Raw genomic sequence first — 143,632 nt, 5'->3', positions numbered from 1 at the left:
GTGTCTAAGGTCATATTTGAACTCAGGTCCTCCTGACTTCAGGGCTGGTGCTTTATCTTTGTCAAAAACAGATTGGGAGAATTCCGATTTGGATAGCTTTTGTTTAATCACTTATCTGCACATTTCCAAATTAATTCAACGGGAACATGATTCCTGCCCAACAAATCAACATGACAATATGTGCATTGGAAGTTGTCCAATGCACATCCAATTGCATCAATTAGGAAGAGACAAAAGAACAAGAAAAAGTGAAGAAAGGCTGAAGGGTTTAGATTATTTTGCAATTGCTTTGAACCCTTATGAAAAGCATTCTGTAACAAGAACTCTATTGTTGATTTTAAGGAAAAGAAGATATTCCATCACAAAATTTGTGTTGAAAGGAGCACAATAAATCATTCCCCACTGAAGAATACATATTCTTATCACTCCTTAAGATATACTTTTCAAAATCTGGAAAGACTGGCCTTCTCTATTGGAAAGAAGAAAAAGCAATATCTACTTAGGTATCTCTTTTTTTCTAGAAATTAAGCTACAAAATCAACACTTCACTTTCCATGTCAAAGTTATGTTTTGAAGGCAAAAGCTATTTATAGGACTTTCCAAAAAAAAGTATGGAAGCTTCACCTTCATTTGTGTAAATAAGAGTAACAAATTCTGGTATGCAAGTCAATAGGAAGCAGAATGATATCCAGGGAATTTTCAAACTTGATAATCTTTAGTTAATTTGATTAGAAAAAGGAAATAGGAAAATCAAATTGTTAGTTTCAAAAATGAAAAGAGAGAACCATCCATCAATGAAGAGGAAACTAGAGCAATTATCAGGAGTTACTTTATGTAACTTTATGCCAATAAATTTGACAACTTAAGGAAAATGGAAGAATATCTATAAAAATATAGATGGCCCACATTAACAGAAGAGGAAATAAATTGTTGAAGAGGGCCACGTCCATCAGAATTGATCATCATATAGTATTGTTGTTGAAGTATATAATGATCTCCTGGTCCTGATCATTTCACTCAACATCAGTTCATGTAAGTCTCTCTAGGTCTTTCTGAAATCATCCTGCTGGTCATTTCTTACAGAACAATAATATTCCATAATATTCATATCCCACAATTTATTCAGCCATTCTCCAATTGAGGGGCATCCATTCAGTTTCCAGTTTCTGGCCACTACGAAAAGAGCTGCCACAAACATTCTTGCACATACAGGTCCCTTTCCCTTCTTTAAGATCTCTTTTGGATATAAGCCCAGTAGTAATACTGCTGGATCAAAGGGTATGCACAGTTTGATAACTTTTTGAGCATAGTTCTAAATCGCTCTCCAGAATGGCTGGATGTATCAGTGTCCTAGTTTTCCCACATCCCCTCCAACATTCCGCATTATCTTTCCCTGTCATTCTAGCCAATCTGACAGGTGTGACATACAGCAATAGTGAAACAGTTTTAACATATCCCAGTTTTAACAAATCTTAAACACAGTAATACAGTTAAAATTTTAACAATAATTCAACCACTTTCCCACTTCCCCTGCTTCCTGCTGGGGAGATGCTCTTCCAGGGAGGGGATGGGTGTGGCCGTGTTACCTGCTACCAAAGCTTCAAATGGGCTGATCTATGTCTCACAAGCAAGTCAATACCTATAATTTTGACCAAAATCTAGAATAACAACAACAATAACAACAACAACAAAACAAACAAACAAACAAAAAAACAGTTAGGCTTTTGTCCTCTCATCAATTCAGAAATTCTTAAAAACCTGAATATCCACAGACACAAATATTCAGTAACAGATAGATGACCAGGGTAAATACTCATTTGCTAAGTATTCAGGATGTAATGATTACATGTAACCAGGTTGGAAACAGCAAAGTATAACATATAACTTGATTAGAAATAGCAAGGTATGACATAATTGAATTGCATTAACAGTTTCTTATTGACCGTTGCTCTGATTATAGAAATTAGTTACAGGAGGAAAAAATGCAGGGACACAGCCATAACATAAGCAGTTAAAACTTAACTTTCAGCAAAATAGGATAAAATAGTTTTAATTCATTTTTACTCCAGTTAATTTTGCCACTAATTGTGGAGTTTTAAAACTCCCAAATATCATTAATTATAAGCCCAAAGAATTTTACTTCTAACAACAAATTCCATTAACTGAAGTTTTAGATAAATCCTAGACAGATATTTACCATAACCTTATATTTATAACAGTAAGAATTTGTCTCAGTAAGTTCACTTCTAAGTAGATGTTCCCATAAGTGAACATTATACATACAAATCAGTTTGCTTTTTAAAATACCCAATACATAGACAAATATTCCAAACTACATTTTATCCATAACAGAAATATTTTCAAAAGGAAAAAAAATATTTTCAGAGGCTCTTTAAATGACCTCAGGATGACCCAATCAATCAATTAAAACTTAGAATATCCTAAAAGAATCCAAGAAGTTCTTAAAACTGTTAAACTTTTAGAAATGCCATAACCTCATATTTATAACAGTAATAAATTGGTGTCAGTAAGTTCACAAGTTATCTTTCCTATTTAACAGAAACATTTTCAAAAGGACAAGGAAAAACTATTACTTTCAGAAGCCCTTTAAATGATGGGCTTCAGAATACAATCAATTAAACTTATACAGAATACCTAATTCTATAGAAAAAATCTGAAAGATTCTTAAAAATATCAATGAAACAGTAGAAGCAATTAATATTTGAACCAGCAAGGAGCTGCAGTTCGTTAAAAATAAACTACCATCTTAATTCGGGGAGGGGGATTGTCCCTTTTCCACGTAGTCACCATTCCCCCATTCCACCATTTCTGGCCCCAATTTCTCACAGCTAACCTTTTAGGGTGTCATTTTCCCCAGGATCTGATCTGCCAGCTAAAGACAGGTCCCAACGGGGTATCTCCTTTTCCATGGCAAATGGCAAATTCACTAGGGATTTGTGCCTTTTTGTTCCCCATTTTGATGAGGGTGTGGTCTGGGGCAGAGATGGGTCTGTGGTCCTCACCTCCAAGGCTTTTGGGCAGGTTTCTAGGGAATGAAATTCGTTTACTCAAGGTTGTGATAAAAAAGGCTTTTATTGGTTAGAAAGACAACAAGATGGTGCTCTTGGGGGACAATATCACCCTCAAGAGAGAAGTGATTTTGCAAATAGACATTTTTCTAAAGGCCTACTTTATACAGAAACAGAACAATAGAACAGAATAGACAAGACCACTTAAGTTTGTATCTGAAAAGGTACATTCTTTAGATAGTCTTCTTCCTACTTCCAGAGCGTGTGGGACCATTTAGGTTTGTATATGAAAAGAGTCATTCTCTGGAATTTCTTCTAGAGAATGTAAGTCCATTTAAGTTTGTATAACATTTTGTTGGTGATTTTACATAACTTTACAGGGCTATCTGGTTTCACTCTCATTAATTTCTGGAAAGCCATTTTCCTCTCCTTCCTTCTCTCACACCATCTTTTCCTGTACCATCTCTATCTCTCTCCTCCCTATGCCTACTTGCTTAAACCTTCTCTGACATGCTTTAAACACTCCCAAACCAATACTAGATGCTCTATTTAAACTATTAATTGCTTTTGCAAATTAATCTTTCTTGTCCCTTGTCTTTAAATCAATTAAAAAAAAAAACTTTTAAAACCAAATTTCATAAAATTTAATACATATTAAAACAAAGCATTGTTTACAAATCACCCAATACTTCTAGAAAGCAACGTATCATCTATGTAGGAAGATACAAACACAATCTCCCAAGGTAAGCTACTGGCATTTTGTTTTAATAACATATTTTAACTTAAGACCCAATCATATACAGCTTTAAATTCCCAGTAATATAAAACTGCTTTTCTTGTCATATTTCAAATAATTAATTTCTCTCTGGCCCCACATGGCCATTATTCCTAATGGAATTTGCCCCAACTTTGACCAGAGTTGAAGTCTTTAGAAAAGTCAGACCTTTTTTTTAATCTAATTAGAGGCACATGATCCCTTTCAGGTAAGTTAACAGTACTTCACTCCAACAAGTTCTTAAGATCTTATATTCAAAGATAACTAAATCTAGCCTGCATAAGCAACAGTAGAATTATTTCTCACAAAAAGAATACTCAGAACAAATCTGGCATGCAAATAAAGTAAAATTATTTCCTACAATTTTAAAACCATCCTAAAATTCCGAATCAGATATTTCTCCAGGCAAAGTTCAAAGCTGTTAGGTTCTTACTAAGTGCTAAGTCTGTACTTAACAATTCTCTATTCCAGCCTTTACTGGGAGTTTTACTTGTGAACTCCTGGGGGTGGAGCTTGCATGCTTAGGAGGAGCAAGTTCATTGCTTGAAGTAATTTTCCCCAGAAGCCCTTGCCTTATCCCACGCCCATTCTCTGGGAAGATAAAAGAGAGCGGCACTAGAGAGATAGGGGGTCTCTGCTCTAGATCAGAGTTGAGGCGGCTCTCTGATGGAAGAAGTCTCTCCTCTAGACCAGAGAGCAATCGGCAGTTTCTGGAGACAACAGCACATTACATATTGGCGTCCACAACGTGGGGCAAGGACTTTTGCTTATCCTGACAAGGACTTATTCTGAGCCCTTTAGAGGAGCTAGTCCAGACCTTCACATTTAAGGACTTATTCTGAGCCCTTCAGAGGAGCTAGAGCAGACCATCAAACAAAGCAATTAGCATATACTCCTTTTGTTCTCCAGAGGCCTCATCTACCATAGCTCAATCCAAGCCATGCTTGAATTTAAACTACCTGAGTGCCAGTTTTTAAAAGTTTAAGATCACAAGCAAATTTCATACTAAGTACAATTGCAACATTGAAACAGCCAATTCCCAAATTTATTAGTTTAGCAGAGCTATAAACCAACAGGACAGACAAATAAGCCACACACAGACATTGACTGAGCAGTTACAACATAAAACAAAACATTTGACACAGACCAGGGGCTATCTGGAAAGGATAGCCCTAAGGGAAGTTGTCAGCTCGAGAGTTTTCCCTCCAAGTTTGGTGCATTTCCCTGCTTTCACAGAGAATGCCCAGATTAAAATCAGGTAGTACCAAAAGGTACTCAGGTACTCAAAAGGTACTTCAGATAATACCACATAACGTCCTACTGGCATTTCCCAGAGTTATATGACTAATCAGCCCAACTTTTTCTGGAGACTAGATTTGCTAGCAATCAGACCAGACAGAAAACTTACCCTGCAGGGGTTTCAGACCAGATTCTCCCATGGCCAAATGGAGGTGTCCACCACAGTTGTGGCTGGAAACTGCTCTGGAGGCTCTGGAAAAAAATTCAGAGGGCCAACCTCTCCAAGCAGAGTACACAGATCCCCAGCTGCTCTGAGATCCAAGGTAAAGACCGGAAGGTCCTCTAATCTCTAATCCTGCTCATTTTCTAACATTTCGGTGAGAAGCCTACAAAATGTAATATCAGAGAAATTGAGGCAAGATAGAGATTAAAGAGTATTTAATAATTTATTAAATGGGAGAGATTAACTGGGACCAAATGGATCTATGGTTTGGTCCCAGGGTTGAATGAAATTATCGTCTCCAAGAATCCAGCAAACAAAGTGAGTTCTCAATGACCATGTGTATGTACACATGGCTCAGACTCAAGGGGTATACTGAGGCAGGGGCAGAGTCAGGGTACTGAGAGGGACTCTAACAGAGTGGGGTGAGCCTCTGGAGAGAGATGACATAATAGGGGGAGGCACTGCGGACATGGGGAGAGGCATTCTGATATTCTAAAACATAAGATCTTTTATCCTTACCAAATATTCTGATAAAAAGGGATGGGAGGTTTTGTAGGATTGAACTTTGAGCTGATAATTATAAACTGAAGCAGAGACTGGGTCAGGATAATTAGGGAAATTGAGTCAGGACAGTAAAAGAGAACTGTGGCATAACAATACATTCAAAATGGCCATAGCCTTTTGAATGGTTTTTAACAAACAACCTTGGCTGGCAAAACAAAATATTTAAATGAACTAGCTCTAATTCAAATGGAAATGTTTAAGCATTTGAGATTCAAAAATGTTATTGCATTGATGGTGAATTGTGGTGAAGCTCAGAAAGTGGAATTCAAAAAAAAAATGAGATAGGAAAATCATTTCTGGCATAAACTATGCACGTTCCTTCTTTGATCCTAAAATGCTTGCTTTCAAAGACAAATCTCTTTATTTCATGAAAAAAAAAAGTTTCACATCCAAGTCATAGGAGAGTAAATGGCATTGCCTTGCTGTATAGAACAAATATAGATGTAAGACAATAAGCAATTGTGCCTCATTCTCTGTGAACTCGAGCAGATAAGTTTACTGCTTTTTTGTTATCAAATGAAATGAATCCATTATTTGCAATATTTCAGTGTAAATAAAACTAATTGATAATGTCAAACATCCACGCAATGTTTCCCAATGCACTTCCTTTAAATTCAATACTGAGAAGAAAAGATCTCACATACCAATGTTCTGCAAGACACCACGTGTAAGATTTCATTACTAATGCATTGACACTTTGGGAAACCTTTTTTGTTTTAAAAACGTTGTATTATCATTTTAGTAAAGGAAGATAAGGAAATGTATGACATTGATATTCACTAAAGAAGGGCATTCCTCTTTAAGAAAAATGCATTTGGAGCAAATGTCAAAAAATTCTTTTGAAAGTGAGTTCCACACATGTAAAATGTATGGGATTGCCTGTCATCGGGGGGAGGGAATGGAGGGAAGGGGGATAATTTGGAAAAATGAATACAAGGGATAATATTATAAAAAAAAATTACTCGTGCATATATACTGTGAAAAAAAAATTCCAAAAAACAAAACAAACAAACAAAAAAAAACCAAAAAGTGAGTTCCAAGGGATATATTGTTTCATGATACATTCAAATTGGCTATAACCTCTTGAATGGTATTTACCAAACAAACTCTGGTGGCAAAAGAAAATCTTTAGATTAAATGAAGTTGTTCTATTTTGAATGCAATGAATGAATCATTTGAGATTCAAAAATTTTAATGCATTGAAGGTGCAGTTTAGATGAAGTTTAGAAAGTCGAATTCTAGAATGGAAAATGAGAGCAGGAAAACCACTTCAAGCATAAACTATGCACTTTCCTACTTTGATCCTAAAATGTTTGCTTTGAAAGACAAATCTCTATTTCATAAAAAAAAAAATTCATATACAAGTCATAGTAGAGTAAATGGCATTGTCTTGCTGCATAATACAAATCACAAATGTAGTATTAAAAAGCTGAGTGATTGTACCTCATTCTCCATGGACTATAGCATTTAATTCTATTGCTTTTTCAATATCAAGTAAAAGGAATATATTTGTTGCAGTATTTTGGGATAAATAAAAGTAACTGATAAAGTCAATCGACCGCACAATGATGCCCAATGCACTTCCTTTAAACACAAAACTGATAAGAAGATCTCACATACAAATGTTCTGCGAGGCACCACATGTTAGATTTCATTACTACTGCACTGACTCTTTGGGAAACTTTTTTTGTTTTAAGAAATGTGTTCTATCTATCATTGAAATAAAGGGAGACAGAGAAATGTATGACTTACTGAAAATCTTTACAGAAGAATTACAGAATTTACAGAAAGAATTCCTTTCTAAGAAAAAGATCTTTTGTTCAAGTGTCAAGAAATTTTTTTGAACGTATGTTCCCCAGGATATATTGTTTCATAATACATTTGAAATGGCCAAAGTTTTTTCAACGGTATTTACCAAACAACCTTTGCTGGCAAAGCAAAAATTTTAGATTAAATGAAGTAGCTTTATTTCAATTGCAAATGTTTAATCATTTCAGATTCAAAAATGTTATTGCACTGATGGTGCATTGTGGTGAAGCTTAGAAAGTTGAATTCTGGAATGGAAAATGAGAGCAGGAAAATCATTTCTGGCATAAACTATGCACTTTCCTACTTTTATCCTAAAATGCTTGTTTTCAAATTCAAATCTCTATTTCATGAAACGAAAACCTTACATATCCACCTCTTAAAACAGTAAATAGCATTGTCTGCCTGCATATCACAAATCAAGTTTTAAGACAATGCATGATTGTGCCTCATTTTCCATGAACTTGAGCATTTTTATCTTCTGCTTTTTCATTATCAAATGAAAGGAATTCATTACTTGCAATATTTCAAAGCAAATAAAACTAGTAGATAATGTCAAACATCCATGCACTATTGCCCAATGCACTTCATTTAAACTCAATGTTGCCAAGATAAGGATCACACATACCAATGTTCTGCAAGGCACAAAGATGTTATGGGCCAGAACTCTGAACTTGAAACAAAGATTCTTGCAAGGTGATAGGTTAGTGGAATTGATTAAAAACAATGGCTATCTAGTTTAGCATGGTGCTTAATAGTTCTCTATTTCGGTACATGTACTTAGTACTTAATATAGTTCCACAAGTTTTACACCTACAATAATGGAGTATATAACAGCCAGCAAGGACTGGATGAGATTCATTCCATCTTCTGTCAGGCTCCTGGGAGACGGAGAGAGTCAGAGACAGATTCATTCATCCCATCTCACACCCTGTGGTGGCAGGGCTGTCCCACTGCATTTTCTCCACTGAAATCAAGTCTCCTCTGAAGGCCATTGTAATGGCGGAGAAACTGAGCAAGATAGAGATTAGAGAGTATTCAATACACAACTTATTAAATGGAGAGATTTACTGGGACTAAATGGATCCATGGTTGGTCCCAGAGCTGAAGGAAACTATCCTCTCAAAGAATCCAGCACGAATATCAGATACACAAGATTCTTTTATAGGATAATAAGAACAATGACCTAATGGTGGAGATACCTGGATGGGGATGACCTAATGGGGGGAGGCACATCATGACATAATGGGAGGTATTGGAGAGGCTCCTGATATTCTAATGATGCCAAAAATGGATAAAGACCTTTATTCCATCAAACATTAAGAGGGAATAAGTATAGACTAAGATCTAAGATATAAGACCTTTATCCTAACATTAAGAGGGAATGGTTATAACCTGAGACAGAGTAACTGAATAGGACAATTAGGGAAACTGTGTCAGGACATTAAAAGAGAACTGTGGCACAACACCATGAGAAAGCTAGCTGAGCTAGGACTTTCCAAGAAAAGTGTGGAAGCTTCAGCTGCATTTATGTAAAAAAGAATAATGAATTCTGGATTGCAACTGAATAGGAAGCAAAATGATATCTTGAGAATTCAGCGGTCATTTAAAACTTGATAAATAGTAAATTCTCTTTGAAGAAGAATGTCATCACCTAATGAAAGAATATGTTTTCTCACATAAAAACAAGGAGTTTAAAAAGGGGTAGGATTTTTGTAAAACTTTGATCGAGTTTTTGTATAGAAATCTTTTCCAAAAAATAGATTGGGAGTATTTCGATTTGGATAGCTATTGCTTAGCCAACTGCTTATCTGCACATTTCCAGAATTAATTCATTTCAAAATATAATTCCTGCTCAATAAATCAAGATGACAATAATGTTCTTTGTAAATTGTCCAATGCATTCAATTGAATCAATCAAGAAGAGAGTGAAGACTAAGAAGTCAAAAAAGGCAAAAGGGTTTAGATTGTTTTGTATTGCTTTGAACCCTTATGAAACATTCTACAATAAGTCTATTGTAGATTGTGGGGGAAAAAAGGCATTCCATCACAAAATTTGTGTTGAAAAGAGTGCAATATGTCATTCTCCATCAAACAACACTCATCAACCTCATCACACTTTAAGAAATACTTTTGAAAATGTGACAATTCCCGAGTGTAGAAAGGGGCCGGATTTTTGCAAAACTTTGATCCAAAAAACCTTTGCCAAAAAACAAATTGGGCGAATTCTGATTTGGATAGCTATTGTTGAACCAACTGCTTATCTGCTCATTTCCAGAATTAATTCATTTGGGAACATGATTCCTGCTCATTAAATCAAAATGACAATAATGTTTATTGGAAGTTGTCCAATGCACATCCAATGAGAGAGAGAGAACAAGAAGTCAAAAAAGGCACAAAGGTTTAGATTACTTTGCAGTTGCTTTTATCTTTTATGAAACACATTCTGCAATAAGAACTACTGTAGACTGCAAAAAAAAGAAGACATTCCATCACAAAATTTGTGTTGAAAAGAGCACAATATGCCATTCTCCATTGAAGAACACATTTCCTCATCAAACCGTAAGACATACTTTTGAAATGTGACAATTCCCGAGTGTAAATTTTCGAGGGACTGAATTTTTGCAAAACTTTGATCCAGTTATTCTACAGGATCCTTTGCCAAAAACAGATTGGGAGACTTCCAATTGGGACAGCTATTGTTTAGACAACTGCTTGTCTGTACATTTGGGAACCTGATTCCTGTGCAATAAATCAAGATAACAATAAAGTCCATTGGAAGTTGTCCAATACACATTTAATTGAATCAATTGAGAAGAGAGAGAACAAAAAGTCAAAAAAGGCAGAAGAAATACATCTCCTCATCATGCCTTAAGAAATACTTTTGAAAAGTGACAATTTCTGAGTGTAAAAAGGGGCCAGATTTTTGCAAAACTTTGATCAAGTTATTCTACAGGAATCTTTGCCAAAAACAAATTGAGAGAATTATGATTTGGATAGGTCTTGTTTAGCCAACTGCTTTTCTGCACATTTACAAAATTAGTTTATTTGGGAACACGATTTCTGCCTAAAAAGTCAAGATGACAATAATAACAATTGGAAGTTGTCCCATGCATATCCAATTGAATTAACCAGAAAGAGAAAGAAGAACAAAAAGTCAAGAAAGGCAGAGGGATTTGGATTACTTTGGAATTGCTTTGAACCCTTATGAAACATATTCTGCAAAAAGAATGCAATAAGAATCTCTATTGTAGATTGTAAAGAAAAGAAGGTATTCCATCAAAAATTTTGTGGTGAAAAGGGTGCAATGTCATTCTCCATTGAGGAATACCTTAAGAGTTACTTTTGAAAATTTGGAAATACCAGTCTTATTTTATCTATTAGAATGAGGAGAGCAATATCCACTTAGATATCTCCTTTTGCCATGAATTTGGGATGCAAAAATCCATGATTCCCTTGCCATGGCGAAGATATGCTTTGAAGTTAAAAGCATATCTATAGGAACTTCTAAGAAAAGAATGGAAGCTTCAGCAGTTTTGGTGTAAATAAGAGTAACAAATTCTGGATTACAAGTCAAAAGGAAGAATAAAGATATCTAGTGAATTCAGTGGTCCTTTCAATCTTGATGCCTAGTAAATTCCCAGTGTAGAAGAATGTCATCACGTAGTGAAAGAAAGTGTTTTCTCATATTAAAATAAGTATTATAATAAGGGGTCAGACTTTTTTATTATTTTTATTATATATATTTTTATAATATTATCCCTTGTATTCATTTTTCCAGATTATCCCCCCCTCCCTCTACTCCCCCCCCATGACAGGCAATCCCATACATTTTACATGTGTTACAATATAACCTAGATACAATACATGTGTGTAAATACCATTTTCTTGTTGCACAATAAGCATTAGATTCCGAAGGTACATGTAATCTGGGCAGACAGACATTAGTGCTAACAATTTACATTCACTTCCCAGTGTTCCTTCTCTGGGTGTAGCTACCTCTGTCCATCATTGATCAACTGGAAGTGAGTTGGATCTACTTTATGTTGAAGATTTCCACTTCCATCAGAATATATCCTCATACAGTATTGTTGTTGAAGTGTATAGTGATCTTCTGGTTCTGCTCATTTCACTCAGCATCAGTTGATGTAAGTCTCTCCAAGCCTCTCTGTATTCCTCCTGCTGGTCATTTCTTACAGAGCAATAATTTTCCATAACCTTCATATACCATAATTTACCCAACCATTCTTCAATTGATGGACATCCATTCATCTTCCAGTTTCTAGCTACAACAAAAAGAGCTGCCACAAACATTTTGGCACATACAGGTCTCTTTCCACTCTTTAGTATTTCTTTGGGATATAAGCCCAGTAGTAGCACTGCTGGATCAAAGGGTATGCACAGTTTGATAACTTTTTGGGCATAGTTCCAAATTGCTCTCCAGAATGGCTGGATTCTTTCACAACTCCACCAGCAATGTATTAGTGTCCCAGTTTTCCCACATCAAGGGGTCAAACTTTTGCAAAACTTTGATCTAATTATTCTACAGGAACTATTGCCAAGAAGACAGATTTGTAGAATTTCTATTTCAAAAGCTATGCTTTAGCCCATTGCTTATTTACAGATTAGCAGAATTGGTGCACTTAGGAAAGTGATTTCTGCCAATAAATCAAGATGAAAATAATGTCCATTTAAAGTGTTCCAATGAACATCCAATTGAATCAATCTGGAATAGAGAGAACAAGATGAAGTCAAGAAAGGTGGGAGGGCAATTTTTGTAATTGCTTTGTAATTACAAATCTTTGTAATTGCTTTGAAACCTTATGAAAAGCACTCTTCATTAAGACCTTTTTTGTAGATTATAAGGAAAAGATATTTTGCAAATTTTTTTGTTGAAAAGAGTGCAATGTGTAATTCTCCATCAAAAAATATATCTCTTCATCATGCTTTAAGAAATACTTTTGAAAATGTGACAATTACAGCCTTTTTTTTTTCTCTATTGGTATGAAGGAAAGGCAATATCCACTTAGATGTTGCTTTTTGGCTAGAACTTGAGCTGAAAAATTAACACTTCACTTTTCATGGTGAAGTTACACTTTGAAGGCAAAAGCTTATGTATTCAGATCACAGTCAAAGAAAAGTATTAAAGCTTAAGCTGCATTGGGATAAGAGTAACAAATTCTAGCATAATGATATCTAGTGAATTCAGTGGTCTTTTCAACTGTGATAACACTTAATTCTTAGTGAAGAGGAATATCATCAGCCTATTTAGTGATTTCTCATGGAAACAAAGTGAATGTAAAAAAGGGTGTCATTTTTGCAAAGCTTTGATTCTCCAGGAATCAATGCAGAAGAGACTTTGGGAGGATTCCAATTTGGACAGCTATTATTTTGCCCACTGACTATCTTCACATTAGCAGAATTCATTCAATTAGAAATGTGATTCCTGCCCAATAAAGCAAGATGAAATTAATGTCCAATAAAAGTGTTCCAATGCACATCCAATTGAATTAGTCGAGAAGAGAGAGAAGAGCAAGAAGAAATTTAAAAAGGCAAAGGTTCGGATTTCTTTGCATTTGCTTTAAACCCTTATGAAATGCGTTCTTCATTAAGACCTCTATTGTAGATTGTAAGGGAAAAAAGATATTCCATCACAAAATTTGTGTTGAAAAGAGTGCAATATGTCATTCCCCATCGAAGAATACATCTCCTCATCACTCTTGAATGGTTACTTTTGAAAATTTGGAAAGACTGGCCTTATTTTCTCTATTAGAATAAAAGGCAATATCCACTTAGATATTTCTTTTTGCCAAAACTTGGGCAACAAAATCAACACTTCATTTTCCATGGCAAAGTTATGTTTTGAAGACAAAAGCATATTTACAAGACTTTCCAAGAAAAGTATGGAAGCTTCTGCTGCATTTGTGTAAATAAGAATAATGAATTCTGGAATGCAAGTCAGTAGGAAACAGAATGATAGGTAGGGAATTGAGTGGTCTTTTCAAACTTGATAAGTTATAAATTCTCTCCTAAGAAGGTCATTACCCAATGAAAGACTGTGTAAAATTACACATAATTTCTCACATAAAAATAAGGAGTTTAAAAAGGGGTCAGATTTTTGCAAAACTTTGAGTTATTGTGCAGGAACCTTTGCTAAAAAAACAGATTGGGAGAATTCAGATTTCAATAGCTATTGTTTAGCTCACTGACTATTTGCACATTTCCATAATTAATTAATTTGGGAACGTGATTCCTGCCCAATAAATCAAGATGACTATAATGTACATTGGAAGTTTTCCAATGCACATCCAATTGAATCAGTCATGAAGAGAGCAAAGAACAAGAAGACAAGAAAGGCAGAAGGGTTTAGATTACTTTGCAATTGCTTTGAACCCTTATTGCATTCTGCAATAAAAACTCTATTGATGATTTTAAGGAAAAGAAGATATTTCATCACAAAATTTGTGTTGAAAGGATAGAGAATATGTCATTCTCCATCTAAAAATACATCTCATCACACCTGAAGAAATATTTTTGAAAATGTGACAATTTTTGAATGTAAATAGAGGCCGGATTTTTGCAAATCTTTGATCGAGTTATTGTACAAGAATCTTTGCCAAAAACAGATTGGGAAAATTCTGATTTTGATAGCTATTGTTAAGTCAACTGCTTATCTGTGCATTTCCAGAATTAGTTCATTTGGAAACATGATTCCTGCTCAATAAATCAAGATGAAAATAATGTCTATTGGAAGTTGTGTAACGCACATCCAATTGAATCAACCAGTTAGAGAACAAGAAGTCAAGAAAGACAGAAGATTAATTTGCAATTGCGTTAAACCTTTATGAAAGGCATACTGTTAAGAACCGTATTGTAGATTGTAAAGAAAAAAAAAGATATTCCTTCACAAAATGTGTTATTGAAAAAAGTGCAGTATGTCATTCCCCATTGAAGAGTATATCTCTTCATCACTCCTTTGGAGATACTTTTAATATTTGGAAAGACTGGTTTTATTGTCTCTATTGTAATGAAAGGAAGACAATATCCACTTAGATATCTTTTTTGGCCAAAAACTTGAGCTATAAAATCAACACTTCACTTTTCATGGCAAAGTTATGCTTTGAAGTCAAAAGCATATTTATAAGACTGTATATATAGGACTTTCCAGTGAAAGTCTGGAAGGTTCAGCTGCATTTGTGTAAATAAGAGCAATGAATTCTGGAATGCAAGTCAATTGGAAGCAGAATGTTATCTGTTTTGAGTGGTCATTTCAAACATGATGACTAGTAAATTCTCTTGGAAGAAGAATGCCATCATCCAATGAAAGAATGTGTTTTCTCACGTAAAAACAAGTTTAAAAAGGGGTTGTTTTTTTGCAGAACTTGGAGTTATTGTACAGGAATCTCTGCCAAAAACAGATTGGGAGAATTCTGATTGAGATAGCTTTTGTTTATCTTCAGACTTATCTGCTTATCTTCAGACAACTTCTTGGACAACTAGTTGGGCAAACTTTGATCGAGTTTGGCATGACCTATGCTAGATGAAGTCATGCTGGCTCTTAGAAGTCACTGCTTTCATTTCTAGATGTTCACCATCTAAGAGAATTCTCCTCAATACCCCTAAGTCCTTCTATAAATTCTTGATTTCATTAAAATTAAATGTAATCAAAGAGGGTCAGGCACCTCAGGGCTGAATTTCTAGTGCTATTATTCATTAGCCCTTAGTTATATCCTTCCCATTAACTATTTTCCAAACTTAGGGTTATGCCCCCCTAAAATAGCATATAGTAAGAAGAGTCACTGGATTTTATTGAATGGAAGGCAGAGGTTGATGTGGGCAGACCTAAACTTTAGGAAGATCAGTTTGATGACTAAGCAGTTTTTTGCCTTTGCATTAAATATACATTTCTATTTTGCATCTCAAGATCTTTCCAACCTGGGCCCTTCTTATCATCCCATCTTCTTATATATTATTCCCCTTTGCTGGGCTGGAAAAAGTGCTGTGCACTCTTCTTTTCTTTTTTTTTTTTTTAATTTTTATTTATTTATTTATTTTTAATTTTTATAATTATAACATTTTCTTTGACAGTACATATGCATAGGTAATTTTTTTTTTTTACAACATTATCCCGTGTACTCCCTTCTGTTCTGAATTTTTCCTCTCCTTCCCTCCACCCCCTCTCCTAGATGACAGGCATTCCCATACATATTAAATATCTTATAGTATATCCTAGGTACAATATATATGTGCAGAACCAAATTTTGTTGTTGTTGTTGTTGTTGCAAAGGAAGGATTGTATTCAGCAGGTAAAAATAATCTGGGAAGAAAAACAAAACAAAACAAAACAAAACAAAAACAATGCTCACAGTTGTGCACTCTTCTTTTCTCTGTACCCCACCCTAGAGAAGGCTAAAATTGAAAAAAAAATACACACACATACATATATGTAAAATTATAATATGCATATTTCTGTTCATCATTTTCTTCATTGGAGGTAAATATCTTCCTTCACAGGTCCCAATTTTTCCATGTTTTTCCAAATCATTCAGCTAATTATTTCTTATATCACAATCATAGACCACAATTTAGTTTGGCAATTCCCTAATAGAAGAGCATCTATCCTTTTAATCAATTTTAACATGTGTAAGATAGTATTTCAAAGTTGTTTTATTTGCATTTCTCTATTCAATAATGATTTAGAGCATTTTTCATGTTTATGGTTTTTAGTTTCATCAAAAACTGCCTGTTTAGATTCTTTGTCCATTTATCAAGTGGGTATGAATCATTCTTTTAAATTTAATAAGGTTCTTTATATATTTGAGATATAAGACCGACCTTTATCTGAGAAATTGTCTATTTAAAAAAAAAAGGAAAGAATTCTGGGAAGATGGAGGAATAGGTCAGAAAATTCTAAATTCTTCAGATTTCTTCCATTAAACAAGCCAAAATAGTGCCTCAAGGTCCACATGGAGCAGCAAAAACTAACAAGATTTGGTACAGAACAGTGGTCTAGCTGGGAATAACTGGGTAGAAGAAAAATACCAGGACTGGCTTGACCTGTGTAAAGTGTAAACATCTCTGGCTTAGCTCCTTGGAAACAGCAAGTGGCAAGCTCTGATGTCTAGGTTGGGAGTCGTTTTGGCCTCATCCATAGAATTCTTCACCCCACCCAGAAATTGTGAGGAGCTGCTTGTCTCAGTAAGGGACCTCTAATAATAATAAAGGATGTCAGGCCCAGTTGTACTGCTGAGACAAGGCTGAGGCTGTGGGTAGCAAGGAACCAGCCAGCACATACCCAGTAAGTGTGGAAGCAGGAGGCCAGGGACCCTGTTGGCTGTGGTTATTTACAGAAAGGCAGAGTTCTTGGTTTTAGGTTCCAGGTCAGAGGGGAAAAGGAGGACCTGATGTCAGAGGCACTATCCTGGACTCCCTAGAACTAGATATTAGACCAACAACTATTAAAAAAAAAAAAAAAAAAAAGTTAACAGGAAAAGAAGAGCCCAACCATAGAAAGTTGCTCTGGGAATAGGGAAGACTGGGCTCAACTTCAGAGAAGGATTCCGAAGTAAAAAATGAGTATAGAGAAGATAGTGAAGTCCAAAAAGCCACTCCTACTTCAAAGGAAAATGTCAAAGCCCAAAATGTCAAGCCCAAAAAAGAGTTCTTGGAAGAACTTAAAAAGGATTTGACAAATCAAGTAAGAGGCTGAAGAAAAATTAGGAAAAAAATTAGAGCAATCCAAGAAAATCAAAATAAAAAAGTCAGCCAATTAGAAAAAAGAAATCTAAAAATTTAAGGAAGAAAATAACTCTTTAAAAATTAGAAGTAGGGGGGCGGAGCCAAGATGGCAAAGAAGATACACAAGAATTGCTAAGCTCCCTCTCACCCTCAATACCAACTCAGCCTCAAAAATAATACTGGACTGGTAAAAAATCACAAAGATTAGAAGCACAACTTACCAGCTGAAGAGAATCTAGAATTTTGTCAGAAAAGGTTAGTCCAGAGGGGTGGAGAAAAAGACCAGCAGCAGACAGTGATAGACTAAAGGCTAACATATTGTGCCAAACGGGCTGGGGAGGCCTCTGGGGTTAAAAAAGCTACTGAGACAGAGGAATCTGTCATAGGCTGATAGCTCTACTCTGGTTGTAAAACCACAGATTAGCAGAGAAATCAAAGCCACTTTAAAAACAAAACAAAACAAACAAAACAAAACAAAAAAAAACACCAGAGGGTATAACTACCCAAAACTGGAAATGACCTAATATCTATTGAGGCACAGTTGTGCAACCACCTTCTGCAGTCTGGGGCTTTTCCTTGGGGCAGTTAAGAACCTGCTCAGTGGGGGACACAGCCCGAGGCAGCCTCTATTCCACACAGTGGAGGGCTTGGCCTGAGGCAGTGGAACTTCCATAGCAGCGAAACTACTGCAGCAGTGTCTGTGCTTCCCAGCAGACACTCTTCCGTTTTGAGAGCAGGGGCTTTTTGATGGTCAGCTGCTAATAACCACAGCCCCATGGGGGACTTTGGCGCGGGTTGTAATGCTTTCACTGTTCAGCCTCTAACCTCAGGGCAGTCGCTAGGCCACACATCAGGGGTTCTTCACTGGGCATTCACCTCCCTCCCCCCTTCCTGCCCCACAGCAGCCGTGATAACCACCCTCTGTCATTTCCGGTGGGGAGGAGGGGGGAACACTTTCCCAGAGCTCCCTCTTAGTCGTTCACAAGATTGCTGCAATCCATCCTATCCCTGTTCTGCAAGGAAGCTGGTAAATTTCCTACCCTAAGCGCAGACCCCATAGGTTTTTAAAAATGAGCAAAAAATTGAAGAGAACAATTGACACCTTCTATACAGAGAAAGAGAGGGTATCCAACCTTGAGGAGGCTAACAGCACACAGTCTCCAGATAATACCCTAAAGGGGAATGATACCTGCCCCCCATCACATAACTCTCTCCTAGAAGAGACTATTCAAAAGTTAAGAGTTAGAAGAAAAATGGGGAAAGGAAAGAGAAGCTATGCTAGAGAGTAACAACATCCTGAAATTTGAATTGGAAAAGATAAAGAATTCACAGGAAATGAAGGGAAACAAAATTTGTGAATTGGCAAAGGTTAAAAAACCACAGGAAACTAGGATTTCTGTATTGGAAAAGAAAAAGAATTCCCAAGAAAGTAGGATTTGTGAATTGGAAAAAAGAAAATAACTCACTAAAAAAAAAAAAATAATAAAAAAAAATTAATGAAATGGAAAAAAATTCCACAGAGCAAAATAATTCATTTAAAAATTCAATTGGACATATACAAAAAGAACTAAAAAATGTGAATAAAGAAAATAACTCATTAAAAATCAGGACTGAACAAATAGAAATGAATAGAAATTCATTGAGACACCAAAAATCAGTCAAACATTCAAAAAAATGAAAAGCTGGAGAATAACGTCAAATATTTACTGGGAAAAACTATAGACCTGGAAAATAGATCTAGGAGAGATAATCTGAGGATCATTGGACTTCCCAAAAATTATGATGAAAAAAAGAGCCTAGATTCTATTTTATAGGAAATCATCAAAGAGAACTATCCAGAGATAATAGAAACAAAAGAGAAAATAGGCTTTGAAAAAATTCATAGAACATCTTCTTAAAAAGACCCTAAAAAAAAAAAAAATCCATGGAATATTGTGACTAAGCTGCAGAACTATCAGACTAAGGAAAAAATATTGCAAGCAGCCAGGAAAAAACAATTCAAATATCGAGGTGCCACAATAAGGGTCACTCAAGACCTGGCTGCATCTACATTAAAAGATCTAAGGGCCTGTAATCTGATATTCTGAATATTCTGAAAGGCAAAAGAACTTGGAATGCAGCCAAGAATAAACTACCCAGCTAAGTTTAGCATTTTCTTCCATGGAAAAAGATGGACATTTAATGAAACAGAGGAATTCCAGTTGTTTCTAAGAAAAAAACCAGATCTAAACAAAAAATTTGATCTCCAACCACAAGACTCAAGAGGAGGAGAAAAAGGTAAAAGGAACTCTTGAGAACTGTATTTCTGTAGTGGACATACAGAAAGTCCACACATATAATTTGATTTTACTGATATAACATAAAAAAGGGGGGGGAAGTAGAAAGGGAAAGGGGATAGTATCAAAAAACGGGAAAAGGGGAGATAAAAAGAGGGAAACTACATTCCAGGAAGAGGCAAAGAAAATTTACCACATCTGAGGGAATTTAGAGAGGGGGAGAAACATTGTGTGAATCTTACTCTCATCAGAGTAGGCTCAAAGAATAAATAATTGACATATTTGTTTTTCAGAGAATTGTCTCTCACCTCATTATAAGGGGGGAGAGGAACAGGGAAAAGAAAAGAGGAATAAGGGAAGGGTACAAGAAAGGAGAAGGGACTTAAAAGGAGGGGAGAGGGATACTAATAAGGGAGGGCTGCATCACACAAGTAAGGCCCATAAGTTTAAAACTGGGGAAGGGCTTCAGGGGGGACTAGGGAAAAAAAGCATAATCTGGGGATAATATGATGGCAGGAAATACAAAATTAGTCATTTTAACTGTAAATGTGAATGGGATGAACTCTCCCATTAAGCGGAGGCGGATAGCAGACTGGATCAAAAGTCAGAACCCTACAATATGTTGCTTACAGGAAACACATTTAAAGGAGATACTTACAGAGTAAAGGTAAAAGGTTGGAGCAGAATCTATTATGCTTCAAGTAAAGTCAAAAAAGCAGGGGTGCCCATCCTTATCTCAGATCAAGCAAAAGCAGAAACATCTAATTAAAAGAGATAAGGAAGGAAACTATATTCTGCTAAAGGGTAGCATAGACAATGAAGCCATATCAATACTAAACATACATGCACCAAGTGGTATAGCATCTAACTTCCTAAAGAAGTTACTTTCTTCTCAGCAGTTCATGGAACCTATACAAAAATTGACCATATATTAGAACATAAAGATCTCAAAATTAAATGCAGGAAGGCAGAAATAGTAAATGCTTTCTTCTCAGATCACAATGCAATAAAAACTACATTCAACAAGAAGATAGGGGTAAATAGACAAAAAGTAATTGGAAACTAAATAATCTCATGTTAAAGAATGATTGGTGAAACAGCAAATTATAGAAACAATTAATAATTTCATCCAAAATAATGACAACGATGAGACATCATACCAAAATTTGTGAGATGCAGCTAAAGTGGTAATAAGGGGAAATTTTATATCTTTAGAGGCTTACTTGAATAAAATAGAGAAAGAGAAGATAAATGAATTGGGTCTGCAACTTAAAAAGCTAGAAAAAGACCAAATTAAAACCCCTCAACCAAATATTAAACTTGAAATTCTAAAATTAAAAGGAGAAATCAATAATATTGAAAGTAAAAAAAAACCAAACTATTGAATTAATAAATAAAACTAAGAGTTGGTTTTATGAAAAAGCCAATAAAATAAATAAACCTTTGGTAAATTTGATCAGAAAAAGGAAAGAGGAAAATCAAATTGTTAGTCTTAAAAATGAAAAGGGGGATCTTTCCACCAAATGAAGAGGAAATTAGAGCAATAATAAGGAGTTACTTTGCCCAACTTTATGCCAATAAATTTGATAACTTAAGTGAAATGGATGACTACCTCCAAAAATATAGGCTTCCTAGATTAACAGAGGAAGAAATAAATTGCTTAAATAGTCCCATTTCAGAAAAAGAAATAGAACAATCTATTAATTAACTCCCCAAGAAAAAATCCCCAGGACCAGATGGATTTACACGCGAATTCTACCAAACATTTAAAGAACAATTAGCCCCAATGTTATATAAACTATTTGAAAAAATAGGGGATGAAGGAATCTTAGCAAATTTCTGTTATGACACAGACATAGCACTGATACCTAAACCAGGTAGGTTGAAATCTGAGAAAGAAAATTATAAACCAATCTCCTTAATGAATATTGATGCTAAAATCTTAAATAAGATATTAGCAAAAAGAGTTCAGAAAATCATCCCCAGAATAATACACTATGATCAAGTAGGATTTATACCAGAAAGGCAGGGCTGGTTTAATATTAGGAAAACTATTAATATAATTGACCATATTAATAATCAAATTAATAAGAACCATATGATCATCTCAATAGATGCAGAAAAAGCATTTGATAAAATCCAACATTCATTCCTACTAAAAACGCTTGAGAGTATAGGAATAAATGGACTATTCCTTAAAATAGTGAGGAGCATATATTTAAGACCATCAGTAAACATCATATGTAATGGAGATAAACTGGAACCTTTCCCAGTAAGATCAGGAGAGAAACAAGGTTGCCCATTATCACCATTACTATTCAATATTGTATTAGTAATGCTAGCCTCGGCAATAAGAGTCTAGAAAGAGATTAAAGGAATAAGAGTAGGTAATGAGGAAATCAAACTGTCACTCTTTGCAGATGATGGTATACTTAGAGAACCCCAGAGATTCTAATAAAAAGTTATTAGAAATAATTCACAACTTCAGCAAAGTTGCTGGATACAAAATAAATCCACATAAATCCTCAGCATTTTTATACATCACCAACAGCACGAGATACAAAGAGAAATCCCATTCAAAACAACTGTCTAGAGTATAAAATATTTGGGAATCCATCTACCAAAGAAAAGTCAGGAATTATGTGAGCAAAATTACAAAACACTTGTCACAAAAATAAAGTCAGATTTAAATAATTGGAAAGACATTAAGTGCTCTTGGATAGGCCGAGTGAATATATTCAAGATGACAATACTCCCTAAATTAATCTATTTATTTAGTGCTATACCAAGCAGACTCCCAAGAAACTATTCTAATGACCTAGAAAAAATAACAAAATTCATATGGAAGAACAAAAGGTCGAGAATTTCAAGGGAATTAATGAAAAAAAAAAATCAGATGAAGGTGGCCTAGCTATACCTGATCTAAAGCTATATTTAAAGGATCAGTCATCAAAACCATTTGGTATTGGCTAAGAAATAGACTAGTTGATCAGTGGAACAGGTTAGGTTCACAGGACAAAATAGTGTACTATAGCAATCTAGTGTTTGACAAACCCAAAGATACCAACTTTTGGGATAAGAATTCATTATTTGAAAAAAACTGTTGGGAAAACTGGAAATTAGTATGCAGAAATTAGATATGGACCCACATTTAAAACCATATACCAAGATAAGATCAAGATGGGTCCATGATTTAGGCATAAAGAATGAGATCATAAATAGATTAGAAGAACATAGGATAGTTTACCTCTCAGACTTGTGGAGGAAGAAGGAATTTATGACCAAAGGTGAACTAGAGATCATTATTGATCACAAAATAGAAGATTAAAAAGTTTTTGTACAAATAAAACTAATGCAAATAAGATTAGAAGGGAAGTAACAAATTGGGAAAATATTTTTACAGCTAAAGGCTCTGATAAAGGCCTCATTTCAAAATATATAGAGAACTGACTAATTTATAAGAAATCAAACAATTCTCCAATTGATAAATGGTCAAAGGATATGAACAATTTTCAGATGATGAAATTGAAACTATTTCCACTCATATGAAAGTGTTCCAAATCACTACTGATCAGAGAGATGCAAATTAAGACAACTCTGAGATACCACTACACACCTGTCAGATTGGCTAAGATGACAGGAAAAAATAATGAATGTTGGAGGGGATGTGGTAAAACTGGGACACTGATGCATTGTTGGTGGAGTTGTGAAAGAATCCGACCATTCTGGAGAGCAATTTGGAACTATGCCCAAAAAGTTATCAAACTCTGCATACCCTTTGATCCAGCAGTGCTACTATTGGACTTATATCCCAAAGAAATACTAAAGAAGGGAAAGGGACCTGTATGTGCCAAAATGTTTGTGGCAGCTCTTTTTGTAGTGGCTAGAAACTGGAAAATGAATGGATGTCCATCAATTGGAGAATGGTTAGGGTAAATATGGTATATGAATGTTATGGGATATTATTCCTCTAAGAAATGACCAGCAGGATGAATACAGAGAGGTTTGGAGAGACTTACATGAACTGATGCTGAGTAAAATGAGCAGAACCAGGAGATCACTATATACTTCAACGACGATACTGTATGAAGATATATTCTGATTGAAGTGGATATCTTCAACATAAAAGATCTAATTTAGTTCCAGTTGATTAATGATGGACAGAAACAGCTATACCCAAAGAAGAAACACTGGGAATTGAGTGTAAAATATTTGCACTATTGTCTTCCTACCCAGGTTACTTATACCTTGGAATCCAATTCTTACTGTGTAACAAGAAATTTGGTTTTACAAACATACATTGTATCTAGGATATACTGTAACATATGTAACATTGCCTGTCATCTAGGGGAGGGAGTAGAGGGAAGGAGGGGAATACAAGGGATAATGTAAAAAAAAAAAAAAAAAAAAAAAAATTACCCATGCATATATATGTATAATTATAAAATTAATAAAAAAAAAACTACTTTCCCAAACCACTGTCAACTATTGTCAATAATTGTTGTTTTGTTATTGTTTTATTTTGCTTTTTTTTGTTTTTTTTAATAGTATTTTATTTTCCCAAATACATGCAAAGATAGTTTCCAAAAAAAAAAAAAAAAAAGAAAAAAATTAGAAGCAGGCAAAAGGAAGATAATGACATAAGAGCAACTAATAATGAAACGAAATAAAGAAACGAGAATGTGAAACATCTCATTAGAAAAGCAAGTGATATAGAAAACAGATCATGGAGAGACAGTATAAGAATTGTTGGACTACCTAAAAGTTATTTTATTTATGTATATAGTCAAGCTATTCAGAGATACTTGTTTTCTAGAGCTAAAAAAACCACTTGGAATGACTAATTCATTTTGAATATCATAATACTCAACTAAGTACAAAAAACTTATAAACATGCTTTCCACATCCAGAGAAATTGTTAAATTGTTGTATGGTTTTACATATTTAGTCATATAAATGAAATTTATCTTGTTTTTTCTAATGACAGTCTTCTTTTTTTTAAATTTAATATATATTTTTATATTATCCCTTGTATTCATTTTTCCAGATTATCCCCCCCTCCCTCTACTCCCCCCCCCCATGACAGGCAATCCCATACATTTTACATGTGTTACAATATAACCTAGATACAATACATGTGTGTAAATACCATTTTCTTGTTGCACAATAAGCATTAGATTCCGAAGGTACATGTAATCTGGGCAGACAGACATTAGTGCTAACAATTTACATTCACTTCCCAGTGTTCCTTCTCTGGGTGTAGCTACCTCTGTCCATCATTGATCAACTGGAAGTGAGTTGGATCTACTTTATGTTGAAGATTTCCACTTCCATCAGAATATATCCTCATACAGTATTGTTGTTGAAGTGTATAGTGATCTTCTGGTTCTGCTCATTTCACTCAGCATCAGTTGATGTAAGTCTCTCCAAGCCTCTCTGTATTCCTCCTGCTGGTCATTTCTTACAGAGCAATAATATTCCATAACCTTCATATACCATAATTTACCCAACCATTCTCCAACTGATGGACATCCATTCATCTTACAGTTTCTAGCTACAACAAATAGAGCTGCCACAAACATTTTGGCACATACAGGAATGACAGTCTTCTTTAGGGTGGCATGGGAAGGGAAGGAGGAAAAAAGCAAACAACAAAGAAAATTGGGAAAGAAAATGGGAAGCACAGAAATACAGGGCAGCTTTGAAAATGATTTATAATATTTATATGTTTTGAAAAAAGTAAGTTATGTGAAATGGAAATTCATCATTATGTATACATATATACACATATAATTTTAATATTTTTATTTTCCCCAGTTACATGCAAAATAATTTTTTACATTTGTTTTTAAAAATTTTTGAGTTCCAAATTCTTTCCCTTACTCCTCTCTCCATCCCCCTGCAATTAGAATTCATATGTGAAATTATGCAAAACATTTCATGGTTTTATATTGAATCCTTTTCTTATATTTTGTATAAATGGAATTGTTTTTTTTATCTTTCTGTATTTAAGTTGAAAATGAATAAAGAAAAAAAATAAATCTTGCATGACACATACTTGAAACAGTCCTTTTAAAATGTTCAGCTTTGGTAATGTTTCATATTCTCAATCTCTCCTCCTCTTACAAAAATCAAGCAATTAAACAAAATTGCTATGGATAATATTTTATTTTCAGAAAGGTTGTCTGAGACCCCAGGATGTGATTATTTAAGACATGTTGAAGGGACAATGACTCTGCTCCTTTGAATCCATTTTTAGAAATGGATTTTTGTGAATGCAATACAATGAAGCAGGATCAGCACTTTATTTATTACTTTTATTTACTGTTGATTAGTATTTATTGAATAGATGCTAAAGTCATATGAGGGATACAAAGAAGACACGATTACTGCCATCATGGAGCTTATACTCTAGAAGGGAATGCAATACGAATATAGACTTTATAATGCAGGCATAATATGAAAGGAAAAAAATTATAATACAATTTTACATGTGTACATTTTAAGAAAGAGGAAGATAAAATGATGATCGTATGGTTTAAGTCATCTTTCTTCATCTTCAATTGCTCAGCATGAAGAATTCCTTCCATAATTTTGTATTCCACAGAAGCTCCTTTTAAATAACATCTATTTCAACATTTACAAATGAAATAAACATCTTGGTACCATTCTAATCAATTCTTTACTGATCTAATACCTTATTTCCTATTCACTTATCTAGTAACATTAATGACATGCTGAAAGAAAACAACAATAAAGTTTAACTAAACTATGATTGCAATGGTTGAGAAAAATGCTAAACTACATCTAAGTGTTGTGAAGAATCTGGAATGTTCACGATCCATAAAAATGAAATTATTGGGTTTTACATTCAGGTGTGTCTTTTCCTGAAAAGGTCTGCCATTGATCCATTAGAGATTCTGTATTTTCTTCTCCTGGAGTTTGAGCCACTGTGAAAGAAAAAATCCCAAACACCTAATTTTAGTTTATTTTCAAAGTTTAGTTTATATTCAAAACATTGTTATATACATACCTACAATCAAATTACAATTGTAATAGAGTTGGATAAAGGGCATTTATAAAATTCAGATATTAGTTCACAGAAAGTTTCTAGTGTAGCTGGGATATGAGACACTTACAATGAAAGTTCTAATTCATAATTGTATACGGTCAATTCTTTAGAATAAATTGTGGGCAAAGGCTGTTACTAATCAAAGGAAGTTTCTAAAAGTTGATATTGAGGATGAGATTTAAAGGACATGAGAATAGGGTATGTGTTAAAGTTGACAGGATACGTCCAGGGAGGAAGTAATATAATATATGCTAGTCTAAAATGATGTCAGTTGGTGGAGTTTTGAGTTTCACTTGGATAATAAATTTAAAGATTTCAGTACAGGAGTGACAGGAATACATTTCCAGGTAAGCAACTATTTTAAATACAGTATTAAACAGAGTATAAGGGGAGATAGTAAAGATGGGAAGAACTGTACATGGGTACTATAATAATCCAATCAGGTCATCATGAGAGTTGAAATTAGGATGGTAGCAATGCTCATAAAACAAAGAGAAAGGATGGGAAAAGTTTTGTGCTCCATCTTTATGTAACTCTGGACAAACTTCAATCTCTGTGAGCCTCTATTTTCTCATTTGTAAAATGATATGTGGGGAATCTGTGATCTCTGCCAAATTATCACCTGACATGATTATCTTGTGATCTAGGCTCTTAATAGATTAGGTTAAAGTGATATGTAAGGGAGAAAGAAAGTATCAAATATAACCTCAAGATCATGAAAATGGGAAATGAGGCAAATAAATAATGGTGTTGCAGCTAGTGTTAGAAAAGGTGAAAGAAAAGCCAGTTTAGGGATTCAGTTTCAGATACATTAAGTTTCAAAATATTCATGGAAATGTCTTAGAAGCAGCAGAGATGTCTGTTTGGTGCTCCAAAGGTCAGGCTAGAGGTATTGCCTTGAGTGTCATATATTGAGAAGGGATGGTAATAACAATAATTGTCAACTAGATGCTTTATACTTTACAAAGTACTTTATATACATATTATCCTGTTTAAACCCCACAACCTTATGAAGGAGCAATACAGTTATCGTTATACTACAAATGAAGAAACTGAGGTTCAGAAAGATGACCTGCTTGTATCTGTTTGGGATCTAAATCCAGGTATTCCTGATTCCAAATCCAGTGTGTTCTATTGCTTTGAAGCCATTGAAATAAATGAAATTGCCAAAGGAAAAGAGAAATGGCCTAGGGACACTTCATTGAGAAATACCTACATTAAGGGTAAGGGAAGCTACTGAGGTCAAGAAAACGCTCAGGAAAAAAAAAAGACGACTGTATTTGACAATTAGGTGCTTACTGGTGATACCAGAGATAGCAGAAACTGTAAGGGTTTGAGAAGAATGAAATTGCCATGAGAAGAAAGAAAAGGAACAGATGACTATCCAATTGAAATCTTAAGAGATTCATGAACTTTTGTTTCCCCATTTATCTGTATCATGATAAATTGAAATTCACCTTTTATAGGATCACTTGTAGAACTGAAAGCTACTTCTATAAGAAAAAAAAACACAAGTTAATAGTAGTCAGAAGACCCCACTGAAATAAACACCCCTCTTGGTCTAAAATCCATCAATTTGTTTTATAGTCATTCAAAGTTATTACCTTTATATTATCTTTGCCCAAAAAAGCTTGCTAAATAAATTATTTAATATAATTAATCAACTGAGCATTACAGAGGATGTTGAATTTGTCATAACACTTCTTTCTCAAGCCTAAAAAACCCTATGATGCTTTAACAGTTTATTTGTATATTTAAAAAGTTCTAATTACCAAGGCTTCTTACCTATCTATGAAAACTGGTCCAACAGAATTTTTACTTAGTATTATAATTAAGTCAATTAACTATATATTCTTGAAAGCAATAAAATCACATCTAAATAATTTTATTAATTTATATTCTCATTAGTTTTTATGTATCTTACTATTATTGCTTAATCACAGAGTTAAAAAATCCCCAAAGTGTGGCTGTTTTAGATGGTCTATTTTTAATTTTAAAACTATTTTGTCATCCATTCATAGAGATGATTCAAAATTATTCTTTTTAGTTATTTTACGTAAATTAGTGTAATTACTAGAAGGCATATTTAAAGGAAAAAATAGTATTTATAGCTTCCATTTGATTATGCTACTCTTTTATACAATGAAAAGTTAGTGCTCTGCAAACTTTAAAGCATTTAATCAATTTGCATTTGTTGATTGTCACTAATAATAATCTTCAAAGAATATTCAAGATCTCATAATCTTAAAAATTGCTTTTCTATACATCAGGACGATGAAAGGGTATTGAGAAGATAAATAACATAACTGGAATCCCCACTGAGTTGATCATCTTTTGCTGTGTCTATTCTTATAGGGTCAAAAACATGAGATTTCTTGCATGGTATTATGAACTTGCATGCTCAAAATTCTTCTCTAAATTTGCTATTTGAGTCCAAATAGTTTTTTTTTTTTTTAATTACCATATCTTAACCATTGTTTCCCCTTCTCCCGCTATTGTATTACATACCTGGGAGTAGGCCTAGGCCAGAGTTATCAAAATAGTTATTAAGACAAGTGACTGGTAGAGACTTGGACCGTCCATCATATGCCCAAGATTTTGGTGAATCATTTGGCAAAGTTTCCCGTGAAATCTGCTGTTTATACAGAGGTGATGTGTATTGTCTCTTTAGGGATGTCATTTCTGCCAGTTTAGGAGATTTTGGAGAATGGACACAAGTAAGTTCTTGTGCTTCCTTTTTAAGGGCTCTCTCTTTCCATTTTTTGACTTCTCTGACAAGATGAAAATTGTGGCTTAGAAAGAGAACAAAATGGGTAAGTACATAGAAATGACACTGAACTGAAATGCATCTATATTTATATACTAACCTCTTAATTGCATTAATGCTTTATAGTCCAGAAAATGAAAGTAATCTTCTGCTGACTAAATAACAGCTTTCACTCCTATCCCTTTGTAGACTTCTGAAGTGATAAACTAGTCATAGTTAGTTTGCTGTGATCAGCTCTTTTAAGTTATACATCTGTAGGCCACTGAATACACAAAAGTTATACTCTCTTTAATATATTTTCTTATTTTCTTTCTTAGGAGGTGTGAACCAAAAGGTAGTAATCCTAGAAGAATGTTACATCATTGTGTTCTCTTTATAGGGCAAATTAAGGAATAGTCAGAAATTGTAGATAAAGTGAGTCAGAAGCTAGATATTTTTTAGTTTTTCTGGAGTAGAATCTTAATTTTATCCTAAATGTTATGTGGTGAATTCCCAGTAGTATTTTAAAGTTATGGAGTGCTAAAAGATAAAAGTTCACTATATAAATCAAATTGTACAAACATTTGTATAGTTCAGGGACAGGCTTATAATAGGGTCTGCCAATGAGCTCCATATACAATAATGACAAAGAAAGAGATTTGATGCCTATTTTTAACAATTTAATTATTCTTTTTACACATCTAATTAAAACAGTAAAAAAACCTATAACTAATCATGATCTTTTATTTCAAAAAGAAATAAAATAAATTAAAATTTAAATCATAATTTCCTCAGATTCAGTATATTGCAATTGAATCCTTTAAACCATTTAATTTCTAAACTAGAAAGTATCTTTGAATCTTAAAAAAAAAAAAAAAAAAAATCAGTGCTGACATTGATACAGACACAAATACGCCCCCCCCCCTCCATTTTAAAAAATTGAACCTTTGTTTAATCAAATATTTCATGTTCTAATCATTCAGGACTGATTAAAAGGACATATAGGGTGATGTTTAAAAAAAATTATTCAGCCTAAGTTTCCAGTCTATTGCTGTGTATTATTCTTACTAAAGTGCAGGTTCTATTAGCCATCCTCTCTTCCCCAGGTAATTCAATTTTATGTTACATAAATTTCAAGAAGATTAAAATATACTTTGTAAAAGAACTATGTAGAAAAGGTGATTACTTTAAAATAAAGGCAATTATAAAAAGAGTAGAAGATAGATATGGTTTTAATACAGTCACCCAGATAACCAAGGAAATAGAAGAATGTGAGTTAATAGGAAAGAGTTAATGGAATATTGCACTTGGGAGTCTGGGGAAACCTGGAGTGGATCTATAAATATATGTGACCATACATACTACAATTCCTAACCTCTCTAAGCCTCAGTTTCCTCAATTAATGGCATCTACTTCACAGTTATTGTGAAGATATTAACTCAGATATCTTATATACCGAGTGCTATTTAATTTATATTAAATTTATATACTTTAGTATATTTAATATAATTTATATTAAATTATTACATTGGTATTTATATTTATTATATAGTCAGTTACTATAAAATATTTCTGGTTGCAATGTCATTTATGACTAGTTAGTTATTGGAGGTCAAAGAAAATCTAGCTTGTCTTAATCCAAATGACAGTATCCTGAAATCAGTGCTCTGAGCAGCTAGATTGTCCTCCTTCAACATATTCCTTCTTCCTCTTCCCAGAAGGTTTGCCTATACTTCCCTTTACTTTGTTTATAAATAAGTAGCTTAATACCAAATTACACTTTAAGAACTGCCAGACCGGATGGTGTCTCGATTTAACATTGAAGGGCTCTCTTACAAATAAAGAGTCTAAACTCTGGGGTACTAAGATTGTCTGTGAAATGGTTGACTTCATAATAGGTGTTTCTACCCTTACCCCCCTTAAACAATAGAATTTAAAATAGAATTCTAGATATGCCCAACATTTGCAACAAAACCAACTGAACTGGACCCGGACATGATAAATATAATGAAGTAAATATATTTTACGTGCTCTTACCTTGATAGCTGACTCTGATGATTTGTCAGATATTCATTCTGTTTCTTTAACTTGCTAATCTCTCTCTCAAGCCTCACACGGTCTGCTTTTAAGATCAGTGCTTTTGTGCTCTGTATGATACCACTACCACCTCCACAAGTCAGTGGGGTGTGTGAAGCCTGAGCATGATCAGATGGCTCTAACACTAGTGAGGGAAACAAACACATTTGAGCCAGAAATCAGAGATGCTTTGTGTTCTGCAAATGTATGATTAAAGGAAATCACCGGTGGAGTTGGATTCCACTGAGGAAGCATAAGAGGCTTTTTATATATATAATACACCACATCGTCTAGTAAAAATACATACAAGTACATACAAGGTCTTTCCAAGATTCACTGGGGCTAATCTCAGGAGGAAAGCACTACTATTAAAAAAGGATTGGGTAAAGGGTTTTTTTGTTTTGTTTTTCAGGTGAGAATTTTGCATGGATCTGAAGAAAGTCAAGAGGTAAAGATAAGGGGGAGAGGGGAAAGAGCTCCAGGTAATGTGAGACAGAAAAGTAAAATGCCCTGAGCTGGGGAATGAAGGGTGAGGGCAGTGTCAATGTGTTATAGAATACATAAGGAATAAGAAGACTGGAAGGGAAGGAAAGGGTTAAGGTATGAAGAACTTTCAAAGCCAAAAAGAGGAATTGATATTTGATCTTGGAAGTGACAAGACAACTTGGAGAAAGCCACTGGAGGTGACATAGTCAGATCTACATTTAGGAAGAATAAATTTTTAGCTGAGTGGAAGACAGATTGGCGTGGAGACACTCGTGCCAGGGAAATGAACCAGCAAGTTACTGCTATAGATTAGAGAGGAGGTGACAAAAGAGGTTCCTAATGTGGAGCAACATGGGGGGGGAGAAGGGGAGAAGGAAGGAGAGTTTGAGATTTCTTAATTGCCAAATCTGAAAGTCTTTTTTTTCAGCTCCAATACTTCACAACTTACCTGCTGAATGTAATACTTTTGAACCATCTCTTCCTCCTGGATTTTTATATTGCTTTTCCCTCATTTGCTTCTACCTGTTTGACTAACTCTTCTCAATCTCTTTTGTTGGTCACCATCCATATTACACCCTTAACTGTGAATATTCTCCAAAGCTCTGTCCTGGGACCTTTTCTTTTCTCTTTCTATATTCTCTCTCATGGTTATCTTGTGAGTTTCTAAGAGTATAATTATCATTTTTATGCAGATGACTTTCAGAACCAGTCCCAGTCTTTCCCCTGACTATAGTCCTGTATCACCATTTATTGGATATTTCAAAGTAATTATTACATAGATCTTAAAATCAACAAGTCTAAAACATAACTATCTTACCTCTGAAGCACTCCTCTCTGTAGAACTTATTTTTGTCAAAGAAGGTGCCACCATTTGCTGGGCATTATGCTGGATAATTCAAGTTTCTAATTAATATCTTTCTAACCTCTTGCATCTGAACCATTTCTCCACATACTTTAGCTCAATTCTCCTTACTTCTGGCCCAGATTATTGTAATAGCTTCACATCTCTCTTGCAGCTGAAATAATTTTTAAGCACAAATCTGATGTAGCCTTTCCTACTCAACCAACTCTAATGGCTTCCTGATTAGTGTCTTTAGGATAAAATGTAGACTTCTCTATTTAAGCTCTATACAATCCTTTCGGCCTTGTTTTACACGACTCCTTCCTTCTTTAATTATGAGATACAAACTAGCTTGGCTTTCTCTATTCCTTTACATAAGGCCTTCATTCCCTCTCTCATGACTTTATACTGGGCATCCTACCAAGCTGGAATGAAAGCCCTCCTCACCTCCACCTAGAGTCCCTGTCTTTGTTGAAGATATAGCTGAGGCTGCATTAAGCTCTTATTGATCTTTCCAACTTGCAAGTGCCCTCTTTCCCAAAGTACCATGGATTTAACTATTCTGAACATGTGCATACTAACTTTATATTTATGCTTTATGTTTTTATATGTACCTGTATCTCCCATGTAGGTATTATTTTCATTCTTTGTACTTCCTAAACCCGCAATGAGAGGTGCTTAATAAATATTTGATTGCTCAAATGTACTTAAATTTCATAAGAATCTTATTAAATAGGGAGTAAAGCTACACTAAACTAAGGAAAACAATACCAGTTCAAAAGTTCAAATAAAGACGACAACAGAATGGTATAGATTATCTTATTGTTGGCCAATTAGAGAAAAAAAATTTAAATTTTAACATTTTCAGTATCATAGCAGCCTCCTGAAGAAGGCATAAAAATCTAATCACATGGAGGATATAAGCACAACAGAGAAGAGATCAAAATATTTCCATTCTGTACTTACTTGAGGTATCATTGCATTGTTGTGCTCTTCTAAGATTTTCCTTCAGTTGACTTATAATTTCTTCCATGTGCTCTATTATAGCAGTTTTAGAAGCAATTCTAATAAAAGATCATAAAAGAAAACAAATAATAAGTAAAAACAGCTGGAGTGACTTTCCTAAAGTATGGGTCTGTTCATGTCACTCTACTATTCAATAAATGCTGGCAGTTTCCTTTCACATCTAAAATCAAAAAGTTCAAAGTTCTTTATATCATGGCTTAGACTGACCTTTCCATTATTATTCCATGTCATTTCCATTCATACTCTACGGTTGAGATATCTTAGCCTTCCGGCTGTTCTTCATACATGGCATTCTATCTATACTCAATGTACTTTTGCAATGACTATCTCTATGATATTTTGACTGAAATATTTTCTCCTCATCCTTGCCTCTTGAGTTCCTAGTATACTACAAGGCTCAATTATAGCATGATATGCTACATGCAACATTTCTTGACCCTCTTAGTTGATGATTCTCTCCTGATATCTTCCATTATCTTTATCTATTTTTTGTATATAGCTGAATAAACACAGATTTTATTATTTTTTTCCCTGATAGCATGTATCACATATAAGCTCTTAAGTGCGGGGATTATTTAACTTTTTTTTTTTTTTTTTTTTTTTATTAGTCAGCTAATATGCCTGGCAATATGCCAAGCAAGTACTTAATAAATGCTTGTTGATTGATATTTTGGAAAATCAACTAGTTCTAACTTGGATGACTGGGCTAAAATACCCTTTGAGAAATAGATTTGATCTCTAAAAATAAAGGAATACACAACAATCAAGAAAAAAAACTTTTGAAAGGGGAGAACTAAAGGCAGCAGCATAAATATCTAGGCTATAACATGACATATTCTAGAAAAAATTTAAAAATACAAGAAGTGATAAGAAGATGAGACTATCTCCAAAAATAAGAAGGCAAACTCTATCTATGACTTGGTCTAAGGTGAATATATATTATAACTAAAACCAGAATTAGTCATTGTCCACAGAACAAAACTAGTAATTCATGAATTGCTAGCTACTATTTAATAACAGAGCAAATAAGTTCACTGTCAGCCTTTATTATGACATATAATTTCAGATGTAAAACTAGCTTCCTTATGCAAGATAAAGCAGGTTATGACCAACATTACTTATATTGGCTTGAAGATTTGTTTAGGATTCATATTTGTCTTTATTAAGGCATAAAGCAGTTTTTTTATAAGCCACATACAACCAATAAAAAGTATTTAATGGTTACTTTTTCTTTTACCAGTTATGACAGGTTAATCCTTGTGTCTAAAAAATGAAAAAGACCATTAAAACAAATGTAAGTCAAGAGAAAAAAAAAACAAAAACATACTCTTTTTCAAGCTTCTTGGACTCATTCAATTTTTCCATGTTCAATTTCACGAGTTGCATCTTGAGATCATCAATTTCTTTGCTAGACACAGCTTTGATATCCTTTTAAGAAATTTAAGATGGAATAGAAATTTAAAAAAAGAATTTAGGAATAGCTAAAACTTCAAACATCACTAAATAATAGATGTCCTGCTACTTCACTGAAATTATTAATTATTTAAATGAATATTTTAGTTAACAGGTATTTTAAAAAAGAAAACACTCCATTAAGATTCACATGGAACAGAATAGTTATTCTTGGAACTAGTAGTAATATCAACGTATAATAGATATAATACTTTTTTTTTTCCCCCCAAGTGAAAATGTAATTGGAGATGGGAAAGGGTGTGGAAGAGAAACACAATGGATTAGTAATGCAAATGGAATGTCCAAGTAGAAATCTATACAGCAAAGAGGCAATAGATGAGGTGGACCAGGTGACACCTGAATCTCTTTTTCAACTGAAGTGGTTGAAGGAATCAAGAAAACACCCCCACTATCTCTCTTCCCTCCCATATACTCATCCATCCCCATATCCACATCTCTACCCCCACCTATACCCTCCCTTACTTTGTCCAACAGAAAATAGGAGGAAAACTACTTAAGGGAAATTTCCAATAGAAAGAAGAGGATTTGGAAGTAAAAATACAGTTGATTTTTAAAAAAAAAACTGTTTCTGGCCTTTCATGGAAAAGGACATTTAAAAAAATAGAGCTACACACTCTCCAAAAAGTTGGCTGTGCATGGAGACAGCTCACCTGACTTTGTGCTATTGGTTGTTGACTTTGAAGTTGTTTGTTACTCTGAACTTTAGACACTTCAAGATTTTTCTGGTTTTCTTTATCTTCATGAAATGCAGTTTCTTGAATTTCCTATTTTAAAGAATTTAAATAGTAAACTTTACCTTATACCTCTAAGAATCATTTTAATGTCAAGTTTACTATTTAAACTTAAAACAAACGGACAATATGTTCTATTTAGTAAGTATTTTTAAATAATTTTTTTAATTTTAAAAAACTTTTTTTGGCATCAGTTGTCAAAGATGTTAAGGCAAGAGACCAAATTTAATCTCTTATCTGGATTCCATTATCCTTTTTCATATAAAGAAGACATTGTAAAAATTAGAAGCAAAAATGCAGGAATATAATTTTCTATTACATGATTTAATAAATGACATAGTATAGTTATACATACCATAGGCACATATTTGTTAATAAGAATATAAATTTCCCCTAAAAAGTGGCTTTCTATATAATAAAATAATGCAGCCAATTCCATTTATTTTACATATTCTGTTAACCAAAAACCAGTATCAGAAGTCCGTAAGACATTGTATTGCAACTACTATAACTTTAGTAAATTGGTAGACTATAGTTGTCATAGTCAAAAATGATATTCATTTTTATATTTATTCTTTCTCCCCCACATAATTACAGTACATTAAAAAAAAAAAAAAAAAAAAAAAGCCTAAATCTCAAACTTGCTTTACATAAATTTCAAGGGCAGTTAAATTAAAGAGTAATTAGATTAAGAAGTATAAATCCAGGAAAAATCAAGTGAATTTATTGTTGGTTGACATCAATTGTGATATATAATACTGGTTCATTAGTATAAGATTTATAATTTTTTTCCCTCAGGGTAATTCTTGCCCATAAGACTATTGTATATAAAGACCAGTTCATTCTATTCAGTAGGCCAAATTTCCTTTATGTTTAAAAAAAACACCAAAACAATTCTCAAGACTCTAATTCAAAATCAATTTAGGTTTTAGTAAAGTTTAAACATAGACCTCTCTGTGCTATTAAGCAGGAAGTACAATGGTACATACATATATGCACATATGCATATACCTACATACATACACACATTTATATTATTAAAAAATATTAAAGAGTCTCCTGAACTTGTCTTTTTGAGTTGCCATATTTTGCAGAAAAACTAGATCCAGAGTTTGTAGTAGGTCCTGAGTGTGTCAAGATTAAAGCTCCCCTGGGCTGACATAATGTGTTGTCTGCATGTTCAACTGGACTCTCTCTCCTTGAGAATGAAGACAGCCAGCCAGTCAGTCTGCACTAGGCTAAGAAACTGCTTGTGCAGCAGGGACCCTTGTAGAAAAGAAGACTGTCCTATCTTCATAGTTTCCAAGGAAAAAGAATGTGACTTTTGCCATTGTCTTGCTCCTCTCTTTTTTGGAAAGGATCCTACCCTTTTCCTACCTTTCCTGCACCTTTCTTCTTCCCATGCCACGTCCCTTTAGGGGGAGTTCTGTTTCCTTTTCTTTCCTTTGTCCTACTATCATAAATATGAAAACTTCTGAATAGATCATGAACTCTTTTGGTTCCACATGCATGTTCATTTCTCTTGTAATAAAGCTAGTTTTCACCTAATTTTTATAAAGTTGTAAGTGCCTGTTGACAATGCATACATATAAATACTATATACACACATACATACATACATACTTGTTTATATATTTTAAAGAAAATTGTGTAGGATTATGACTCTTGGAGTTTGTTTTTTAAAATACCTTTGTGGTTTGTCTTGTGTGATTCAATTTAAGATCATGTCTTATATTTTCTCCTACAGTAAGAGTATCCAGACCATCCAATGTTAGCTGGGTAGTTTGGACCTTCTTTAACATTTCTTCATTCTTGTCCTTCATTTGTCTCAGTTCAAGATCCCATTCTTTACATGCAGCAACACTTCTGTCTTCAAATTCAGATGATTCATTCATAATAGCCTATTCAACCCAATCCAATAAATGTTTATTAAGTGCATTTTGTTAAGTGTATATTATTAATAGTTCAATAACATTGTGTGATGGATCCACTTTGGTACTTTGCTCTTCTCAAAAATACAATTATCTAAGACAATTCCAAAACTGAACATGATAAACGATGTTTCTCCACATGCAGAGAAAAAACTATATAGACTCTTAATGCAGATTAATTAAAACATGCTATTTTTACTTTTTTTTCCTTTCAAATGGTTTTTCCCTCTTGTTCTGGTTCTTCTTTCACAACATGATTAATGTGGAAATATGTTTAATATGATTGTGCCCATACAACCTATATCAGATGGCTTGCCATCTTGGGGAGGTATGAAAACAATTGGAAATCAAAATCTTACATAAGTAAATAGATAGGGTAGATAGTGGGGTCCACTTGGGGGGGGGGAGATAAAGAACAATATATACACAAAGGAACAAAGAAAGAAATTAGGGAATAGTAAAGGTCTTGAAAATGAGGCTAATGAATTTGCATTTTATTTCAAGAATAATTAGGGAGGTTGAACAATTTTCCTAAGTTAACAGCAGAGCCAAAATCTGAAGCCATGCTCTTTGCCCAGAACTTTCCACATTGGTTTGTCTTTAAAGCCACATTGAAGATCATATTTCAAAAGCAAGGAACTGAAATATGAATGGATGATGATTCTTTCTAAGACTTTCAACAGTGAAGGAGGCAAAAGAAAGGTTTCCACAAAGTATGTGGAACTGCAACCATGATCTTTCTTTAAGGGACACATGAGCAGAGAAAACATCTACACTGCATGTATAAGGATGTGACTAAGTGTTTCAAGCGGCCAAATCCACATACGGGTCACTTCAACTGCTGCTATGGGGATCATAACGCCAACATGACCATATCTACTAGTAGGATTCAAGAGGGCTAGAGAGGACTAATTACTGTGTACATGATTAATAACAAGCTAAGTTATAAGCACAGTATTATGTTATAGCCAGTGCCAGAGTATGGATAAGAAGCACTAATAAAACTAAATTTCTAATCCTGTAAAGAACCAAACTCATGGATGGTGGTGATTCTGTCAAGACAGACCAATTCAGTAATCTGGGCCTTCCTCTTAGTTTCCTGTACACCTTAGTTTATAATATGAGGGCTATATGCTCTTGTTGCCCCCATTGTACCATCAAGTTTTGTGGGGAGTGGAAGAGGTATGGTATAAAAAGAAAAAATCTGGATTTGGAATCAGAAACTTGGGTTTGATTCCTGGTTTGTCACCTTTGCAACTTTCGGTAGTTAACCTCTCACTTTTCTTGTCTTGTGAAATGAAGGGGTGGTACAAGGTAACCATTAATGTTCTATAAGTCAATGCTCCAACAAGCTTCAGGCACCAAAACAAGCAGGGAAGGGGAGAAACATTAAGAGAAAATGAAATTTGTACATGTGGAATTTGTTCCCTATTTTTAAAGACCATTAACTGCATTTAATTGTTATACAAAAAGTGATCATCTTCACGGTATTACACAGAAGCATTTGTTGAACATAAGGCAAATTTTTCATTAGGTATAAAGAAAAATGGGGGAAAAATCATACTTACCTTTATTTTACTATGATAAAAGTTATTCATATGAACAATCCTATCACTGTCCTCTTGTATTATTTTTTTAAGATTTTCTACATCAAGATGTGTGCTTAAGCACATTTCCAGGAACAAAATAATGTCTTTTTTTGCATTTAATAGTTGTTGGAATTCAACTACCATGCTGTGGATATCATTTTGAGTCTCTGAAACATCCTTGAGAATTTGCTGTGTGGAGAAGAATATTAATTTCTTGAGTTTTGAGAAGTCTTTGTAAACATGCCATCAAATTTCATCACTGTTCTAAATGATAAAAATGTAGGCAAATATCAAATGCTAATCTCTGAGGCATTTTAATATTTTAAGATAAATTAAAAATATAATTCAATTTGGGAAAACTTAATCTAGTAATTTATAGTACATATTTTTGGCAGGGAATGTGGGTTTTATTAAAGCTGCCTTCCCCCCAAAGTCTAGTTGTCCAATTTTAAATCTGCCAGAAATGAGCTATTATAATGAACCAGTGAAATGATAAGGCAGATTGGAGAGTGAGCAATGAAAGCTTCTATTTTTCATAAATACACAAAGCATTAAAAAATCCTTTTTAACAATTCATACCTCAATATGTAGATCCATCTTTTGGCTCAATTTTTTGTAGTCACTTAATTCCTGGGATCCTCTCTCAGAATGTAGTTGTAGATGCTGTATTTTAATAAACAAATCATTCTGCCTTTCTGCCTCCTCAATTAAGTCCTTTTCAAATTTGTTGATGGTGTTATGATGTTCTTTTCTTATGTCTATAACACGCTTTAACACACCCTAGCAGAAAGAAAAGGAAACAAATTAAGAAATGTGCTTCAGATAAGATGTAAAAAAAGCTTGTGACCATTGGGGAGTGGAAATGCTAGTCATAGTTCTGGAGCAGAAAAGAGTGCTTGTGGTCACTCAGACCAGAGCACAAGCCAGGAGAGTAGTAAACACCCCTCCTTGGGAGAATTGAAAACTTACATGTCCCTAGAAATATCTTTGAAAACAGCTTGCACCCTTGAAGCTTGGGACACTGTACCCTTTATCCTGGAAGCAGAACACTTTGCCAAAGAGTTAAAAAAAAACTTCTGACCACAGAAAGTTAACAAGGAATTTAGAAGAATGTTTTGATAAAAGTCAAAACACCAACATCCAAAGACTGAAAAAAAATTATGAACTGATCTCAGGCTCAAAAAAGATTTTGAAAATCAAGAAAGTGAGGTTCAGGAAAATAGGTAAGACAAATGAATGTAATACAAGAAAATCATGGGACAAAAAAGTTAATATCTTGGTAAAGGAGGCACAAAAAATACTGAAGAAAATAACATCTCAAAAACCGATTAGGCCAAATAATTAAAAGGGTACAAAAATCCAGTGAGGAGAAGATTGCCTAGAAAAGCAGACTTGATAAATGGAAAAAGATATATGAAATTCATTGAATTAAATAACTCCTTTAAAAAGTAGAATTGGCCAAAAAGAAAAAAGGGGTACAAAAGTTCACTGAAAAAAATTCCTTAAAATTTAGAGTTGAGCAAATGGAAGCTAATGACTTTATGAGAAATGAAAAACAGTAAAACAAAACCAAAAGAATGAAAAAAAAAAAAATAGAAGAAAATGTGAACTATCTCATTGGAAAATAGATGAGAAAACTGACTTGGAAAATAGATCTAGGAGAAATAATTTAAGAATTATTGGAGGATTTGAAATCCATGATCCAAAATATAGTCTAGAAATTATCTTTCAAGAAATTATTAAAGAACCTGCCCTGACAATCTAGAACCAGAAGATAAAATAGAAACTGAAATGAATATACTTATCACCTCCTGAAAGATATCCCAAAATGAAAACTTACAGCCAAATTCCAGAGCTCTCAGGCCAAGGAGAAAAGATTGTAAAAAGCTATAAAGAATCAATTCAGCTATGGTGGAGTCATAGGATAATACAAGATCAAGCAGCTTTTACTTTAAAGGATCAGAGGGCTTGGAATGATATTCTGGAGGGCAAAGGAGCCAGGATTATAACTAAGATTAAATTATCTAACAAAACTGAGTATAATCCTTCAGGGGAAAATAATGGATATTTAAAGAAATAGAATACCTCTTTGAAGTATTCATGATGAAAAGACCAAAGCTGAATAGAAAATTAGACTTTCAAATACAAGATTCAAGAGAAGCATAAAAAGGTAAACAGGAAAGGAAAATCATAAGGGACTTAATATGGTTAAAATGTTTACATTCCTACACGGAAAGATGACACTTGTAACTCATAGCAATTTTATCATTAGGGAAGTTAGCTGTATTTATAAACAGAGGGTGAAGATATGAATTGAATATGAAGATCATTTCTTTAAAAAAATGTAATAAGATATGACAGAGGCATACACTTGGAGAAAAAAAAAGGGAGAGGTAGAATGAGGTAAATTATCACAAACAAAAGAAAGAAGAAAAAACTTTTACAATATAGCAAAAGGGGGGAAGATAAGGATGAATCTCAATCTCATCAGAACTGGTTCAAAAACCAGTATGGTTATACATACTCAACTGAATATAGAAATCTATCTACCCTACAGCAAAGCATGAGAGGAAAGAGATAAGAGAAGGGGGTGTTTGTATGTGTGATAGTAGGGAATGCAGATTGGTGGAAGAAGTCAGAAGCAAAGTACTTTTGAGGAGGGACACACTAAAAGGGGAGAGAGAATAAATGGTATGGAGAAATAGGATGGAGGAAATACATTTAGCAATCATAGTTGTGAAAAAAAGCATGTTTCACTGATAAATATTTCACTTGTGTTTCAAAAGAGAATTGAGTCAAATTTATAAACAACGAATTATTCCCCAATTGATAAAGGATCAAAATATATGAAGTTTTCAGATGAATTAATCAAAGCTATCTATAGCCGTAAGAAAAAATGTCCTAAATCACCATTGATTGGAGAAATGCAAATCAAAACGATTCTGAAGTACTACCTCATATCTATTAGATTGGCTAATAGAACAGAAAAGGAAAATGACCTATAGCCGTAAGAAAAAATGTCCTAAATCACTTTTCTAGTGGCAAAGAATTGAAAATTGAGGGCATGCCCATCAATGGGGGAATGAATGAACAAATTTGGTGTGTGATTATGACGGGGTACTATTGTGCTATAAGAAATGATAAGCAGGATTCTCTCAGAAAAATCTGGAAAGACTTACATGGGATGATGCAAAGTGAAATGTATTGTGTAAAAAATAACAGCATTTATGTAAGATAATTGATAAGCTGTGAATGACAGTTATTTCCTACAATATAATGATTCAAGATAACCATGAGGAAAATTGCTAACCATTCCCAGAGAAAAAGATGGTGTCTAAAATACAGATTGAACCATACTTTTTAAATTTTCTCTTTCTTTCTGAGGGGTCCTATGTTTTTACACAACATCATTAATATGGAAATATGTTTTGCATAACTATACATGTATAATCTATATCAAATTGCTTGCCTTCTCAATGAGAGGTATAGGGAGGGAAGGAAAGAATCTGGAATTTAGAGTTTTAAAAATGAATGTTAAAAAATTGTTTTTAAATGTAATTAGGAAAAAATAAAATGTTTTAAAAAGAATTGTGTGATAAGGAGAACTCCTTCCCCCCCACCTTCTGGCCTGAAAAGCTTTAATGTGAAGAGAAAAGAAAACAGAAGGGAGAGAGGGAAATCCTGATTGTTGTACGAATAGGGAAGAAGGAAAGAAGGAATACGATCTACAGGAGTATACAAAAGGAAAGGAAGTTGGGTCCTCTAAAAGGAAGCAATTACTTTTTCCTCCAAGGAAAAACTTAATCCAAATCATCATTTGGATCTACAAACACTACCAGGTCAGAGGCCACTGAGGAAGTGTCAGAGGAAGAAGAGATCACTAACAGTTGCTGGTGATTCCTTTTTGAAGAGAAGTCTTTCAAGAACACCTGACAATCTAGACGACAATCATCTATTTCTCCTGATTCCCTTGGTCACAATTGGCATTGCCAAAGGAATATAGAAAGCACTGCTAAAGATCATAAAGCATTTGAGTAGGGAACTGAAGAGTATCATTCCCTAACAGTCAACAAACTAAAGACCTTGGTGACACAAACTGTATTTTCATTACTGCTAGAAATTGAAAGCAAAAACTTTAGAAGAGAAGGGCAACTTTAGCAGGTTAACAGTTAATAACACATAAGAATAAGATTTAATCTCTTGTAACATAGCTTGAAATATATGAATGACTGGCTTCTAGCCAGTGACTGAATGTGCCTAATAAAGGCTTGAAAGAATGTATTGGTCTAGAAAAGCGTTTTTCATCAAATGACTAAACTGAAAAGGAAAGAGGAAAGAGAAAACCATTTGTCTTAACAGAACCATGTACAATACCATAAAATACAAGTAGCATAGGAAGAACAGTTGTAGGGTTTCAGGAATACATAAAAGTCAAAATTTGGGAAAGGAACCAGCAATGAAACTTGGAAATGGGAAAATGGCCTCAAAAGTCTTATAGACAAAAATTAACAAACCTGGGGAACTAGAAATTTTAATGCAAGGAATTGACATTGACTCCAAAACTACTAATTGGAACTTGATGGAACTAGAGCCATAATTAAGAGTATAGTCCTGGGAAGGCTATGCCTTATTTAAAAGAAATAGGTAAAGAAATGGGAAAGGATTGGGCAAGTAACAGTCTTTATCAAGAAGATAAACAAGTTTGAAGGAAGAGAATGGGAAAAGAGCGGTGGAAGATAAGAACAATTGCAGCACACTACAGAAAAGAATGTAGAAATTGATGAGGAAATTTAGGAAATCAACCACAAATCTGCCATAGAAGCATGCTATAGTAAAAATGAAGGCATTTTCTGCACATCTGTTGGAGTGCTCTGAGAAAACCAGAGTAGCTAGTAACTTCTTGATTAAATGCTAATTTTTAATAATATGGAATTTTTTTGGAGGTTTTTATTGACTCCCTTTTTTGTTTGTGCTCTCTCCCAATCACCTTTTATTTTCTAAATTATGTAGTTGAAACACAGTTTTAGCCCCAGAATTGGTCTCAGAATGAGGAAGAACTGGGTTTAAGTCCTACTTGAGTGATACTGGCTGTGTGGGCCGAGACAAGGTTTTTTTTTTTTTTTTTTTTTTTTTTTTTTTTTAATTGAGTAACAAGCATTTATTAAGCATCAATTACATCCAAAGCATTTTGATATTGATGGGCACTAGGAATACAAAGTCAAAAAGTAATATTACAGGCTTTCATGTAATATTTTTCAATATTAAGTTCCAACAGGGTAAGTGGATACTCTCTTTGCTAGACAGTCACTTAACCTTTCATTGTTCTGTTACATTTTTAATCCAAGTTATTGTTCTCCCCCCCCCATCCCCAGCAGAGATCCATAGATAGATATAGACAGACTGACATCTATAGATAGGTAGATAGATAGATATAGATATATAGATTAGTGGTCCCTGTTTCTCTTTGAGTTTGTTATTATCATTGTAGGCAACTTTGTAAGAAGATAAATTATATAGCAGGTGCCAATCTTACATGGTTAAGTCTCCATTAGGGAGTTCCTTAATAGTAATGAATCAAGGATCTAATCCTGTGTCATTTTATTGTGAGTCACTGGGTAGAAGAACCAATAGGGAATGCTATTATTGTGGATCTGATTCTCCACATTCCCCTCTTCGTGGCCACTCTCCAGCCCCTGGCGTGAACAGCCCTCCGCACTGGGCCCTGACCCCCGAGGCCCCCCCCACCGGAGCGAGGGGAGCGGGCGCGGAGGCCCGGCTATCTGTGGTCCACCGAGGCTCCTCGGCGCTGCGGTATCATCACGCTTAGAGGGGGATTCTGACTTAGAGGCGTTCAGTCATGATCCCACAGATGGTAGCTTCGCCCCATTGGCTCCTCAGCCAAGGACATACACCAAATGTCTGAACCTGAGGTTCCTCTCGTACTGAGCAGGATTACAATGGCGACAACCCCTCATCAGTAGGGTAAAACTAACCTGTCTCACGAAGGTCTAAATTTATTGCTGGGGTGAAAATTTGGAGAAGGAAAGCTGGGAATATGTTGGCATACAACCTGAATTTTGAGTAAGCAGATTTTAAGAGTTTAGGGAAAGGATAGAATTGGTATAAATTCTGTAGTGAATTATCGCCTCAAGGATGGAAAGCTACATAAATGAAACTTGGAATACAAAAAGATACAATACAAAAAACAATTCCAATAAGAAAAAGGATGAATTACTTCAAGTGATGCTCAATTAAAATGTCACTAATAAACAACTTAGATAAAAAAAAAAGAGATGTGTAAGGAAAACTGAAGCAAATGTTGGAAGGAAGAATGACTTTAACATATGCCAAGTCAAATTAACAAGTGTTTATTAAAACTCCTAAAAAACCAGTTTCTGCCTTCAAAGAGCACACAATCTAATGGAGAGAACATGAAAACAACTACTCCACAAAGGTCTTACTGCAGTTTTAAACTATTAAAATAAGACTTTTGGGACACCCTTCATACACAAACAAGATATGTCTACAAAAAATTGGAGATAATCACAGAGGGAAGGCACTTGGCATTAGGTGGGAACAAGAAAGTCTGGAATTATAAAGTCTGGAAAATATAAGAATATTTAAGACTTATATAATTATATAAGTCTGGAAAATAAGATTGAAGAAGAAAGTACTGAATAACAAAAAGGGCTTTTAAGTGATACTCAATAAGAGAGGAAACATAGAACTACTGCTGCTGGAATTATATGGAATGATAAATGAAAGCAGAATTATTCAGCTCTTTTTTCCCCTCCAAGGAGAATATCTCTGGACTGGAAAGGGCAGAATAAAAAGGCAGATAGAGTTGATACTCAAGATAAACAGATACCCAAGATAAACAGAAATAGGATGCTAAGAGAGTAACTAACAACTGTAGACATATAAGTCCTGAGAGAACTGAAGGTCGGGAATGTTCATTTAGTCAAAAACTCTGAAAGATCAGGAGAAGAAGATACAGAGAATTGTGAATTTTGAGAAGGGCAAATACTGTCTTTATCAAAAATTTTCAAGAAGGTGAAGAAAATGGAACCTGAAAACCATTAACCAGAAAGTGAACTTGACTTCAAGAGTTAATAAAAGTCTAGAAACATAATTTTGGATGATTAGAACATCTAGAAAGGAAGCACTGATGATAAAAGTTTTCATGATAATGGATTTGTTGCCCACTCTAAAAAATACCCTTATTTATTTTAAATTATGACATGTAGAAGCAGATACCTCCAGTTTTTTCAGTATGCAAATGTTGCATGAATGGAGATCGTTATTACATCTCCGGTTACTTGCTAGAAGTTTTCCAATAACTTTTTTCTGCTGAGGCGTATGAGAAAGGCATGCTTGAATTTTGACCTGAAGCTCATTTTGGCTTTCAAATGACTTTTTCAAGTCAAGAGAAAGTCTGCTCAGGAACCCATAGCGATTTTCCATCATGGTATATTTCTTCAGAAGTTCCTAAAAAAAAAAAAATCAGAATCACTTAGTTAAGATATGAGTTTATTTCAAGCAAATAAAGTTGAAGACTTTATAAATGCTGGTTTTAATTCTTTCTGGAGGAGAAAAGTTATTAAAAAAAATTCTTATTTTGAATCAACAAACAAAATTATGGAAAATAAAACATCAGGTGTAAATGAATGCAAGCTCATTAAGTATCTCTCATGACCAAAAATTTAATATTGGTTAATGTATCTCCAACTTTGGAAAAAAAAAAGTAATTCAAAATTTATCCCTCTATTTCTTAAGACAGTTTGTCTTCTGGCTTGGTTATTGGTATATGTATCTTGCTGGTGGCAGATATAAGACTAATGAAATATGCAAATTATTTCTTTTACTGAGAGAAATCTAAGGCAGAGTATTTTATTTGGGTAAACAAATACTGTCAGAATAGATATATAGACAAATGTAGTTTAGAATATCTCTTTAAAACCAACAATAGACATTACCAAGTACTTATCAATGACATTATTATGTAACTCATGTAAACTAAACTATTAAACAAGGAAATTACTAAAGTGGGTCAGTAAAGATTTTGACTAAGAATCTCATGACAGCCTTGGAGAGTAAGGACTGGATGAAATGAATGATAATACAACAGAAGATGGAGGAAAACTGACCTAACTTAATTTAATGAAAGCAGTTTGAATTGAGTTTTAACTAACCATAACCACAAAGCAAGCCAAGAGTGTGCTGGGGATACTTAAAAACAAAGCAGAGTCAATACAAAGTTGGACTGCAGAGACAGATATAGTTTGTCTGTATTCTATATTATTTAGACTGCATCTGGAGTATTGGGTCTTGGTGCTATATCTTATTTCTTTCCCTTAGTTTTTGCAAAGAAATATTTACTTCAAATATATAAATAGTTTAGTCTAGTTCTTACAGACAATCTAGTTGGCTTAAATGCCAAAGAACTATATGAACATTTCTACTAAATGTTTAGTGATTGCATTTTTCTCCATTTTCAGTACTTCTGCAGGGCTCAATGATACCGAATATATCAGTATTTAAACACAGAATTCAAGAAAACAAAAAGTACCAGTTGTGTAATCAACTACAGAAGTTTTCAAAACTACACCAATGAAACTGAGTTGTGAAGATGTAGCAACTGGAACTCTGAAAGGGTGTATTTGAATCTAGGACAGCAGGGTGCTTGTAGTTAAGTACCTACTTGTAGTTAAGTCAGATGGTGGTTCTCTGAGCACATACTTGATGTAATGTAATGAGGTGCTCAATCTAATTGGCATATACTTAGGATAATGCGGTGATATGATGCTCTATAGTTGCACATGCCCAATGTACTGTGGTGATATAGTTGTGCTGGGGTATTTAAAGGAGTCCCAGAGAGAGAGAGAGGGCTGGAGCTCAACTGCAGCTCTTAGCAGCAGTTCTCAGCCACAGACTTCAGGCTCCAGACTCCATCTTGGACCAGTGGTGACTCTCCTGCCTCCTTCACTTCTCCACCTAAAGGCTAGTCCTGAGGCCCTCCAGAGAATTAGTCTAGACTTTACAGAAGAAACACACTCAGTGAAAAAAGTAACTGACTGTATCCTTAAAAAAATTGCCAAAATTTTCCAGGATCTCAACAATCTAGGGCAGTGGTCCTCAAACTTTTTTTTTTAATAGTGGGCCAGTTCACTGTCCCTCAAACTGTTGGAGGGCAGGACTATAGTAAAAACAAAAACTCACAGTCTGTCTCCGCCCCTCAGCCCATTTGCCATAACTCAGTGGGCCGCATAAACGTCCTCAGCAGGCCGCATCTGGCCCGTGGGCCATAGTTTGAGAATCCCTGGTCTAGGGTTATCTAAATTAAATATCATGGTTAGGAAATTTTTATAGGGATCCTCAGAAAACCAAAGGGTCTAATTTTATCTCAGATCATGCCATACATGTCAAACTAGCCACTATTTGCATTCCTTGTTGTCTCAAGGCCAAAGTTCTCTGGGTTCTTTCTAAAGGGATTAAGTGATCCAAATGGGAGAGGACTTAAGATTTAAGAGGGGAGGATTAGTAAATTACAGGAAAACAGTTTTTGATTCAGTGAAAGGAAGAAATCACTAATAATAAGCATAATATAACAAGAAAATGCAGGTTTCATGAGGAAGGTAATTTATAAAAAATTCTAGCAAAAGCCTAGATTTAAAAATTTTATACTAATCAGTATGCCAAACAATAATTCGGAGTACTTGAGATAGCTGTCCAACTTTTTTTTCATGTTCATTTGCTCAAAAATAGTATTTAAAAAAAGGTAATAGGGTTCATTTACACATATAGATAGCTCTTAGACCACAGGTGTCAAACTTACTGCCTCCTAAAGCTAAGTCAGATTAAAATAACTAAAAATTTAACAAAATAAATAAAAATACAATACAACATGGATAAGACTGTGGCACAGTGACTTATCTTCCTGAGTTTAAATCTGGGTCCAGACACTACACTATTTGCCTCAGTTCCTTAACTGTCAAATTAGCTGGAGAAGGAAATAGGAATCTACTCTAGTATCTTTGTCAAGAAAATCCCAAATAGGGTCAAAGAGAGTCGGACATGACTGAAAAAAAACCAAAACAACATAGAATAATTTTTGGTTTTCTAAGACAATAAGTGGTTTCAGGGATCCAGTTTTATTTGATTTTGATACCACCGTCTTAAGACTATATTTTAAGTTTCTGTATGTATCCCTTTAGAGATAAACTAAAATTACTCAGAAAGAAACTACTATCTTAGTAGTTTAAATTGTTGACACTTACGTTTATCTGTATATATTTTTCCTTAAGACTTTCAATAGAATGTTGTTTGATGTCCTCTCTTGTGTTTGCTTCAATGTTTACCAGCTCTTTAGGCTTCTGTTGATCCTGTGGGTGAAATTTCAAGAAAATAAATTTTATTCGTGTATTGTATTCAGTAGTAATTGAATCCAATATGGACCCTGTAAACTATTATATTTTAGAACACAGACATACATGTTTGGGAGTTTCACAAAACAGAAAAAAAAAAAATTAAACCTGATTGTTCCCAGCTTCCCAGTATCTGTCAACAGTTGAAGCTCTTGAGAAATTAGTTAGAAATCCATGCATTTGCTTGTAACTAAGTTCTGTGATTTTATGGCTACAAATATTTCTTATAATAGTTGTAGATAGGCTATAAATAATTACCTGCCAGGTATTGTGAAAAGCATCTTAAAAATATCTGATTTGACAGATGAGATAGGAAATCTATGAGATCAGGAAAAGCTTTCTGGAGAAAGTGAGTGGTATCTGATCTGAGCAAATTGAAGGAAAAGCAAACATTTAAACAGAGAAGATGAGGAAGGAAATAGAAGCAAATTACAATAAAGTTAGTAGTCTGGTTTGGTTGGAATGTATAGTGTGGAAAGGGGAGTGGTATAAATCAAGTCTTTTTTAAATTAAATTTTTAAAAAGAGTTAACTCATTTTATTTTATTTCCAATTATATGTACAGAGTTTTTTCTACACTCAGTTTTGCAAGATTTTTGAGTTCCAAATTTTTTTTTTCCTCTCCCTCCCTGATCTACATGCTCCGTACACTGATGTATTTGCAGGTTAAATTCAAGTACTAAAAGATGTACAGAAGAGTGGAAGAAATATTAGACAGGGAGACCTTTGGGGTTATTATTTCAACATTCCAGTTGAGAAGTGACAAGGGCCAGGTCTGGAGTGGAGGAAATCGTATAAAAAGTGAGAGAGAAGTACAAGATATTATAGAGACAATGACAGGACTTAGCAAACAATCATTTGACAAGTGAGGGTGGCAGATATGGCAGAGTTAAAGATAACTATGAAGTTTCAAAGCTGGATACCTAGGAAGATGTAAAAAAACCTGGGGCAGGTCTGAGGTAATAAATCTTAGAAATCTTGTGTCTGAAGTGCCAGGGGAATTTAATAGAATAAAATTTGATATAATTAAATTCAAATATAAATCTGAATTTAATAGTATAAAACCTAAAACCATGGGAGTGAATGCAATCATGAAGGAAATGAACAGAGATGAGATGAGAGCCTAGAACAAATCTTGGGAGAGACACTTAAGAGGGGAGGAGGAGAAAGACTAATAAAGGAAATTGAGTAATATCCAGATAAGAGTGAAAACCATGGAGTGTCACAGAGGATAAGAAATGAAGAGTAACTACAGAAAAGTAGGGGGTAGGGTGAGCAGGAGGGAGAAAAAGAGGCCTAACAGAAAAAGTAGGTAAGAAGTGACTGGACACTTTCATTCAGAGTGAATGACTTGGAGAAACAGCCTGGTAGAGTGGCTTTACCACTACAAAACCTGGGTTGAAATCCCTCTTCAGATACTTAATAGCAATGTGGTCCTGAGCCACATTAACCCCTCTCAGTCTCATATGTAAAATGGAGATAATAATAACATCTAACTCATGGAGTTGTGAGAAACAAATTATAGTATGATATAATATATGATTCATAAACCTCAACTCCATACAAAAGTTCCATTTATTCTTTGATCATCTTTGCTCTTCATGTTGCCTCAGCTCATTCTAGGATTTTTCTATTCTAATATTTTTTTAAAAACTAAGTCACATTGACATTCTGCTCTGCCTTCGATCTTTTGTTTGTATCTTTCCTAAAATGGTTCTCTAATTGATCTCTTAAGAGGATTTGATCCTCTTGAAGTTTCTTCAGAATTTCACTCTTGAAACACTCAAAATGTGCTTTAGCTATTTCCCTTGTAGGATTTTAGCACAAGGAAGCCTATAGATTTATTGTCTTTCCTCCAAACTCTCTGAATTCTGGTCTTCCCAAGTCTAGGCTGCATATCAAATTCAGCCTAATTGTCCCCTCTCTATTAACAAACTTTAGGAGACAGTGATCACTTCTATTCCTCTCGGCATCCTAGGGTTCCCATCATCTCCATCCCTGTACTTATTTCTTCCTTATTGCTCAGATCAGATTTTCCTTGCGTCAGAGTTCAGCATTTAAGACCCAGAATAATTCAGAGTTTGGTAATATCCAAGGAAGATCACCTTCTATAGGTAGGTGAGAGAGAGTGGAGATAAAGAATATGGGAAGTGAGGTTGCTGGGACGTGAAGATGCTAGAAGAATCATCAAGATGAATACAGAATTTGTCACAAAGATGTTAAGTGTTGGGCTAGAGAGATATATATCAGAGATAATCTGGAAGGAAGGAGAGTGATTTGGAGGTTCATAGTGCACCAATATGGATCTGAACAGCATGATATAATTGGATAATACTTTCTACACATAGCAAGTTCTTCATAAATGCTTAATTGATTGATTTGATTACTATATTACCACCATGCATATTGATAGAGCTTTATACTTAAAGCAGGCATAAGACTTGTGAGTGACTAGTAGTGAGAAACCTAGATTCTAGCCTTAGGCCCAAAAATTTATTAATTCTATGACTTTAGGCTACTCACTTAATCTGAGCATGAGTTTTTTTTCTTTTGTAAAAAGAGATAAGTTGGCTAGGCTATCTAACAAGTTTGTGAGGAACAAATGGAAGTAAGGGAATGGAACAACATGATCCTTCTACTCCTTCCTTTCTGAAAGCCTTGGTTCATAGCTTGAACAACATATCCTTTGTGTTAAGCCAAGAACAGTTTATCAATAAGAGTAAAACACTTCTTACCACCATTCTACTCTTCTTTAGACTTTCTTTCAATTGGATTATTTCCATTTGGAGAGCCTTCTCTGCCTCCTGCAGGGCATCTCTTTCCTTGATAACAGTATTCATTTTACTGAGGCCTGAATCAAGTTTCTGAGTCAAGTTCATTTTTTCTGTCTCTACCATGGACAATGTGTGATTCATCATCTTTAACTGCTCCTCCAACTGACACAGCAATTGTCTTTCTAGCTTAGTCTCATTCACCTCCTTTCTCATACTAAGAAGCATCTCTTCTGTTTCTTGAAGCTTTAGGCTCTTGAGACATAAGTTGAAAAAAAAAAAAAAATTATATGGTACATGAATATATATGAAAATATAGTCTTATAGTAAGGCTCAATTAACATGTTCCTATTACCTTTTGTTGTAATTCATTATTTGTTTTCTCTAGATCTTCTTGAATACTGAAGATCTGAGCTTCCTTTTCTGATAAATCCCTTTTCAATTTATCAGTAATCATTTGCATCTAAATACAAAAAGTCATATGTGAATATATATGTAATATATAATAAATAATATGTACTGAACATAAGAAATTTAGAGAAATATAAAACAAAGTTTAAGAGAAAAGTATATGTATACACACACACACACACACACACACACAACTGGAAAGTTCACTAGCAGAGTCAACAAATTATTTCATTTTGAATCCTCAAAAAAAGTTTACAACTTTCGAAATTATACAAAGGGGGAAAAAATCCTAAATAAAAAGGGTACAAGAGGCAAAACCCTCTCAAATATAAATGTTTTTGTGTCAATACGGTAAAAATGACAGTATTACTTAAATCACCTAAATTATAATTTTAGGGCTTCTACAATCAAATTTCCAAAAGAATACTTTGTAGAGCTAGACAATAGTAATTTTGAGGAATAAAATTTTTGGAATATCATGCTCTCTGGAAAAAAAGGGGCCAGATGCTAACAGACCTCAGCTGAAGTTACTAAAATTAAATGCAGATCAGTGAAAAAGTCTAGAGAGATAAGCTTTAAACTGTAATTGCTATGTCATGAAATAATAAATGCAATGAAATTGCAATAAAATTAGTTGATCATGGAAGTAAATTTGGAGTTATTCAAGAAATGTTACTAAATTCTTTATTCCCTTTGACAAAAAATATTTCTACTCCTGAGATGCTGTCTCAGGAGAAGGGAAGCAGTACTAACAAGAAAGGAAAGACCTATAGGTACTTAAAATGTCCATAAAGAATTATTTGTGACAACAAAAACAGGAAATGAAAAATATGCCCAATAAATGTGGAACAGATGAACAAATTACCTATGTGATGACTGTAATGGCATTCCTTACTAATATGTAAGTAATGATGAATATGAAGAATTCAGAAAAGCATGAGGACAATATATACACACATAAAATGCAAACAGAGAAATAAAGTCAACATGCAATGAAAATTTGCTTAAATACAATGGTTATTATTACTACCACAATGTCAGAGTTAAAGGATTAATCTACATTCTCTAAATGAGTTTGCTTGTTTGTCTAACCCAAATGTTTTATTAGCAATTCTTTAGTACTTTATCAAAGATTGGAGAAGTTAGAGGAGAAAGGAGTTTAAGTGGGGAAAGAAGCTCTGTTTCTAAATATGTTGAGTATCTATCCAGATAGAGGCAAAATGTAATTTGCTTAGAGAATCCTAGGGAATCAGCAAAGAAATTGCCTGAGACAATAGCTTAAACAAAATAACAGTTTACAAAGTAAAACCACAAAAACTTGGCAGTCTTTCTATATAGTAGTAAAAAAAAAAAAAAAAAAAAAAAAAAAAAGGAAAAACTGAAATGAAGTCCATACAAAGTAACTACAAAATAAATAAAATAGTTCATCTACTATGTCAAAGGAAATAATAAAAGAGATTCATATTTCCTTTAATATCATCACAAAGCTTACTTTGGAAAGGACCACTATGTTTTACAATATTAAAGCAATAGGTCCTAGTAGACAAATATTCAGCTCAAAACCCAAACCTACTTTTTCCTGAAGTTCTGAATTGTTTTTCTCTAAAACTTCTTGACTCTTTAATACTTGACTTGTCTTCTCTGAAATGCATTTTTTTAATTTATCAATTGTCATCTCAGCAAATTTTAGTTTTTCTTGTATTTCTTGATCCTTTAATATTAAAAGAAAATCCATTTATAATATTATTATCCTAACTTTTTTTGGCCTTTCTAAAAGACTTGGTACTCAAAAAAACACATTTAACTAGACAGTGAAGCTTACCTTAGCTAGGAGGTCCCTTATGGTTTCTTTCAATTGGTCCCTCTCTATGTGAAGAGCCTCTTGTGTCTTTGTTAATCCATCTTTCTCCTTAGTTACTGACGCTATTTCTTCAAGATTGTCTTGGAGTTTCTGAGCCAGCTCCAGATTTTCTATCTCTATCCTTTCCAGAGTAAAATTTTTGGATTTTAATTGTTCTTTCAAATGTTCCATCTCATTCATTTTTTCCTGAGCTTCAATAACTTCTTTTCTGACATTAAAAACTTGCTCCTTTTCTTCCTGAAGCTCTTGTATCTTGTTTTTGGATTAAAAAAAAAAAAAATTTAACAGTTATGTCCTGCAAGGCTCACTGGGCTACTCAAAACAATTAAGACAGGTTATTCACAACCTTATTTTTACCTAATTACAAAAAAACTCAAAACAAACAAATTTAAAAAAAAAAAACAACCCTAAATCCAAAAACTATCATGACATCTTCTCCCATCTGGAATTTTCTTGCCCTCATGTTTTTTTCCTCTGCTCACCTAAAATCCTCACCCAGACCCCAATTTTCTCACCTCTCTAAATGTACAGAAAACTTCTATATCCTTTCAGATGTTCATGATATTTCCTCTTCAACTCAGATGAGAGCAAGATTAGTTCTTTCTTTCATGCCACCATTTTATAATTGCTTCCTTTTATTTTTTTTAATTCAATTTTGTTTCTTAGAATTACCCCATCACATACAACCCAGCCCCAATCTTTCTTTCAAACTACCTTGGTAATAATAATTATTTGAAGAATACTTATAAATAATAAAATATAAAAATGTTATTATAAACAGTTTGATTTTAATGAGTAATTTATAATCTCATATAAATTTAATTCACTTGCAAGTCATTTTCCTGATACCATGATCCTCTTTGAGAACAAAGGACAAACAAAAAACAAACAAACAATAACATTTTTTTTTCTGGATTTTTTATGTAGAATTTGCCAGTGAGCTCTGATCTTTCTGTTGCAAATACGGAAAGTTTTTCAGTTCATAAAATGTCCACTTTTTCCCATTCTGTATTATATTCAACTTTGCTGTATAAGTTATTCTTTGAGGCAACCCTAGATCTTTTGCTCTTTGAAATATGCCATAAAACTTAGGATCGTTTAGAGTAGAAGCTGTGAGGTTTGTGAAATCCTGACTCTATTTCTGCTGTATTTAAATTGTTTTTTCTTGTTGACTGCAACATTTACTTCTTAACCTGGTAATTTTGAAATTTGGCTATAAAATTCCTGTAAGTTTTCCTCCAGTGATCTCTTGTAGGAGGTGAATAGTAGATTTTGAAAAAAATTTCTATTTCACCCTCTTGTTCTATGACTTCAGGGTGATTTTCATTCATAATTTCTAATTATTATTTGTCCAGATTCTCTTTTTGGCTATAACTTTCACATAGTCTGACAATTCTTTTATTGTCTTTTCTTGATATTTTCTCCAGATAAGTTGTTTGTCCAATGAGAATTTTTGGCAGTTTATTATTATAATTATGTTTTATCTCTTGAGTTGTAGGTAATATTGTCCTAGGCCTCCATTCCTTCTTAATGTCATTTTAAAAATTGTGTCCAGGGACTTAGAAGGGATGTGAAGATTCTTGGAGAGATGGTTAAAATGGGGGGTGAAAGATAGGGGAAGAAGATAAAGTATCAGGGACAAGGTTAAAAAGAGAATCTGAGGGGAAAAAAATAGTAAAAATAAGGTGAGAGGAATTCAGAAATAGAAATTATAACTCAATGTGAATGAGATGTTTATTGCAGCTATCTTTGTGATGGCAAAGAACTAGAAAATGCAGGTACACCCATCAACTGGGGAAAGGCTGAACAAACTGTGTGTATGGTTGTGATGGAATGCTATTGTACTATAAGAAATGATGAACTCAATGATATCAGAAAGATCTTTTCATAGAAAGACGAACGAAATGATGAAGAATGAAATGAGCAGAACCTAAACACCATACTCAAATAACAGCAATATTGTTTTTAAAATGACTTCAAGCAAGGAAGTCATTTTGATTATTATGAATAAATTATCATTAAAGGTTATATGAAGATGCTTTCTGCAACCAGAAAAAGAACAGAAAAATTGAGGTATGTATAGAATAATTTTGTATTATATACCTATATATGTTTAATGGTAGTTATCTCTAGGGCAGTGTGGAAAAAGGGAAAGAAAAAAAGGAAAAAAATTTACAAAGTAGCTTTGCTGTATATTTGGAGAGAATAGAAACTTGTTTGTAGAAGAGTTACAGTTTCATGTGCAATTATCTTTTTTTATAGTACTGTTATGGAAATGCTTGTTTTGTTCTGTGTTTTGAAAATTAAATACATCTATAAAACAAAAAACAAAAGAGAAAGAAACCTACTCTTATTTGTAGTTCAGCATTAGTTTTCTCTAAAGCTTCTTGAGTCTCTGACACTTGAGCTGTCTTCTCTGATAGACATTCTTTTAGTTTATCAATTGTCTCTTGGTGTTCCTTCAGATTCATTTGGACAATTTTTAGTTCTTCTTGTGTTTCCAAATCCTTTTAAGGTTGGAGAGGAAAATAAGATTCAAGAAAAATATTTATAATGATTTTACAAATATGACTGTCTATATTTTGGAATTCTGGTTTCTTATAAAACCATAGTTAATAGAAATGAGATAAGATGATGCTTACCTTATCTACAAGATCTCTTATGGTTTCTTTTAGTTGGTCCCTTTCTATGTGAAAAGCCTCTTGTGTCTTTGTTAGCTCATCTCTCTCCTCAGTGACAGATGTTGCTTCCTCAAGACATGCCTGGAGTTTCTGAGCTAGCTCTAACTTTTCCATCATTATCCTCTCCAGAGTACAATCTTTGGATTTTAATTGCTCCTTTAAATGTTCCACTTCATTCAGTTTTTCCTGAGCCTCAGTGACTTCTTCTCTGGCACTCAACACTTGTTCTTTTTTCTCTTGAAGCTCCTGAATCTTGTTTCAAATTTAGAAAAAATGTCAATTTAGTATAAACAGTTATATACTAAAAGGTCCACTGGGCTACTCAAAAAAGATTAAGGTATGTATTCATAACTACATTAGTTACCTAGTCACAGATAAAGAAACCTACCCTTTCCTGCAATTCAGCATTAGTTTTCTCTAAAGCTTCTTGAATCTTTGACACTTGAGCTGTCTTCTCTGAAACACATTCTTTTAATTTATCTATTGTCTCTTGATGTTCCTTTAGATTCATCTGAACAATTTTTAGTTTTTCTTGTGTTTCCAGATCCTTTTGGGGTTGGAAAGGAAAAGAAGATTCAAGAAAAATATTTATAAGATTGTACAGACACGACTATTTCTTTTTTGAAGTTCTGGTTTCTTATAAACCATAGTTATTAGAAGTGAGATAATGTGATGCTTACCTTAGCTATAAAGTCTCTTATGGTTTCTTTTAGTTGATCCCTTTCTATGTGAAGAGCCACTTGTGTCTTTGTTAATCCATCTCTCTCCTCAGTGACAAATGTTGCTTTTTCAAGAACTGCCTGGAATTTCTGAGCCAGCTCCATGTTTTCTCTCTCTATCCTTCCCAGAGTATAATCTTTCAATTTTAACTGTTCCTTTAAATGTTCCACTTCATTCACTTTTTCCTGAGTCTCAGTGACTTCTTTGACATTAAAATCTCGCTTTGTTTTCTCCTGAAGCTCCTGTATTTTATTTCAAATAAAAAATTGTTTAAAAATTTGTATAGTTATGTCCTGAAAGGCCTACTGGGTTCCTCAAAAAAGATTAAGAAACGATATACACAATTTTATCAGTTACTCATGAATAAAGAAACCAACTCTTATATATATGTACAACAAATATTTATAGCAGCTCCTTTGGGGAATGGCTGAATAAATTGTGGCCTATGATTATGATGGAATAATATTGTTCTGTAAAGAAATGGGCAGAATGTTCTTGAAAAAACTTAGAAAGTCCTCCATGAACTCAAGCAAAGTGAAATACATTGTGATAGCAATGTTGTGGGATGATCAGCCGTGAATAACTTTGCTATTCTTAGCAATACAATGATTCAAAACTATTCTTTGATGAAAAAATGATATCCATACTTAGAAAAAGAATTGATTGTGTCTGAATACAAAATCAAGAAGTTTTTTTTTTAAATCATTTTAATTTTCTTGAGGGTTTTTTTTGGGAGAGAAGGAAGAGGTAAACGTTCGTTTTCTTCCTCAACATGACTTTTATGGAAATGTTTTACATAGATTTACATAAGTCTTTCTCAATTGGGAGAGTAGGGATGGGGAAGAAGGAAGAGAATTTGGAACTCAAAAATTTTTTAAAAATATAAAAAACTGTTTTATAGGGGAAATAAAAATATTTTTAAAAGGGAAAAGAAACCAACCCTTTTCTTCAGTTCAGTATTAGTTTTCTCTAAAGCTTCTTGCATCTCTGATACTTGAGCTGTCTTCTCTGAAACACATTCTTCTAGTTTATCAATTGTCTCTTGATGCTCCTTCAGATGCATCTGAACAATTTTTAGGTTTCCTTGTGTTTCCAGATCCTTTTGGGATTGAAGAGAAAAATATTTATAAGGAGACAAGAGACAAGAGAGTATATAAAGGTTTACCTAGTTCCCCCAAACCACTCCAGATTCCTTTAAATAATGCTAAACAAATTTTATAGCATCAGAACACACAAAAACATGAAATAGAGCATTTTCAAACTGTAGATAACTGAGAAGCTCAGCAGGAAAGGTCTGTGGCATCAGTGTGAGTCTAGTGTGCAGTCACAGTGGTTTCTAGACCTCTCAGCCCAGAGATATCAAAGATGACTTAGAAGATCAGTTGCCAAGGTCTCTCAGTAGGATGACATGCCTTGGGAAATCAGAAAACCAGGAGTAGGCATGGGTGGTCGTGGCAGCTGCAGCTTCCTGGAGATCTCACTTCACAGGAAGTATCTTTAAACTGAGGAAAGATTCTGTTGCTTCAATACACTAGAACCTACAGCCACAGTAGAGGGGACACTCCTCAAAGTTCCAGGGCTCAAGTGATCATTTCTGATGCCTAGAAGGATCTCTGAAAATAGCCTGGGACAGTGCACTCTGGAAACAGAGACCTACTTTAACAGAGTTAAAAGCCAAGGTAGACTTCCGGCCAAGATGGCGGCGTGGAGGCGCACAGCTGCTTGAGCTCCGTGTTTTCTCTCAGAACTTACTTCATGACAAGTCTCAGACTTAATGCTTGACCCAGAAAGAAATCCACAAATAATCACCAAGAGAAGACATCCTTGAAAGTCACCAGAAAAGGTCTGTGTTTGCTCGGGGGAGGGTCAATCAGACTGGGTGCAGCCTGAGGGCAGGCAGCCAGAGCAAGACAGACAGCTCACACAGTTCAGACCACAGGGGGAGGGGTACGATCTCTGCCGTTTCAGAGAAAAGACTTTTACCCCAATGTGGATACTCCGTCTTGGCAGCAAGCCAGGAGCAGCGGAGAGGGTGTAAAGACCGGAGTTGAAGATTAAAACCCCGGAAAGCCAGCGTCTCTCAGAGCCCGGCCACCCCCAACCCCCACCTGGACTGACTCAGCACATTCTCAGAGCCTCAGAGCGCAGACTCAGTACAGTCATTGCTGTTCTGTTAGTGTCTCTCTGCTGCCCGACCCCCAGTCTGTAGAGGAAGCCCATTAATACCATTCAGCCCCATCCCCCGTAAAACAGACCAATTGTTTCTCTTGTCAGTTTGTTTTCTTCGATTCCTACTATGACAAAATGAACAAAAAATTCAAAAGGGCTCTAACCATTGACAGCTTCTGTGTGGAGAGGGAGCAGACTTCAAATGCTGAGGAGACTAGGAACAGACTGTCCCCAGATGAATCACCTAAGGGGAATATGATCTGCTCCTCAATACAAAAGAATCTCATAGAGGAAATCAAAAAGGCTCTCACAAGAGAGCTGGAAGAGAAATGGGAAAAGGAAAGGGAAGCTTGGCAAGAGAGCCTGGAGAAGTCATCCCATGCATTCAAAGACAGAGTGGATAAAGAAATAAAATCATTGAGAAACAAGATTAGTGAGCTGGAAAAGGTAAACAACTCCAAGGAAAACAAAATTAGTGAGCTGGAAAAAGAAAACAGCTCTCTAAAAAATAAAATGGAAAAAAATTCCATAGAAGATAAAAACTCAATTGGACAATTTACCAAGAGATATAAAAAAAGTGAGTGAAGAAAATACATCATTGAAAATTAGACTGGAACAAATAGAAGTGAATGAATCAAGGAGAAACCAAGAGGTAGTCAAGCAAAACCAGAGAAATGAAAAAATTGAAAAGAATGCAAGTACCTTATTAGAAAGACAACAGACCTGGAAAACAGATCCAGGAGAGACAACTTGAGAATAATTGGACTCCCTGAAAAATGTGAGGAAAAAAAGAGCTTGGACACCATTTTCGAGGAAATTATCAAAGAGAACTGCCCAGACATTCTGGAAACAGAGGGTACAATAGACATTGAAAAAATTCATCGATCACCTACTGAAAGGGACCCTAAAATCAAAGCGCCAAGAAATATAGTGGCCAAGTTCAAGAACCATCAGACAAAGGAAAAGATATTGGAAGCTGCTAGAAAAAAATCAATTCAGATATGGAGGATCCACAATAAGGATAACCCAGGATCTAGCAGCGTCCACATTAAAAGAACGCAGGGCCTGGAACATGATATTCCGAAAGGCTAAGGAACTTGGTATGCAGCCAAGAATAACTTACCCAGCAAGAATGAGCATCATTTTCCAGGGAAGAAGATGGACATTTAACGAAATAAATGAATTCCATCTATTTTTGATGAAAAAACCAGACCTACATAAAAGGTTTGATCTTTAAATATAGAACTCAAGAGATTTCTAAAAAGGTAAAAAGAAATCTTGAGAACTATACTTCTGCCAAAAAAAATATGTAAAGAACATATGTACAATTTGTCTTAGAAACTAGAGGTGGAAAGGAAATTATAACATAAAAAAGTGTAAAGTGGTGGTACTACATCTCATGAAGAGGCAAAGGTAACCTATTATATCTGAGAGAAAGAAAGGAGGGAGATGAACTTAGTGTGTATCAATAGACATCTTGGATTTATGGTGAAACTTCTTCCACTTCATTGAAAAGTGAAAGGGAAGGAGTAAGCTAAGGGGAAGGGAATACAGAAATTTTGAGGAAAAGGGGTAAAATAAGGGGAGGATCTTTAAGATGGAAAAGGGATCCTAAAAAGGGAGGGCTGTGAAAAGCAAGTGGTGTTCACCAGTTTAATACTGGATAGGGGGGTAAAAGGGAAGGAAAGGGGAAAAGCATAAGCAGGGGTTAGTAGGATGGCAAGCAATATAGAATTAGTCCTTCAAACCATAAATGTAAATGGGGCAAACTGCCTCATAAAGAGGAAGCAGTTAGCAGACTGGATTAAAAGTCAGAATCCAACTATATGTTGTTTACAGGAAACACACCTGAAACAGGGTGAGACATTCAAACTAAAAGTAAAAGGGTAGAGCAGAATCTATTATGCTTCAGGCAAAACCAAAAAACCAGGAGTAGCCATCTTCATCTCAGATCAAGCAAAAACAAACATTGATCTAATTAAAAGAGATAAGGAAGGGCATTATATCCTGCTAAAGGGCAGCATCAATAATGAAGCAGTATCAATATTAAACATATATGCACCAAGTGGTGCAGCATCTAAATTCTTAAAAGAGAAATTAAGAGAACTGCAAGAGGAAATAGATAGCAAAACTATAATAGTGGGAGATCTCAACCTTGCACTCTCAGAATTAGATAAATCAAACCACAAAATAAATAAGAAAGAAGTCAAAGAGGTAAATAGAATACTAGAAAAGTTTGATATGATAGATCTTTGGCAAAAGCTAAATGGAGACAGAAAGGAGTATACTTTCTTCTCAGCAGTTCATGGAACCTATACAAAAATTGATCATATACTAGGGCATAAAAACTTCAAAATCAAATTCAGTAAGGCAGAAATAGTAAATGCATCATTTTCAGACCATAATGCAATCAAAATAACATTTAATAAAAAGCCAGGGGAAAATAGACCAAAAAATAATTGGAAACTAAATAATCTTATACTAAAGAATGATTGGGTAAAACAGCAAATCATAGACATAATTAATAACTTCACCCAAGAAAATGACAATAATGAGACATCATACCAAAATGTGTGGGATACAGCCAAAGCAGTAATAAGGGGAAGTTTTATATCTCTACAGGCCTACTTGCATAAAATAGAGAAAGAGAAGCCCAACGAATTGGGCTTACAACTAAAATTGTTAGAAAAGGAACAAATTAAAAACCCCCAAACAAACACAAAACTTGAAATTCAAAAAATAAAAGGTGAGATTAATAAAATTGAAAGGAAAAAAACTATTGAATTAATTAATAAAACTAAGAGTTGGTTCTAGGAAAAAACCAACAAAATAGACAAACCCTTAGTAAACCTGATTAAAAAAAGGAAAGAGAAAAAGCTAACTGTTAGTCTTGAAAATGAAAAGGGTGAACTCACCACTAATGAAGAGGAAATTAGAACAATAGTTAGGAGCTACTTTGCTCAACTTTATGCCAATCAATTCGATAACTTAAATGAAATGGAAGAATACCTTTAAAAATATAGCTTGCCCAGATTAACAGAGGAAGAAGTAAGTAGTCTAAATAGTCCCATCTCAGAATAAGAAATAGACCAAGCTATTAACCAACTTCCTAAGAAAAAGTCACCAGGACCAGATGGATTTACATGTGAATTCTACCAAACATTTAAAGAACAACTAACTCCAATGCTATGTAAACTATTTGAAAAAATAGGGATTGAAGGAGTCCTACCAAATTCCTTCTATGACACAGACATGGTACTGATACCTAAACCAGGTAGATAGAAAACTGAGAAAGAAAACTATAGACCACTTTCCTTAATGAATATTGATGCTAAAATCTTAAATAAGATATTAGCAAATAGACTTCAGAAAATCATCCCTAGGATAATACACTATGACCAAGTGGGATTTATACCAGGAATGCAAGGCTGGTTTAATATTAGGAAAACTATTAGTATAATTGACCATATTAATAATCAAATCAATAAAAACCATATGATCATCTCAATAGATGCAGAAAAAGCATTTGATAAAATCCAACATCCATTCCTACTAAAAACGCTTGCGAGTATAGGAATAAATGGACTATTCCTTAAAATAATAAGGAGCATATATCTAAAACCTTCAGTAAACATGATATGTAATGGCGATAAACTAGAACCTTTCCCTATAAGATCAGGAGTGAAACAAGGTTGCCCACTAACACCATTACTTTTCAATATAGTACTAGAAACTCTAGCCTCGGCAATAAGAGCCAAGAGATTTCAAGGAATTAGAGTAGGAAATGAGGAAATCAAATTATCACTTTTCACAGATGACATGATGGTCTACTTAGAGAACCCTAAAGACTCTGCTAAAAAGCTATTAGAAATAATTCAGAATTTTAGCAAAGTTGCAGGATACAAAATAAATCCTCAGCATTTTTATACATTACCAACACAATTCAACAGCAAGAGATACAAAGAGAAATTCCATTCAAAATAACGGTCGATAGTATAAAATATTTGGGAATATATCTACCAAAAGAGAGTCAGGAATTATATGAGCAAAATTACAAAACACTTTCCACACAAATAAAGTCAGATTTAAATAATTGGAAAGACATTCAGTGCTCTTGGATAGGCCGAGAAAATATAATTAAGATGACAATACTCCCTAAACTAATCTATTCATTTAGTGCTATACCAATCAGACTTCCAAGAAACTATTTTAATAACCTAGAAAAAATAACAACAGAATTCATATGGAACAACAAAAGGTCGAGAATTTCAAGGGAAGTAATGAATAAAAAATTAAGTGAAGGTGGTCTAGCTGTACGTGATCTAGAACTGCAACAGTCACCAAAACCATTTGGTATTGGCTAAGAAATAGACTAATTGATCAGTGGCATAGGTTAGGTTCACAGGGCAAGATAGTGAATAAAAATAGCAATCTAGTGTTTGACAAACCCAAAGATCCCAAATTTTGGGATAAGAATTCATTATTTGACAAAAACTGCTGGGAAAACTGGAAATTAGTATGGCAGAAAGTAGGCATGGACCCACATTTAACACCACATACTAAGATTAGATCAAAATGGGTCCAAGATTTAGGCATAAAGAACGAAATCATAAATAAATTGGAGGAACATGGGATGGTTTACCTCTCAGACTTGTGGAGGAGGAAGGAGTTTGTGTCCAAGGGAGAACTAGAGACCATTATTGATCACAAAATAGAACATTTTGATTACACCAAATTAAAAAGTTTCTGCACAAACAAAACTAATGCAAACAAGATTAGAAGGGAAGTAACAAATTGCGAAAACTTTTTTACAGTTAAAGGTTCTGATAAAGGCCTCATCTCCAAAATATACAGAGAATTGACTTTAATTTATAAGAAATCAAGCCATTCTCCAATTGAAAAATGGTCAAGAGATATGAACAGACAATTTTCAGATGATGAAATTAAAACTATTTCCACTCATATGAAAAAGTGTTCCAAATCACTATTGATCAGAGAAATGCAAATTAAGACAACTCTGAGATATCATTACACACCTATCAGATTGGCTAAGATGACAGGAACAAATAATGATGAATGTTGGAGGGGCTGTGGGAAAACTGGGACACTGATGCATTGTTGGTGGAGTTGTGAAAGAATCCAACCATTCTGGAGAGCAATCTGGAATTATGCCCAAAAAGTTATCAAAATGTGCATACCCTTTGACCCAGCCAGACTACTACTGGGCTTATATCCCAAGGAAATACTAAAGAAGGGAAAGGGACCTGTATGTGTCAAAATGTTTGTGGCAGCCCTTTTCATAGTGGCTAGAAGCTGGAAGATGAATGGATGTCCATCAATTGGAGAATGGTTGGGTAAAGTATGGTATATGAATGTTATGGAATATTATTGTTCTGTAAGAGATGACCTACAGGAGAAATACAGAGAGGCTTGGAGAGACTTACATCAACTGATGCTAAGTGAAACGAGCAGAACCAGAAGATCATTATACACTTCAACAATGATACTGTACGAGGATGTATGCTGATGGAAGTGGATATCTTCAACATAGAGAAGAGCTAATCCAATTCCAATTGATTAATGATGGACAGAATCAGCTACATCCAGAAAAGGTACACTGGGAAATGAGTGTAAACTGTATTTTTACCTTCTGAATCCAATTCTTCCTGTGCAACAAGAAATTTGGTTCTACACACATATATTGTATCTAAAATATATTGTAATATATTTAACATGTATATGACTGCCTGCCATCTGGGGGAGGGGGTTGGGAGAGGAAGGGAAAGAATCTGGGCGGAGGTGGGTGCCAAGGGATAATGTTGTGGAGAATTGCCCATGCATATGTACTGTCAGGGAAAAGGTTATGATTATAAAATAAAATAAAAATTAAAAAAAAAAAAAAAAAAGCCAAGGTAATGGGCTAGAAGAATGAGCAGACAACAGAAAAAGATTCTGACCATAGAAAGTTAATATGGTGACAAGGAAGATCAAAACACACACTCAAAAGATCATAAAGTCAAAGTTCCTACATCCAAAAAAAAAAAAGAAGAAGAACTGATCTCAGAAAATGGAAGAGCTCAAAAGAGATTCTGAAAACTGGAAGGAGTATTGAGAATGGTGCAAAAGGAAATACAAAAAAGGTAAGGAGGAGAAGAATGCCTTAAAAAGCAAAATTGGCCATTTGGGAAAGAAGTTACAAAAACTTAATGAGCAAAATAAGTCCTTGAAAATTCGAATTGAGAAAATGGAAACTAATAACTTTATGAGAAATCAAGAAACAATAAAATAAAATCAAAAGAATAAAAATAGAAAACAAAGTGAAATATTTTATTGGAAGAACAGATGACCTGGAAAATAGTTGGAGAAATAATTTTAAAAATTATTGGTCTACCTGAAAACCTTGATCAAAAAAGGAGCCTAGATATCATCTTTCAATTAGTTATCAAGACAAAGGGGCAGCTAAGTGGTACAGTGGATAGAGTAGCACTACTGAAGTCAGGAGAACTTGAGTTCAAATCTGATCTCAGACTCTTAATACTTCCTAGCTGTGTGACACTGGGCAAGTCACTTAACTCCAATTGTCTCAGGAAAAAAAATTATCAAGAAAATCATATGATTACAATGGAATAGTATAGACTTGGAAAGTCCTCCATGAACTCATGCAAAATGAAATGTACTGTGTACAAAGTAATAGCAATGTTGTGAGAAGATCAGCTGTGAAGGACCTTGCTATTCTAAGCAATACAATGATCCAAAACTATTCTGAAGGACTTATGATGAAAAATGCTATCCATACCCAGAAAAAGAACTGATTGCTTGTGAATACAGATTTAGTTATCCTTTTTTTTTTAAAACTTGAGGACTTTGGGGGGGCTAGGGGTGAGAAAATATTTTTTTTCTTTCTTAACATGATTTTTGTGGAAATGTTTTGCTTAACTTCACATGTGCCCTAAAGGGTAGTGCGGATGTGAAGGAAAGAAGAGAATATGGAACTCAAAATTTTAAAAACAAATGTGAAAAATTGTTTTACATGGAACTGGGGGAAATAAAAATATTAATAGTAAATTTATATGGATATTTCTGTCTCTTTTGGACTTCTGGTTTCTGATAGAAATCATAGTTATTAGAAAGGAGATAAGATGATGCTTACCTTATCTACAAGGTCTCTTATGGTTTCTTTTAGTTGGTCCCTCTCTATGTGAAAAGCTTCTTGTGTCTTTGTTAGCTCATCTCTCTCCTCAGTGACAGATGTTACTTCTTCAAGAGTTGCCTGGAGTTTCTGGGCCAACTCCAGGTTTTCCATCACTATCCTCTCCAGTATAGAATCTTTGGATTTTAATTGCTCCTTCAAATGCTCCACTTCATTCAGTTTTTCCTGAGCCTCAGTGATTTCTTCTCTGACATTCAACACTTGCTCCTTTTTCTCTTGAAGCTCCTGAATCTTGTTTCAAATTTAAAATAAATAAATAAATAAATAAGTATACAGTTATATCCTGAAAGGCCCACTGGGCTACTCAAAAAAGATTAAGGCATGTATTCATAATCACATTGGTTACCTAGTCACAAATAAACCTACCTTTTCCTGCAGTTCAATATTAGTTTTCTCTAAAGCTTCTTGAATCTCTGACACTTGAGCTGTCTTCTCTGAAACACATTCTTTTAATTTATCAATTGTTCTCTGTTGCTGCTTCAGATTCACCTGAGCATTTTTCAATTCTTCTTCGGTCTCCAGATCCTTTGGTATAAGGGGTAAAAATCCAAATACATATTTAGATGTCTTCATTCTTATAAGCACATATTTATTAGACAATAAGATTTACCTTAGCTTCAAGTTCTCTTATATTTTGCTTCATTTGGTGGCTCTCCTGTTGAAGAACTATCAGTGTTTTTGTCAAGTTGTCTCTTTCTTCAGTTACAGATGCTTTTTCTTCAAGACTGGCTTGGAGTTTCTGAATCAGCTCCTGGTTTTTCAAATTTATCCTCTTTAGGGTAGAATCTTTGGATATTAATTGCTCTTTTAATTTTTCCATTTCATTGACTTTTTCTTGAGTTTCTTCTCTGACAATAACAATTTGTTCCTGTTTTGCCTGAAGTTCCTGAATCTTATGAGGAAAAAAAAAAAAAAATGTTAAGTTGGTTTACAGAGTTCTTTAGGAAAAAATGTTTTCCAACAAGATAAAAACAGTATGCTCCAAATCTAGTCAGTTACTCAGCCCCCTCCCTCCCCTTACACCACGCCAAATCAACTCACGTTTTCCTGTAGTTCAAGATTAATTTTCTTTAAATCTCTTTGATCATTTAACCCTTGAGATGCCTGATCTGAAATGCATTCTTTCAATTTATCAATTGTCTCCTGTTGTTCCTTCAGACACATTTGAGCAATTTTTAGGTCTTCTTGTGTTTCTAGACCCTTTATTATTAGAAATACCAAGAAAACTTTACAATAACTATATATAAACACTACTGTTTCTTTCTAAATACTACTTTTTCATTTTGGAAAACAACTTAGCATGATACCAGAAATATCAAATTATATATAGTCTTTGATTCAATGATATTATTCATTAGCATATACTCTGAATGGAAAAAATGCACATAGAAAAAACATTACTATGCTGTATTATCATTTTTTTTTTTTTTGTAGTCAAGTTCCTGGAAACAAAGTGGGTACTCATTGATTGGGTAATGACTGCGCAAACTGTGGTGCTACAACAAGTAATAATATATAATACTATATAAACATTTTATTTTTAGAGTAAGAGAAATGAAGATTATGAGGAATTCAGAAAAATGTGGGAGCTCTATTATGGAATTATGCAGAAAAACACAATGAAAGATCAGAACTCTGATTAAGACTATAAACAAAAATGCTATTGATAGATTGTTTGTTGGAATGTTGGATCGTTGTTATAGTTTTTCCCTTTAGGGAGATAAGCTATGGGCCATAAGTGTAGAATAAAATATATTTTTATAGATATGACTAATGTTTTGATTTAAAGTGATAGTTCTATTGATTTATTTGCAAAGGTGATTATACTGGCATGCTTTGGTAATTGTCAGAGGTGTTTTAACAATAGCATCAATATTTAATCAAAAACCAATGATTTGACTATAGTAATCTAGTGTTTGATAAATCCAAAGATTACAGTTTCTTGGGATAAGAACTCACTATATGACAAAAATTGCTGGAAAAATAAAATGGCAGAAACTAGGCACTGATCAATACCTATACCAAGATAAGATCAAAATGGCTTCATAATTCACATAGGGTGATATTGTAAACAAATTAGGAGAACCAGGAATAGTCTAACTCACAGATATATGGAGAAAGAAGGAATTTATGGCTAAAGAATAACTGGAGAATATCATAAAATGCAAAATGGATAATTTTGATTCTTTTAAATTAAAAAGATTTTCTTCAAGCAAAACCAATACAGATTAGAAAGGAAGCAGAAAACTGGAAAAAAAATTTTATACCCACATATTCATCCAAGGTCTCATTTCTAAAATTGATAGAAAACTGACTCAAATTTATAGGAATACAAGCCATTCTCCAATTGATAAATGGTAAAAGAATATGAACAATTTTCAGATGAAGAAATTAAAACCATTTCTAGTCATATGAAAAAATGCTCTAAATCTTTATTGATCAGAGAAATTCAAATTAAGACAGCTCTGAGGTACCACTATACACCTCTCAGATTGGCTAAGACAACAGGAAAAGATAAGGATAAATGTTGCCTACCCTTTGATTCAGCAGTATCTTTATTGGGTCTGTATCCAAAAGACATCCCCAAAAAAGGGAAAAAGATCTACATATGCAAAAATGTTTACACCAACCCTTTTTGTAGTGGCAAGGAACTAGAAACTGAGTGGATGCCCATCATTTGGGAAATAGTTGAATAAATTATGGTATATGAATGTTATAGAACATTACTGTTCTATAAGAAACAATCAATAGGATGTTTTCAGAAAGGCCTGGAGAGACATGAACTGATGCTAAGTGAAATCAGTAGAACCAAGAGAACACTGTGATCAGCTCTGATAGATGTGGCTCTTTTCAACAATGAGGTGATTCAGGCCAATCCAATAGACTTGTGATGGAGAGAGCCATCTGCATCCAGAGAGAAGATCATAGAGACTTAAAGTAGAGCACAACATAGTATTTTCACCTCTTTTTTTTTGTTTGTTTGCTTGCTTTTTTTTTCCCTTTCTCATTTTCCCCCCCTTTTTGGTCTGATTTTCTTGTGCAGTAAGATAAATGCAGAAATATGTATAGAAGAATTGCACGTTTAACATATATTATTTGCTGACTAGGGCAGGAATGTGGAGGGAAGGCACAAAAATTTGGAACATAAGGTTTTGCAAGGGTAAATGCTGCAAACTATCTTTTCATGTATTTTGAAATTAAAAAGCTATTATTAAAAAATTAATGTCTTGAGCCTCATAAAAGAATACTTAAAATACAAAAAAATGGCAGTGTTGGAAGGGTTGTGGAAAAAGTGGCTTCCAAACTGTGAATTATTCCAATCATTCTGAATATTGATTTTGAATGATATAGAAAATCACTAAACTTTGACCAAATGATCCCTCTAGTAGTCTTATATCCTAAGGAGGTAAAAAAACAGGAAAAAAAAAAAAAAAAGTTTTAAAAGATGTCAAAATATTAGTAGAGAGAACTAAAAATAAATAATCAATAGCCATTAGTTGGGGAATGACAAAAAAGAAAATACACAAAACTCCAATTCTTTTTGAGGGAGGCAATAATTTACTAATAATGTGCTTTAAGAAATTAAAAAACAAAAAACATGAGTTTGGAGAACTATGAAGAGATTTTTGTGAACTACTAAAGAATAAAATAAAAATATATTATTTTAGTTTGAATATATGGAATGACAAAAATGAAAATGAAAAAGGTGCTAAAAGGAATCTTAAAAATCTTGGAAAGTTTCAAAAGAATGTATAAAAAGTAACTCATTCTTGCTCAGGGCAGAGAAAGAAGGAAATATTAGAAGAGAATGTTTATATACATACCCACATCCCATATCCATACTTATTTACAAACACATCCACCTACACACACATAATATACACACACACGCGTGTGTGTGCACGCATGTGTCTGTGTGTGTGTGTGTGTGTATACTGTTACTATTTCCCATAAAGAAAGTTTCAATCTGTAAGGGAAAATGCTTTCTTTTTTCCTCTAATAAATATTTATTAAGTGCCTAAAGTATTCTGCTAAACCCTGGAAAACACTGTAAGTTAAGTGCTATAAAGCCAAAATACAAAACACATTTACCAAGTGGAGGAAAATGTGACACTTACCTTAGTTACAACTTCTTTAATATTTTGTTCAAGTTGGTCTTTCTCTAACTGGAGAGCCATCTGTATTTTCTTCAATTCACTTAATTCTTTGGTTATTGATGATGTTTCTTCTAGACTCACTTGGAGTTTCTGAGCCATCTCCAGGTTCTCCATTTTTATCCTCTCAAGAGTGGAATTTCTGGATTTTAATTGCTCTCTTAATTGCTCCATCTCATTCACTTTCTCCTGAGTTTCAGTGACTTCTTTTCTAATATTCAATATTTGTTCTTCTTTTTCTTGAAGTTCTTGGATCTTTAAAACAGAAATCTACCCATTAAGATTCTTATTTTACTTTTTTCTCAAGAAAAAGTGTTTTCAAAGTAAAGGCATTATAAAACTTATGGTTTTTAAATAGAACTAATGAAAAGAGTCAACTCTTAAAGAAAGCAGCAGTCACTGAAATTGTTTCGTAATGATCAGAAAGAGTAAAAGTGGGAGTTAGTACAATAAAGAAAAGAATGTTGGAAAAACAAGGAAAGACTTGTTAATTAATTAATGAATTTCTCATTCCTACACATTAAATTTGGATTAAAGTGTCTGAGTTTATATAATTGCTATGTCTATGTCTTCAAAAAAATTTTTCAAAAAGTTTTGGAAAAGGAAAACTTCAATAGGTAATGGAACAAACATTTTATGCTGCTAAGTTTGGATTAACAAAGGCTTAATAAATATTATTTGGAGATTATTCAGAAGAGAACTAAAAGAGCTCATACCCCCACTCCTATCAATAGATTTTATGTGGATAAAATACTCGCTTTAATAGAATACAAGGTTGTTAAGGACAGGTACTCTTTTATTTTAATGTCCATTGACTGATTGACAGATATAGTTTCTGAGTTAGAAAAATATGTTAAAGAAACATATAAAATATACAGATATTTAAGTGCTTGGGGACTTATTAAAATACTAGAGGAAAAGTGAAATATAACTTCAATACTCTCTATTTCTGGCATTGCTGTAAGGAACTTCTGACCTTCTCCTGTTGCTGCTTTCTTGGGGTATTGAGGATTGCATTTTTCTAGAATCTCAGGGACAGGGTGGGGATCTGCAAGCATTCAGTTTTCCCAAAGGGATCTGATTCAACGTCTGGCTCTGAGTTCTGCAAGTTTTTGGCCTGGCTTGAATAAACTGCTGCTGGACTTAGATCCTCTCAGCTAGATGAGCCTGGGCTCTGATGGTTCTCCATGTCACAAATATTCTGTTTCTTCACCTCTGTCTGCCTTTTAGTTTTCCTGGATTCTTTCAATGTTAAAATTTCACTTTCTCCATAAGGTCTTTCCTTCTCAGATCTCCCACCTATTCTATATGCACTTAATTACTTATAAATTCTTCTTCTACTGGAATGTAAACTTCAGAATAGAGATGATTTCTTGGCCTTTTGCTGCCTCCCCTCGTATCTAACACAAGTATCATTTCCTTAACCAGCTGTTCCCTTCCCAATTTCTACTGTTGCCTTGACTTCAGTGGCCTGTTGTATTGTTTTAGTCACATCTGACTTTTTATTTGAGGTTTTCCTGTCAAAGATACTAGAGCAGTTTACCATCTATTTCTCCAGATGAAAAAATAGAGGCAAACTGGGTACAGTGACTTGTGTGGGGCCACATAACAACTAAGTGTCAGAGGTTGGTTTTGAACTCAGATCCTCCTGACTCCTGGCCAGGTGCTCTATTTGCTGTCCTACCCTGTCAGCTTTAAAATAATTACAGAATGTATAAAATATTTGCCAAGACACACAGAAATATGAATATTATTAGAAAACACTATTTGCTATTTATTTAGATAAATTTATTATTAGATAATTTATTAGATTATTAGATATTATTTATTAATAATAATAATTATTATTATTTTTATTAATAATAATAATTATTATTAGATATTTATTTAGATAATTTATTATTAGAAAACACTATTTGCTATTTATTTAGATAAATGTCTTATTTATTCAGAGACACACTAATCATGCCAACAAAGGATTATTTTATAAAACTAGAAAAAATAAAATCACCTGGAGAAAAAAAATCAAAGGAAACAATGAAAAACTGTCAGATTTATGAATTGGTCTAACCATTCTGGAAAGTGCCCTCAAAATTATTAAATACATACTTTTCATTCAATGATACCACTACTAGGCTCATATTCTAAAGAGATCAATTAAAGAAGAAAAGAACTCATTTAGACAAAAATAGCAGTTCTTTTTGTGATAGTAATTGGAAAATGAGGGGATGATCATCTATTGGGGAATGGCTAAACAAGTTATGGTAAAAAAAAAAATGTGATTACTATCGTATTGTAAGAAATAATTACAGTAGCCATAAAAACTTTATAATTAAATGCATAAATGTTGAAATAGTAAATGTATCTTTTTCACATCACAAAACAATAAAAATTATGTTCAATAAGGGACTATGAAGATACAGATTAAAAACTAATTGGAGACCAATTAAATCTTAAAGAATGAGTGAGTTAAAAAACAAATCACACAATAATTTCATTAAAGAAAATGACAATGAGATAACATATGAAAACCTATAGATGCAGCATGAACAGCAATCAGAAAATTCATAGTTTTACTGCTTATATCAATAAAATAAAGAAAGAACAGATAAATGAATTAAATAAGCACTTTAAAAAGCTAAAAAAAGAACAAACTAAAAATCCCCAATTAAACATCAAATTAGAAATCCCAAAAATTAAAGCTGAAACTAATGAAATTGAGTATAAGAAAACCACTGAATAAGTAAAACTCAGAGGTGGTTTTGTGAAAAAACAATAATAAAATAGACAAATCATTGGTTAATATGATTAAAAAAAATATTAGTATTTAAAATGAAAAGGGTGAATATACCACCAATAAGAAGGAAATCAAAACAAATAGGAGGGGTTTTTTTTTTTGCCCAGTTATATGCCAATAAATTTTACAATTTAAATGAAATGGAAGAATATTTACAAAAAACATAAACTGCCTAGATTAATAGGAGAGTAAATAGAATATATAAACTGTTTTAGAAAAAAATTGTTAATAGACTATAAATGAGTTTCCTAAAACAAAAAGCACCAGGACCAGATGGATATACAAATGAATCCTATCAAACATTCAAATATAACTAATTCTAATATTAGATAATAATTTTGAAAAGTAGGCAAAAGAATCTTACAAGTCTCCTTTTATAAAACAAATATAATACTGATACCTAACCAGGAAGAACAAAGAAGGAAAAAAAATTATGATCCAATTTCATGAATGAACATGGATATAAAAATCTTAAAATTAAAACACTAGTTAAGATTACAACAATATATTACAAAGTTTATACATTGTGATCATGTGGAATTTATGCCAGGAATGATGGAATAGTTTAATATAATTGATTATATCAGTAACAAAAATCACGTGGCTACATCAATAGATGCAGAAAAAAACTTTTGACAAAATACAACAGTTGCTCTTAATTGAAAATGAAAGTAATAAAGGAATCTTTCCTTAAAATAATAAGAATCTAAAACCTAAAACCATCAACAAGTACTATTTGTAATAAGGTTCAGCAAGAAACCTTCCTAATAAAAGTAGGAGTAACACAAGGATGCTCCTATCATCAATGAAAGAACTTAGAAGGAAGGAAAAACAGGGGAACTTTGAAAATGAAGTGTAATATTTTATTTAATATTATATTACATAGTTTATCAAACAAAATTAAAGATGGGAAATTGGAATTTATGGTTTTATACTGAACCCATTTTTTATGCTCTATTTACATGGAAATGTTCTTATTTTTTACAACGACAAATCATGATTCCAAAGGTTGAAAGATGAAACATGTTACCTCTGTTCTAAAAGAGAGGTGATAGACTCAAGATACAACAGCATGAGACTTTATTCTTTTTTGGATATGGTCAAGGCAGGAATTTTTTTTGCATGACTATACTTATATTGTTAAAAGTTTTTCTTTTTTAGGTGGGAGAGATGGAAAGGAGAGAAGGTAGATTTTCATTAACTGAAAAAAAGTCTTAAAAAATTCACCTTTTCATTGAGTTTCTTTTCAGTGTCTGCCAACATTTCCTGTGTCCTCAAAAGTTCTCCTTCTTTCTCTGCAGTTTTCCTCCTTTCTTTGAAGACTGCCTCTTGTTGCTTTTTAAGCGCTGCTCCAATATTTCTTAATTCCTCTTGATTTTCAATACTCTAGAACAAATCCCCAAAATGAAATAATAATCAACATTTCCTGTATTATATCTATAGAAAAAAATTAGGACAACCTATGACAAATTAAAATAAATAATTTCACAAGAAGACTATTGAGAATATTTTTTTGACTTCTTTTATCCATTGGCTACATTTTTCCAATCTTATAAGTCCTGACACAAGTCAGGAAATCTCTATTTCTTCAGATCCTTGCTCTTTTTTACTTCCATTAAAAAAAAAAAAAAAAATTTAAAGATTCTAAAAATAGACCCTTCTAATAAAAAAAGTAACATTTCACTTTTGTTTATAATCCAGAAATAAAGGTGTATTCTTCAAACCTTTATGGCTTCTTTTCTGAATGAGCTCAGTCTGCACTTCAAAATTTATCAAACTTACTTGTCAAATTAGAGACGCATCTTGAACTCACTGAAGTTCTCTTCAAAGAATTCTTGGTGCTACACTCTATCTTATAGCACTGACTTTCAATCTTTTGTCATTCTTGATAGGAGCTCATGTGTCCTACATCTCTAGATAACTGCTATGCCAAATAAATATCATATTCTCATAAAAGGATGGAAGGTTCTTGAATGAATAAATTCTTTCTTCTTGTCGTCTTTCTTGTCTTTTATTAAATTTTTATTTTTATTTTTTTTTTTGCTGAGATTAGGGTTAAGTGACTTGACTTCAGGGGTTGGAGCTCTATCCACTGCACCAACTAGCTGCCCCTCTTCTTTTTTGTCTTTATAAAACCTCAGCATTATGACTTTTAAATAACAGGAAATAACAGAAACTGGCTCACATGAATTGAATTGCTGGCCCAGGTTACATGACAGGTTATTGGCACAGATAAAATGAAAGCTCATCCTTGTCAGTCAGCCTTTGTCCTGCATATTGTATGACCAACACATCTCCACAAGGCAGCTGATGGCTCAGTGGATAGAGAAGTGGGCCTGGAGTCAGAGAGATCTGAGTTCAAATGCAGTCTCAGACACTTCCTAGCTATGTGACCTGGGTGAGTCACTTACTCTGTTTCCTGACAAAAGGATCCACTGGAGAAGAAAATGGTAACTCTCTCCTGTTTCTTTGTCAAGAACTACTTCATGAACACTACTGTCATGCTGTTGTCCATGGGGCCACAACTGAACAACAAATTCCCCTCCAAAGTGGGAACTTTACTTCCTATGAGTCAAAAGAAGTTCAGCCTACAATTAACCACTATTCATAATAAATTTCTTCTACTCAGTTAAAAATAATCACTGTCCCAAAATGCATTATTAAAAACTTCATAAGAAAAATAAGCAGGAACAACATATTTTGAGATATTGAAAAGCACATGCTAAATAAACATTACCATTTCGATATTTTCCTCTAGATCAGTTTTCAATTGATTTTTTTCGGTTGTAACACACTCCAACATTTGTTGTAGTTGATTTTTTTCCTGTAGTAAGGAGGAAATCTGTCTTTGTTGTTGAAGTAATTCATTGTCTTTTTCATAGTCTGTTAAGGAAACAAGATTTCTTGGAGCTTCCAAATTTTGTCCTTCATTTAGCTTGATGGCCTATGAAGACATTAAGGGATTTTTAGCATGATAAAGTATTATTTTTTTAAAATAATAAATTATGAAAGTGCTTGTTTATCTATAAGTAACACTTAGCATGCTGCTGATAAGAAACAAATATAAAATGATTCACATTATTGAAAAACACATCCACACATACAAGGGCACACAGAGCTATTCACATAAGTAGATATATCTTTGATGGTTTATAGAACAAATTCCTTACAATAAGGAGGTAACAAAGATTGTATTTATTCCTAAAACTGAAAATTTTGATGTTATTGAACAAGGTTCCAGTATCAAATGAGACACTAGGCTTATTTTAGTTTTAAGTACATTGTACTTTCTAGTAAGCCATACTGGTCATAATCTGTTTAGTGCATAGTTCGGGTTTTCTCTTATTCCCTTTCCAACTATACAATTAATTTAAGATTTCTGATCTTAGATGCTTCTAACAAAGGTACTTTTTAGGTTTCTTGTAGGTGTCTTCTTGTCGCTTACCAGCTAAGTCACAGCAAATAATACAATCTTTGAACTCCCAAACTCAAAAAAAGACTTCTTAAATATTTTAATATAGGAGCTATTAGTACCAATGATTCTAAGTCTTAATGAAAAATATAAAAACTATCTGTAGGCTTATCAGCATATACTTTATGGAGAAAATATAAAACCAATACAGGGATAATCCTATTCAAAAAAGCATTTCCATTACCTCTTTCAACTTACAAATTCTGCTAAATATTTAGAGAAATAATCTAAACATTTAAATGAAATCTCCCAGGAAAGGGAATTTAACTTAATGATTCCTTTAGTGTATGCTTTTTATGAGAACTATCTAATTTAGGGATTGTGGAAGAATCAGATACTCTAGATCAGGATTAAATAGAAGGGTGGGAATGAGTTGAATTCCATTAGAGGAATTGAATACCATTGTCAATGATCATAAATTGCCTGATAAAAAAAGATTCCATTTTGGAAATGCCATTTTTATTCTGGGAATGCAAATCCTTGGACCAGCATTTATGGAAGTTTCAAAATTGCAGGTGACAAACAATGGAGAGCTGCATGGCTGGTCTAAGTAGGCTACAGCATATCACCGATGGTTATTTCCATTCAAGAGAAATGTATGAGGTGAAGAGAAGAGAGGAGAAATTTACACAGATCAGACTAATTTTAATCTCTTCCTTTCTCTAAGAGATGGTACAAGGGAAAACCAAATTCACATACACACACATATTACACGAACGCAGAATTATCCTTAATATTTTTATTACATGCTAAGAGTAGTTGATTACAATGAAAAAAATATGATGTGATAAATCCTTCACATACAGCTTTCTAGAGTTATATCTATTCTGGAGCAAGGCACAGCTACAAAATTCTATGTCCATAAGCAAGCTCTGGTCAGAAATAATTTTTCCTAAGTCCTCATCAACCAAGGCTAAGTCAAGAACTGACATAATAGCTCCTGTTAAACTCAGTGACTGGTTGTATAGTCAAATACTAAACCAATGAAGCACATTATCTCTACACTGGCCAGATGTAAACTTAAAACAATATTCAGCAGATATAATCACTGAACTTATTTCTCTTATAGCCACAAGTAATGCCAGACTACTATATAAATGAATGCAATTTGGCTTCACTTTATTTTTACTATAAACAAAACCATTCACAAAGGATGAACCCACACTATCAATGGAAAAATTTGATCTTTAAAATTTTTTTATCAATATCAAATAAATACTAATCTTAAGCAGTTTATAATCTATGCTGGAAGAGACAACATGTAAATGTATAAATATGAGCTGAGTTTTGAAGAAAACTTCAAAGTTTGGAACTTTCTAAAGTCCCAAATTTTCCTCCTCAGAGGTAAGAGGAAAGGAATACATTTCTAGGCATGAGGGACAACCATGAGGGACATGAGTGTCATTTATAAGGAACAGAAAGACACATTTTAAAAATAAAATAAAAAATGAGTAATTGATATTAAGATTATATAGGTTTAATTAAAATTTTTAGCAATTAGGTCTTCATGACATTAAAAAAATAAAACCCAAAGAATTATGACTAAGTAAAGATGACATTACCCATAATATAGAAGTACAGTCAAATGGACAGGGACTTTAATGGCAAGGACTGTTCTGTTTTTTTTAAATCTCTGTATCACCAGAACCTACCACCATGTTAGGCACAAGGAAGGAACTTAATTTTTTAAGGAGCTGAATAAAGCAAACACTTGTAATGAATTCTGATCTAATGAATTTAAATGAGGATTCTCTATCTAAATGGACAAAAAGTGCACAAGAATAATAATACTAATTCATTCAACTTTTCCTTTAAATTCATGAAGTGTTTCTTTTTAGGTTCCCTGACCATCATGCTCTCTTGAGGAAATGCTGGAGGTATTCATAATTTCCCGACATTTCAAAGATTCAAAAGCATTACTAAGTCCCTAAGTACCCTAATGGGTACCTGTGTTACTTATCAAAAGATTACAAAAATAATTTCTACAAGAAAAATGTAAAACAATTCTATCTCTTATGTACCTGCTTCCATTTGGGACAGGAGATCCCAATATTTCATTTCTTAGTGCAAAACAAACCCTTCCTCTTACCAAGTCTGTGGCATCCTGAGAATTTTTCCTGAGCTGGTCTCTCTCTCTGCAACATCTCTTGAGATTGTTTTAGATTAACTTTTTCATATGTATCAGGTATTCTTTCAAGATTCTTATGAAGTTCCTCAGTAAGTAATAATTTCTATTATTCTATAATATTATATTATTATTATCTATATTATTATATTGTAATCTATAATATAATATAATATTCTATAATAATTTCTCAGCCCAGAAATTCCACTGTTTAGTTGCTTTTCCAGTTTCTGCTGAGCCTTACAAAGTTCTTCTCTCACTTCAAGAAGTTTTTCTGGTTTAAGGGTTTTGTGTTGGATTTTTTCAGAAAGCTTTACAAAAGGAATTAAAAAGCATGAAGGAGATCAATAAAAGAACAGAAGTGTACAACATGAATTCAAATTCATTTATTCTCCTAATATCCCTGATTCTGGAGGTTCTGCCTCCATCAACAAAGACTACAATCTTTATACTGCTTAAATAACCTTTAAGAGTTGCACCAGAGCCAAAAAAATGTTATCCCTCTGGGCTCAATCTAAAGGTGAGCTTTTGAATGTATCTAGATTATTCAACTATACATCTATTAATGAGACATAGTTGAAGCCTTTCCAATCTTGTTGACTTAATTGTTTGTATAGTACTTTCATGGCCTTTGAAAATGTAAGGTCATCATATGTCCTAACCAGGAAGCAACAAAATTCCTTGCAAAAGAAGAAAATTCATTCACCTTAATGCTTGGTTCACTAACCAAATCATCAAAATCTAAAACAACTTCATGAGCTTTTTCTCCTTCAATTTCCTCAAGCATAGTAAAATAAATTTGTTTCTACTCTCCATGGTATTGTTTGAAATGTTGATATTTTAGAGTGGTAATTTTATGATTTGATTGGACAGCTACTAGCTCTTCTTTGGTTTTCTTAATTTCACCAACTAGTTCTTGAAGTATATTGCTCTTATTAACTACTTTAATTAGAAGTTTATCCTTTTCAAGCCATTATCGAATCTATCTCTTTGCATCTTTCAAGCCTCTCATTAAAATGAGATTAAGGATTATTAAACTACACTATACCCATTTCAGGAAAAATTAGATATACATAACTCACCAGTGCTCACTGTATGTTGGGACCCAGTAAAGATAAAAATAAATCAAAAGGTCCCATTATCCAAATTGTGTTTCTTTGTTACAAGCCTGGAGAATTGTTTACTGTTTGCAAGCTATATTTTAGAATATAGCACTTTACATGGAATATTTCTTTTCCACCTTACTTAACTCCATTAGCTGTAGGATTAGAAGTTAAAACAAAACAAAAACAAAGAGAGCTATGCCTAAATACAAAAAATTGAAAATTATGCAGAAAATGATATTCAGGAGGAACATAATCTAGGAAATCTGTTAAATGTGCTAGTAAAACGTTTCTCTACATCAGCTGACAGTATCAGTCCTATGTAGATAAAAACCAGAGGATAAATTATGGACATTTGTGTAGGCAATATTCATTTCTAGATTCACTAATACCTGCTTATTACTATAATAAGCCATTATCACACGAGTCAAAGCACTACGTTAAAGGACTTCAAATAAAACTAGAAAAATTATCCCTTCTTTTGAAATATTTACCTCTTTTCTCAGAATTTCTAGTTCAGCAGGTAAAGACTTCAATTCAGATAATACATTAATTTCTTTTCGCAAAGCTTCATTTTCTTCAATCTCTTTATCCAAGTCTTTTTGGAGATCTTTAACCTTTCTTTCCAATTCCACTGCAAGGAGCAAATCTAAAAAGATTTTGCTAAATTAAAATATTAAATATAACTTTTTTTTGATGGAATGAGCTTTGGAAATAAAAATATTTAAAAGATTTTTTCCCATCACAACCATATTAACATCAGATTTATTTTTAGTTTCTAAATTTTTTCTTTCATTCTCTTTTCCATCGAGAAGAAATATAATATCCATATATCAGATTTTTAAAGGAAAAGTTCAACATGGTTTGTAAAGAGGTAATTTAGTTTTTCAACAATTATGAAATCAGTATTTTCTAGATTCAGTCTATTATATACTATTATTAATCTTATTATCATTTATTGTATTATCATTATATAATCCTCACTCTAAGCCACAATACCTCATAATGTTAAGGCATATAATTGTTTCATTAAAATACCATGAAAGTCTAAAAATGGGGTGGAATATTTGTTCAATTAAAAAAGAAAAATCACTAATATAGCAGTTGAACCCAACATATACTTATTTACAAAATTCCCTTTTAATAAAGAAAAGCATAAAATATAATGATTAGTTTAAAAATACCTTTTGGATATTTGCCATCAATAATAGAAGTCAGTTTTGTGATTTCGTTAAAAGTAGACTGTAATTCTCTCTCCAGATCAGCCTGTCTTCTTTTGGAAATATTTTTATTTTCTTTCAACTGACTTTGATACAGATGATTTTCCTTTTCTAGTTGTGAGCACCTACTTAAAAGTTCCTTCTATTAAACAGAACATCAATGGTCAGAACAATATTAATGATCATTAAACCATGCTGCTGCAATTGCCAATGGGGGGAAAAAAAAAATCAATTACCATATTTTCTTTCAGCTCCTGATTCTCACTTTTAAGAAATGCAGTTTCTTTCTTGGCATCTAAGGTTAAGGTTTCAGTATCACAAAGAGATTGCTTTAAATGCTTTAGTTCTTCATATAATTTCTCCCCATTTTCCTGGAAGAAGAGATGTTAAGTATGCACATATACTAACAAAATAATAGATTGCATTTATTTGGTAACTTAAAGTTTTGAAGGGTTTTATGGACATTATCTCATTTAATAATAATAATGATAATATTTTATACTGCTAATAATATTTTATGTTATTATTTATATTATATATATATATAATACAATAATATTTTTAGAGTGCTCTCTTGTAGAGGGTCTAAACTTCAGAGAAGTATACTTGAAACAAGTTTGTTTATCTTTGTTGATTTATCTTTAGTTTATGTATTCACCTGGAGATAATCCTTGTATATTGTATGAAGTGATGGTCTAAACATAATTTCTCTCAGACTATTTTCCCAGCAGTTTTTGTTCTGAGTTCTCACCCCTACAGCTGAGATTTTGGGTTTTATAAAACCCTCTGTTGTGCTAGAATTCTTCTGTATGTTGTATATCTGATCTGTTCTGATTTAACTTTTTGTATCTTTTTAAACTAGTTCTAAATAAATTTGAAGATTATATTGTTTGTAGCATATATTGAGAAATAGTACTATCTATATTCTCCTTCCCATTTTTTCATTATTTCCCCAGAGATTCTTGACCTTTTGATCACCTAGAGTCCAGTTTCTTAAACTGCATTTTGTAAGCCCATATGGTGTCTTGTAAATGGATATGGGTTTTTTTTGTTTTGTTTTGTTTTGCAAAATTATGATTATCAGTAAATGTTTGATTTATAGATGTATTTTATATACCTATATACCCTGGGTCATGTTAAAAAAAATCCTGTGAGGAAAAAAGTCTAATAAGCCATGGTGTAGGGGATGAAGTATGACCTGTTCCACATTCACAGTCTCAAAAAAGAGATTACATTTTTCTGATCTCAAAAAGAAGCCAAATTCACATATATATTAGTGATAAAGTACAAAACTGAATTTCAAACTAATCCTGAAAAGTGACATTAGTAAATTAGTAAAGCATTAGTAAATCCTAATCCTTTTTTTAAAAAAGGAAAAAAATTCTAATCCTAGAAATTATATCATCGACAAATCATGTACATCTATTACTATACAATCATACATTAATTTTTCTTTTTTACCACTGAACTAGAGAAGTCCATTTTCATATTTTCTATCCTTTGTAATTCTAAAAGTTTCTGTAGTTCCTTGATTTGTTCTTCCTTTTCTTTGAGCAGCTGTGATTTTAAATTTAATTCATTCTGAAAGAATCACAAGAAAATAAAATTAAAAAAACAAAAAACAATTTAAGCACATAATATACAAACAAGTAAACTAAAGCAAACACAATATTAGCAAATACTTTAGATATTAGCAAAGAAAGCATAATTGATTTTGAATAATAAAATATAAGGACTTGAGCTGTGAGAAGTCATGTAATCATTTTTCTTCTTAGATAAACTCTTGTTTGTGAGGTGGGTGGAAAGACAATATATTCTAAGGCACAAAAGACTATCTTCAAATAGTTCAAAGTATTACATATACAAGTAGCAACAGCATATAATTTTATTTTATATGCATAATCATGACATGAAATAAGGAATGAAATGTTTATCTAAGAAAACTTCTTATGTTGCATTTTAGATTTATTAAGGTGAATAGCTAGATTAAGATGCTTTTTCCCCTCTCTTCTCTTCCTCTGTTCTCTGTCTCTGTCTTAGGCAGTTATGTGTCAGAGTTCCAGGCCTGTAGTCAAGAAGAATCATCTCTGTGAGTTCAAATCTGGCTTCAGACACTTACTGGCTGTGTGACCCTGGACAAGCCACTTAACCCTGTTACTCTTAGTTTCTTCATCTGTAAAATGAGTTGGAAAAGGAAATGGCAAACCACTGCAAAAAAAAAAAAAATCTATCTAACTATAGTTGGGAAATGTCATTATTTAATTGTATCTGTACAGCAAGTGAATAAGCAAAAATGAAAAAATGAGACTATGGAGTATTAAACAATAGTCATCTATTAACTAAGAATTATAGATTATAAAAGCTAGAAGTACAATAATGATTTCACTTAACTTTGTCATTAAATAGGTCTGAATTACAGGGGGAAACCCCAAGTCAGCAAGATACGGCCACTAATAAAGCCACAATATTGACAGTATGTAGCAAATTAGTATAACTATCTAAAGAGTGGAAAAATGATAGTTAACTATGAATTTTAATTTCAATTTCAACATCTTTTCTTTGGATAAACTTATGATAGGTGTTATTCTGTAAGAGAGTGATCTAGTCCAAATCTGTGCTTTTAACAGTATAGAGAATGCTTGGTATGGAAGTTCCATTCACAAATGTAGATCAACAAACCATGTAATTTATGGTCCACTACTCTTAATTTATGGAAAAGTTGTTTGGGGTACTTGAAGGACTTGCTCGAAGACAAACTACTAGTATGTGTTTGAGGTTGGATTTGAACTGATGTATTTGTCTCTTAAGTTTTATATATTATAAAACAAAACAAAACAAAAAACAACCCCTTTTGTAAAAAACTTGTTTGTATTTTTTTGGGGGGTGGGCTGGGGGGAGAATGGGGAAAACAACAAACAGGTAAAGATTGTCTAGCCTCTTTATTTATTCTTCCAGAATCTCTATTGGCTTGTTTTTGTCTTATGAAATGCAAAGATGTCACTATTTAATCTAACAGTCATTATTTCTCTTTCTACATATATCAGATATATAAAAATTCTTTATCATATTCAAAATATAACAAACTCAAGTATTTTATCATTTCAAGTTTATATCTCAATCTAGGCAATTTTTATGCACTAAAAATATTGCTATATAAAGGACCTATCAAAGAGTTTGAGGACTTTTTCTCTTATTAAATACTCATTAGCAGCAAATCATCACAACAATTTTTGTAAAGACAAGAAAGTTAGTTTGAAGATATCAATATCAATTAATGTATTTTTTAAAGAATATTTTTGTTACTTGTTTCTATTCATATGAATAATTGTTATTCAGATATTTTTATTTGGATTTAATTCAGAGGGGCAATTGACTTCAAGTAGGCTCCAAGTAAAATCTTGGCAATACTCAAATTAAAATATTGATGGGAAAAATTTTCTTTTTGAGTTATTTGGCAAAATACATCAAAACTCAAAAGTGAACTACTACATTAAGAACCAATATGAAATTTTGTTTTTCCTTGGATTCTTTAAATAGTATAATACTTATATGCAGAAAGATCACTAGTGCCTCAATTCCCTTTAAGAAATGATAACTATCTCCATGTTTCATTATATTTAATATTTTGTTATTTCTTACCTCCTGTTCCTTTATAGTTTGCATTTCTAGAGTCACAAATTCATCTAACTCAAGCTTTTCATTTAATTTCAATTCCATTTCTGTCTTTTTTCTTTGTAGTTGCTCATAATCTAATACCAGATTATCGAAGTTAGCACGCAGTAAATTCAACTCATTCTGCACAGTCTCCTATGGGGAGGGAAAATTAAGACTTTTACTGTAAAGTGAAGTTTCACTTTAAGCTAATTTGTATCTCCTAGATCCCCAACTCTTAACATTTTGCTTTTCATCTTGACTCCTAACTCTATTGATCACTTCCTTTCCTGCTCTGTTCTATTTCTTCCATTCCTCTAAATAGGGTTCCTTTGTCAACCACTAATATGAATTACTGAAGCATAAATCAAAATTTTAGGTTAAAACTAACATAATGATAACAATGTTAGTGGTTCTATTATATAGATGTCCTATCAATCAATCAATCAATAATTATCTATTCAACCCCTGTTCTAAGGAGTCAGGAAGTCCTGAGTTAATTCAGCCTCAGATACTTATTAGCTGTATGACCTTGGACAAGTAACTTAAAATCTTTTTGTGTGGGAGATATCTAAATAGGTGAGAGAATAGTATGGAGTCTAGATGGCCTGAGTTCAAATCTAGCTTCAGATATTAGTTATATGATCCTGGGCAAGATATTTAATCTTTTGCCTTAGTCTACTAGAGTCAGAAATAGCATATCACTCTAGTGTCTTTGCCAAGAAAACTCCCTTAACAGCAGGGTCTACAGGGTAACAGAGTCAAAAATGACTGATTGGCTGAGTAACAACAGCAACAAGCAGGTACTATGCTAGGTGCTGGGGGATACATGTAAAAAAGAATAAAACAATCCCTACTTATATGAGCTTACATTCAAATGGGATAGACAAAGTGAATAAAAAAGGCATACTGCATAAATATAAACTTAGTGAATACATACGTAAACTGTGTGTATACATATATAATAAAATAATAAAAAACATGTTAGTTTGGGAAGAAGAGCACTAGCAACCAGAATGAGAGAAATTATTTTTCTATTATGTTGACCAACAATTGTTAAATTAGGATGCAGGTTTTTCCCCTTTAGTTACTCATTTCTGTAAGTTTTATTTACTCATTTAGGGCCCAAGTCCCTGTAAGTTTCTGAAAGACATGACTGATTGATAAGATTGCCCTAACCCTCAATCTTGGGCTAGAACTCCACCTAATTAGGAGACCTTAACTTCTTATAGAATTCAGTTTGGGCAGGCTCTTGCCCCAAGGAGAACAACTCCTGTCCTTGTATCTCTCCATGAGAATTTAGGGTGATCCAGCTCATGATGAAAGAAACCAACCAGAATGGTCTGGAGAGAGATGGATTTTGGGTTCCCCTGACTAGATTATTGGAGGTGGCTGAGTCTCATGATCCAGCCTCTCCAACTGAAAATTTTTAGACCACCTCTTCATTAACTGCCCACCAATCAGGCTTGATTTTCATTGTCAGGGCAATTCTTTTTACAAAAGCATTTACAACTTTCAGCTTCACTATATTTTTGCCTTAAATATTATGAGAAATCTTCAATTTATTGATTATTGGCTAGTTTAATTAAAACATTGATTATTAATTTCTCAGAAGCTGTCTTTGGGATTTTTATTTGTCACATCATGGATCAAAAATAATGGTGGCAGCAGTGGGTAGATGAATGAGAGTGGGGAGATACATGAAGCAGGAGGCTAATCTGGAGGTTGCTGAGATAACTTAAGTGAAAGGTGATGAGGGTCTAAACTTAAGGTGGTTATTGTGTGGACAGTGTTAAGGGATGCTGTAGTGTTAGAAACTAAAAGATTGGCAACCGTTTAGATATATAAAATAAAGATGATGAGGATATATGTCCAGTATAACGTCCAGGTTATGAATTTAAGAGAATGAAAGAAGGTATGTTCATCAAATGAAATCATTCTTTTTTTTTTTTTTTTTTTAAAGCTCAGTTTACCCCTTTCACAAAGTTTTTTCTTCTGCTGAAATTTATTTCTCCTCAAATTTCCTTGTAGTACTTTGCATAGTATTTCATATTTATTCAGGCATATGTCCTATCTCCTAAATTACCCTTTAAGCTTTCTGTCCAAAAAATGTCATTAAGAGCTAAATGTTTATGAACTGAATCATTTCAAACGTCAAAGCTTGTTAAATAATACATTTAATAATAATTTCACAAACTGAATCATAATAAAATTCTCTGAACATTGGTAGTCCAGTGTAGTCAAAATGTTGTCAGTCAAACCTGAATATTAACTAGGATAACACGTTTCTAAAGCATTTTGAATCAAATAAAATATAGGAGATCACAACTTTCCCCCTCAGTTACTTCCTATATAACATAATACTTCAATTTTTGCCTATTCTATTGAAAATCTGTACTGTTTCTTAGACTTATCTCTACTCATGCCAAATCTTTTGCTTATTCAAAATTCTGTTAATTCTAACAATCATATAAGCTTCTTGAAATCAGAATGTGTTATCTAATATATCTTTGTATTTAGAGCACTAATACTAATAACATAATAAGCTCTTAGTGTTAATGAAGCCGATGTAGCTTTTCTCATGTATATGGTATGTTAAATGAAGCTCATTGTCAGAGGAATGAGAGTAAAGTTGTAATTAAAAATTCAAAAACAATTCACAAAAAATACAAAACTTTACAAAGCAAATTGTTATACCTACCTTTTCTGATATTATTGTTTCACAAAGTTGGACTGAATCCAATAAATCTTGTTCTTGAATCTAGAAAAATACTGTTTGATAAGTACCATAAAATATCATAACACAATTAAAATGAAATTGACATTGTTTCTTCAGACATTCAAGGGGATCTAACTTTTTTTAACTGAGAACTTAATAAGGCAATAGTTTACTTCTCAGGAAAATAATGTTCACAATATTAATTTGTTACTCATGATTACTCACAATTCCAATGGCCAAGCCTTTTAATCTATCTAATTTCCTCCTTTTTTACATTACTTTCACTTGCCTAACTTAGATTACATAAAATGCTACTATGGAATTGTTATTTTACAATGAAGTAGCATATGGCAGAACCTAATTTTCTTACCATAAAATTCTGATCACATGTTCAAACAAGTTTGAACTGGAATCAATAATGAACTGATGACAAGCTAACATTTATAACATAATAAAGCTAATATTTATAACAATCTTCCAGGTACATTTGTCATATCCAATGGAGACAGCTACATGTGATGGTGGACAGCCTGCCAGACAATGAATAGAGTTCAAATCCTACCTCAGAAACTTATTCGCTAAGTTACAATAGAATAGGCAAATTATTTAACCTATAAGCCTCAGTATCCTTGTCTGTAAAATAGGGATAGCACCAACTTTACAAGGCTTTTGTGAATATCAAATGAGACAATATCTATAGAGGACTTTTTAAACCTTAAGGCAATATATTTATGCTATTATTAGAATAAGTACATTTTATAAATTCAAACAAGAAAACAAAAATTCAGAAAAAACTTTCTGTAACCTTCTACATTAGTTATAATAAAGAATTTTCCTTTATTTACTATGATCCACCAAGTTTACTGATAATATAGAATATTCAAAAAAGTGTTTTATAGATCAGGAAATAATGTTCTATTTCAAGATTTAGAATTGAAAATCCTTCCAAAGGTCAGAATGACAAATTCCTGGTACACTTAATAGCAAACCAGGGATAATAGATTTAATTTGCAAACAATCCTTTTTTTTTTCAGGGGGAGGAGAGGGTGTTGAGAAAAGGAACAGAAGGGGAGATTATATAATTAGGGAGCTTAACTAGTATATCACATGGTCTTTGCAAACCAAAGAAGAACCACTAGGTCTACATGCAGTTCTATCCTTATTGGATTTAAGTGGCTTTGATTTGGTTGTCAAATAACAAAAATATAATCAATAATTAATTAGAAGCTGGATTTATTTTTGAAATTACATGCCAATAACATGCTTACAAAATACAATATAGTAATATATCTGTTGTTCATATTATTTACTTTACCTGATTTAGCTTTGTTGCTGGATTCCATTCTGATTCAGATATTATTTCAAGAGTATTACCAAAAACATCAAATTCTGAACATAAAGCTAAAATTAAAGGAAGAAAAAGTTCCATACATGAAAATCTCTAATAGTTTTTCAAGATGACCCAAGATTATATAACATATAATCATGGCTTTATATAGCAAGTCAAACTATGCCTCTTACAACTTTAACACTGACAGAATTAACTCCCTCATATGTTAGGGAAATAATTCAACAGAATCTTTCAATTGAATATGGGAGGTTGGATTCAGAAGGAAAGTATGTTAGAAAAGGTAGATAATGATTTCTATGTGATGTGACGGCAAGAAGGCATCTAAAATAACTACTGAACAATGAAAATATTGGTGGTTAATTTTTAGATTTTTATGCTAATTAATTGAGGCTCTTTGAACTAGAGTAAAAGAAAAATTCCACTTGTGTCTTATGTTCCTATTGTCCATTTATTTTATGGTAAGCATTTTTATAATTTAAACATAAAATTTCTACATTTGAAAATATATGTAGCTTAATTTTCAATTTAAATCATAACGTTAAAACTTTGGACTTAGGCCTAATTTGCCAGTCATCTCTGAAAATTTACCTTTCAAGTCTTTCTTCCATTACCTGGAATGACTGAGAACCTTATTTAACGTGAAATGGTGGATCTCCAGGGGAGTCAAAGTATATCAACATATAGAAAATACTAATTTTGAAATTCTAGCTAACATCATGTACATTTGAGTTTTTCAATGAAATGTGTGTTAATTAAAGGTGGTCATTGAGAAACATTATAGTGTCATGGATGTGGAGACCAGATGATCTTGTATGACTGAACAAACTGGTTAACTTTGTGAAATCTCAATTTTCTCATCTACAAAATGGTAAGAACAGTACTTACCACATGGATTACTGAGAAGAACAACTGACATAACAGAGAGCACAATGTAAATGTCAACAATACTAATTTCAAATGTACAGAGGTTGATGGCAAGCATATATGGCTAGGACATATTGGAGACAGAGCTAGAAGCTCCTCTACCCTTACTGATTATATTGGTTTTAAGTCTCCTTGTTTTGCTTGTCAAAATAGCAATAATCTTATTGGTATTGAGAAAAGGCTTAACCAGAACCCAAATTAATGTTTCAAATTCTCATTTAAAATTTCATTTGTTCCTTTGGTTATGTCATAATATCCTACCATGATTCTCATTACAAAGCAATATTGCTTAATGAAGCATATAATACTGTATTTAACTAATATAATGTATTTGAATTGGTTTTTGAAAAAGTTCTGATATAATGAGAATGACAGCACAAACAAAGTTGTTTCACCAGCATTACTTACATTCATCAGTTTCAACTATGGAAGGTATAATAGGCTTGATTGACATGGGCACAATGGCCTTTGTTGTATCAAAGTCATCTATGTAGCCAATATCCTTCATTTTATTCATTTTGCCAGGGCACCAAGTAACTCTTCGTTTTCTTTTGGCCTAAATTGCAAATAAGCAAAATGACTATACAGGACAGAGCTAAAATGCAGGACAAAGAGAATGATTTATTCTGAGTCCAATAAGCAAAACTCAGCATTTTAAAATCAATAGTGATATTCTGAATGAGACAAGCTTTCCCCCCCTGTTTTTGTAATGATTATTTTCTTAATGTTTGATGGAACTGCCATTCAACTATGTCAATTGAAACAAGATATATTTGAATTATTCTTAGCTATGCTTGTTGTACCAGAAAATTGGCAACAAATTTCCAATACAATAGTCAAAATGGCCTTGTATATGTTGTAAGAAACACTTTTGGGCTTAAGCAGGGGTACAAGTTGAGAGAAGCACAAGGTAATGTGTTTGAGAGTCATGCACACTGTGTTTTTATCCAAGTGCTACACAAATCTATGACAGAAGGAGGAATAATTTGAGTATTTCTTATTATCCCAATGTCACTTTAGAAGAAAACATTGAACATGGAACCTTGAGAGGAGCACATTGACTTAGATATGGACTTAGAAATGGACAAATTAACATTCTGAAGGTTGTACTGTTATTTTTTTAAACATTTCCCAGTACATTTTACCAATTAGATAAGTACCCTCTGAAAGAATATTAAGGGCTGGTGTTGGAGGAAGAGTTTCCACCTTCTGACTCTGACATAATTGTTGGATAACCACAAATATGTCCCTGAACTTTCCAGATCTGGACCAGAAAAGGAAATAATATTCTGAGCTGCTTGAATATACTCTTATATATGCTTTCTATGTACCCAGAAAATTTCGCATGAAAATAGGATTATATATTTTATACAATATTACATAATATATATTTATATATTCTTGTATACTTTCTATACAATTAGGTGAACATACTGATACAACATAACATAAAGATTATATAATAACATGTAATAATTATTTAAATTCTACCTTCATGTCCTGCTGTAATGTGATGGAAGAAGAGGTCACCAACATCTGTGTTAAATTCTGAATCTTGTCATTTTGTACTTTTTGAAGCAAGTCTTTTTCTTCCAAAAGTTGAGCTAATTGATCTTTCTCCATTGCTTGGACACGAGTCTCTGAAGAAACCTGAAAAATATTTATTGTACATTACAATTTTGATGGTTATAATTTTTAGCAAGACAATATTTGAAAAACTAAGAAGAAGCATAAGAGTTTACATATAAACAAGAACATATTTTACATATTTCAATGCTTCAAATACAATAAAAATTATAAAATAATTTAGTAAAAATAAACACATTTTCCCTCAAAATATCAGTGCAATTAATAACTAATAGTTACCCTAACATGAGTGGGTAAAAAGAGAACACAATTTAAGCAATTTTGATGAATGAGAACTTCTAGGATACAAATAACAGGCACACCTGGAATAGAGGCATTAGTAATTACAGAGTATTTATAGGTATAACACTGGAAGATCAACAGGGAGGATCAGTAATTAACAATGAACATCAAAGGATCCAACAACAACAAAACCTATGGTGTCATGTTTATATGCAAATTCACAAAATATAAATATCTAGGGTGAAAGTTATTCTGATGAGGTAGACTGATGTGAGATGTAAAAGATCATGTAAAAGAATTTAAACTTCATTAAGGAGACAAAAGGGCAGCTAGATGATTAATTAAAGGATGGAAATTCTGCCTCAAGAAAATATCACTGAGTTTTCTTGGGATTGGACATTTGCCTACAATCTAGCTCTTAAAAGGTATACCTTATCTAAAAAGGGGGAAAAAAAAAAATCAAAAAGTAGTAGATAAGAATCTCAATAAGAAACATTGATATAAGAAAATTCAGGAATCCAAGACAAGAAACATGGAGAACAAATGGGTGAGAATAAACAAAGAGAAACAAAATATATTGAGTGGATTACACTACGATTACCTGGCCAGAAATGAAATAATTTTAGAAACAAATTAAAAATCTGACACAAAGAGACTTCAATGATAAGGATATCCAGTAGGCACTCTTTTTCTTCCAAAACAAAGTAATAGATGAAATGAGAAATAGAAACCAATAGCTTAAAATTTTCCATGAAAGTCAGACCAATCAATTGATTTGGAAAATTTCAAGAATAAAATTTTAAATTTAAACAAAAATCATGTTGATGAGCAGAACAAAAGATCACACTACTTGGTGACTTCAATGAGAATTTAAACTCATATTTTTAAAAAATATGTATAATAGAAAGCAAATGTCTATGACCAGGATGAACACAAATGTCTATGACCAGGATGAACCACAATAAGAATAGCCCAGATTCTTCTTTATAGCACAGGGCCATGATAGTTGTGTGTGTGTGTGTGTGTGTGTGTGTGTGTGTGTGTGTGTGTGTGCGCGTGCGCACAACATATGGATGACCAACAACATATATTCATGACTGACTAATGATTTTAAAAATCATAATGTAGGTTTGAGAACAAGGCTCTAGTAATATGGACTTTGAGCATTCTTGTCAAAATGTTGCCCTCTTACATGTTAGATTATACAATGGCTGACTTGCAAGGAGGGGTAAGGAGTTGCATCCAAGAAATCTTTGGGTTTGGTTCAATTCATTAGACAAAAGGAAAAGTCAATAGATTTGTGACCTCACTGACTATTCAGTCCAATAAAAACCCATCTGAGTCTTTTTATCTGATGTGATGACCACACAGTGGGTGGTCTATCAGTTATCCCTCTAATTCACAACCCAATTACCCCAATTGCTATAGATCTTTTTAGAGCTATCTACCCAATCTAAAATATTTTCCAGGATTTACTTTGTCCTCTAATTTATCTTTTATACCATTTGGGGGGGCATATTCTTCTATTTATGGCAATGACAGAGAAATGTATACTTGGCAAGTACAATGAATGCTTGTTGACTGTTCAAAAATCACTAGTGACTGCTCCTTTTCACCTACTTTTTATTGTTGTTCAGTTGGTTCAATAGTGTCCAACTCTTCCTGCCTTCTCCAGCTCATTTTTTACAAATGAGGAAATGAGGCAAACAGGATTAAATGACTTGCCCTGGGTCACAAAGCTAGTTAAGTGTCTGAAACTGGATTTGAAATCAAGAATAGGAGTCTGATTGACTACATGCCCAGCAATCTATACACTGTCATCTAGCTGCCCTTTTGTCTTCTTAATGAAGTTTAACTTCTTTTATATGATCTTTTACATCTCACATCAGTCTACATTATCAGTTTTATAAGATTATCCTCATTGCCAGATAATCTGTGCTCCAGCTAAATTGGGGAACTTTCTGTTCTTAAGAGATGACTTTTAGCTTCTATGTTTTTGCTCAGAGTTCCATAAATCTGGAATATCCCTATTCAAGTATCATATATCCCAGGAAGTAATTCTTAATTCCCCTATTACGGAATAGGACCTTCTCCACTCAGACTTCACACAATATTTTGTTTAGGGTTTTGTTTAACAACTATAAACTAATTGTGTCCTCAACATTAAATGATATCTTTGTTGGCATTTTATCCCCCATTAGACATTAACTCTGTTAAGGCAGCAATTCCTACTTTTTCCTCTTTAGAAGCACTTAATCTAGTTGATACTTAAAGCATTTTTTAAATGAATGAATGTTGAGTATATTAATGAAACAAAACACAAGGGAGATAGTGTTTATGATAAAATACTGCTGTTTTATTATTAGTAGAGGAAGAGATTAAAAAAAAACAAAAAACAGAACACTAAAGTCCAGCGAAAAGACATTATTATTTCAGGCACATTTTCTATAATTACTACCAATTTCCTTAGTATCATTCCCTATTTCTAAGATTAAAAGACCTTAGATCAGTAGATATAAGCAAGGCATTTTGCAAATGAAAATTAAAAAAAATTTTCAAAGTTGTATCTCTTGGGGAAAAAATCCTCATATCTATCTAATGCTTTGTTGTAAATTTAGCTTATTGACTCATTTTTAAAGTGTATTTCATTATTTTCATCCTGGATCAAGCACCTTTCTATACTTGGACAAATCATCACTCAATTTATATTCTACATGGTTCGTACTTACCTCCTCTAGTTGCTTTTTCAAATCTATTATTTCCTTCCGGTATCTTTTCAAGAGAGCTTCATCATCCAATACTTCATTAACATGAGGTGTATTTTTCATATATTTAGCAGTGCTGGCAAACTGATTAGGGAAAAAAAAAAAGAACAGTAATTTTTAATAATAATCATATCTATGTATCTTGATCAATTCAGTCCTGAAACTATAACCTCTATCAGTTGATAATAATTTTCTAGAAAGTAAAATGTTAATTTCAAGATGGGTATGAAAAGATGTAATTGACAGAAGTTCCTACTTCACTTGGGTACCTCAGGAAACAGTCTCTGTTGATTTATGCCAAGGAAAAAGCAGGCCTGCATACAACAGTTTTTATTGTTGCAAAAGTATGTTAGGCCCAGTCTCATCCTAGAAACAATCACTGCAGCATGCAGCATATATAAGAACTCTAAATAAAGCACATATTAGCATCAATGTAACAAATGATCAACATGAGACATACAATCATAAAAACTGAAATGTAAAGTTACTTGATTTTAGTAGTTGTAATGATCAAATGTACATGATTATACTCCCCAAACTAGCCCCTTTAACCTGGCTAATTTTACTCTTGACTGCCTCAGTCAGAATCATCTTTGACTCTTCCTTCTGCACATTGAATCGGTTGCCAAAAACCAACAATTGCATCTCAAATCCAAAACCTTATTTTCCTTTCCAACTCCTATTATATCTCCATGCAGGAGGCATGTCGTATATTCAAGTACCAACAGCTTGCAGGCAATGTGAAATGAATTTTATGATAATTTCCCCAGAAGTCAAAGTGGAATCCATAACTTTTGACAATCAATGATATGAAAAATATATATTGAAAAAGATTTTTATTGATATACCATAAGTAGAGTCAAGTTTCATTTTGATATCCATTAAACATTCATAAATACTGCCACAAATAGGCAGAATCCTAGCAAAACTTCACATTTACTCTGCATGTTATATAACCATAAAATCATTTAAGTGAATTACCTGAGCCTTACATTCCCCTTGATTATCATTACATAGCTTCATTCCTTTTTACTCTCTCCAACTTCAGTTTCAATTCCTCACCATACACTCTGAAACATGGCTATTGTCCCCCCTCACTTCTACTGAAACTGTAAATGATGCCTTTTCCCTCAATAGGCATACTCCACAACCTCTCTAGCCAACCTTCTCTTAGCCAAGGAAGAAAGAAACCTTTCTGTTTCCTTGGCTTCCATGACAATCTCCAATCTTCTCTCTGGATAGATCTTTTTCTCTTCTGATGTCATTTAAGGTACTCACTAGTCTTATACCTATCTTTCTTATGTCTCTTATCCTCTGATTTCCCTGTACCACATACATATACTCTGAGCTCTAAACAAACTGGTCTATTCATTAAATCCTAACATATATATGCATGTAAATAATATACTGCATTATTGGGAGAAGAGATTTATTATCCCAGCAGATCCTATTTTTTTCCTTCTTCAATATTTTCCATACTGGTTTGGTCTTTTAAAACCCTTTAAATCTCAACTAAAATAGCAATTCTTTTCAAAAGAAGTTAACCATATATATGTATGTATACACACACACACACACACACACACACACACACACACACACACACACACACACACACATATATATATTTTACGTGCTCATATGTCCACTTATCACATTACTTTCTAGTTTTCTGAACATACCTTATATTTTGTACTAGAAAAGGAAATGTATTCTCCACTAGATACCAGATTCTATCTCATAAATCTTTATATTCCATGTAGTCACATCTAGTGTACAGTAGAGAATCCCAAAGCACTTGAACAATATTGAATGAAAAGGATGTAAACTTGACATCAAATTTTTACTCTAAGAATGAAATAAACTCTTGAAGCTCAGAAGACAATGCCAACATGGTATTTACACTTAGTTATCTACCTGCCCATGAATGACTTCCAGTAGTAATTTTGTAATTTTGCTTTTTACAAAGGAAAAAATAAAACACAATAACCAAAAAAAAAAAAAAAATCTACTTACTTGCAGAGTACTAAGTGTTTCATCAAAAGATACAGGAGTAATAGTGCAGATAATAAGTGTTTTTGCATTTCCTCCCAAAGAATTCTGAAGAATTCGAGTCAATTTGCTGTCTCGATAGTTTATGAAACCTCTAGCAATGAAAAATGGGGTGAGGAAGAAAAAAATTAATAATTTACATGTTCAATGAAAGAGCATTTATTAATCTATTGTTTGTTTGTTTGTTTTTTTTTCCATTTGGGATAAAGTGACTTGCCAAGGATCATACAATTAGGAAGTATTAAGTCAAATTTGAACTCAGATTCTCCTGACTTCAGGGCTGGTGCTCTGTCTACTGCACCACCAAGCTGCCCTATAAAGATTGTTTCTTAAGCATTAGCAGAACAATATAATATTTATACTTAAGGAACCATCTTCATCTTTACAATATTATATCATGTCACACAATTAAGTAAGCAATCTCTGTCTTTATCAATCTCCATCAAGCAAAATAAGTAGGCCAAAATCATTACTACTGTATAATCTAATAATTGGAGCATGAAGTTCAATCATATAAGAAACTAAGGATCACTGAATCATGAAGACTTTATAGAACCAAAAAAAATATTTTATTACATTTGAGTGGTACTGAAATGTTATCCTTTTCACCCTATCCAGTCATATCCATTCATAATTATATAAGAAATGATAAAATTTTACCCAGCTTGTCCATCACTAAGTTTCTTGATCACTTGTCCCAATATGAACAAACTCCTATTAATATTGCAGCCTTCTTTGAGTCGAACACCTGCAATTAGAAAAAAAAATATACATCTACATGTATATATTAAAATAAATGTCAATTTTGAGTAAGCAAACTTATTCATCTATCCAATAGGAAAATTTAGTATGAAAACAAAATTTTTTGATTAGCTATAGTGGCACTCATGCTTCACTTCTGATCTTATGGGGAATCATTATGGGTAATAATGGCTTATTCCCATTACAAATAATACTTGTTGGTAGTCATTTTAAAGAAAACTCCATTTATTCTTATGCTTTCTTGTGTTTTTAATAGGAATGAGTATTATAGTTTGTCAAAAGCTTTTTCTGAATCTACTTAGATAATCATATAATTTTTGGTGGTTTTATTGATATGATCTATTATGCTCATACTTTTCCTAATATTGAAACAGCCCTGTATTCCTTATATAATCACACTTGGTCATAGTATATGAACTTTGTGACATATTATAACCTCCTTCTTGCCTAATGCTTTATTTAAAATTTTTATATCAATCTTCTTGTGATTCTTGTGAAAGTGATCTATATTTTTCTTCCTATGTTTTGGCTCTTCCCAGTGTAGATATCAAATTCATATTTCGGTTGTAAAAGAAATCTGGAAGGGTTGTTCTTTGATCTATTTTCTGTTAATCTGCTCAATTCATAGTTTTGTAAAAATTCATCCAGGTAACTTAGATTGTTATCGGCATAAAATTTGGCAAAGAAGCTCCTAATAATTGATATTATACATGTAATATATAATACAGATATAATAATTTTTTTAAAAATTTCCTTTTCATTGGTGGTGAATTCACCCTTTTCTTTTTTGATATTGGAAATTTAATTTCTTAACCAAATTAACCAATGGTTTGTCTATTGCCCCATTCCTCACACACATATCTTGCCCCTCATAAAATCAGCTTAGTTTTATTTATTAGTTCAATGGTTTTATTTCAGTTTTATTAATCTCTCCTTCCATTTTCAAGATTTCTAACTTGGTGCTTAATTGGAAATTTAAAATTATTTGTTCTTTTTCTAATTAATTTAGTCAATTAACTGATCTATTTGTTCTTTATTTTATTGACGTGAGAGTAAGGTTCAAGAATTACCTGCTACCATTCTCACATCTTCCTTTCCACTTGTAGAAGCTCCTCTTTTGCTCTCTTTACCTCGCCCCCCCCCCCCCCTTCTTAGGAGTCACAAGTATTATCTTTCCATCTATATATGTAAACAATTTAACCTGATTTCTCTTTCCTGTTTATGATTCAGTCTTTGAAAGCCAAATTTTTTTATTCAGCTCTTGTCTTTTCATCACCTATGTCACTGAAAAAAACATTTTCTCCCCTTCAAGAATTATAGTGTTTTACTAGGTATGTTATTCTTGGTTGTAATCCTAGCTCCTTTATCTTTCCAAATATCACATTCCAAGTGCTCCGATCCTTTAATATTAAAGCTCCTAAAGTGTGTTACATGACTTGATTTCATGGTATTTGAATTGTTTCTTTCTAGATGCTTATAACATTTTCTCCTTGACCTAAGAACTCTAGAATTTGGCCATAATATTTCTGATAGTTTTCATCTTTTGCAGGTGAGTGGTAGAAAATTTCCACTTCTATTTTACTCCTCCCCACCCTTTTTTAAGGATAGATGGATAGTTTTCCTTGTTAATTTATTGAAATATGATTAGGCTCTTTATTTGATCATGAATTTCAAGTAGTCTGATAGATTAGACTATTTCTCCTTGAATTATTTTCAAGGTCTGTTGTTTTTCCAATGAAATATTACTCATTTTCTTCTATTTTCCCCCCATTCTTTTCACTTGTTTCTGGATGTCTCCTACTATCATTAGCTTCTACTTGCTCAATTCTAATTTTAAAGAGATCATCACACAATATTGCTGATACTGTATATAAAGTTGTCCTGGTTCTGCTTATTTTGCTTGGCATCAGTCAGTTTGTACATGTTTTTCTGAAATCTACCTTTTCACTATTTCTCTTGCATTAATAGTATTCCATCACATCCATATAACACTGCTTGTTCAGCCATTCTTCAATTGATGGACATCCCCTCATTTTCCAATATTTTGTAGCCATAAAACCTTTGCATCTTTTCTTTGCATCAGGACTTATCTTATGGTATTATTTTAATAGTTGTCAAAGGTAAATGTGGAAGACTTACAGCGATTTATGTTGACTCCATTCCTAGCCTATTTCTTGACTTTTAACTTGATGTTAAAGTTGGGGTAGTCTTGATCTACAAATTTTTTAAAGCTAATTTGGCTCAAATGGATTACACAAAACAAGTTTTTCATAGAAACTTTTTTCTGCATTGCTTTTGATTGAAACGAGGCAATATTGCTCATAATTTTCTACTACCTTCAACTAAATTGTTTCACAAACAACTTTGTATTTTATGCGGAAGTTGCTAATAGTAGCCATATATCTTTAACTGGTAAGAACATCAAATATTTTTGGTGCCTAATGAGATAGCAGTGGCTAGAGTTGGGCCTGATGTTAGGAAGGCCCAAGCTCAAGTCTTATCTTAGACACTATGTGTGTTATTCTGAGCAAGTCACTTAATGTCTGCCTCTTCAGTTTCCAATTATAAAATGAAGACCAGATTTGTTATCTCAGGATCAAATAACATTTGCAAAGTATTCTACAAACCTTAAATTGTTATGTAAATGATAGCTAATATTACTATTCATCTTTATTAATATTGCTGCAGAAGTATTTATCATTTTCATGGTGGTTTTGTTCATGTTCAATATAAAGTCTACGAGATAAGCAAGTACTTAATGAGACAATTACTGCTTCAGGTATAAGATGAAGCCAATTTGCCATCTCCTTTGTCTTTTCAAGGACAACATGTAAGCTATTCTTTCAATTAATTGTAACTTCCTTTTTTTTGGTTTCTAATTTTGAGAATATCAACATGGAGATGGTTCAATTTCTTCAGTAGTCTATCCCCTTATTGGTCACTATAGATATCCATCTTAAGTGTATTCAGAGTCAATTATTTATAGGCAGCTTGACAACAGTATAATTCTTAGCTTCTTTCTTCCTATTTCCAGCATCACAGTGAATGAAAAAAAATCTACATAGGATCAAAAGTTATTTTTCCTCCACTCTTTGTTTCATGGATTGATGTGGTCAACTTGCTAGTGACAAGTCTCTCCATGGTTAGCTTGGTCCTTAGAAAGTAGGCTCATTCTGGGGTCAGAAACATCCTACTATACCTTTCCATGATGGTAGAGCCTGCAAGAGTTTTAAGATTTGCCTTTTCAAATATATAGTCCTCACCTCCATGACATAATAAGGAATCAGAGTAGGATAGTGTAGAAGTTAAATTCTGATGTTTCATTGTAGCATCATGATGATTTTAACAGTGTTTTCTTAAAAATTTTTGATATGCTCTTTCAGAAGAAATCATATCTTACTGCCAGAATTCATACAAGAAAGAAACCCACATAAATGTCAAAAATGTGGAAAGGCCTTTCAGAAGAACATGTAACTTTAAACCAGGGGTATCAAACTTGTGGTCCTCATTATGGCCCACATCACTTCCAGGAACTATCTGAACCAGACTAAAATATAATCGGCAAATACTTGATAAAATAAAAACACCCTAAGAACATGGATACTGTTAAAATATGGTTTTCTAAGTGCATATGTGGCCCTTAGAGATCTTTATGGATAATTATGTAGAGTTTACTGGTACCTATTTCTATTTCATTTTGATACCACTGCCTCAGAGAACATGAAGAAACAGGATAAAAAACATAATTCAAAAATATTTCAAGGATTTTTATTTTACCTTCAGATCCTGTCTGACTAGCTCTTTCACTGCCCGCAAGATCAACCAGATTCTGCAAATTCAATGTAAAAAAAAAAAAAAAAAAAAAAAAAAAATTGAATTTTGAAGAAAGTTAAAAATCTTTTAAACACAAAAAAAGAAAAGACATTCCATCAACTTATTTCTACAGTATCTTTCTCTCTTTATCCTATTTTCTTCTGGACAAGTAATTCAAAGCCCAGGTAAGATCAGGAAAACTGGGTCTCCTGACTTAGGTTCCCTTTTCCCACAGTTACCAAAACATATACATGCCTCATTTGAATCCATATTAATTCAGTGGTTAAAGTTCTAGGAGTAGACAGATACCTACTCCCTTAGGGAAAGGGATATCCCTGGGGATAAGGAGAAAGGACAGAAGCAAATGCTTCAAGGGATAATAAAGAGAAACAAACACACACAAAATAAACAGTAATCAATATAAAATGAGAGGCTAGCATGTGGAGAAAACAGAGAAGAATTTCAATAATCATTTGCTCTGTGGAGTAATGAACTGCCAAAAGGATTTAAACAGAAGCTATATTATCTGTTATTGATGCTACAGAAATAAATCTTACCACCGGATGGGAGATTACGCTAGGTAATCTCAACCTTTCTGTCCAATTCAGTTCAGTCTAAATATTTGAGCATCTATGGATATGGAGACAAGGATGAACTAGAAATGATCCTTAACCTTGAGCTTACTATTTATAAATGAGAATAAAATACATCTATAAATAAATTAGGACTTGCCTCTTATACACATCGTGTATAAGACTGGATTTGAATTCAAATTTTCCTGATTCCAAGCTCAGCGCTCATTCTTACATCACTGGCTGCCTCTAATTTGCATTACTCAAAATCTATACATGTTATGGAGGTAAAATTGACAAAATTTAACATCTGATTGGATATGGGGATATGCAGAATGTTGAGTGTTAAGGATGATTATAAATCCAAATGATTAGAAAGATGGAACTGAAATCTTTGTAAAAGAAAATTCATTGGAATATTGGGGTAGGGGGTGTTTCAATCTTTTGCAGGCATCCCTATGTGCTTACAAATCATTCTTTTAATTAAATTTATATGAAAAAATTATAGCTAAGATCAACTTCTCAACTATGGTGTTTCTGAAAGGTAGTTAGAAATCTCAAAAATCCACAGGGATCTACAGCATGTATTTGGGGTGGTCAGACTCAGATCCAGGTTCGAAGGCAAAGGTGGGAAGGCAACATCTGTTTTTAGCATCAATCCATTTTTCTTTCCACTGTTTACCTCCACTAGTCTATTCAACTCATTTTGCATTCCATTTTTATGAGTTGGTGAATCAATTAATTTTCATAACATTTCAGTTGATAAGAGCTTAAGGTGCTATCCCTTCTCAACCATATTTGTGACTTAAAAGGGAACTCAAAGTCAAAATAACAAAGCTATGAATGCAAAGGTTATCAAGGTATTGATATTTAAAGAAGCAGACCAATGAGTTATATTCTAACAGTTTCTCTAGCTATTTTTTCCATTTATCTATAATTCAAATAGTTACTGATACAATAAGTTCATATACAAAGCCACCTTTAAAAAATTTTAGTTACATTTATAATGAAAAGAATTGTCAGAGAAACAATTTAATTCTATTGTTTTGCTTTGTATGGAAGAAATTGTTTTAAGTAAGGCTTACCAAATGAGACACCATGACAGCTCCATCACAATTAGAGGGGTCACCCTTTTCTCTACTTTCCAATATCTAGGTAAGAAAAGGCAACTTTTAGGAAAATCAAAGAAGTCTTAATTGGAAATTTAAAAAAAAAAAAAAAAAAAGGAGAGAAAAGACTACCTACCATTCTGAAAATTGTATGGGAACGACTACTTCTCTGATTCATTTTTGTTTTCCCATAGTGTCTGTTTCCTGTAAAATTATTCATATTTCAACTAGTCATTTCAAGTAGTGAAGTCAGAAATACCACACTAAATTTATTTAATTTAAAAACTTGCATAGGACACTGAATTTATTAAAAGAAACACACTGTAAAGAGTTTAATTTCCTTAATTTTTTCCTTAAATTTAAAAAAAAAAAAAATAGTAAGAAGTCTTACTCTCTCCTTTCTTGATCCACTGCAGAGCCAGTTCTGGTGTGGAGACCACCTCTTCTGTAAGATCAGCTACATACACATTTCTCTATAACAAGTTTAAGATAGGAGATTTGAGAGGTGTATCACTGAAGTTTTTCAAGGTAAAAAGAGCTTAGCACATGATTACAGAACCCATGTAAACATTTTAAAATGATAGAATAGAAGAGAAAAATCAAATTATTATACCAAACAATGATCCAAACTTTGCCAAATATGTAAAGCTATATCCAAATATGATGATTCATGTAAATGTATTGCATACATTTTTAAGGACTGCTTTTTTTAGAGGGACAAAAAAATAGTGACATATAAAGCAAAGCTGAATGTTAAAGGGTGAAAAATATAATTCCAACTCTCACTTACATTGAAATCTTCCCGAATTTCTAAAGGTTTCATTTTCCTGGTGTCACAAAGTAAATCTGTTATGGTTTCATTGTAAATTTCCATATAGGATACACGTAATAGAAATTCTCTTTCAGGAATCTAAAAGAGGGGGGGAAAAGTTAAGAAAATGCTACCAGAAAGCATGTAAGTAAGGGACTCTAATACTGACTATTCATGAGGATTATAGGCAATTTTCTATAAAAGACTATAGGGTACATGCTCACAACTTTATATATTATAGAAATGTTACATTTATGACTTTATTTAAAAGGGAATAAAACAAATTCAAAGATTTAAATCCGAGGTAAAAAGCTGCACAATCAACTAATAGTCATTTCTATGACATATATCTCTATATAGTACTTGTTAAGAGGCTTCCTGAACTTGTTTTCTTGGGTTGCCCTATTTTCCAGAGATGAAGCTAACATAATAGTGATCTTTTGTATTGAAATCTATTAAACTCTCAGGGTTCTTGCAACCAAGTCAAGCTACTGATAAGCTACACAGTTGAACCCTTCCAAAGGACTACTTTTACCATCCTACTTATTCAAGGTAATTAGTTCTTTTTCCTTCATGCTGCTCATTTACTTTCCCTTGTCACTGTCATTTGGGAAGGGATTATCTGTCTGAGATGGTTCCTTTTGTTGTTCCCTCAAAATATCCTGAACTCTGTGGGGTTGACTTCCTTAGCATGAGGAGTTTCTACATGCATGTGCCTTTCTCTTGTGATAAATCAAATTATTACCCATATCCCATGTTTTAGTTATTAGCTAACAGACTACACAACTTATAACAAGCTTTCACATACATTATTTCATTTGATGTATAAAATGCATGAAATTCAAGTCCTCATTATAATGATGAAGAATCAAGTTTATTCAGCTTAAGTGACTTGATCAAGATTACACAATTATTGCTTGCCAACATTTCCACTCATCAATTCATTATTTATATTTTATTTTATATTTATTGAGGCAGATATAAGGCAGAAAACTCATGCCCAATGTTTTGAAGACATCGAAGAAGAGTTGGAATATCACCTTTGATACATTCTATTTGTGAGACTCTGAGCACTTCACTTAACCTTTCAGTGCCTCAGGAACCTTCTAAAATCCGTATCTGCTGCTTACTCTAATGCCAATAGCTTCTTGGAATAATGTGCTAGTAAATGTTTAATAACTAGCTGTCCAAAAAAATATAGTATGCACACACACACACACACACACACACACAAATTTATTATAAATTTTACTGATATAAAAAACATATAGCAGACAATTCAAATACTCTTTATTATAAATTCCATACAGTCAAAATTGATTCTCACAGAATGTTTTTGTTGATCTGTAGCTAACCTATGTTTATAATTCAATCATGACTTGAGAAATGGAGTCAAATCATAATCTGCAAATTCTTTTCTTCACAAATCTATTGCCATGAAATCTGATATTATCTACTATTTCTCATTCTTCTACAAATTATTTTCATCAAACTGAAACTTTTTTCAGTGACAGAACTATCTTTTTAGCTTTATGTACAGTGGATAGCTAGGTGATGCAGCCAGGAATCAGGAAGACCTGAGTTCCAATCAGGCCTCAGACATTTACCACCTGTGTGATCTTGAACAAATCACTCCATCTTGTTTGCTGGCTTTTGTTGTCTGACATTTAGCTCTTTTATAGCTAATGGTCACCAGAGGAAAATTAGAATTTATTTTTGCCACTGAAAATGTGAGAGTTTGTTGGAATTTTTTCAGGTAGTGGTAAGTAGTGTAGTCAGGTAGATAGATAGGAAAGGGAACTTTTTCAGGTAGTGTTAAGGAGTGTAGTCAAGTAGACAGATAGGAAAGGACAGGGAGAAAAAAAAATGTGAATCTGTGCTCTATTCTAGGGCAGCAATGACAATAAGCTATAACTGAAAGAAACTATGATATGGTTTTTGTGTTCAATAAAGAGGGATGATTATTATTCTGTTAATACTATCTGTATCCTTCATCTGTTGCTAATTTAGCTAAGTGACTTACCTCCTTAATCTTTTTGAAAATATCATTAACTGCTTTGGGGATTACACCCAAACAATCTGCTGAACCCATCATTGTATAGGTTTTTCCTGAAGCAGTCTGTCCATATGCAAATATTGTACCTGAGAAAAGGAACAAAACCCTCAACTAAATGTCCAAGGTTTAAAATAATCACTTGAGAAATAATTATTAAATAATCAAAAGCAATCACAAAGTTTAGACAGCATATACTAAAACCTTACCATTGTAGCCCTGTACAGCAGAACGTATAATTGGTACTGCTATTTCTTCATATACCTTTTCTGTAGTTTCATTGGAATGAAACACACGATCTAAAGAGAAGTAGGTAAGAGTTAATAGAACAGATGCTACCCGTAAGTCAACAGTGTTTACAAAATCAATGTCAAACTGAAAAAGAAATAGAGGCCACTAAACCATACATAAGGCTTCCTGTGGGCCTCATGTTGACTTAGTTACAATGAAATATTATCTATTTTGTTTTTTAAATTATTTCCTATTATATCTTAATTCTGTTTAGGTTACACTTGGAGCCAGGTATTTAATACTCCCAGCTTACAATGTTGTATGTTGGCTGAAGACATAGAAGGCTTAAAAGTAGAATTAAATATTTTAATGTCACAGGATCAAAGACATAGGAACTTAAGTCCACATCCTCATGTTACAGAGGAAGAGAATGATTTGCTCAATCATAAAGGTATTACAAGGCAGAGCCAGGAATCAAAAATGAGGTTCTGCTATTTCAAATCCATTCCTCTTTTCCATTACACAAAGTACAAATAGATTACAATAAAATTCAATTTAATAAACACTTTTTAAACACCCATTACATGCCAGGCAATATTCCAGTAATATTATAGATTCAAATAATTCTAACAGTTTTGCAGATGTTTGGATCTTCTATAAGTTGCAACACCTTTAGTATTGTGACTGAAGCAGAGTGATCCTAAAGTTAGATTGGATCTTCTATAATTTGCATCACCTTTATATGACTGATTATCTGTCATGACTTTACCCTACAAATTGGATCTGGGTAGCAGAGTGGATGAAGCTCTGGCCGGAGTCAGGAAGACTTGAGCTCAAAATCAGCCTTAGACACTTATTAGCTGTTGAAACCTGGGCAAGTCTCTTCAATTGTAAAATAAAAAACACTTAAATCCTAGATTATTGTGAAGATTTAATAAAATAATAACTGTAAACCACTTAGCATGGTGTCTAGCATATAGTAAGGTCTATGTAAATATTAACTGTTGTGATTATTATCATCCTTGACTTGTTTAGTTATATAAATACTGTCCTTGATTTCCAACTTTAATATGAGGCAGTGGAATCAAACTTGATATAGATTAAACCACATATGGACAACGAGGTGATACAGCATAAGGCTGACAGCTCTGGAGTCAGGAAGGGTCGAGTTCAACTTTGGTCTAATATAAATTAGATGTGTTTCTCTGAGAAAATGACTTAACCTGGTTTGCTTCAGTTTACTCATTTGGAAAAAAAGTTGGAGAAGAAAATGATCAACCACTCAAGGTTTTTTGAATGATATTTATACAATCTGAATGCAATCTGAAATTGCACTTGAATTTTACTGTGCCTTAAGTGAAATAAATAATGATATCACATCACTGCTCTATGTTAAAAAACAAACAAACAAACAACAACAACAAAAAACCACGATTTAACTATGCTCAAAGTGCTTTGCTGACACTGGAGTAAAAACAAAAACATGGTGTACAGAAATCTTGGTGTGAAACCCAGCAAAGCCACATGATGATCCCTGAGAATTCCTAAATAAAACTAAAAGATGGACAGTCAAGCAAATTTGCCAGTGTTTCCATATGGGTCTGATTTTAGTATAAATTCCAGGGAAAATATTTGAATGAACAGTTCATTATCAGATGTGCTGTCAGAGTAAGTTCAAAGAGCATTTAGAAATATAAAGACAAAAAAAAAAACTGCCTGGATGAGACCAAGTATACAAAAAGAAACATACTAAAAACAACACAATTTTGAAAATATGAAAAAATTACTTTTACGAGATATCTGAGTGAAAGGGAAGATACCATAAGAATGGAAACTATCTCAGGTTTTACTTAATCTACTTTTGCCATTTACTAATTCTCTGGGCTTTATATGGACTAGATAACTTCTAAGGGCTCTTTCAGTTATAAATTTATCATTTGTAGAGGACTATGGAGAGTGGGGGAACTCTGGGTGAGGTATAAGACCCTTCAGCCCATAGGAAACCTTCTAACAATGTCTGGTTTGGCTCCCCATCTCCTCTAAGGACTCTCAGTTTTCCTGAGAAGGCAGGGGGTGGTGACAACCTGTGTTGTGACTGAAGCAGAGTGATACCAAGTGGCAAACTACTTACAATAGCAAGTGGTCCCATGTGCACAGTATATACTTAGCACATGAGCAGTGTTACTTTAGTTATATAAGTGTATGAGGATATATAAAGGGGAAAGAATTTGGAATAAATGGACTCTATATTTTAACCATCCTTTGGAGTCTTGCCTCATCACTTCTCCATTAAGATGGTATGTTTTAACGACCTCAGCATGGGGGCTTTAGAAAGCACACAACACCTTGGACTGGGGGCTCTAGAAAGCACAGTACATTTTGTTACCCCCCCAACTTGGGAGCTCTAGAAAGCAAGAGACAATATTTTGATCACCCCGGCATGGGGGCTCTAGAAAACACAATACATTGTCTTGCTTACTTGAAGGCTCTAGAAAACAGAGCACAACAACCATTCTATAATACTTTTATTCATGGCTAATGTACCCTACAGTGGATATTCTGAAACTTCCTTTCTATCCCCTCCATGGTTCACACAATTCTGTATCTTTCCTTCTTTTATTGATTCTCAATCAATAAGCTGTATTTATTAAACACTAACTATGTGCTAGGCATGGTGCAAGAATGTAAGATGTGAAAATAGAATTGTGGCAACCTATATATTGGGAGGACGTAGAGAGGAGCAAGTTAGGAGTCCAGCATATTGCCAAATTTATGAACTTGGGAGAGCAGAAGGAAAAGGTGATACAACAGAAACAGGGAAGTTTGGAAAAGGTTGAAAATTTAGGGGAAAGACATTGACTACAGCTTTAGATATGTTGAGTTTTATCAGATGTCTGTTCAGTTGAAATGTCCAGCAACAATTGATAATCAGGTACCAACAGTCCAGGGAAAGATAAGCCTAGACATATCTATCTTAGAATCATCTGCACAGAAGAGACAGTAGACTTATAGGAGCTGGTGAGGTTACAAACAGAGATGGTATAGAGGGTGAAGGTAAACCAGGACTAAGTGATGTCATGAAAATCCAGAGATAATCAAATACACAGGAGGGTGGTTTAACAATGTCAAGGTGAGCAAACAAGTAAACAAGGATTAGAAAATGAGGAAAGATCATCATGGCAACTAAGAGATCAGTGCAAGCAATCTCCCTTGAAAGCCCCAACTGAATTACATGAGTATAATGGCAGTAGACCAATTGGGATCAGCCCAATTTAATCCCTTTCTCCAGAAGTATCCAAAAGAATGAATACTAAATATTCCAATAGATCTGATTTTTTTTGTGTAGCATGAAAAATGTGTAAATATGTTTAGAAGAATTACACATATTTAACCAATATTGTATTGCTTGCTGTGTAGGGGAGGGGAAGGGAGAAAAGAGGGAAAATAATATGGACTACAAGGTTTTGCAAGAGTGAATATTGAAAACTAAATTTGCATGTATTTTGAAAAATCAAAAGCTATTATTAAAAAAAAAAAAAGAATAGATACTAAAATAGAAAAGTCAAATGATAAACAAGAGGTTAAATGTAAGTTTTATTCCCAGAATAACAACAGTATACAAGTATTTTAAATCAAAGTTTGTTACTCTTAGGCTTGCAACTAAGTCATACCAGGTGGAAGAACATTTACCTATTTGGTTTATTTCCAGTGAACTAAAATCTATTTGTACACACATGTTGTCACATTTCAAAGTTTAAAATTTTAAAGCCATGATAAATCCTTATAAATTGCTTAAAAATCTTACCAAAACTAAAGGACTTTGTTCCATCGATTTGAGAAATGAGTCTATTTTCAGTTTTCCAGTAAAGCTGTGTAGCATCTCCAAGATCTTGTTCTCTAAAAAAAAAAAAAAAAAAAAAAAAAAAAAAAAAAATCCTCATTAATATAATAATTTTCATCTTTATTAACATTTTCAGAGTGAATTAAGGTTTACAAAGGACTTACTTTTTCCTTGTGAGGCAATCAGTGACTTGCCTAGGGTCACACAGCTATTAATTGTCAAGGGTCTGGGGTTGCATTTGAACTCAGGTTCTCCTGATTCCAGGGCTTGTGCTCTATCATTGTACCTTTTCACTGCCCCCTCCCAGGACTTTGAATCCTTCCTTGTAATAAAGGATCATTTGAGCAAAAAGCAACTGAGAGTATATAAGCTTTTCCATTTTCAGTGTCATAATATTACAGGCCTAGAACATGGTCTAGAGCTTTTCCTTACTGTGTTTCTTCCTCTTTTTGCTGGGACCAAGACAGGTGACTGTATCTAAAGTAAGTTGGGAAGCCAGGTGTTTTTGTTTATATTACGTCAGTAATAGTGCATATTGCTCTCCTGGTCTTATTCTCTTTTTGCTTTATCAGTTCACAGATTCTAGCTACCAGATTCTTCTGAATACACCACATTCCTGAAAAATCTTATTTTACAGAGAAGATCTGGGGATGACAGGAATCAGTGATATGATATTTTTAAATATAAAAGCTCATATTTTTACAACTGGGAAAGACCTTAAAGGTCTAAATGACCTTTAGATTAATTAGATTAAATATCTAATCCATTTGAATTACAACAAAGCTGAAGCTGAGAAATCAAATGACTTGTTCAAAGTCCCATAGGCACTGAATTTGAATCCAGTCTGATTGCACATATGAATCACAGCACCAAAAGCTGGTACAACAGAAATTGTGTAGTACCTGTGACTATTTTCTCTAGGATTATAAACCCTTTAAGGAAGGGACTTTATTTTTGCCTTTGTGTTAGCACTTATTGTAGCATATAGCACATGATAGGTACTTAATATTATTTACTGAATGAATGCATGGCTTTGCATGGCTACTGAGGATCAATGGACAAATATTACGGATAAGTAATATTCATGGGTAAAAAAGTAAGGAGGCAAATATCTATCCAATTATATTTGTCCAAATTATATCTATATATAACTAATCCAAAATGGAGCAGATTATCTTTTCCCCCAAGCAGACAATATATGAATTTTGCAGACATTTTGCTAAGGAGATTCAGCCACAGGTTGAGAGGACAGATTAAACTAATGAGGAAGTCTCCAAAGTCGGGAAGGGTCATGGTATCACACCAAGGGATGTGTAATCAATCAATATGGATATAGAAAGATGAGTTGCATTCCACTTTCCTCAAGATACATTGTGGAGCAGGTAGTCCTACTCTTCACTCATTACCAGCAGATACTTGCCACTTTGCTTTTCCCTCATGCTCTAGGCTTATGATGCTATGACACTGAGTATGGAAAGGCTCAAATAGTCTCAGTTACTTTTTGTTCAAATGATTCTTTGTTATAGGGAAAGATTCAGGGGGGAGTCCAAGATTTCTGTTTTTGGGATGGCATGGGACAACCCTCAGGACTATTGTAACTTGGGTGACTACAGCGAAAGTTGTCATGAAGAATATCCTCCCATCCCCATTCTCTGTCTCCTAATCATGTTGTGGACAGGAGGGAGTCGACTCTTTATTTTACTCCCTTCCAGGAAAAGAACTGCATAGAATAAACAGAATGAGCTTTAATAGAAAAATTACCATTTGATTTTCTTTCTAAAATCCACCCCTTTTAAAAAGTTTCCCATTTCCTATTCCACCTTAGTCACCCAAATTTAAAAATAATTTTTGGGTTTTGATCTCAACTCACTACACCTAAGGAATGACCAAATGTTTTCACATCTTTGCCATTACCATATTTTTGGCTCTTCCCTCCCTCTTTTCTTCTTTCTTTTTATAGTGCTTTAAGGTTTTGCTAAAGCATTTTACAAATACTACTTCATTTTATCCTTATAACCACTTTGGGATGTAGGTGCAATCATTGTCCTTTTACAGATGAGGAAACTGAGGCAAACAGATGTCAAGTGATTTTTCCCAGGGTCACAGAGCTAGGTAAGCGTCTGAGACTTGATCTGAATCTAGGTCTTCCTGACTCTTGTTCTATCCATTCTCCCTCATGGTCTAAATGATTATGATAGCCTCTTAATTGAGCTCCCTGCTTCTAGTTTTTCCACACAACCAGTACATCGACAAGAATTATGTGTTTACTATATGTGCTTAAGAGCTGCAGATAAAAAAGGCAAAACACACATCCTACTTTCACAGAACTAACAATCTAATGGAAAGACATGTTTGTATTCAGCAAAAAACTATGTACAAACAACATGGCCTGTATTCAAGGTAACTGAAGACAACATTATAGAGAAGGAACTAGCATTAAAGAGGAATAAGAAAGAAACCAGGAGGCAGATTTTTTTTTTTTGCCTGTAAAAGAACATATCTACATAATATATGATATAAAAGTGGAGCAAAACTCAGATATACCATTGGAGAATGAAGGGAAAAGAGAGGAATCCATTGGAAAAGGTCTATTTTGATACCTAGTACTTCCAGCTTTTTTCCATACTAAATGCTGTTTAAAAGAGAACCTCATTAGGACTTGGGTTTTATTCATTGTTTGAGAGAAGTGGAGTCTTAAAGGCAGGACTACCCTGAATTTTCCTAAATTCCCCTTCAAACAACTTTAAAAAACAAAATAATGCCTTAAAAGAAATTCTGGAGTGACAAAACCCACAAAAGGAGTCAGTAGGAAAAATCTGTTTTACTGTGGTAAGAGCGGAGCACAGAACATACAGGCCAATATGGAAAGATATTTGGGAGGGATTGAATTGGCAAGGGGTGGCTTCTGGATGGTAATGGGGTCTGAAAACTGATGAAAAAGAGATTACAGAGACACTTTGCTGGCACTCTGTTGCATTACCCATACTTGAACCTGGCTCGCTGGTCTCAGGGAGTGGGGGGAAAGGAGGGGCCTTCCTCACCGCTGCAGGCCGGGCGGAAAAGAGCGATTTTTAATTACTCATTGATCCGAACACGCTCCAGGAGAACAATGAGCATACTTTCAGACCACCAAGTTAGAACTGAAAACTCAGACCCCCCTCTCCTCCCCCCACTCCCCAACTAGTTTTGAAAACAGCAACATGAAAGTTTAGATGTCCAGACCCCGATTCTGCTTCCGACTCCGACCCCGGTCCTGGCCTCAACCCCAATGCTGCTCTGAAGACCAAGATCTTTAGCAGACTCACCTCCTAATGAGAGGTCGTACTCGTACGCAGACCTTGACAGCGCTTTCCTCCGCCATAGCTCACGGCGTTAGAAGACAGGAATTAAACCGACCAAAACCAACAGCCGCCAACCCGTTTGAAATATCCCCGACGGCTCTTCTGATTGGCCCCAGAGCGGCGTGACGTCACGGGAACAGCTAGGGCCAATCCATTTCAGAGGTCGATTAGGGGTGGAACTAGTAGAGGGAAATCTCATTTTCACCCAGAGATGGGATGGAGCCAGAATTTTAAAGGTGACATGCTGAGAACCTAACTGGACAGTTGCGGGCTCAGGGGACTGACTGGGCAACTTGAATTCAGCGCATTCTCTGCGGGACAGGGAACGGATCTTAGCTTTACAGGCACAGAGCCATAAAACGGGTTGCGTCACTGATTAATACCCAGAGTCTCTTTGTTTCCTGGGAGACATAGATAAGCTAGTCAAAATCAATGGGTTATTTTTTAAAACTGGCTAACAAAAACAAAGGAGGGAAGGAGTCAGTAACTTGGTGGGGACCAAATATTGCATCCTCCTAGATAATTTTTTCACCAGTATAACTTGCTGTGTAGCCCAGCTGTTGAGGGCGGTAGCCCCTTTGGTATTCTTTGTTTGATCTCCAACCTCTTTTGGGACTTGGACCTTTGATACAAGATGTGGTCAAACTAGTTTGGGCTATCTGAGGTGGCCAGGGTTTTACAGCCCCCATTCTAAATCTGCTCAGATAGACCAAATGGCATCAGGAAATTCCTTTTGGGAAGAGACTTCTGTCTGTCCCCAAAAGAAAACAAGAGAATCCTTATCTTAATTTACATCAGTCTCAGGAACCTCCCCACATCACTGCATAAAAGAGAGAACGGGAATCTTCTCTTTGCAAATGGCCTTGTTGTACCATGCAGCCATTTTGCCCACCTGCTCTCAGGTGTTCCCATTTTAATCAATAAAGACTATGTTTCCATACAGCATTAAGTAGCAAATTCATTTGCTGCCGAACCCACCCTTGGTTACTTTGGGGAAGGAAGGAGAGAGAGAAAAGGAACTGACCCATCTCGGTTTAGACCACAGTTTACCCCTCATCATTTACTCCTCATCATTTGGTGGCCCGATCTTTCGAGGTAATTTTACTGAGGTAAACTGGAAATTCTCCCTTTTATAAGTGTGGGCAGATTAAAACCAAAATCCCGCGAAGAATAGTGGTTTTAAACTGCGGGGAGCTGAAAGAGCTCTGGGAATCGTTTGATCTGAGAGGCTAGATGCAAATGGATTCTGTTTTTTGGGCAGATATTTCCTCTATAAGAGAGAAATATTTGTGGGACCTGACAGAGACGTCTGATCAGGTTGTGCTATAAAAGTGGAAATTTTCGGGCTTGTGTAGTGGTAAAAATGGATCAATTCTTCTCTTCCATCCCTAAAGATTCACCTCTGGGATATCTCTTGAGAAACAGAAAAAATTAGGCCTCAAGGATTTCAAATTAAAAAGTCTTATTCACTTCTGCGACAAGGTGTAGCCCCTTTATCAACTGGACAGTGAGGCCTGGCCTGTTAACGGATCTATTATTTTCTCTACTATTAGGGAATTAGATCTATATTGCAGAAGACACGGTAAAAGGTCACAAGTTATATACGTGCAAGCTTTCTGGGCCCTCTACAGGGATCCCAAATCGCGGTTAACTTGCAGGATGTTTCTGCCTAAGTTTACTGAGGTGGAACTGGGGAGAGACGCTGATCTCCAGCAGAACTTAATCCTAGAGCTGGACTCCAGGAATACTCTGATGCTTTGCCCTTCTCTGCTGAGAAGCGGAGACCCTTCCTCCTCACCCAGCTCCCTCCCGGCTCCTAATCAGGTTTCCCTGCCCCAGAGCCTCCTACCCCTCCCACGCAGCCTGAATCTACTACAGCTGCGGCCCAGGACTCTGATTTAGCTATCGCTAAGCCTTGCCTCCGAGAGAAATGGCCAGCTCTTTGGGGGAAACGCTTAGAGTGCAAAGGTCCCTCCCTTCTTGGGATTTTTCCCACATAATGGAACTTATTGGGGGGTTTACAGCCGTTCCTTTTCCGAGCGATCTGTCCTGGGGAGATGTTATCTGTGCTTATCCCACAATACAGGAGATAAGAATGATTCGGGAGCTAAAGCCAAGGTTTGTGGCTAACATGACTGGGAGGTACCAGATGGGGGTCCTTGCTATTATTCCCTTCGCAAATTCCGGGGGGAACTCTGAAGAGGGGAGTGGGGACATAGAAGAGGGGAGTGAGAACAGAGAGGAGGGGAAGTAGTGATACAGAGATGAAGGATCATCTTTTAACCCATCCCATTGAAGGAATGGAAAAGGGGAATACAAAGCAGGTAGATTATGAGAAGCTTATGCAAGCAGCTGATAAGAATCCTATTAGAGAATTCACTAACCTACACCCCACTTTTCTAGAGGGGATTGCTGCCATTTCAATGCATTTTTTCAATCAGTCTTCCTCAGATATAAGACTAAATTGGCAGAAATTGGCTCTAGAATCCCAAAATTCCAGGACTCAATTATCAGAAGTTGCCTTTGGGGTATAAAGGGATTGGGAGGAGGACGGGAAGGCTAGGAGTAAAGAGCAGACAGCAGGCACAGATTCTGGCTACAGCCCTCAACACAGCCATCCTGTCACTCTGGGACAGAGGCTTTATGAAGGAGGAAAACGATTTCTGGTCTTGATTTCATTTTGCCTCGCAATCTCATTCTGAACACTAGATTTGCCTGAGTCATGTCCATCCCTGGACAGACGCCATCAACCTGAAAGGAAAGGAGATTATTGAATAAAGATAGTTGAGCAGCGACATAGAAGTAAATTTTTTGAGTAAGAAAGACAATGGCTGTTTCCTTTCTCATTCTCTTATGGTTTTGGGAGGATGGGGTGGGAAATAGCGGTGGCTATTTAGAGAGGTTGAATTTAATGGAAGGAATACTCTCTTATGAAGATCTGAGATGGTAAGATAGTATTATAGACGAAAAATAGCAAATAGTAAAAGTAGATAATGGAGTGTTGTTGAGACCCCAGATCGCTTAGAACCAGCAGGGGTCAGGATGAGCAAAAGTCTTTATTCTTGGTCTTTTGAGGTTGCTGTCAGGGGATTAGATCTAGCAATGTCTACACCTCCTTCCTCTCTCTCCACCGCCAAGAGAATGAATCCCGCCTGTCCTACCCCACCCTCTCATCCCTCTCTATTCCTTCTTTGTCTACACCCACCAATCGAGCCAGCACAGAATAGTTGGGGTCATTCTCCAAGCATATGTTAATAGAGAATTGTCCAATGGGTAATAAGCCTTAAGTGCTAGATTAAGAGCATTTGCTCAGTTCTAGCCCTTTACAGAGGCTAGAACAGGAACTAGGATTTATGGCCCTGCCTGGAATATTTAGGCTGGTTCTTATTTTTAGCTTTATTTGCTTCCTACTCTCCAAAAAACATCATAGGAGTTAGGGGGTGGGACAAATGTTGTGAGGGAGTACTAGTAACCTCAAATCCTTATTAAATTCTGGGGGTCAAGTCCTCAAAACTTGTTTTGAGAACAAAAATTTATAAGATTATAAATTTGAATTTGGAAGGGTATCTTAGAAACCCCTAAGTCTAATTCTTCATTTCATACACAAAAAATAAGGCTGAGGCTCTGACTCAAGGTCTGGAGTGGGGCTGTGGTGTGGTGGCATAATAAACTCCTTCCAAAGCCTTTCTTTATAGAAAGCTAAGAACTTTAGGCCTTAATTTTGCATTAAAATAATTATTTAGTATTTTATTTTCCCCTAATTACATGTAAAAACAACTTTTAATATTTGTATTTAAAATTTTGAGGTCCAAATATTCTTCCTCCTTCTGGAGTCCCTCAAGACAAGTAATATGATTTAGATTATATGTATGTAGTCAACCAAAACCATTTCCATATTAATCATATTGTAAAAGAAAATAAAGATTAAAAAAAAAACCAAGAAAAAGTTAAAAAGTATGCTTCAACAGAAAACTGGGGATAAAATTTCTAAGGGTTCTGATAAAGGCTTCATGTCTAATATAGAGAACTGACTCAAATTTATAAAAATACAATCCATTTTCCAATTGGTCAAAGGATATGAACAATTTTCAGATGAAGAAATTAAAACCATCTTTAGTCATATGAAAAAATGCTCTAAATCACTATTGAGCAGAGAAATGCAAATTAAGACAACTCTAAGGTACCACTACACACTTTCCAGATTGGCTAAAATGACAGGGAAAAAAATAATGATATATGTTGGAGGGGATGTGGGAAAACTGGGACACTAATTGCTGGTGAAGTTGTGAACTAATCCAACCATTCTGGAGAGCTATTTAGAATTATGCTCAAAGGACTATCAAACTGTGTATACCCTTTGATCCAACAGGGTCTCTACCAGGGCTGTATCCCCAAAAAAATCATAAAAAAGGGAAAAGGTCCAATATGTGCAAAAATGCTTGTAGCATCCTTTTTTGTAGTGTCAAGGAACTGGAAACTGAGTGGATGCTTATCAGTTGGAAAATGGCTTAATAAGTTATATTATATGAATGTAATGGAATATTATTGTTGTATAGGAAACAATCAGCAGGATGATTTCAGAAAGGCCTAGAAAGACTTGCGTGAAATGATGCTAAATGAGTAGAACCAAGAGAACATTCATTGTACAAAGTAACAACAAGATTATGTGCTGGTCAATTCTAATGGACATGGCTCTTTTCAACAATGAGGTGATTCAGGTCAATTCTAATAGACTTGTGAGGAAGAGAACCATCTGCATCTTTTGTATGGAAATTGAAAGTGGATCACAACATAGTATTTTCACCTGAATTTATTATTGTTTGCTTGCTTTTTCTTTTCTTTCTCATTTTTTCTTTTTTGATTTGATTTTTTTGTGCAGCAGGATAATTGTAGAAATACATATAGAAAAATCGTACATGCTTAAATTAGCTGTCTAGGGGAAGGAGAGGAAGAAGGGAGAAAGAAAAAATTTGGAACACAGTTTTGCAAGGGTGAAGTTTGAAAACTATCTTTGTGTATATACATATATATATATATATATATATATATATATATATATATATATATATATATATATATATAAAATCCCCCCCCCCCCTTAGGCTGGGGTTAAGTACCTTGCCCAAGGTCATACAGCTAGGAAGTGTTAAGTGTCTGAGATCAGATTTGAACTCAGGTCCTCCTGAATTCAGGGCTGGTGCTCTATCCACTGTGCCACCTAGCTGCCCCATTCTTTGCATATATTTTGAAAATAAAAAATTATTATTTAAAAAAGTATGCTCCAATCTGATTCAGATTCCATCAGCTCTTTCTCTGGGGATGGGCAATATTTTTCATCATGTGACCTTCAGTTACATTGAAACATTGTACTGCTGAGAGTAGCTAAGCCATTCATAGTTTATCATGATGATTATTGTTCTTATTGTGTACAATGTAAATCCAGTTTTGTTTTTTGAGAGCATCCTGCACATTTCTTAGAGTACAATAGAATTTCATCTAATCTTATACTTAATTGATAGGCATCTCCTCAGTTTCCCATTCTTTGCTCCCAGAAAAGAACTGTTATAAATATGTGTGTGTGTGTGTATACATATATCCTTTTGATTTTTGTTTTTTATATTTCTTTTGAGATATAGAATTAGTAATGGTTTTGCTGGGTCAGAGCATATGATTTCCCTTTTCTGTTTACCTTTTTATGATTTTCTGTAGTTTTATATTTCAAAGTTAAAATTTCTATTCAACTTTCAGGAGATGATCAGTGAATTCTTTCAATTTTCATTTTACCTTCTGGTTCTAGAATGTCATGGCCATTTTTCTTGATAATTTCTTGAAAGAAGATGTTTAGCTTTTTTCTTTTGTCAAGGTCTGATAATTTAAAAATTATTTCTCTTTGATCTATTTTCCAAACTTTTTTTTCCCATTGAGATATTTCATATTTTCTTCTATTTTTCATTCTTTTGATTTTCTTGTATTGTTTCCTTTTGACTCAGCAGCCTTAGCTTTCACTTTCTCAGGTCTAATTTTTAAGAAATTATTATTTTTTTTTATATGACAGAAACTACACCTGGAGCCTATAACTATACGTGGCCAACACCTAACACCCTATATACTAAGATAATGTAATGTTCTTTTCTCTAAATTATAATGGTTCTCTATGTGCAGGTTTCTTGGGGATCTTCTAGAGGCAGCTTTAGTTTCAGTTCAATAATCCCAAATGCAGCCAGGAGTTAAAGTCCAGATTCTTTATTTTTTCCTTCAAAGTCTTCAATCTTTTCTTAGAGCCTGGTTAGCTTTAGTAGAGCCCTATCTTTCTACTTGGTTTTGAGAGCTCTCTCCAAATGTTTCCAGCTAGCACAAAGGTGGAGATTAGAATGAATCTTGACTCCTCCTCCCAGAGAGTGGGCTTGTGGGTTTCTTCGGGCTTGTGAATTTCCCGGAAGTCCAAGAGTGAGCTTGCCCTTTACTGGGTTTGTGAACTACTCCTTATATATGCTTTCTAAAGGTGTGAATGTGTGAACTCCTTTAAAGGTGTGAACTAAGTACATAAGCATTAGTACCTTGTTTCAAGTTCTAGCCCATAACAGACAAGATCAAAATGTGTTCATGATTTAAACATAAAGAGAGATATTATAACAAATTAGGAGAACAAGGAATAGTGTACTTCTCAAATGTATGGAGAAAGAAGGAATTTATGGCCAAAGGAGAACTAGAGAACATCATGAAATGCAATATGGATAATTTTGATTATATTAAATAAAAAGGTTTTTGTACACATAAAACCAGTGCAGCCAAGATTAGAAGGGAGGCAGAAAACTTGGGAAAAAAATGTTACATCTAAGGTCTCATTTCTAAAACATATAGAGAATTGACTCAAATTTATGAGAATAAGCCATTCTCCAATTGATGAATGATCAACAGATATGATCAGACAGTTTTCAGATGAAGAAATTAAAGCCATTTCTAGTCATGTGAAAAAATTGCTCTAACTCACTATTGAGCAGAGAAATGCAAATTAAGATAACTCTGAGTTCCACTTCACATCTCTCAGATAGGAAAATAAAATGATAACTATTGGAGGGGATATAGGAAAACTGAGACATTAATACATTGTTGGTGGAGTTATGAACTGATCCAACCATTCTGGAGAGCAATTTGGAACTATGCTCAAAGGGCTATAAAACTGTGTATCTGTATCCCAAAGAGATCCTAAAAAAAGGGGGGGGAAACACATATGTACAAAAATGTTTATAGTGGCAAGCAACTAAAAACTGAGTACATGCCTATCGATTGGAGAATGGCAGAATAAATTATGGTATATGAATGTAATGGAATATTATTGTTCTGTAAGAAATAATCAGCAGGATGATTTCAAAAAGGCCTGAAGAGATTTACAGGAACTGAGATTAAGTGAAGTGAGTAGAAAGAACCCAGAGAACCTTGTACACAGAAACAAGAAGATTATGTGGTGATCAACTGTGATGGACATGACTCTTCAACATTGAGATGATTCAGGCCAATTTCAATAGATTTGTGTTGGAGAGAGCCATCTGCACCCAGACAAAGGACTATGGGGACTGAATGTGAATTACAGCATAGTATTTTCACCTGAAATTATTATTGTTCTTTGTTTGCTTTTTTTTTCTTTCTTATTTTCACCTTTTTGATCTGATTTTTCTTGTGCAGCATGATAAATGTGGAAATATGTTTAGAAGAATTGGACATATTTAATTTATATTGGATTACTTGCTGTCTAGGGGAAAAGGAAAGAGGAGAGGGAGGGAGAAACATTTGGAGCAAAAGGTTTTGCAAGGATGAATGTTGAAAACTATCTTTGGATGTATTTTGAAAAATAAAAAGCTATTTAAAAAATAATTAAAATTATTTATTTCAGTGAGCTTTTGTACTTCCTTTTCTAATTGGCCAATTCTACTTTTTAAGGAATTATTTTCTTCAATGAATTTTTGCATATCTTTTTCTATTTAGCCAATTCTGCTTTTCAAGGTATTCTTCTCACTGAATTGTATCCTTTTACATTTGGACTAGTCTGTTTTTTAAGATATTATTTTCTTCAGTATTTTGTTTGTGTCTACTTTCTCTTTTGATTCCTTTTTCATGATTTTCTTGCATCACTCTTGATTTCTTTTCTCAATTTTTCCTCTACCTCTCCTATTTGAGTTTAAAAATTCCTTTCTGAGCTCTTTCATGACCTGAAGTCAATTCATATTTTTCTTTGAGGTTTTGGATTGTAGGTATTTTGACTTGTTGTTTTCATTTGAGTATGTTTTTATCTTTCTTGTCACCATAGTAACTTTCTATAATTAGAATTTTGTTTCTGCTGTCTGCTCATTTTCCACATCTATTTTGCTACATTGGGCTCTGCTTCCAGGGTAGAAGATGCATTGTCCCAAGTTTCAGGGGTTCTGTGCAGCTGTTTTCAAGGATACTTCTAAGAACTTGTAAGTTTTCATTTCTTCTAAGGTGATGTGATTTAAGGAGAAGTGTATTTACTACTCCCCTAAGCTCATGCTCTGATCTGTAAGCAATCACAAGCACTCTATTCTGTCCTGAAACTAGGAGGAAAGTCCCTGCTCTTCACTGGTCACAAGATATTCTGGGTTACTGATCCTCTTTACCCTAGGACTGTCACCTAGAACTGTGACCCAAATGTGAGTATGAACAATGCAACAGAGTCCAGTCCAAAGAGAATCCTGTAATTTTCCATTTGTTGGACACCTTCAGGGTTTGGGATGAGAGGTCTGTAAACCACAACTTCTATGACTGATTCAGTCACTTCCACAATCTGTTCTTGGTTTATTGAGGCCTATTCTGTGCTGGGGATACAATTTGCACTGGAATGTGCTCCACTTTCACTCAGGTGCAACAGACCTTTCCTGTAAATCTTTTAAATTTCTTGGGCTGGAAAATTGTTTCACCCCATCCTTTTGTGGTTCTATCACTTCAGAATTGGTTTTGAGGCAAAATTTAAATTTGTTTGCAGGGTTTTAGGAGAAAGCTTGGGTGAGTCCTTGCCTTTCTCTACCATCTTGGCTCTGCCTTCACCAAAGTTCTAATTCTTCATTTTCCATTAATAATTCTGCTTGGTTTCAACCTCCTGTAATACTATGTCCCCAGCTTGGTACTCTCTGATACCCTGTTATTTTCCTTTATTAGATTATAAACTCCTTGAAGGCAGGGACTGTCTTTCTTTTTTCTTATCTATATCCCTAACACTTAGCACAGTTCCCATCTACTCTAAACCCTAAATGCATATAGGTGACTCTTAATAAATGTTTTTAAGGGGCAGCTAGGTGGCGCAGTGGATAGAGCACCAGCCTTGAATTCAGGAGGACCTGAGTCCAAATCTGATCTCAGATACTTAACACGTCCTAGCTGTGTGATCCTGGGCAAGCCACTTAACCCTAGCCTCAGGGGGGAAAAAAAAAATTAAAGGTAAAAAAAAAATTAAAGGTAGTTTCTAACTTGTGCTTTGGAGGAAACTAGGAATCTAATAGGTTAAGGTGAGAAGGAAATGCATATAATGTGGGGAACCATTTTACAAAGTGATCAATATGGGATTTGGTATGTCATATTAGAGAGAGCAATGAGCAAGACTTTACTGATCGATTGGTTTAGTGGTTTCATTTGGGTATGACTCTTCATGAATCTATTTGGAGTTTTCATGACAGAGTAATTTGACATTTTTTTTCTCTAGCTCATTTTACAAAGATAGAAACTGAAGCAACTAGCATTAAGTGACTGACCTAAGGGACATGACTATTAAGCATCCAAGACCTTCTTGATTCCAGGCCTGCAGCTCTAATCGCTGGGCCACTTGGGTATACCATGAACTAAGAGGAATGTTATGAGGGGTCAGGTTGAATACTTTATTTATATTTTGTTCTAGAGGAAGTAAGGAGTCACTGAAGAAGTATGGGAATCATGTTTGTATTTGTGTGGTAAGATATTGAAGAATGAGTGGAGAAGTGTCTGTGAGGGTTAGGGCCTTCAATTCTATTACTTCAGTTTCATAAATATCTTGTAATAATTGCTACTTTTCCATGTTTCCTTTCTGATTCAGATTGAGACAAAAGTAAATCATGTTCAATAAACTTTTTATTACAGGTACTGAATTCAATTCAAAAATCCTGTAAGTCATTGTGAAAAATCCCTTTATAAAAGCCCTCCCCAATTTTATATCTTTAGAGGCTTATTTGAACAAAATAGAGAAAGAGAAGATTAATGAATTTGGCCTGCAACTTAAAAAGCTAGAAAAAGACCAAATTAAAATCCCCCAACCAAAAATCAAACTTGAAATACTAAAATTAAAAGGAGAAATCAATAATATTGAAAGTAAAAAACTATTGAATTAATAAATAAAACCAAGAGTTGATTTTACGAAAAAGCCAATAAAATAGATAAACCTTTGGTATATCTGATCAGAAAAAGGAAAGAGGAAAATCAAATTGTTAGTCTTAAAAATGAAAAGGGGATCTTTCCACCAATGAAGAGGAAATTAGAGCAATAATAAGGAGTTACTTTGCCCAACTTTATGCCAATAAACTTAAGTGAAATGGATGACTTCCTCCAAAAATATAGGCTTCCTAGATTAACAGAGGAGGAGATAAATTGCTTAAATAGTCCCATTTCAGAAAAAGAAATAGAACAAACTATTAATCAACTCCCCAGGAAAAAATCCCCAGGACCAGATGGATTTACATGTGAATTCTACCAAACATTTAAAGAACAATTAGCCCCAATGTTATATACACTATTTGAAAAAATAGGGGATGAAGGAATCCTATCAAACTCCTTTCATGACACAGACATGGATGGTACTGATACCTAAACCAGGTCGATCGAAAACTGAGAAAGAAAATTATAGACCAATTTCCTTAATGAATATTGATGTTAAAATCTTAAATAAGATATTAGCAAAAAGACTTCAGAAAATCATCCCCAGGATAATACACTATGATCAACTAAGATTTATACCAGGAATGCAGGGCTGGTTTAATATTAGGAAAACTATTAATATAATTGACCATGTTAATAATCAAATTAATAAGAACCATATGATCATCTCAATAGATGCAGAAAAAGCATTTGATAAAATCCAACATCCATTCCTACTAAAAACTCTTGAGAGTATAGGAATAAATGGACTATTCCTTAGAATAATCAGGAGCATATATTTATGACCTTCAGTAAGCATAATATGTAATAGAGATAAACTGGAACCTTTCCCAGTAAGATCAGGAGTGAAACAAGGTTGCCCATTATCACCATTACTATTCGATATTGTATTAGAAATGCTAGCCTCGGCAATAAAAGTCTAGAAAGAGATTAAAGGAATAAGAGTAGGTAATGAGGAAATCAAACTGTCACTCTTTGCAGATGATATGATGGTATACTTAGAAAACCCCAGAGATTTTAATAAAAAGTTATTAGAAATAATTCACAACTTTAGCAAAGTTGCTGAATACAAAATAAATCCACATAAATCCTCAGCATTTTTATACATCACCAACAAAATGCAACAGCAAGAGATACAAAGAGAAATTCCATTCCAAACAAATGTTGAGAGTATAAAATATTTGGGAATCCATCTACCAAAAAAGAGTCAGGAATTATATGAGCAAAATTACGAAACAGTTGCCACAAAAATAAAGTCAGATTTAAATAATTGGAAAGACATCCAGTGCTCGTGAATAGGCCGAGTGAATATAAGAAAGATGTCAATACTCCCTAAACTAATTTATTTATTTAGTGCTATACCAATTAGACTCCCAAGAAACTATTTTAATGACCTAGAAAAAATAATAACTAAATTCATATGGAAGAATAAAAGGTCGAGAATTTCAAGGGAACTAATGAAAAAAAAACTCAGATGAAGGTAGTCTAGGTGTACCTGATCTAAAGCTATATTATATAGCAGCAGTCACCAAAACCATTTGGTATTGGCTAAGAAATAGACCAGTCGATCAGTGGAACAGATTAGGTACAAAGGACAAAAAAAGGTCCATCTATAGCAATCTAGTATTTGACAAAACCAAAGATACCAACATTTGGGATAAAAATTCATTATTTGAAAAAAAAACTGTTGGGAAAACTGGAAATTAGTATGGCAGAAATTAGATATAGATCCACACTTAACACCAAATACCAAGGTAAGATCAAAATGGGTCCATGATTTAGAAGAATGAGATCATAAATAGATTAGAGGAACAGAGAATAGTCTACCTCTCAGACCTGTGGAGGAGGAAGGAATTTATGACCACAAGAGAACTAGAGATCATTATTGATCACAAAATAAAAGATTTTACCCAAAGATCCCAAATTTTGGGATAAGAATTCATTATTTGACAAAAACTGCTGGGAAAACTGGAAATTAGTATGGCAGAAACTAGGCATGGACCCACATTTAACACCACATACTAAGATTAGATCAAAATGGGTCCAAGATTTAGGCATAAAAAACGAAATCATAAATAAATTGGAGGAACAGGGGATGGTTTACCTCTCAGACTTGTGGAGGAGGAAGGAGTTTGTGTCCAAGGGAGAACTAGAGACCATTATTGATCACAAAATAGAACATTTTGATTACACCAAATTAAAAAGTTTCTGCACAAACAAAACTAATGCAAACAAGATTAGAAGGGAAGTAACAAATTGGGAAAAATTTTTAAGTTAAAGGTTCTGATAAAGGCCTCATCTCCAAAATATACAGAGAATTGACTTTAATTTATAAGAAATCAAGCCATTCTCCAATTGATAAATGGTCAAAGGATATGAACAGACAATTTTCAGATGATGAAATAAAAACTATTTCCACTCATATGAAAGAGTGTTCCAAATCACTATTGATCAGAGAAATGCAAATTAAGACAACTCTGAGGTATCATTACACACCTGTCAGATTGGCTAAGATGACAGGAACAAATAACGATGAATGTTGGAGGGGCTGTGGGAAAACTGGGACACTGATGCATTGTTGGTGGAGTTGTGAAATAATCCAACCATTCTGGAGAGCAATCTGGAATTATGCCCCAAAAGTTATCAAAATGTGCATACCCTTTGACCTAGCCATACTACTACTGGGCTTGTATTCCAAGGAAATACTAAAGAAGGGAAAGGGACCTGTATGTGCCAATATTTTTGTGGCAGCCCTTTTTGTAGTGGCTAGAAACTGGAAGATGAATGGATGTCCATCAATTGGAGAATGGTTGGGTAAATTATGGTATATGAAGGTTGTGGAATATTATTGTTCTGTAATAAATGACCAACGGAGAAATACAGAGAAGCTTGGAGAGACTTATATCAACTGATGCTAAGTGAAACAAACAGAACCAGAAGATCATTATACACTTCAACAATGATACTGTACGAGGATGTATTCTGATGGAAGTGGATATCTTCAACATAGAGAAGAGCTAATCCAATTCCAATTGATTAATGATGGACAGAATCAGCTACATCCAGAAAAGGAACACTGGGAAATGAGTGTAAACTGTTATTTTTACCTTCTGAATCCAATTCTTCCTGTGCAACAAGAAATTCGGTTCTACACACATATATTGTATCTAGAATATATTGCAATATATTTAACATGTATAAGACTGCCTGCCATCTGGGGGAGGGGGTTGGGGGAGGAAGGGAAAAAATCTGAATAGAAGTAAGTGCAAGGGATAATGTTATAAAAAATTACACATGCAAATGTACTGTCAAAAAAAAGTTATAATTATAAAATAAAATAAAAATTAAAAAAAAACAAAATAGAAGATTTTGATTATATCGAACTAAAAGTTTCTGTATAAACAATACTAATGCAAACAAGATTAGAAGGGAAGTAACAAATTGGGAAAATATTTTTACAGTTAAAGGTTTTGATAAAGTTCTCATTTCCAAAATATAGAGAGAACTGACCCTAATTTATAAGAAATCAAACCATTCTCCAATTGATAAATGGTCAAAGCATATGAACAGACAATTCTCAGATGATGAAATTGAAATTATATCCAGTCATATGAAAGTGTTCCAAATCACTACTGATCAGAGAGATGCAAATTAAGACAACTCTGAGATACCACTACACACCTGTCAGATTGGCTAAGATGACAGGAACAAATAATGATGAATGTTGGAGGGGATGTGGGAAAACTGGGACACTGATGCATTGTTGGTGGAGTTGTGAAAGAATCTGGCCATTCTGGAGAGCAATCTGGAATTATGCCCAAAAAGTTATCAAACTGTGCATACTCTTTGATCCAGCATTGCTGCTATTGGGCTTATATCCCAAAGAAATACTAAAGAGGGCAAAGGGACCTGTGTGTGCCAAAATGTTTGTGGCAGCCCTTTTTGTAGTGACTAGAAACTGGAAGATGAATGGATGTCCATCAATTGGAGAATGGCTGGGTAAATTATGGTATATGAAGGTTGTGGAATATTATTGCTCTGAAAGAAATGACCAGCAGGATGAATTCAGAAAGGTTTGGAGAGACTTACATGAACTGATGCTGAGTGAAATGAACAGAACCAGAAGATCGCTGTATATTTCAACAATAATGCTGTATGAAGATGTATTCTGATGGAAGTGGATATCTTCAACATAAAGAAGATCCAACTCACTTCCAATTGATCAATGATGGACAGAAACAACTACAGCCAGAGAAGGAACACTAAGAAATGAATGTAAATGGTTAGCACTACTATCTATCTACCCAGGTTACTTATACCATCGGAATCTAATACTTAATATGCAACAAGAAAATTGGATTTACACACATATATCTAGGTTATACTGTTACACATATAAAATGTATGGGATTGCCTGTCATGTAGGGGAGTGAGTAGAGGGAGGGAGGGGAAAATTTGGAAAAATGAATACAAGGGATAATATTATAAAAAAAATTACTCATGCAGATATACTGCCATAAAAATTTATAATTATAAAATTAAAAAAAATAAAAAATAAAAGCCCTCCCCAGTGATTGAAATTTCCAGGAATAGTTGATACAAGAACATTAGTATAACAAAAGATTTTGTATAGTTTCCCATACTTAGTTTTGAAGTAATTTGGCATATAAAATAGTTTGACTCTGAAGGGGTTATCATTATCCTATGATGTTTGTCCAAGGACTGGTACAGCACTTTTTTTTTTTTTTTTTACTATGCTCTAGGAAAAAACATGTATGTATGATAGTATGATAGTCTAGGGAATATTTGAAGCTTACATGAAGATCAATGTAATTTTGATGGAATGAAAAACAATACCCATATATTTAGATGAATTTTTTTTCATCCCTGGTTTCTTTTAAGTATTTTGCTTAAACAGTACCAAACAAGACATGCTGATTGTGGGGTCCTCATTGTCTGTGACTCTGACTCTAAGGGAGGTCTCCTAGTTGGTTATCCTCAGGGGTGTGCTTTGATTCACACAACCAGAAGGCAGCAGCACAATGTAGCAAGAAAGTATATTTTGAAAAGAGCTATCTATGAATTTAGATTATGTTTACTTCCAATCATTCTGGTGGTTAGGACAGAATTTAGTCTCCCTAGGGAAAACATCGAATCATAGAATTGCAGCATACTTTCTTTATTCTGTCTGCCTGTCTCTTTGTTTGGATGAACTTTTGGTTTTGGGGAGAAAGGAAGTTTGCAAAAGGAATCAATGAGGTTAGGCAGCAAAATAGAGTTACCGATGAGGTTATTGAGAAAAACCAGGGTGACATGATAAGAGAGTAAGGGGATGAAGTGAACTTAAGAGAAATATTCTTTAATAAAAATTTAAGTTGTTTCACGTTGTTTGACCCTCAGTTTCCTCATCTATAAAACGAGTTCTAAGACTAATTCAGTCTATGTCTAACTTTTAATGACTTTTGCAAAAGTTTTAAATATCTATGCTATATAGTAGGCAGTAGAGGGCAGTAAAATACTTCTGGAGGTACAGACTGCTTAGATTTTTTTTTTTTTTTCTGAAGTAGTATAAGAAACTTAAAAATCTTAAAAAGTGTCTAAATATCACGTTTTGGAATGTTGAAGAGTATTTTAAAACAGTAAATTAAATTGGCCAAATACTCAGAGAGTTCTATTAGTAGCTTTATGGACATATAGGATAGGGAACCTTTGGTTTTCTGATTATATCCCCTTTTTTGTGCTTGGTGTTATTTAACCAATTAGTTGTATCTGATTCTTTGTGACTCCATTTGGGGTTTTCTTGGCTAAGATACTAGAATTGTTTGCTATTTTCTTCTTCACTTTTTTCTTTAGGTTCCCAAAAAAGACCATTTTCTTGGTAGTTGTGTTTATTCTGACTTTAGTTGTCTTTTTGTGTGTAATAGGGAATTGGAATTGATGAGATGTGATACGTAATCATGGAGAGTAATTATCATGACTTTCTTCTCCCTAAGTAGTGTCTCTACTGAAGATGAAAGACTGGGCCAGACAGGAAAATTTATCCAAGAATCTCTTATCAGAAATAAGAGAGAAATAATATTATTGTGGGAAAAGGCACATTCTATTTTCTTTTATTTTAAAACTTTTATTAAATGATATGAACAGCAATATTTTTCACAGATTTTCCCAATGACAAATTTTCAAAGATTTTGCTGAAAATGTTGGAACATTAATAGTTCATGTTTTTGAACATATTGTAAGATTTAGATAATTTTAACCACTTAGCTTGTATTATGTTTATTTTTAGTTGATATTGTTCATATTTGTTTTCAAATATGCAAATGATCTGTGATCTCATCCATATAAAAGCTCTTCATTGCAATTATGTCAGGTCCTCTGCAATTGAGGAGCAATATGGACAATTCACTGTGAGTTAGGTCTGTGGTCATTTGTGCATTTGACTCAGTCTCTGCTTACAGAGCAGCAGGGCTCAAGACAGTTATGCTGCCCATTCAGAGGGGCAATCCACTTCAGGGGAGAAGGGTGAGGCTGGAGTAGCTCCACCTGTCCCTGCCCAGAGGATGTGACAGGGCTGCAGAAAGGATCAGATTTCTGAGCAGATTATGCAGTTAGACCAAGGCAGGCAAACCCCAAACTGTTAGAGGCCTGATACCAAACTGAAAGGTCCTTTTAAGTATGCTGAAATACTAATTAAGGGTCTGGGGTAACAGGAGAGGAGAAATAGATCAAAGAGACTGCTAGTCCCAGGACAGGTGTCCGATTTCTGATTGTTTCTAAAAAATAATCACAAAAACTGAGTCTACCTGGGAAATTCAATAGAATAAAGGATTTCAAAGTTAAAACTTAACCAGCACATCAGTCCAGTAAATTTAAGCAAGGAGTAAAGTACTGTTTAAAGGACTTCGAATTAAATCTGAACTAGTAAAATAGGGGGTGGGGCAGAAGTACCTAAGAAAATACACAAGTTTCCCCAATTTCCTATGTCTTCCTCTCTTTTTTTCTCATGGAAAGGAATTAGTAAATAACCATTCCACATATAAATCCCAAAAGTGAATCAAAATTCCTATCCATATACATAACAGACTAAAAAATCCCTCAAACATAACAGCAATAGTTACACAAGTTTAACAATTTCCATCCCAAGTATTAAACATAGTAAAACAGTTAAAATTTTAACAATTCAGCCACTTTCCCACTCCCCTATATCAATCCAAATTACATCAGGATCTGGGGCAATGGTATTCTCAAAAACTGCTTTCTGCTGAAGATGGGCAGAGATGCTCACTCCAGGGAGGGGGATGGGTGTAGTATGGTGTGCTGACAATCAAAGCTCGGATCTAGGTCCCAGAAGCAAGTCAATATATCTTTAATTTGACCAAATCTAGAAACAAACAAAGTTAAAACAAAGAAAAGTTAAAACAGTCTGAGATAGAAAGACTGGTCTATAAGGACTGCTACAAGATGTGGTCTTTCATTAGTTATAATAAACCTTAAAAAAAACTTGAATATCCAGACACAATATCTAGTAACTGATAGATGAACAGACTAAATACTTATTTGCTCAAATATTTAGGGTATAATGATTACAAATAACCAGACAGGAAACAGCAAGTTATGACATAATTGAATTGCATTAACAGTTTCTTATTGACCATTGCTCTGATTATATAAATCAGTTACAGGAGGAAAAAAATGCAGTGACAAACCCAAGAAATTTTACCTCCTATAACAAATCCCATTAACCAAAGTTTTGGATAAATCTTAAACAGATATTTACCATAACCTTATAGTTATACAAATCAGTTTGCTACTTTTAGCCAAGGTACAACTTAATAAAAAAAAAAAAAAAAGGTCTGGGATAGTTTAGAGGGAAGGGGGAGGAGAGGATTCCACGTGGGTGCCCTTCCCCCACTCCACCTCCAAAGAGGCAGGGTGGAGGGAAGGCGAACTAAACTGCAGCCAGGTTAACTAGGTGCTCCATAGCTGAAGTAGCAGAGAGCAGTGGGGGGTGAGTTCAAATCTTCACCTTTGAAGACAAAAGATCTCTACCCCACCCAAACTTCAAAGTAGCAGAAATCAGTGGGGTTTAAAGTTTAACTTACAATGTTATAATACAGGTAACAAACTCTGAACCAAAATACAGCTTTAAATTCCCAATGATATAAAACTGCTTTTCCTATCAAATTTCAAATAATGAAACAGCATAGTTTTTCTCTCTGGCTCCATGTAGCTATTATTCCCAGTGGATTTCTCCTAAGCTCCAACTTGGCCAGAGTTGGAGCCTTCAGAAAAGTCAGATCTAATTAGAGGCAAGTAACCCCTTTCAGGCAAATTAACAAAACTTCACTTTAACAAGCTATTGTTCTTTTAAGATCTTATACTTAAAGAGAATTAAACCTAGCCAGCATAGGCAACAGTAAAATTATTTCCCACAATTTTAAAACTGCCCAAAAGAATACTCAGAACAAATCTGGCATGCAAAGGCATTAGTAACATTATTTCCCAAATTTAGAATCATCCTAAAATTCCTAGTCAAATGTTTTCTCCAGCTGGAGTTCAGAATTATACTAAGTACAGTTGCAACATTGAAATAACCAATTCCCAAATTTCTTGATCATTGTTCTTAAATTTAAAAGAGCTTTTAAATTAACAAAACAGACAAACAAATCACACAGAACACAGAACACACATAGACTTCTAAGTCAAAACATTTAACACAGACCAGGGGCTATCTGGGAAGAATAGCCCTGAGGGAAGTTGTCAGCTCCAGAGTCTTCCCTTCCATAATCCAAACAGAGCCTTTTTTTTTTTTTTTTTTTTTTTAAAGCCATATGGTGTCTTAAAAAAAGACAGATTTATACTCTGGAATGCCCAGTGTTATGCCAATTGGCATCCTCCATCCAGAAAACCCTACTCCCAGAATTTATGCCTGTCAGTATTTCATAATTCTGGGAATCCAGATGCTAGCATACAGAACAGAGCAGAACAGGTCTTAAGACTTAATCAGATGGTACCCCAAAAGGTACCCAGACAGACTTACTCTCCTGTGGCCCAAATGGGGGTGTCTACCATCAAGCTGTTGTGGCTGGAAACTGCTCTTTTCCCCAGAGGCCCCGGAAAAAAAGTCCAGGGGGGCCTGGCCTCTCGAGGCCAAGAATTCATATCCATAGCCACCCTAAGGTCCAAGACAGAGATCGGAAAGTCTCTTATCTCTAATCCTGCTCATTTTCTAAATCTCTCTGGGGAGCTCCAAAATGTAATGCTGGAGAAACTGAGCAAGACTAATTAGAGAACAATTTAATAATTTATTAAATGGGAGAGATTTACTGGGACCAAATGGATCCATGGTTTCATCCCAGGGCTGAATGAGACTATTATCTCAAAGAATCCAGAGTGAATGTCAGATACAAGATTCTTTTATAGGGTAATAAGAACAATGACATAATGGAGGCAGGCACCTAGTATGACATAATGGGAGGTACTGGAGAGGCTCCTGATAGTCTAATTACATCTAAAATGGATAAAGATCTTTATCCTATCAAACATTTAGAGGGAATGGTTATAACCTGGGCAGAGTAACAGAATAAGTAATTAGGGAAACTGACATTTCAGAATAAGTAATTGACATTTCAGAGTAAGTAAACTGACAAACAGAATAAGTAATTAGGGAAACTGACAATCAGGACATTAAAAGAACTGTGGCACAACAGTAGGAGACTCCATATGGGGTCATGAAGAAACTGGACTCTAAAATAGCTTGCTTTGCCAATTCTTAGACCTGAATTATTCCTACCATCTACTGTTTTTGTATGCATATATATGATGCTGAACAAAGATAGTAAAAATTTCTCAACCTGTGCTGACCAGGTCCACTACTTATGTTACATAACCTCAACCCAGCCCTTGATACCCCAAGCCAATCCTTTTATATGTCCCTAATTACCATAGTATCCCTCTTACTATATATATTATTTATGATATACTTGCTGAGAAAACTATGAGAGAAATAGTAATTACCCCTGTAGACCAGCCCATAAATGCATGTAAGGGGCTGATGAAGTAGCTACAGAAGGAGGTTGACTCCAACTTGGAAACTCTGCATATACATAGAGTTGATATAATACCAGATAAATAATACCAGATTCAACCTGATTGCATTGGTTATCATTAGTTGCTCACTTATTGTTACTTATTGTATATACATACATACATACATACATACATACATACATACATACATACATATCCTTGGCCTTATAAACCAGAACCCAGATTGATACAAATCTAAAAATTTTAATGGATAATGAACTATTACATTGAGATATTAGTTTATTTAGCTATTTGTATATATACATGTTCATATATGTGAACAGATGTTTCTTTTTTTATATTTAGTTAATTTTGCTAATTTGATAGGTATGAAGTATTACTTCAAAGTTGTTTCAATTCATATTTATTTCATTATTAAGTTGAACTTTTCCCTAGGAGATTGTAATATATGTATCTCCTTTTGTAAATTGCCTTCCTGAACTATATTGATTTAGTGCTTATTATATGCCAAGCACTGGATCAAGGATGTAAAGAAAGGTAAAAAGAATTCCTGCAAAACCTGATCTTAAAGAACTCATATTATAACTGTGGGGAATGTAGAGATAAGTGAAGAACTTACGGGAATGTTTAAATTCTTTTTTTTTGTATTTTATTATTCATCATTTCTGTGTCTCTGTGACCTGCTTAAATATGTTGTGTGTTAGCCAATATTTACTTAAACTTTAGCTATATTTACTTGACCTGAAATGATGACATTTATTACAATTCAATGTTATCAATATTTAGACTATTAGTTGAATGCTGTTAGCTTAGTAATCTAAACTTAGAAGGTCTTTTGGCACCAATGTCTAACATTCAATTAAGGGGAGAGAGCACCTATTTCTCAACGCTCCCCAACTTATGATGTAATCCTTTGTAACAGAAACCTTCCATTCCAATCTCTCCAAATAGCAACAACGAATTAGATGCTTCCCCCTCCCCTTCTCAATGCTCTCTTACTTGTGATGTAATTTTTTGTATAAAAGCTATGTATCTTTACTACTTCTTTAGCTCTCCCAACCATGAGCTTTCTCTTTCTTATCTCAAAATGGGAGGGCTCATCCTCCAGAGGTTTTCAATAAACAACTTTTCTGCCTTTTACTGAGTGATCTCTGAGTAGTCATTTTGGGTAAGGGTCTTCTACATCCTTCACATAAAGAAAGAGATAATAATATATACTATACATACAGTATGTACTATAGTATAAATAGAAATTAATTTGAGATGGAAGTTGAAGGGAATGAGAAAGATTTCCTGAAGAAGGTAAGGGAGATTTGAGCTAAATCTTGAAGGTAAGAAGTAGGCAGAATTGAAAAGGCTTTAGCTATATCTCACAAAGTCTGCTATATTTGTGTTACTGTTATTATGCTCTTTAATACAATTCTTTACTATTTCTATATTTCTATGATTTGTTCTTGGACCATGGTCTCTGTTTGTATTCTTTGTACATATTTTTTGGATTGATTATACTTTTTACTAAGTTATGGTCTATAGAAGACATTTAATATTTTTGTCTTTCTGAATTAATTTATGTATTCTTGATAAGATAAAGTGATATTTTTTACAAAGAAATCAGGTGGTAATGAAAAAATAACATAACATAAATATGTCCAAATAAATAACAGAATATGTCCATTCATATCAGTGTGGCCATTTCTATCAGATCTAGTTTTTCTAATATTTTGTTAAGAGCCATAATTTCTTTTTTTAATCTTTCTATTATATTTGTCAAGGCCTGACAGAAACATGTTAGGGTACCCAACTTTTTTGTACCTTTTCAAAAATTTCAGTTAGATTTTCCTTATTTAAATGTTATTTCATTTATTGATACATACATAATATATTTAATGTTTACATATATATATTTGGAAATTGATATTATTTTATTATATAGTAACCTTGTAGGCTCAATAAATTTTTCTGTTTTTTTTCTTCTTTTTGTAGAGTTTATTCTTACTATTGCCTTAACCTGAAATTATGTTCACAGCTTCTCTCAGTTAAACTGAAGTATATTCTACTGAGCCTATGTTTTAAGTATGTGTGTGTGTGTGTGTGTGTGTGTTTTGCATGTAGAAAATTGGTGGGGGGGCAGCTAGGTGGTGTAGTGGATAGAGCACCAGTCTTGAATTCAGGAGGACCGGAGTTCAAATCTGGTCTCAGACACTTAATACTTCCTAGCTGTGTGACCCTGGGCAAGTCACTTAACCCCAGCCTCAGGAAAAAAAAAAAAGAAAATTGGTGGGGTAGGTTTAACCAACCCCATTTTTATATTTAAAGTTAACTTAATGAGTTTTTATTTTCCTCTATAAGAACATCTATCTGTCTACCTATCTACCTACCTACCTACCTATCTGTCTGTCTATCTATCTATCATTTATCTATCTAAATGAGTGAGTGAATAAATAAATAAATAAATAAATGAATAAGAATGAATAAATTACAAAACAAAACAAAACAAAACAACTCCGGGTAGCAACTTGATTTATTTGAAATAATTTTATGTTAGTTTTTTCCTTCATACATAGACATATACATGGATAGTCTTCTTTTCTCCTTGCCCAATTTAAATTTATATTTCTGGATCTTGCCTTACATACACACAGAGAAAGAATCTGAAACTTCTTTTGCTTAAAACAAGCTCCTTTCAGTCTCTATCATTACCCATAGACAGTATCCTCTTTTATAATTAAGACACTTTTTTTTTTTTAACAGCCTAGATAAGAGTGTGATTTATGATCCCTTCCTTTTCTCTCCAGGTCTTCATTAAAATATTTTTTTGCTTGTGGTATCTTGGTTCCAAGAAATACGAATTCATTTCTTCCTTTTCTTCTTTCCTTTTTTCTTTTAATTTATTTGTTGTATAACTCTTTATGAGATTGCTCATTGTTGTTTTTTGTTGTTGTTCTTTCAACGACCCTCAGATAGGTTAGACTTCTAAACTATAGTTGTTTTGTTTCCTCCTGGAAGCAAATAAATAGTGACTCATCACCTAACTTTTTTTTGGTTTATGGACTAATTTATGGACAGTGGAGACAATATCTTTACTGAACAATGGAGCATAAAAAGGTGTGTGGAACAGAGTTCTGGACCCTCCCCTCCTTACCCAAATTGATTACTTGAAGGTGTTTCTAGATACAGAAAGAAAGCCTTTATTCCATTCTTGCAAGAAGCTGGCCAGCACTCACTAGGCAGTCTAGTAGGGTATGGCCCAGTACAGAATCAGAAGTTGGATTATATAGTTGAAAAAACAGGTCTGCCCCTTATCCTGTTGATTTTTAAATTCATTGGATGGACTGAAATCTTCAGGAACACAGAAGGGGCTCCTGACCAATGTACAACAATACTTCTTTATTTGGCATAAGCAGTGCTGATGTGCCAGTGCAGATTCTGCTTCTTAGGGATCATGTGACTTCGTAAAACTTAGGCCTACGGTCTGCTTTACCCTACAATTTTCATTTATACTTTTATTCCATTAATTTATTTTATTTTATTTCTATTTTTTATTTATTTATTTTATTCATTTATTCCATTCAAGGGCATTAGTGAATGGAGGACTGATTGGATAGAGTAGGGAGCTCTGGTTTTATTATTCTGTTGAGTGAATTATAAGAGTAGTTATAGGGAAAAGGAGAAAAGAAGCAGGAACAACAAAATTCATTTAGAAGAACAAAAGGGAATTAATAAAAAAAAAAAAGAAGGCAAAGTAAGGTGGCCTAGCAATACTAGATGTCAAACTATAGTATAAAGCAGTAATCATCAAAACTATCTGTCATTGGATAAAAATGTAATGGTGGATCAACAGAATAGATTAGTTCCTCAAGACACAGTAAAACGTAGTGTTTGATAAAGCCAAAGACCCTCTGGGATAACAATTCATTGTTGGACAAAAATGGCTAGGAAAACTGGAAAATAAGGTGATAAAACTAAGCAGAGATCAACATCTTATACTATATACAAAGATAAAATAAAAATGCACCTATATTTAGACATAAAGAATGATACCAAAAGTAAATCAGAAAAGCAAAGAAATAATCTTTCAAATCTATGAAAAAGAGAAGGATTAAAGACCAAACAAGAGATAACATTGTGAAATACAAAATAGATGATACTAATTATATTAAAGTTTTCACAAAGTAAACCAATGCAACAAAAATTAGAAGACAAGTGAAAAGTTGAGAAACACTATTTATAGTATTTATGATAAAGGTCTAATTTCTCAAATATATAGAGAATTGAGTCAACTTTATAAGAATACAAGCCATTTCTCAATTGATAAATGGTCAAAGGATATAAACAGGCAGTTTTAGATGAAGAAATCAAAAGTTTCTATAGTCATATGAAGAAATGTTCTGAATTAGAGAATTGCAAAATTTAAAATTCTGAGGTACTCATTTCACACCTATCATCAAATTGGCTAAAAAATGAAAGGAAAAAATGATAAATGATGGAGAGGACATGGGAAATTGGGATGCTAATGCACTGTTGGTGAAGTTGTGAATGGATCCAACCATTCTGGAGAGCAATTTAGAGCTATGCCCAAAGACAATCAAGCTATGCATGTCCGTTGATCTAGCAGTACCTTTAGGTTTATATCCCAAAGAGATAATAAAAAAGGGGGAAAGGATTTACAAATGCAAAAATGTATAGCAGTGAACGTGTGGCATATGAATGTAATAGAATATTATTGAACAATAAGAAATGATAAGCAGGTAGATTTTATAAAAACCTGGACTTACATAAATTTCTGCAAAGTAAAACAAGCAGAAACCAAACCAAACCAAAACAAAAAAACACCATTCTATACAGTATCAGTAAAATTTTGTGAGGATCAACTAAGAATGACTTAGCTCTTCTCAGCAATACCATGATCCAAGACAATCACAAAGGACTCAAGATGTCTATCCTTGTGCAGATAAAGAAGTAATGAATTCTGAATGCAAATGGCAGCAAATTATTTTTTTCTTATTTCTCTCTTTCTTTTTTGTTTTTGTTCTATTCTTTCAAAACTGTGACTAATATGGAAATACATTTTATATGATTATACATGTGTAACCTATATCAAATTGCATAGGAATGGGGGAAGGAGAAAAATTTGGACTACAAAAAGAGCTTCTACAAACATTTTTGTACCTGTAGGTCCTCTCCCCTTTTTTATGATCTCTGGGATACAGAGATACTGCTGGATCAAAAGATATGCAAAATTTTATAGCCCTTTGGGCACAGTTCCAACTTGCTCTCCAAAATGGTTGGATCAGTTCAAAATTACACCAACAATGTGTAAGTGCCCTAGTTTTCCCAATCCCCTCGAACCGAACATTTATCATTATTTTTTCCTGTCAGCCAATCTCAGAGTTGTCTTAATTTGCCTTTCTCTGCTTAATAGTGATTTAGAACATTTTTTCATATGGCTAGAAATGGCTTTAATTTCATTGTCTGAAAATTGTCTGTTCATATCCTTTGATCATTTAGAAACTGGGGAATAGCTTGTATTCTTATAAATTTGAGTCAATTCTCTATATATTTTAGAAATGAGGCCTTTTTTTTTTTTTTTTTAAGAAACACTGAATTTAAATATCTCCCCCCTGCCCCCAGCTTTCTGCTTCCTTTCTAATCGCAGCATTGGTTTTGTTTGTACAAACTCTTTTAAATTTAATATAGTCAAAATTATCCATTTTGCATTTCATAATGTTCTCTACTTCTTCTGTAGCCATAAATTTCTCCCTTCCCCATGGATCTGAGAGGTAGACTATCCTTTGTTCTCCTAATTTACTTATAGTATCATTCTTTATATCTGAATCATGAACCCATTTTCACCTTCTCTTGGCATTGGGTGTTGATCAATGCCTAGTTTCTTCCATACTATTTTCCAGTTTTCTCAGAAATTTTTTTTGACAAATAGCAACTTCTTATTCCAGAAGCTAAAGTCTTTGGGTTTATCAAACACTAGATTACTATAATCATTGACTATTGTGTCTTGTGAATCAATTGATCCACTATTCTATTTCTTAGGCATTACCAAGTAGTTTTGATGACTGCTACTTTATAATATAGTTTTAGTTCTGATACAGCAAATCTATCTTTCTTTGTATTTTTTTTCACTAATTCCCTTGAAATTCTTGAATTTTTGTTCTTCCAGATGAATTTTGTTACTTTTTTTTTTTTTTTTTTTAGGTTTTCAAAGTAATTTCTTGGCAGTTTGATTGGTATGGCACTAAGTAGATTAGGGAAAATTATCATTTTTTATTATATTATCTTGATTTGTACTATATTAGCTTGATATATATATATATATATATATATATATCAATATATATATATATCAAGCTATTTAGGCTCTTGATATACTTCACATTGTTTAGATCTAACTTTATTTGTGTGGAAAGTGTTTTGTAATTGTGTTCATATAATTCCTGACTTTGTTTTGTCAGGTAGACTTCAAAATATTTTATATTATCTGTAGTTATTTTAAATGGGATTTCTCTATCTCTTGCTACTGGCCTTTGTTAACATAGAAACATAACATAAATGACTTATATGTGTTTGTTTTATAAGGTGCAACTTTGGTAAATTTGTTAATTGTTTCTAGTAGTTTTTTAGTTGATTGTCTAGGATTCTTTAAATATACCATCATGTCATCTGCAAAGAATGATAATTTTGTTTTCTCATTACCTACTTACTCTACATGGACCACTTTTTGTTAGGGGTTTTGTGACAAAAAAAGCAATATAAGCAGATGATATCATAATCTTTTTCTAGCACTGCCTCCCTGAATTCCCCAGGCACCATAGGTATACACAATGATTTTCCATCCAATGAGATTCACCAATGATAAATCTTTAACTAGGTGACAGATGGTAAATTATAGCTGCATCCAAGTATTTTGTATGAACAACAAATTACCTTTTCCTTTAGAGCAGCCTTCATTTCATCAATATGAAGATACACATCTTAATTCTGATGAACAGATGTCACAATTCCATGAATCTTAATTGTGAGAACAACACCATGATCTTGCCTCTATTGTACTGTGACTTGAATTTTGGAATCCCTTCATAACCAAGGCAAAGTTTTATCACATGGCAATGCAGCAATTTTGGTGCTGAGCTTGTGAGCTAAGATAATAAATAGTTAGGGGCATGTACTCTTTGGTTTCCTCTGTAGCTTAATCAAACATCAATTCCTGTTATCCTGGACCAATATATTCTTCATTGTATTCTAGATGAACCCCTTGAGCAATGTCTGGTGCCTACTGCTCCAAGTATATCGGAACATTGAAGATCATATATTCAAATCCTTTAGAAGAATTATCATACCCACATGCTTAATTGTTTATCAGATCACTTTATGACAGTCAGCAGTAGCTCTGGATGTGATCTCACTTGAAAGTCATATTATTCCAGTCTTAGCAATTGTTTCACAAGCAACTTTGGCATCAAGGTCCTGCTGAAGATGGGCATCAAACAATAAATCACTAATCTGATCACAGATTTTATTTGCATGATGGCCCCTCAGACTTCCTAGTCTGGGGAAGTAAGATTCCTTCCTTGATGAAAGTCTAGTTGAAGTTGTAGAGCTGGCCACTGCTGTGGGAAAGGGGACCAAGCAGTGGGAAATGGATCTTCACAGCATAGGCCAAACCCATAATTTTTAAAAAAGTTTATCTTTTATTTGTACATCACCTTTAGGAAAACATAATGGATAGAAAGTTGCCTGCAGTGCCATAAAAACCTAGGTGCAAGCCTCATTTCTGACACAAATGATCTTATTTAACATCTTAGTGCTCTAAGTAACTCTCTAAAAATATAAATTGCTAAGAAAGTGCTAAACTACTTTGGTCAAGGGAGTTTCCTCATTAGGGAATTTCCCATGACAAGGAAATTACAGGGATAGTCCCTATCCCTATCTCTCCATTTCTAAATATATTATTCTCCCACTTCTAATCCAGCCAACTCTTAAACAAAGTATAAAAAGAAAAAAAAGAAAAAACACCTTCAAAAAACCCCATCAACACATCAGTTAAATCTGAATGCATATGATATTGCACACTAATAATTGGCTCCCAGCTTGGAAGGACTATGATTTTTTTCTGTTTCACCCAATCATTCTTTAGTATGAGATCATTTAGTTTCCAATTATTTTTTGGTCTGTTTTCCCCAGGCTTTTTATTGAATGTAATTTTCATTGGATTGTGGTCTGAAAAGGATTCATTTACTATTTCTGCCTTACTGCATTTGATTTTGAGGTTTTTATGTCCTAATATATGGTCAATTTTTGTATAGGTTCCATGAACTGCTGAGAAGAAAGTGTTCTCCTTTCTATTTCCATTTAGCTTTCTCCAAAGATCTATCATATCAAACTTTTCCAGTATTCTATTTACCTCTTTGACTTCTTTCTTATTTATTTTGTGGTTTCATTTATCTAATTCTGAGAGTTCAAGGTTGAGATCTCCCACTATTATAGTTTTGCTGCCTATTTCTTCTTGCAGCTCTCTTAATTTCTCTTTTAAGAATTTAGATGCTCAGAACTGA

At 33.8% G+C, this 143,632-nt stretch overlaps 1 protein-coding gene and 1 pseudogene across 6 annotated transcripts; both read right to left on the bottom strand.

Moving 5' to 3' along the window:
- Window positions 1-25,953: 25,953 nt before the first annotated feature.
- Window positions 25,954-114,702, bottom strand: CENPE (centromere protein E). Of its 6 annotated transcripts, XM_074275267.1 has the most exons (49): window positions 114,567-114,702; window positions 111,226-111,317; window positions 107,399-107,488; window positions 107,160-107,278; window positions 105,116-105,235; window positions 104,717-104,798; window positions 104,462-104,529; window positions 104,302-104,367; window positions 102,609-102,660; window positions 98,730-98,817; window positions 98,034-98,163; window positions 95,982-96,101; window positions 92,875-93,033; window positions 91,792-91,939; window positions 90,424-90,509; window positions 89,091-89,150; window positions 86,378-86,545; window positions 84,200-84,319; window positions 82,975-83,109; window positions 82,703-82,880; window positions 82,013-82,167; window positions 77,556-77,762; window positions 76,046-76,204; window positions 71,986-72,276; window positions 68,909-69,067; window positions 68,478-68,759; window positions 68,234-68,392; window positions 67,808-68,098; window positions 59,429-59,587; window positions 58,449-58,730; window positions 58,157-58,315; window positions 57,730-58,020; window positions 57,436-57,594; window positions 55,049-55,339; window positions 54,800-54,937; window positions 53,171-53,278; window positions 52,780-53,070; window positions 49,899-50,003; window positions 46,879-47,109; window positions 40,201-40,401; window positions 39,601-39,810; window positions 37,790-38,002; window positions 36,021-36,134; window positions 35,225-35,325; window positions 33,838-33,935; window positions 31,506-31,689; window positions 29,231-29,514; window positions 28,180-28,215; window positions 25,954-26,600 (listed from the first exon to the last, which is right to left on the bottom strand). In XM_074275267.1, the coding sequence occupies exons 1-49, from the start codon at window positions 114,620-114,622 to the stop codon at window positions 26,506-26,508; spliced, it is 7,590 nt and encodes a 2,529-aa protein (XP_074131368.1). In that variant the 5' UTR covers window positions 114,623-114,702; the 3' UTR covers window positions 25,954-26,505. The 6 variants fall into 6 exon arrangements, with proteins under 6 accessions (XP_074131368.1, XP_074131369.1, XP_074131370.1 ...); XM_074275268.1 differs by lacking the exon at window positions 54,800-54,937; XM_074275269.1 differs by lacking the exon at window positions 68,909-69,067.
- On the bottom strand, window positions 114,634-142,746 carry LOC141547295 (S-adenosylmethionine synthase-like; annotated as a pseudogene).
- Window positions 142,747-143,632: the final 886 nt, after the last annotated feature.

This window comes from Sminthopsis crassicaudata, chromosome 6, assembly GCF_048593235.1.
Source record: "Sminthopsis crassicaudata isolate SCR6 chromosome 6, ASM4859323v1, whole genome shotgun sequence".
NCBI classification, from domain to species: domain Eukaryota; kingdom Metazoa; phylum Chordata; class Mammalia; order Dasyuromorphia; family Dasyuridae; genus Sminthopsis; species Sminthopsis crassicaudata.
The sequence above is the reverse complement of the archived record's forward strand: the minus strand, read 5'-3'. Positions and strand labels throughout refer to the sequence as shown.

Excerpts from the sequence above, each read along its gene's own strand:
- CENPE (XM_074275267.1), bottom strand. The coding sequence starts at position 114,622 with ATGGCGGAGGAAAGCGCTGTCAAGGTCTGCGTACGAGTACGACCTCTC. Across the intron at positions 68,393-68,477 it reads TAAGAGAACTTGAAGCTAAG|GATCTGGAGACCGAAGAAGA; the intron begins GTAAATCTTATT and ends CTTATACCAAAG. Across the intron at positions 53,071-53,170 it reads ATAATGAATTACAACAAAAG|AGCCTAAAGCTTCAAGAAAC; the intron begins GTAATAGGAACA and ends TTATGTCTCAAG.